This window comes from Maniola jurtina, chromosome 4, assembly GCF_905333055.1.
Source record: "Maniola jurtina chromosome 4, ilManJurt1.1, whole genome shotgun sequence".
In the NCBI taxonomy this organism is placed as follows: Eukaryota; Metazoa; Arthropoda; class Insecta; order Lepidoptera; family Nymphalidae; genus Maniola; species Maniola jurtina.
In genome coordinates, this window is record NC_060032.1 from 10,763,657 (window position 1) to 10,885,552 (window position 121,896).

The 121,896-nt window shown below is 36.3% G+C and overlaps 7 protein-coding genes across 13 annotated transcripts; 4 read left to right on the plus strand and 3 right to left on the minus strand.

Annotated features, from left to right (window-relative positions):
- Positions 1 to 4,920: 4,920 nt before the first annotated feature.
- Positions 4,921 to 82,719, minus strand: LOC123864220 (formin-binding protein 1-like). 6 transcript variants are annotated; one of them, XM_045904499.1, is made up of 15 exons: positions 82,520 to 82,719; positions 22,305 to 22,420; positions 19,574 to 19,624; positions 18,235 to 18,379; positions 17,714 to 17,865; positions 17,162 to 17,318; positions 16,040 to 16,177; positions 15,491 to 15,694; positions 12,908 to 12,934; positions 10,791 to 10,889; positions 10,500 to 10,593; positions 9,869 to 10,022; positions 9,107 to 9,414; positions 8,318 to 8,490; positions 4,921 to 6,626 (listed from the first exon to the last, which is right to left on the minus strand). In XM_045904499.1, exons 1-14 carry the CDS (start codon positions 82,541 to 82,543, stop codon positions 8,321 to 8,323), a joined length of 1,839 nt encoding a protein of 612 aa, XP_045760455.1. In that variant the 5' UTR covers positions 82,544 to 82,719; the 3' UTR covers positions 4,921 to 6,626; positions 8,318 to 8,320. The 6 variants fall into 6 exon arrangements, with proteins under 6 accessions (XP_045760455.1, XP_045760453.1, XP_045760454.1 ...); XM_045904497.1 differs by having other exon boundaries at positions 12,908 to 12,937; XM_045904498.1 differs by having other exon boundaries at positions 9,107 to 9,411; positions 12,908 to 12,937; positions 82,520 to 82,718.
- A 127-nt stretch (positions 82,720 to 82,846) lies between these two features.
- Positions 82,847 to 87,286, minus strand: LOC123864908 (dynein regulatory complex subunit 5). Its single transcript, XM_045905652.1, has 11 exons — positions 86,993 to 87,286; positions 86,649 to 86,899; positions 85,974 to 86,148; positions 85,709 to 85,886; positions 85,427 to 85,614; positions 85,147 to 85,294; positions 84,503 to 84,680; positions 84,204 to 84,417; positions 83,793 to 83,926; positions 83,379 to 83,468; positions 82,847 to 82,986 (listed from the first exon to the last, which is right to left on the minus strand). Exons 1-11 carry the CDS (start codon positions 87,156 to 87,158, stop codon positions 82,876 to 82,878), a joined length of 1,833 nt encoding a protein of 610 aa, XP_045761608.1. The 5' UTR covers positions 87,159 to 87,286; the 3' UTR covers positions 82,847 to 82,875.
- Positions 87,287 to 87,771: 485 nt separating this feature from the next.
- On the plus strand, positions 87,772 to 98,222 carry LOC123864907 (myotubularin-related protein 2). 2 transcript variants are annotated; one of them, XM_045905651.1, is made up of 14 exons: positions 87,772 to 87,856; positions 87,888 to 88,093; positions 88,429 to 88,617; positions 89,118 to 89,192; positions 89,713 to 89,898; positions 90,485 to 90,700; positions 91,613 to 91,749; positions 92,378 to 92,503; positions 94,187 to 94,268; positions 95,003 to 95,173; positions 95,720 to 95,927; positions 96,549 to 96,766; positions 97,114 to 97,295; positions 97,967 to 98,222. In XM_045905651.1, exons 2-13 carry the CDS (start codon positions 87,968 to 87,970, stop codon positions 97,258 to 97,260), a joined length of 1,881 nt encoding a protein of 626 aa, XP_045761607.1. In that variant the 5' UTR covers positions 87,772 to 87,856; positions 87,888 to 87,967; the 3' UTR covers positions 97,261 to 97,295; positions 97,967 to 98,222. The 2 variants fall into 2 exon arrangements, with proteins under 2 accessions (XP_045761607.1, XP_045761606.1); XM_045905650.1 differs by having other exon boundaries at positions 97,114 to 97,289; positions 97,962 to 98,222.
- Positions 98,223 to 99,186: 964 nt separating this feature from the next.
- LOC123864905 (sarcosine dehydrogenase, mitochondrial) lies at positions 99,187 to 111,003 on the plus strand. Its single transcript, XM_045905649.1, has 16 exons — positions 99,187 to 99,408; positions 99,833 to 99,943; positions 100,477 to 100,619; positions 101,790 to 102,002; positions 102,219 to 102,342; positions 103,110 to 103,318; positions 103,869 to 104,052; positions 104,621 to 104,711; positions 105,869 to 106,121; positions 106,882 to 107,001; positions 107,416 to 107,558; positions 108,628 to 108,733; positions 108,990 to 109,138; positions 109,290 to 109,564; positions 109,917 to 110,083; positions 110,630 to 111,003. The coding sequence occupies exons 1-16, from the start codon at positions 99,279 to 99,281 to the stop codon at positions 110,954 to 110,956; spliced, it is 2,745 nt and encodes a 914-aa protein (XP_045761605.1). The 5' UTR covers positions 99,187 to 99,278; the 3' UTR covers positions 110,957 to 111,003.
- A 1,447-nt stretch (positions 111,004 to 112,450) lies between these two features.
- LOC123864721 lies at positions 112,451 to 112,993 on the plus strand. Its single transcript, XM_045905344.1, has one exon. The coding sequence runs from the start codon at positions 112,451 to 112,453 to the stop codon at positions 112,991 to 112,993; it is 543 nt and encodes a 180-aa protein (XP_045761300.1).
- Positions 112,994 to 113,018: 25 nt separating this feature from the next.
- LOC123864910 (peptidyl-prolyl cis-trans isomerase-like 3) lies at positions 113,019 to 116,405 on the plus strand. The gene is made up of 5 exons (XM_045905656.1): positions 113,019 to 113,056; positions 113,661 to 113,804; positions 114,457 to 114,555; positions 115,227 to 115,345; positions 116,255 to 116,405. Exons 2-5 carry the CDS (start codon positions 113,664 to 113,666, stop codon positions 116,379 to 116,381), a joined length of 486 nt encoding a protein of 161 aa, XP_045761612.1. The 5' UTR covers positions 113,019 to 113,056; positions 113,661 to 113,663; the 3' UTR covers positions 116,382 to 116,405.
- Positions 116,406 to 116,919: 514 nt separating this feature from the next.
- On the minus strand, positions 116,920 to 119,674 carry LOC123864909 (zinc finger protein 3 homolog). Its single transcript, XM_045905655.1, has 2 exons — positions 119,114 to 119,674; positions 116,920 to 119,006 (listed from the first exon to the last, which is right to left on the minus strand). The coding sequence occupies exons 1-2, from the start codon at positions 119,264 to 119,266 to the stop codon at positions 117,423 to 117,425; spliced, it is 1,737 nt and encodes a 578-aa protein (XP_045761611.1). The 5' UTR covers positions 119,267 to 119,674; the 3' UTR covers positions 116,920 to 117,422.
- Between the last annotated feature and the right edge of the window lie 2,222 nt (positions 119,675 to 121,896).

Here is a 121,896-nt window from a genome sequence, read left to right on the forward strand (position 1 = left end):
TTGACGTTATTTATTGCATTCATCCATTAGCTACATCACCTGATGCTTATCTCACGATGTATTTATACAACCCAAGGCTATAAAATGAAAATTTTCCTAGTAGGTACTTAACTGCTCCTCCTGAAATGAAACAAGTGGCCTCACAGAATGCAGACGAACTTCTTGAAGCAGAAGTGCTGTCCCATAAATTCCTTAATTGATGGTTTGATTTCCACAGTCTAAACTAAAGAAATTATGTGTTTAAATTTTCTCTGATCTGGTGTGGAGCTTTGTGTGTACCTACTAGGTAGTTAGCGACAAATCCGTGCTGACAAGCAACTTGTACAGATCGATTAGGTTCAGTTGGGTTTATTTAAATTGTCATACACCTTTCAAGTAGCTCGTTTCATCTTAAATTACATCGTCACTTGCCACCAGGTGAGATTGCAGATTTTGGGTTCAGTTGGGTTGTTGTAAAATGTATTTATTTACCAACAAAAATCTTGGATTTTGTTCTAAAAAGTTGAGAAAAGCGGAAAGTCTTGTAACGTAAGTGTACAACAGTAGTAATATTATTATGACTTACCACTCTAATAACAAGACAAATGGAAGCGAGGATTTGTCTGAACTTTCCACTGATAGGTAGGTTACATTAGTTCAAACTCGTGCACCGTTCAGCTGCAGGTGGAAAATAACTTTATTGCTTCCACTTAGTCTTGTGTATAGTCAGCAAACTTCGTGTTGCTCAGTTCAATGGGTTCAATTCAAAACTTTTCAATATCAATTTACAGCTAAGATGTTCCGTAAGAGTTGCAGCAATTTTAAGGCTTTGATAGACAACGTCAGCCGTGCTAACGCTCGGCCATGTGACATGCATATTGCATATACTTAGAATCCCTTGTAAAACTAAATCCCTGTATCATCGTAAGCGGTGATAGCCTAGTGGTTAAGACATCCGTCCCCATTCGGTGAATCGGGGTTTCGATCCCGGACAGGCACTAACTTTTCGTAAGTAAAGTCAAATACTTATTCTTTATTGTACATCAAATTTACATAAAGAAAATAGAAATATAATAATAACAAAATAAATGTTTGTACTTTCCGTATAGCCTTATCGCTAAAATTACGATCTCTTCCAGGCAACCCTCGGGTAATCTCTTTTAGGCAACCTTAGGGTAGACGCTATAATACATATTAAATTCAAGAAGGCGGAAGGGGTGTACAAATTAAATAAAGTAAACACACATAATATATTATAACGGTGAACATTTAACGATGAAAGAAAAAACTGTGAGGAACCCTAATAGCTCTTTATAACGTTGTCAAAGGTGTGTGAAGTCTGCCAATCTGCACTTGGCCAGCGTGGTGGACTATGACCTGCCCTTTTCATTCTGAGAGGAGACCCGTTCTCAGTAATGAGCCGGCGATGGATTGATTATGATGCTGATGATGCACGTAATTAGATAACCAGATATATTTTTTTATAAAAAGAATATAAGCCATGCTAATCATGACTAATACTCCCCTATCCCCTCCAATTAAGTGTAAAGCTTGTGCCAGGAGTGGGTACGATGATAGTGCAACGGGTGGGGTTTGAACTTTGAACCGCCGACCTTTCGGAATTCAGTCCCGCTCCTCAACCGTGAGCTATCGAGGCTCATATCCCTGACATATGTAATAAAAACAAAAATGAGGAGATCGGTAGGCAAACCGGCGGCCCCAGATTATTATTATTATTCATACAGGCAAAGTAGGCAACTATCTACAGACCCAGCGCCTTCTGAGGACTTTGCGACATGCGCGTCGTCCGCGGACATATTTTATGCTCTGCTTTGAAACTAGTCGCACTGAAAAGTGAAATGAATCCTAACCATATTCGAAATCCCGGGAAATTGCTTGATTGCTTAATTTGCTTTACAACAAACAAATTCACAAAATAAGCTAATACTTAGATATGAACCTCTACATCATTGAATTGAAAAGCTGCTATGGGAGGCACTCCTCCCCTTTCAGGCTCTCCTTGCATTGCCTCGGGGCGCAGGCCTCGGCTCTGACAAAAAGCCACAAAGCATCAAGAACTTTTAAGTAGATGTCGGGATCACAATTCACAACCCAGTGATTGAATGATTTATTTATAACTAGCTGATACCCGCGACTTCGTTCGCGTGGATGTAGGTTTTTTAAAATTCCCGTGGGAACTCTTTGATTTTCCGGGATAAAAAGTAGCCTATGTGCTAATCCAGGGTATAATCTATCTCCAATCTAAATTTCAGCCCAATCCGTCCAGTAGTTTTTGCGTGAAGGAGTAACAAACATACACACACACACACACACACACACATACAAACTTTCTCCTTTATAATATTAGTGTGATTTGGTGGCACCGGAAAATTCAAGGTTGAAAGCCTTGATTAGGTAGCCGGACGATCTCAAGCGCTTCGCTTGGAGCCACTGGGATACAAGCAGCAATAGAGCATGTTATAAGAAGATCCTTCCAAGAGACCTACGTTCAAAAGTGGCGTATTGAGTGGCAATGAAAATGATGAATAAAGATCAATGGAATAGAGTCTGTTTGGTTTGTCGCGTGCTGCGTGGGTGAGATATTTCCAAAGTTATGTATGTTATATGTATGTCGACCGCCCGTTGTGCCAGATCCTTTTTTCCACGCAAATGTAAACTGTGGAATCAACTCCCATCGGCGGTGTTCCCACTAGATTGCAACATGGGGGTTATTCAAGGGGCGGATCAACAAATTCCTGAAAGGCCGGCAACGCATCGGCGCGGGCACCTCTGGTGCTGCAAATGTTCATGAGCGGGGGTAATCACTTAACACCAGGCAAACGGACGGACAGACAGACAACAAAGTGATCCTATAAGGGTTCCATTTTTACTTTTGAGGTACGGAACCCTAAAAAAATATTACACTATCGATTGAGTTATTGTTCAAATTCTGTTCCGTTCTCTCACGGCATAAGCGTAGCAAAGAAGCTAATTGCTAATTAATCGTACCTACTTGCCTACTAATTGCTTACGTACTGGAAGTTGTATAAGTGGAACCTAAGTAGGTCGGTGTGTACGTCTTTTTTACAAATTCACCTCATATTATATTTTAGTTTTTCATATGTATGAAATTATCATAACTCTGTATGATTGACCTCTTTAGCGCAATGGGATTCCCGACTGAGTCAATTTGTAAGCTAGAATACTCAATGACTCAAGTCCTGGTCTGGTTGAGTAGGTAGTACGTAGGTACCTGCTCTACTTTGAAAGTCATACCTACCAGACTGCATGCGCAGGAAGTTTTGGCTATGATTGATCGGTTTCTGTACCTATTACAGATATTATAAGATGCTTTCACAATCTGTCTGCATATTAGGTACTTGGTACTTGTACCCAAGTCATAAAAGTTCTTAAAATACCTAACTGCAGAATTCTGCAAATTATGCAATGAGCACAACAGTGCCAAAGCAGGAAAAGCATTTATAACTGCGCAAGAACCGACCTCGGGATGGAGTAGTAGGTACAGTTCCCGCAAAACTCGTTTTATCTTGGGAGTTTAAAGCAACCACGCCCTGTACCACCGTGTCAACTAAGTGTTAAAGGTATTCAATCCAATTATACATCATCCATTGACGACTAAGTCTTGTTGGTTCAATTACATGGTTTAAATAACCGAGCAATGTAAGTTTTGTGTTTGGTTTGGTGGCAGTTGCGGTTTGTTACACAAGCGTTGCATGGCTCGACGCGGAAGACAGCAGTCGGCCAATGGAGCACTGCGCAACTCAAGCACGTCTCGTGCTAACTTATGCGATAAATGAGGAATAGGTACCTACCTAATTTTTCATTAACCTCTGACAATTTCCCACCATTAGGTACTTACCTATAATTTGCGACTAAATTACGTATACTTAGTTTGGAAAATATTATGGAATGCCATAAATAGGTACTCGTGCCATTAATTTAGCAATATAATGATAACGAACCACAAACATCTCTATGTACCTACCAACGGGCAACGACCCAAATTCGAAAGGACAAGTACGAGTATGTTCCTAGTGTCATTCATGGGACAATACTTTAAACTCTATCTCTCTCTACATGGATAATAAAACTATGAAAACAAACTGAACATAAAACTGTGACCCGAAAGTTAGATTTGACGTTGAATCTATTATCTATATACTTACCTTATCTAAAGACACGAAAATATGTAGTAAAAGCAGCGAATTACCTACATTTTGATGATCGCTGCCACTCAGCCTTAGGGCAGACCCCTAGGTAAGTACCTATATTTGCTGCTCTTCTCATTCCGAGGGAAGACCCGTGCCCAGTAGTGAGCCGGCGATGAGTTGATCATGATGATGATAGGAACCTAGTTAGAACAATGTTCCGTTTTGCGCTATTTCATTCATAAGTGATTCATAACAGCCAATTAAGGCAGGCCTACACTGCAGCGCGCTTCAAAGGCATTTGTCGTGGGAGTCGTCTCATTATTTTTCCGAGCAAGTGAACTTATTTGAAAGGCATGTGTTTCGACATTCTTTGAAAGTGGAGTAACCGTTCCAAGGCCTGGCGAGACGTACTTGACCCTAATCATCAGGCAAACAAATCCTTTCGTTGCATTGCCATAATATAAAACCTACCTCGAAAACGTCGCCGGACAGGTTCTTGCTTATTAGGGCATAGATTATGCGGTCTAAAAATCTTCTCGAACTTTCAATCCAGTTCTTTAATTTATGGTCTTATTATGGCGCGGTTTAAACTGTTTCCACTAGTCGCTAAACAATGTTTAATAGTCTCAATAACTTTAAATTGTTAAACTAGACGGATATGTCTACGCTGTTCTGTCGTGCTTTTTACGTCTCGCGTCGCTTCCCTCGCGCTTTATTTTAGACCAGGCCCTTAAAACTAAGGTTTACAATGAAAATTAAACACAATTTCTATTATGTCATCATATAGTTTTATTTTATATAAAAATCAAATGCACTCCATCCATACTTCATCTCACTATATATAAATACAATAGAGTTCTTGCATACAGCAAATATTCAGAAAATAGCATTGGCTAATAACCACATTTTAGCTAGCATTTTAAACTACATAAGATTCGTTTAACATAAGCATTTCTTTATAATACATCATGTGATACAATTATTCCATAAATTGTTTAATAATATTTAAAGTAGAATTGAATTTATAACTTTTTTTTCAATTAGTTTTAAGTTTACATATAATACACGTTATAATAAAGCCAGTTTCAGACGCGGCTACAATTTATATCATAATAAGTATTTAATTATTACAGCTGGCGTCTGTGACGGGCTTAAAAAATCTATTTTTGCTATAATTTCGAATACTCCATGGGTGAATCACATAAAAGCAGTAACAACTATAATAAGTACGAAAACCTTAACACGTAAAGAGCTGGCACAACGAAGATCTAAATGTGTTAATATTACAATTAAATATAAAACTAGAATATAGTTACACCACCATACATGAAAATATGTACGGTTTATATAACTGACAATATACACAATAAATAAGATCATGGAATGTTATTATTTCCTCATTTTATATTTCTGACCGCGGGACACTCGGTGAAGCTCTAGTTTCTTAGGGCGAGTGCAAACTGCCGGACACGCGACCGCAGCCGAGACGCGCAACAACATGCGACAGCTACATAGTTTTATTATAAAAAACTAGCGGATGCCCGCGACTTCGTCCGCGTGGATTTAGGTTTTTAAAGATCCCGTGGGAACTTTTTGATTTTCCGGGATAAAAAAAGCGGAACGGGAAAATTTGATTGGTGTATCAGTCGAACCTTGTTTTTTGCACAAGATAAACACCTTGAAGCCGATCATTGTATGGTGTCAAAATAAAACGCATTGACATTTATTCAATCATTGAATAAATGCCAATCAAGAAATTTTGTTTAGAAAAGCTCATCTAGTGTAGTTGTACATTAGAGATTGTTGGTTTCAATAGACAATGTTTCAGTGACGTCATCTGATGCTATTTAACAGCGCTATATAATATGACGGCGCCGCTATCCTAGGAAACTAGAGCTTTAAGGTTAAGGGTTAAGGCACACTAGAACATACCATATCAAGTAAAGTTCTTTCACGAAGACATTTCATGGAATTTCATGTATTGAACAAGATACCAAACTAAGTAGTTTCGCAGTGTGCATTAACCCTAAGATACACAATAAAAAAATAAATCTAATTTCAAAAAGGATAAATTATAGCAAAAATACTTGTAAATATACATACATACAGTTAGTTTCATGTAAAAAGATCGCTGGTCGTCAGTGGAGAGGATTTCTACGCATGGGCATAGGGTTCTATTGTTCTTACCTAACATCCCGTGAAAGGAAAGTTTTACGAACCAATGAGCGGTCAACAAGCCGACTCCATCGCACTAACGAACAGGTCAATAAATCTTCTACTGCGCAAGTACAGCGGTCTTTTTACGTGAAACGAGCTGTAATGACTACAGAGAACATTCAATATGCGCGTGCGCCGCAAATGATTGCACAAGTCCGTAGTGGCAAAGTCCTCGAGCACTTAACTGTTTCACACTCAGCGCGTAAAGTAACCACCACAACTCCACAACAGTCGGAGCACACCTGAGTGGTGAAACATCTGCAAAGAATAAATCAGGATTAATTTTACGGTATACAAACATATGTCTTTTATTCTATTTTTTCTCGTCCCACAACTAAAACTAAGCCAGACATTGATTTATATCTCCTATACCTATAACCTAAAACAATAAATACATATATAGTAAAATTATTAATTGGTTTCAAGTCCATTTGTCCAATATTTATTTGGAAAGTTATGATCTTTCAAACACCTCTTTTCAAAGCCGAATTTTGAGGCAATCGTTCCCTATTCCGAACGATCCCTATTGTTTCTATATTACTACTCATATTATAAATGCGAAAGTGTAATTGTTTGTTAGTTTATTGATTTCTTGGTTTGTCCTTCAATCATGTCGCAATGGAGCAACGGATCGACGGGATTTTTGCATGTTAATGACCTGAAGAGTGACAAAGGCTACTTTTATAGCGGGTATTTAAAGAGTTTCCACGGGAGTTTTAAGAATCTAAAGCCACGCGGACGAAGTCGCGGGCATCAGCTAGTAGTGGGATAAATACAATCATAATAATTATTATTATTATGGTAAAGCAACAGGATAAATACTATAGATATGACTAGCTGACGCCCGCGACTTCGTCCGCGTGGATTTAGGTTTTTCGAAATCCCGTGGGAACTCTTTGGTTTTCCGGGATAAAATGCCTATTTGTATGTAATCCAGGATATTATTTATCTCCATTCCGAATTTCAGCCAAATCCATCCAGTAGTTTTTCAGCCAAATCCATCCAGTAGTTTTTGCGTCAAGGAGTAACAAACATACACACACACACACATACAAACTTTCGCCTTTATAATATTAGTGTGAAGTGTGATAGTCTACGGTAAAGTTCCATTTAAGCAACAGTAACTATTACAGCATACAAATAGCATAACAGCCACTATGCCCAATGAGTATGATTATAGGCAATTATCCCCATGCGTGATACACATTGCGAAATCAATATTCGCGTGAAGCGGTTACGTATTCATAATAATTTGTTGATTGCTTGATTTGTTCGTTAACAATTAACAAGTGTTGTATCATAATATTAACTAAATGATGTATCAAGGTTGGAATACAGAAAATATCACAAAACTGTTCTGAATCCTGCAAGGATTTTAGCTATCTATTAAAAACAATGTATTAACTTAGAATATAATGTTTTTGAATTATTATTGTGTAAAGTCACCTCAATATTTATACATTTAGATTGTATCTCATCCTATGTGTAATTATGTACTTTTTTGAGAAAAATAAACTCTTTAAACCAAAAACCTACTGTATAAGACTTGTTTCCAATCAATCCCAATATCACTACCCATATCGTAAAGGCCCAACAACACTACGTAAGTAATTTTTTGCGGTTTTAACATTTTGATGCCATTCGCTAGAGAAACGAGAGACGCGTCGTTTCGGAAAGAACGCGTCGTCAGAAAAATGAAAATATCCAACAGAAACTCTTAAACGGAAGGGCGTCCCAAACGTTAGCAGTTTGTATCAGAAGCTTTGAGCAAAAACGTTTCGAGCGAGTAAATAGTTTTTTTTCTAAATCATAAAGTGCTGACAGCCGTACTTTCCTAACCTTACAATCTACCCTCAACTAATCTCAGTCAGTCAGTCAGTACGGTCGTGGCGGCGGCATGCAGCAGTGAGTTGTGAGTGCCGCAATCCGAATGCTAGCTTAGGGCTTACCGGCTAGTGATGCGCGTCCGCGTAGAGCGTGGTGGCGATGTAGGTAGTGGGCACGAAGCCTTCCTCGCTGGTGTTGCTGCGCCGCACGCGCGTCCAGCCGTCGCCCGCATCCGTCTCCAGCACTAGTAATTGCTCGCCGCATTCCATACGCATCGTTGAGCCCGTGCCGTTTGCTGCAATACAAAACTAGCGATAAAAATAGCGAGCAAACGAGCAGGTGGGCAGAAATTATCAAAAATATTACTGAAAAATGTTTATAATGTATGAAATTTGAGAAAAGACTCGCTATATTTACTCCATGTGTCAAGTGTCTTGTCAAAAGTATGATAAAAGGACGAACTGGTGCTCGATTATGGTAAAATTATAGCTATAACACGTCACAACGATCACCTCTGAATGGTTGACGCTCATACTATGCATTGATGCAACAAGAATACCAAAAATTCACCCAATCACAACAATTGAGATTGTAATAATGATTAGTACAGATTTTCTGCCTCTAATCTACCATTGTACTTCTGACATGACAGTTGACATATAGAGCAAATATGGTGAGTCTTTTCTGCCAGTTTGCAGCTAGGCCTTCCAGAGCGCGTTACCACATATAATCTTCCGCCTTCCTCATCCACCCACTACCCTCTATCTTCTTGAAGTCGTCAGTTCAGCGGGTCGGAGGTCGTCCCACACTGCGCTTGTTGATACGCGGTCTCCACTCCAGAACACGTCTGCCCCAGCGGCCAAAGTTCTGCGGCAGACGTAAAAATACTTACTAATTTCAATGTAATTTACCTTCGAAAGCGTAAAGCGCTTTGCAGTATCCCAGCGGCTGTAGATCGGCTTCGTAATAGTAATCTCCGTAGAAGTCATGGTCAGGGTCGTGGTCGTTGTCGTCGTGGTCTCCGTTCGTGTGGTCCGCGTGGGCCGCGGCCAGCTCCCCGCCGAGGCCGGACTCCGGGGAGCCGCCGGCCGCCCTGCCGCCGGTGCAGGAGCCGCCGCCCACGCCCGGCCCGGTGCCGGTGCCCGTGCAACCGGTGCCGGTACTGACGGACGATTCCGACGCCGACCGCGAGAGAGATTCACTGTTTGACCCGATGCTGCTGACAAATGAGAACATTATGTTAAATTGGTTTTGACGTAGATTGGATTTCAAAATGACATCAATTTGTGACAAATCCATACTAATATTATAAATGCTAAAGTGTGTCTGTCTGTCTGTCTGCCAGCTTTTCACGGCCCAACAGTATAACCAATTTTGATGAAATTTGGCACAGAGTTAGCTTGGCATCTCGGGGATGGACATAGGCTTGGATTTGAAAACGACATCAATTTTTGTACAAACAGAGACTTGAGGGTCTCCAGCCTCAAGCTCAACCAGCTTAAGAGGATAAGGTTGGCAAGCATAATATAGTAATACTTCATCTTGAAGGGATGTCACATTGCTGTCACATCTGTTAATAGTCCAAGGACTGATTGCAGATAACAGAGACAAGAAAAAAAGAAGGATATTATTGATAGATGATGTTAATTGCCTTGTCAGGAACATTCACTTACCTAGTGGCCTGCGTGGGCGCGGCGCCATTGGTGCGCGCGGCGGGGTGTAGCGGCGGCGCGCACACCTGGTTGTTGGCCTCCGTCAGTAGCTCTTCGTATTTGCGCAACTGAGCACGCAACTTCTTCAGCTTATCGCAACATTCGTTTAGTTGACCTGGCAACGAGGATTTTATTAGGGTTTCGTACCTCAAAAGGATAAACAGAACTGAAGGAAGGAAAATAGGATTCTTCTGTTGTCTGTCCGTGTCGTGTCTGTCAAGAAAACCTATAGGGTACTTCCCGTTGACCTAGAATCCTGTTTGGCAGGTAGCTAGGTCTTAAAGCACGTAAGTAAAGGGAAGAATCCGTGAATTTGTGGTTACATCACAAAGAAATTAAAATGTGGTAATGAACAAATAATAAATATAATTAGTGTTTTCAACTTTCAAAGTAAGATTACTATACCAAGTGGGGTATCATTTGAAAGGGCTTTGCTGTGTACATTCTAAAACAGATTTTTATTTACTTTTACGCACAATAGTTTTTGAAAAAATGTCGAAAAAATTGTAGTATGGAACCGTCGGTGCGCCGGCCGCGAAAATCCGGAAATACAGAAGTGAATGATATAATAGAGCAACAGACACAAGCAAACCTTCAACTGTCATTGGATCTCCTAGAGTAGGGTTTGTTTCATAGACACCTTTCATTTTCATTAGACCTTCCATGGCAGCTTGTTCCTGGCCAACCTGGAATCAATGCAACTTTAAAAAATAATGTTTCATAACACAAATTAATGTATAATACTTTTTAGTAACTTCAAGAAATCTTCAAGTTAATACGTAATATTTACATTTTTAACACAACTATTAAGCAGAACTGATTATGCCTTACTAAATAGTTTTGTTATGAATTGAGCAATAAAGTATGGATATTTGTTATTTACCTGTTTTGTCAATTCATGTACTTTTGCTTGAAGTTTCTTTTTCTTTTGGTTCGGTGGCAAGTCTGAATAATCCTCCTTTCCATCCATTGACATGTTATTCTGCAACACATCAAAAATGGTCAGGAGATAGCGTACATCATACAGATCCATATTTCATTTGACTATAAAATGGTTGAGTAGTAGCAAAAATTCTGAACTAAAGTTGAGTAGATCTTTGCAATCAAAATGGACTGGAAAATCTTACGTACTTTCAATTTCTATCAAGGCATTGAGTATAGTCTACTTTTGGTCCCGGAAAATTAAAAAGTTCTCACAAGATTTTCGAAAAGCCTAAATCCATGTGGATAAAGTCACGGGGAACATCTATTTGGTATGGAGGATAGCTTGAACCCCTGAGTTGGACGTTTACTACTTTTTATCCTGGATAAAAAAGAGTACCCATGGGATTTTTAATCATCATCATCATCATCATCTAGTAATCTACAAATAAACAAAATTCAACATAGAACAACTCAATATTTGTAATCTTTGACAGATTTAAATTAGAATTGTGTAATACAATAGTAAAAATATTTAAGACACTTTTTGAACACCTAGAATAATGTTTATGTTACTAACAGATTAAACACATATTTGCAATTAAATTATTAAATCATGAATATTAGTAGTTGTTACAATCAATATGAAAAACTTCTCTGAAAGAGAATATATCAATATTGATGAGACCAATAATATTAATTATTTTATGTAAGCAAACAAGATCTTATTAATAAATATTAACGAATATTATTCATTAACACAGAAAAGCAAAATCAACACATTAGAACGATGTGTTAAATTTTATGATGGTGTAAGCAAATAGTTTTCATAAGTTACATCTGTTTGTCGTGGTGGTGATATTTATTTGGTGTCCTCAATTTTATCCCATCTTCTTTAAAATGGGATAAAATTATGGATGACATATTTAGTACCTCCCTTGATTTACTAGAATTTAGTGCCTGTTTTAATGATTTTAATGATAATAGAAAGATGCTTCGTTTTTGTGCATATCCTACATAAATCCTACATAATCAAACAGTGAAAAATTTCTAAGTGTAAGCCATATAAAATTATCCCTTGAAAGGTAGTCTTTGAGCAGAATCAACTTTATTTACAAGGTATTTACAGTGAAAAAGGTAAAACACAAGAAAAACTGGCAAACACAAGAGAAACGAATTGTGCTTTAATGAAAAGTAATTTAGATTTATTACTTTTGATAAAAAAGTGACATAAATGCTTTCTATCCAAAACCAGTAAGTGTAGGACATTTACATTGTTACTGTTACTGGTTTTTCCGACGACGACGGCTAAACAGCTCTCGTATGTTTGACAATTACAGTGCAATCGCAATCACACTGATTGGACGACACACTGTTGTAGTTGTTTAGACGTAAACGCTAAAAACGTAATATGCCAAAATTGAATTGTTTGGAAATACCAAACCCAAAATTTCGTAGTTTTAGTAATGTGTGCTTAAATATAAATAAAAAAACTTCCTAAATTAAGATATTTTTTTAGTATTACCCTTAAAGATATCTTTATTAAATTATAGTTTGATTTAGTTTATGTAGTTAAGTATTGTGTTTTATATTAATTGTTTACTATTATAGAGATTTGGCATTTAGCGTATATGGCATGATGCAAATCTGGCGATCTGCGTACCGGTTTAGCGTTTATGGCATTATGCAAATCTGGCATTCTGCGTACCGTTTTACGTCATTGGGCATTTTGCGTTTTTAACGTAGTGCATTTAAACAGTTAAAGCAACTAAAAATTCAGCCAACCATCAACAATTGTGACTATCGCAATGTAACAATCACAATTTTAGTGCTAACTTTGCCGCTAGCGCTAATTTTTTTAAGAATCATTCCCTGACAAAACGTTTACACTCAGTGATGAAGCAACGGTGTTGTTGCCAGCTTTACAGTTTTAATGTAGAACTGCACTAATGCGGAAATCAACTATTTTATTAAGATTTAGAGAGACTAGTAGGAAACCAAAGTGTAATTAAACTAGCTTTATAAATTATGTGACTTGTGCATAACACCCAGAACAGACTATCCAACACACAGACTAACCTTCAAAGAGTTGCACGCCTCAATAATCTTCTGCCAAAGCATAAGCCAGCGAGCACGAGACGAGGAAGCAAACAAATAAAGATTAAACTAAGAATAAATAATAATAAATAGAAAAAATAAACAACTTCAGAGAAAAGTAAAGATAAAAATCAACAATTATTATTTAAATTAAATCAGGTAGGTATAATGTTTTAATAATTAAGTTGGTAGTAAAATATTAAAGATTAACATTTTAAAACAAAAACTTCAGATAATATGCAAGTGATATTTGATGATTGTGAATTTTCAAACTGTTTTCTTAATATTCTACTTGAAGAAATATCTAAAAGTGCAACTGTATATTTTATCACGTTATTTATAGGGGACAAAAATCTAATCTAATGATGAAAAATTGTTTCAATTATTATTGTACAATGCGAAGAAATGAGGTGCTAATAGCTATGTATGAATTTATAACACCTACTACCATCCTATATCTAAAAAGCAGTTAATTGAAAAAATAGTTTTTAAATTGTCACCAAACAGTGGGAATTTTAACTGATGTTTCTAATACAGAATACTATGTAGAACCTAAATAAAAGCCTTGATCCTGCTTAGTACTTTTTTTTTGAAAATTCCCATTTATTTTATTTCCCATCCAATTATTTTTTGACGATAACTCAAAAACTATTTTTTGCAGTAAACCACTTTTTAGAAATAGGATGGCAGAGTAGTTATTCTCCCGGCTAAGTATAAATTTAGTATTAGTGACGTGTAACATAAAGGTGAAGGTAAGCAATGCTAAATAAATCTAAACAAAACAGCTATTGTGGCTAATTCTATTGAACACAATCTCTAAATGAACTAAAATGACGGGTTTAAATATATTGCTATCCCTTTCATAATGTTCCCGGTGGAAAAGGATAGCATTAGATTTAGATTGTACCTGTCAATTTAGTTTAGTTAGGAGATCGTGTACAACAGAATTAGCCACAATGTTATACGTTGATTGTATTGTAAACTTCATATGGTACAAACTGGTTTCGTAATTTTACTCCGGAAGCCTTAGAAAAAAAGGTCCAACAAAACAGATTCAAATACCAGAGGTAAGGGAATTAGAAGAGCAAAACCAAAAAAAAAACGAATGAGATTATTCAATGGATAGTTAAAGATGTGTATTATATTGAATGAGAAACTGAAGACATTGGATGGAGCTTCGTGTCATGCATATAACTTCCCCACTACCGCGGGTCAACTTACTTTTTCCACGTAACGCGGCCGCCGCCATTAATTTGTATGGATGTTATGTGAACCCGAGTTAGGTAGGGATCGAGGGATAACAGATAAAAACATATTAGTACCTCTAAATAATAATAATTTCACAGCCACAGACATTGTATGTATTGTAAAGTACCAAAGGACAGATGCGAAATATACCAGATATACTTAAAAATATACTATGTACGAAATTTTAAAAGTATCTAGTAAAATGCTTTCGGATAGAATAGATATAACTTTTTAAAGTCTTAGGCTGTGATCTATAGAGCGCTCAGACTTAAGACACTGTTAAAACGAGACAGCGTTATACCGCTTGCATAAGTCTGTCTTGTTTTAACTGAAACTTAAGTCTAAGCAAAGTCAAAGTGCGGTCTATAGATTCCAACCTAAGACCCATTCAAAGCTTATTATTGACGCGACTACATAATCAATCTATAGTACGCGAAAGTACATAACAATGTCTGTAGATGTAAAAATACCGTAATACATAAATAAACAATGAACATAATAACAAAGTAAACATAACATTTTAGGAACCATATACTGCACATATTTCCCATAAATACATGCAAGCTAATTGAACATTTTAAAAGCATGTAAGCCCTTTACTTAATTTAATTGCACAGCCCCTTCAGCGTTGGATTTCATAATAAAATACTAGTTACTTATATTTCAAGACATTGTAAATAAAAATCTAGAATAATATATTAATGATAAATGAAAATTATAATAAAATATCTAAGTACTTAAATTTTAACTACATAATAATGTAAATAATGTAAATATTTAATAAAGTCATTCCATTTAAAGATCAAAAACTAATTACTCAACTAAATAATATTGTACAAGACGGTTTTTTCGCATGTCGTCGATGGAGAAAATAACGTCTTAGGACGAGGGAAATTGAGCGATATAATCTGTGAAACCTATCTGGTTGAGCCACTCCGCCCAAGTCAGACAATCGTGACCAGTTTTTGTCGGCAAAAAATGGATCATACAAATTGAAAAGCACCGAATTTTTGTAGGGCGTGTATGTTTCCATATTGCAATCATGAATGTTTCATTTTTTACAGAAAAAATTTGGTTACCGATTGTTGGACGTGGGCGGAGCGCCGAATAAACATAAATGGTCCAGTCTGGCCATCTATTGCGGAAACTAAAGTAGGATTTAGTCCAATGGACAGGTGCCTCCCGCTTGTAAGTACTATTACGTACGACCAAATGCGTTGTATGCGCCGACCCTGCCGGTTTCAACAAATCGTGAAAAAATCGTCGTATACAACACTCTTTAATAAATTATAATACGGCCAAGGTTAAAAGTATCACCTTATTCGAGCTGAATATGGAGAGGAGTCCGCCTCGCTTCTTGATCCTGTTGCCGGACACGGTTCCCCGTGCCGCCGTGAGGTGGTTGTGAGTGGCGTGCGCGGCCGGCGCGTCGGTCGCGTCCGCGCCGGTCGCTGCCTCGAACCGGAAGTCTTCCGGCGGTACGAAACCGGATTTGTACCTCTCTATTACTAGTTGTGTATCCTGAAATACGTTTTTTAGTTCTTTAGCCTAGTAATATAAACGGTTTGTTATATAAAGTCGTCACAATTTCGTGTAATATCATCATAATGTGATAAGACATATTAATGTCAGTTACTCCATAGTCTTATTGTCTATTGTCTATGGTCTAATGTCATTTCTCTTTGCAATAAACTAGAAAACACATCATGGTGTCAGAAGTGGGATATTGAAACAAGTCCATATCACTCAAAGTCTAATGGTCAAGCTGAATGGTCAAGTAAAATTTAGAATTAAGAATCTTGCAAAAAAATCTCAGCCGACACTAGGTATATTTAAAGTTACTCCGCCACTTATTGTTCCACTTACTTCTTTTTCGTTAATACTTTTGGCCGCATGCTCCATTCCGTCGAGGCACTGAATTATGATTGGAAACACTTTTCTTTCAACGTCCACTGAACTTAACATGAAATTCTTTATATTCTTTATTCTCTTCTCATCTAAATCCTGAAACAATCAAATTACAAATGTTAATTTCAAAGTAAATAACGGAATTAACATTATAATAATGTTTATATCCTATGCCTATAACGCCTTAGCTTCCTATGCTTACATGCCTTAGCTTTAGTAGTAGACCTTGCATTCATACAACATACAAACATGAACAATATTTTTGTATGTAGGAATACAAAAATTGTCCTTTTATAGCGATTTTTTTTTATTTACAGGCTTTTAAATTGCTGTTTGTCGTGACTTTTCAAAATAAAACATGAACTACTAAAATGATAAAATTCTCGGAGTGAACTAAAAATTGCACAATACGCTTTATAGTCAGGGTTAAGAATCCAATTTACATTCAAAACCATTTTTTTAATATAACACGGAAAGTGGAAGCCCTACGTGACCCGGTTGGCTCCGCGCCAGTGCAAGCCCGTAGGCGCTAGCACTCAGACGTTTTACAGAATTGTGTCAAAGTTTAAATTACTTCCTATTATTAAACAACGTTGTGCAAACACATGGCTTGAGCCAAATGGACCATCGGAGGGAAACAGCCAATTTATTTTTATTTTGTCAAGTTGCTAACATCCACCGTGCTGTAGGAAGCCGCTGGGCACAAGGTCCACTTAAAAATTTTCCAAGACTTTCAGCAATATACATTAATGGTTTGTGATGACGACGATCTATAATTATTCAGAACTAGAGGATGCCCGCGGCTTCGCTCGCGTGGATATCGGTTTTTTTAAATCCTGTAGGAACTCTTTGATTTTCCGGGATAAAAAGTAGCCTATGTCCTTCCCCGCGATGTATCCCAAGTCTGTACCTTTCATTAAAATCGGTTCAGGCCGTGAAAACGTAGCAGACAGACAGACAGATAGACAGACACACTTTCGCATTTATAATATTATAGTATGGATCATTGTTTAGAAAATCACGTAATTTTACTAATGTTTGGGCTTACAATATTAGTAACTATCATATAATACGTGATACCTGTAGCTGTTTGAAAACGTGCGGTAACCGTTGTTCGTAGTGTTGTCTTTGCGCCTCGTTTGTTTTCCGGAGCTGGTCCATATATTCCTGTTTCGCGTCTTCGCACGCTTGACTTCTGAGTTTCATATTTGTTTTCTGTTTTTCTACCTCCGCTCGACTGTAAATTAGAAACAACTTCAATATTAGTATCACAGCAGGCAACTGGAAGTCCAAATCTGATTAGCGATAAAGGTCTATCATAATATTATGTACTCCTATACTATACCGCTATACTAATATCCGTTTTGATTACCACCTAGCATATTTGTTCCTCTATAGACTATATCTATACAATCTGATCACCGTTAAAGGGCGTTCTACCTTTTTTTTTTAAACTTTGTTCAGAAATAAAGGGTTTGACTTCAGCCTACGTCAGCATCTGCCCACTAAAAAGTCTCCAGCTGCAAGGCTCGCTCGTACGATTTCCGTCGCTCCAATGAACGGATCACTACGCTGTATTCCATTTTACACCATTGTTTCAAGTATTCGTTCAAATACAAAGGGCCATTCTACCTTAGGTTGAAGTCAGCATCTGCCCGTTGAAAGGCCTCCAGCGCCCGTTCGGACTCCCTCGCTGCTCGCTCGTACGACCTCCGCGCCCGTTCCAACGATCCCACCGCTGTGCCGAGCACCGCCATTTGCTTCGAACCTTCATTTAGATGTTGCTGCAACAATCACCAAAGTTCGTTATCAAAATAAATGCAAATTATTATGTTTATTTTAGTGGTACACGGATAATTAGAAGAAAATCATTTTGAATTTACGATTTTCAGGAAGATCCTGATGTTTCCGGATTCAAAAAAACATCTAAGTGACATGATACTTCTGCAAATCGTCCTGTAGCATTTTTGAAAGATTTACGAATTGCGATCATTGAATTTATCACATTCAGTTTGCGCTTGACTTTTATTGTTCATGGCAACAACTTTCAAGCTTTGCAATGTTATACAGGCCATACGTATACGGTAAACGAGGTCAGACCATTAAAGCGAAATTCAGCAATATTAATATTTTTAATTAATGTAATAGCTCACCTTCCTCTCCTCGCGTAATTCCTTCGCGAGCAGATGCAACTCCCGGACTACATTGGACTGTAAGTTTTCCGCTACCACTTCGCGCTGTCCCGCAAAGTCGCCTAACTCTTGTAGAAGCTGTCTGAATGCTTTGCAAGCTGTGTATCTGGAAGTAATATAGATATAGAAATAAGACTAGATCGTAAATGCACAGGTTTTAGATCGTAAAATCGCGTCGGACATACTTGTGCTGCAAATGTTGCAAAATCTAATCTTTTTTTAGATATAAAGGCGTCCAGACGCTGTCAAAAGTTTATATCGGACACAATAATTTTCACATATCCCGATGTACAATATACCATTTAACTATGGTTATAGTTTAAGACATACTACGGTACCTACAGTGAAGCTGAGTGAGTGAGGGGAGGAGACGTGTTCAGCAGATCAATCAGTGATAGATGATGTAATAATTTTATATTATCATCTCTCAATGATCTGTCACAAATATCTCCGCTTCTCTATGCTTTAGTGGACAGGTACCCTAACCCCCAATACATATGTATCTAAAAGTTATACTTTCACAATTTAGCTACTTATTACTATTAAATAAGCAAATAGCTTTCGAAGAAAGTAAAATGTATAATGTAGTGTTTAAGAGAAAACGTGTTACACAATTTCGAAAAGTGTTATAAAAATACCAATAAGGTCAAAATGTTAAAGATATGCAAACAAACGATAAGCCAAATATGGAAAGGGTTATTTTTTTAACGGATTCACAGCTGCGTCGCTTTATCAGATAAACCTGTCGATTTAAAAGGTTAGTAGGTGTTTGATACGCAATTTGTAAAAAATGAAAATATACCCAAACGTCGAAATGTCAATATTACGAAAAAATCGAGTATGCAAAAGATCGAAAGCGATGTATAAAATTACTGGGATTCTTTGAATTTAATAACAATCATGTATCTATTACATAACATTTTTTTAAATATGATAAGAATGAGATGCGTAAATAAATTAGTAATATTTTATAAAATATGCGAAAGTCTGTCTGTCTGTCTGCGAGTTTTTGACGGCCTATCTGTTCAACCGATTATGATGAAAGGCACAAAGATAGCTTGCGTTCCGGGGACGAACATAGACTACTTTTGTCCCGGAGATTCAAGGACGCGGACGAAGTCACTGGCATAATGTAAATGTAATGTTCATTCAATCAACATTCAGCAATGAGGGACAAAGACAGAGCGAAGATACTCGTAAAGCTCGATTGACAGTATAAAAGACAAAACAAGTCTTTAATAAATGCCAATAAAAACATATCAGTTGGGAAGGCCAAATAAATAATACAAACTGCACTTACTGGTATTCGTCTTCCTCTTTCCTTTTGGGTTGATAATTTTTGACGAGTCTCCTGGAATAACCAGAAATTGGATTATTAAATTGTAGAGCATGTAAAATAAAAGATATTTTAGGTACATAGTTATTAAATGAGCCGTAGGAAATTAAGACTCTTGTATAGCCACTCTATGTAGGCACTCCCTGATCAATCTGACATCCTGGTTCAATCCTCGATAGTTCTCGATCAATCATTCAGTCATCAGTCAGCCACCTTCTCCTTTTATATGTTTCGATAAGATATATCTACACATTAGGTATATGATAGTATTATATAGCTTGTAACTGTCTGTTAAATAAGAACTGACGACTATCTAAATGATAATTTACACACATTCTAACGAAATCGAATTAATAAATTGTAGTTTTTATATACTTAACTAATAGGATTAAAATATAAATTGGATTGAATAGTTTCTAATAGTTAGACGAAAGCTGATGCTGTTTAGATCTCCCAATTATACTGACACGCATTTCATGCGTAAATTAAATATGTTAAAGAATTAGAAATCCGGCTTTTCTACAGCATCCATAAAATATACTCTACAATGTTATAATACAGTCTATAATAATTTAACGGCATTTACTAATAATAATAATCAGATTGGTGTGCTAAACACCACTCCACTGCGCTCCGCTTTAGTGGACAGGCACTCTAAGGACTTTATAAGTACGAACAAAGTGCAACGGACATTTGCGTCTAAGTGTGGAAAAGAAACCCAGGACAAAGAAGAAGAAATCTCACCCCTAAAAGGTGAAATAGGGAATAAAAATTATGAACAAGTCATATCTAAAGTTTTATTCATGAAAAAAGAAAATTCGGTCAAAAATGAAAAAGTACTAGGACCGATTCTCAAAAAATCCACTCGAGCGAAGTCGAGACGGGTCAGCTAGTCATTTTGAATATACGCGACGCGCCCCGGCTTCCCACAATAGCTCATTACACTTTTCAAAGGGATCTCTACAGCCGCGGCTAGCTTATTACAATTTTCGATGATCTCTAATCCATACTTAATATAATAAATTCGAAAGTGTGTCTGTCTGTCTGTCTGCTACCTTATCACGGTCCAACAGTTTAACCGATTTGCATGAAAGGAACCGAGGTAGCTTGCGTCCCTGCAATTGACATAGGCAAATGAAATAGTTCCCATGGGATCTTTAAAATCTGAAATCCACGCGGACGAAGTCGCGGGCTTCCTCTAGTTTTTCAAATAAAATATAGCCCATGTAACTCAGGAATAATGTAGCTTTATTCTGGTGAAAGATTTTTCAAAATCAGTTCAGTAGTTTCAGAGATAAAGTTTATGGATCTAGCTGTAGCTCGCGCGTCGCGTCGCGTCCAAAACTTGTTATGGCATAATATTATTCGCAACAACGATCCTGATGCTGAGCTGGTCTCTAATATTGTTTTTAGACACTTAATAAAAGATGAACACTCAAACTTATTGAATAACATAATATATTATAGAATTCTACGATTATATAGTTAATGTATTCGGTAAACAATCTGAAATGGTGTAGTGAAAGTGAACATTCTACGGATTAGCATAAGAAACTGGCGAGACAGGTTTAGATGGCATCCTATTCAATTTATTACATTATATCCTTTTATTTTTACATAAGCTTATCTGAATATATTAAGTACATCCTTTTATTTAATTCATATTACATAACTTAGTCTGAAGGTTAAGACGTCGTTGGCCTCCTATTTATTTGGGGGTCCGGGTTTTGACTTAAGAGGGCTCTCTCCGTCACTCGTTTCATACAATCGTAGTTCCAATTTCATTTGAATATTAAGCAACCAAAGTCCATGAAATTTTGCAGACATATTCTAGAAACTAATATCTATGTCTGTGGTTTTCCAGATTTCTGTTAAAATATTCGGTTTCAAAGTTACGCGGTCTTAAAAAATTTCATACAAATCTTTGAGCCCCTGTAATTTTAAAATTACATATTTGTAGAAAAATCTAAAACACCACAGACACAGATATTAGTTTCTAGAATATGTCTGCAAAATTTCATGGACTTTGGTTGCTTAATATTCAAATGAAATTGGAACTACGATTGTATGAAACGAGTGACGGAGAGAGCCCTGTTAACTTTTCGGATTATGTACCTACGTTCTCCATGAAGGAAAACATCGTCAGGAAACCTGGATGTCTTAGAGTTCTTCAGATCGTTTTCAAAATTGTTTAAAAAAAAAGTCTGCCAATCCTCACTTGGTCAGCGCTATGAACTATAGCCTAAAGCCTTGCTATTCTAAGAGGAGTCCCGTTTGCCGGCAATGGGTTGAGATGATGATGATGCTATACAGGGTGTAACCAGAACGCTAGCAAAAACGTAGCATTATTACTATACTACCTTAGCACAATCCAATGCCAGTAACCATTTGCCTTATCTTGTAATTTTTGTGATTTAGTATTTTTCAAACCCGCATTTCAAAATTTCAAAACCGTGCAAAACTCGGGTCAATGCTCCGCCCCACCTACGACGCGGTATCACCTGTCTTCGGTTTTGCTAGCTTTACACCCTGTATAACTACAAATTTATGTATGTAAGATACAATGTACTGTAAGAATTAGGCTAACATATTTCAGGCTTTTACCTGTCCTTTATTATTTAAGTTAATTAGCGGATAAAAACAAGGGCACAGAAGACATTGATAGACAAGGTCGAATATAGAGTTTGGTGATTACCTGAGTTTTCCTGCATATTCTAATTCTATCGCGCACCTATCTTTAACGAAGTTTCCATATTTGTCTAAGAATTCAATTCCTTTGTGTGTGTGGGCGGCTAAGTTATCATATTGATCCTGCGAACAAAAGAAAAGTTTCCTTAATACATTGCTACGTTTACTTTAATAAATATAATTAAATAACGTCTACAAGCATATTATGGAAAACTTTTGCCATAATTATTCGCTTAACGCTTGAGACATAATATTATGTATTATGTATGTATGAAGCTCGACATTTTAAAGTCTATTCAAGCATATTCAAATATGTACAAACACGCAGCATTATTATACGCTATAAGAGCGCTAACACACGCTGACGTCATGGCGTCCCAGTGTGGTAGAACTCGAATATGAAGCAAACTCGTCAAAAATGTATTGACGAGAAGCTCCAGTTTTACATGCTTTGACACAACAAGTAGATCACTGCTTGACAAAGAAGATTGAATGCCCTTACGGCTTCCGTTTTCCCCGCCACATACAGTATTGGGACCTTCAAAAGAATGAATAGGCATCTTCTAGGCAGGCGCGCTCTATCTTAGACTGCATCGTCACTTACCGCCAGGTGAGATTGCTTGCTCAAGGACTAACTTGTATATGAATAAATAAATAAAATAAAAAATCCTTGAACAAAACGGTTGTGTATTGCTGAAGAGAAAAATATCTTAAGTACTTTTTTTATTAGTAACGTTTTATAGCACCTATATGACACAAAAAACTGGGATGAATTTCTGGGATTCGAACCCGGGACCGTATGGGAAGATTCTACGTTCTGTTATAACTAGGTTATAACAGCTAAAACTGAAGGATGTGGATTGCGATACCGGGTCGTCAGGAACTGACGCAAAGCTGATATCTCGTTTGCTGAACGCACCACAATGAAAAATATTATTATGAGTAATTTTAAAATGCACAAATATCATTTTTTTGAACAATACAAAACATATTCTACTTTATCAAATTATATAAGGTTTTTCATCACAAAGTAATCTTCAAACATCATTAATTATAGTGCACATCTAAAGCCTAAGATAAACTTATCGCATCTACTACGTATTTGATATGACACAAGGTACATAACTCAATGGCATACAAAATAATATAATACATTTTCCTAGAGCATATATGTTATAAGTAGTGAATTTAATTTAAATAAATCTACAACCTAGACATCTAAAAAAACAAACTGCTAATATTCCAGTAAACAGAAATTGACAAAATACTTAAATTAAATCCACCTACGCGTTTCCTGCTCTTGATAAAGCTATTAAAGCTTTTTAATAAATTCTGAATTACATACCTATGTAGGTACGAGTATGTACTCGTACTTAATCCATACTAATATAAATGCGAAAGGGTATCTATCTGTCCGTGTAAGTTAGCTTTTCTCGGCTTATCCATGTAACTGATTTTGACGGGTACTGAGACGGCAACCCGTGGACGAGCATAGTCCATTTTTTAATCCCGGAAAATCACAAGGGAAGTTCACAGGGGATTTTTAAAGACCCATCTGTTTAACCGATTTTGAATTTGGCACAGATATATCCCGGAGCTGAACATTCTTCGCCGGCTTCGTTTTATCCCGGAAAATCGAAGAGTTCTCACAGGATTTCTAGAAACCTAAATCCACGCGGACAAAGTCGCGGCCATTATCTGATAATAAATTAATTCCACCAGAAACATATTTTCATGTTTTGGTTGCCAAGAATAGCCCGCTAAATAATTATATCCTTCTTCGCGTGTTCTCCTCAATGTGTTATCAATGTGAGCGCACAAAACCCCACATTATGTTATCCACTACTCTTCTGTCCATCGTGTTATCAATCTAATGCCAGTGTACACAGATAGCGTGCAAAAACGCACACGCAACGTCTGTCAACGCAACGACGCCCTTGACTCGTGCAGAGGTTTGTTGAGGACAACGACACGTAAACGCGCACCTCCGCTTTTCTAGACAGATACGATCTATCAATTCCTAATAGCCTAACAGCTAAGTATATATTACAAATTTTTCTTAGGGTGATCATTGTGTACTTAAGACCCAGCGCTTGCCAGACCTTTGTTATTTTATAAAAGCTGAAAGTTTCTCTGCGTATTGTCCCTAACACAGAGAGGAACGATTAACATAACAACTATAAGACAACTAACTCAACAAAATCTGGAGCGCTTCCCACCGCAATTTTAATCTGTGTGACAATCGCTATCACCTCGGATTAGTGTCCAATTGAAGGTCGTTTTCGGCCTTCGTTCAGAAGACGAAGCCGATTCATCTGCTACAGCCACTACCTCCGTCCGAAGTCGAGGGTTTAGTAGAAATTCAGTTCAAGGCTAAAAGTAGCTATTTTTTTTTTTTTTTGAGTTTAGTTGATAAGTTATATTTTTACGCTTGACCATTAGTTATAATACCTACAAAGGAAGCGTCGGTGCATCTGCTGGTAAGGAATACCCGACATCGGATACGCATGAATCACTGTTAACGTTTTACCATTTTGCCACTGTTCCTTGTGCCTACATTTATAATTTATATGGGTAGGTAGGTATTAAGCTTTCGCGTGCTAAAATAATCTTGTAAGCTCATTACATGAATAAGGCCTTGCCCCTGGAATATATCTGAACAAAATGTCAAGAAAATTTTAAACAGAGAATTTTGCTGCGAACTAAGTAAGATTTTTATCATCTACTAGCGAACTACCCCGGCGTCGCACGGGTCGCTTATTACAATTTTCCGAGAGAATTCTAATTTTTTTTGAAAAAAAAATTAGCCTATGTTACTCAGGAATACTTACTTACTTAGCTTGTTACTGATGAAAGAATTTTCAAAATTGATTCAGTAGTTCCAAAGATTACTTCCGACAAACAAACTTACGAACTTTACCTCTATATAATAACAGTCATAGAATATCAGTACCTACCTATAGATACGTACGTATCGTACGTACCTACGTATCTATAGGTAGGTACGCTTACGTCTAGCAAATTATAATAATTTTTTTTTGGAATTAAAATCGGAAATCTTTTATCACTTGACTGATTTCACTAATCTAACTTGTCGTATTCATGTAAATATTTCATTCCATGTTATTCCCCGAGGACAGGGGAGGGGGACAACAAAACTTGTTAAAATAATATTCCTGTATCCAGTGCATTGCGTGCGCCCGTGACGATCGATACTAAAGTGCCTTGTACACGTTTGACCATCGTGTTAACCAATGCATTGGACATATACCTACTAATACCAGCCAAAATACGGTATTCGATGCGCGTTGCCTTAACATGCTGGCTAAAGTGCATTGGCCCACTGGACAATATCCGACTATTGTTAATCTATTACCGTCTCCTTTATATGCGTCTTGCAATACATTGCACTGTCGTTTTTCATTATACGCCTAAGGCCTAAGGCATAGTTTACCCCAAGCGAGTTGATAGAACGAGGGCTGATTGTTTTCTTTTTCGGCGGAGATCCCGAGGCGATTTTGAAATCAGGAAAACGACAGACATAATATATTTATGGATGTTAGTTCCGAAAACGGATCTACTCAATTTCATTGGTTAGTGTTCAAATGAAAGCCAAACTACGTGTTTGTCTCACTACGAATAATCCTCTCTTAAGGACGAAGTATTTGCTCTTTAAACTGGGTGCTAATTTAGTAACAATATCAATTAATTTTCGCGTTTATGGAGTGTGAATAATGACAAAAAAGATGCATAACTTGATCCGTAAGAAGGTTGAAGTTATCACATTTTATTTTCTTTAACTATCTTTTTTATGGCACAATGGTCGTGAGAACTAACCGGACGATGCTATTATTCGTTCTACCTGTATTTTATTTGTTTACATATAAATTACTACTTACGTTATAGTAGATCTCTTTTATTTAGTACTACGCTAAAATTTCAGCAAAGAGTACCTAAGTTAAACAAGTGTAAATTAAAAATTTATAACACCCCCGACAAGTGTAGATTATAGTAACTAGAAAAAAGCTGATAACTTTCAAACGGCTAAACCGATTTTCTTGGATTATAGTTAAGAAGACTCTCGATCAAGCCACCTTTCAAACAAAAAAAACTAAATTAAAATCGGTTCATTAGTTTAGGAGCTACGATGCCACAGACAGATACACAGATACACCGATACACAGATACACACGTCAAGCTTATAACACCCCTCTTTTTGGGTCGGGGGATGAAAAGCAAATCAGGTGAAACGCGCGCTAATTTGGCGATATGGCAGTTCTGGAGAACTCTTCTCAGCTTTTATATGCAGTTGTCAGTTATTCCAAGTCTTGCGGATAATAAGGATGTCAGAAAGGCGAAGTTATGCGCTCACAAAAGCCTTCCTTTCTCGTTCGTTTTTAATAGCTCAAAGGATCGGTCAAAGTCGTCCAGACTCGGTGGTATTCCTAAGCTGTTTCTTTTGATATAAACAAGACACCACATCCCTCTCTATTCTTTTATTTAACGTTAGTCTTATGTGCGTCTTGTTTGTAATAAAAGGCACTTTGAGAGTAATTTTATACTGTACACATTACCTAATACCCATTTGAATGGTAAAGTTTGTCTTTGCTGCTCAGATTTACAACAGTAAGGTACGAAGAATTGTTATGCTCATATTGTAATGGACAAGTAAAGCTTAAGTTAAACAGTCGCTCATCATGATAACTTATTGAAATTCCATTATGTGCTCAGCCTTAGCGATGTCAGTGTGATTTCTAGAAGGAAATAGTTTTAGCAATGATTCATTGTTGCAATTGTTATCAATATCCTCTCGGGCTGCACGACGTTGATGCAATGCTCGGTCTGCAAATACCGGTGCGAGACAAGTTTTATAATACCTACTTCATTTACTGTACATTTTTTACATAGGTTTTTTAATAACAGCTCTTGAGATTCGCGCATTCTAAATTATTTTAGTACGACCTTCTGGAAAGATTTTTGTCTAAACAGAATCTATGTTTTTATCAACGCTACAGTAAAGTCTATATTTTTGGCCTTCACCATGGATATATTTTTTAATAGCTAGCAAACGAGTAATCGGATCATCCTATGTTTACCGCCCATGAATGTTAGAAGCAATTGATGGTGTCGCCAGTGGGCTTTTGAAGAATTTGTCCAATAATAATAATCAATATTACTAAACCGCAGGCGTGGGATGGTCACACATTTTGCATGTAAGCAAAAGGAATATTTTAGGGATTTTCATGTGGTTTAGGTATAACGGATGATCCAAGAATGCCAGGCAACCAGATAGTGCGGAAGTTAATGAGGACAGTAAGATGTCTAGAATTTTTGCATTATCGTAAATAGAAACATTCATAATATCGTTTGATGATCATTTATAGCCACATACCCTTTTCGTTCAGTTCGTTGTCCCTACTAGTGCTAAGGCAACATCAACTCTGAGAGAGTGCCCTAACGAGACGTGGGAGAACTCGCTTGGTGACAACCGCATGCGTTTCCACGCCGCTTAAAGAGCACTGTATGACTAAAAGTGCATTAACTTGGCAGAATATTAATGCAGGATCTATTTCTAGAGTCATTAAGTTACCCACCTCCCCCCTTGCAAACGCGTCCACGAGTATAGGGACTTCATTAAGCGAAACATGACGTTTGCGCTTTGAACGACTGACTGGGAACATAAAAGTTTTTTTTAAATTATTTATTGTTTTAACTTCAAAGCTAATTTGGATACTTAATGCTTAGACACGGATTTTAGTTCTTATTGGGCAAATAGGTATACTTTAAAAGATTAAATGCCACTTTTATACTTATTATTAGGAAAGAGCGTCTACATATTGCAAATCTTAACTGGACCGGATCTTGGGAAGTTGGACTTAGGCTTAGACTACGTAGGTGAGCCGCAGAAACATCAAAAATAGAAAAGTACCTAAATAATAATATAGACAAATCTAGTTACTTTAGCCCTTTTACAAAGAGTAAACAAGACTAAATTCCCTTTCGATAATGCGGATTATGTACTCCTATACCATAAAGGACCGATGACCGATGACCTGAAGAAGGTGGCGGGGAGCGGGTGGATGAGGAAGGCGGAGGATCGTGTTTGGTGGCGCGCTTTTAGAAAGGCCTATGTCCAGCAGTGGACGCATACAGGCTGATGGATGGATGGATACCATAAAGGAGAGTAGGTACACTTCAGTTCGAGACTTTATACTATACTCGTACCTACTTTCTTACGCATCGGTACGAAATGTTAAGTGTCCGGCGCTTAAATCGGAATGCGCCAATGGAATGTGCGTTCCATCATCAATATGCTAAGCACATCTGAAGCGGCAACCAACACGTGTAGCAAGCAGTTACCTTGGCAAATTATATTATTAGAACTAACTAATGTTGCTATTAATTATATTAAAACGGGCCATATTTAATGGGTTACCACTCACCACTTTTCATTTTGATGAGAAACAATCTAGATTTAAGAGGGCTCTCTCCGTCACTCGCTTCATACAAACGTAGTTCCAATTTCATTTGAATATTAAGCAACCAAAGTCCATGAAATTTTGCAGACATATTCTAGAAACTAATATCTATGTCTGTTAATTTGACGGCTGCTCGATCAATTTACTACTTGATAAGAAATATTTAAAGAAATTTAAGTAATTGGACGTTTAAATTTGTCGAATGTATGATTTGTAGCGTTCTGTGTTAAAACAAGTGAACTTTTTAGTTTTGTTCAGATCGCCTGTCTGCCTGTGTTTTAACCATTTATAGAATCACAGCAATTTAAAGAATTTATGTACCTAGTACATTTATAGACATGATGTGTCTACATAGTCAAAATGAAGCTTTATTTGAGACAGAGGCATTTAGGTAGGTATATAAAATTTTACCTACATAATAATTATTATGGCTATTTAAAAATAATATTTTTGTAGTTACCGAGACACAATTTACAACTGTATTCATATGTAGATACATAAATTAACAATCATTTTGTAATACTAAGTAGGTAGTTATAACCTCTTCTAACTATAAGGACTTTGTTTACAAGCGCTCATTTTAATTAGAGCATTGACACGGATAGCGTATTCGCACTGTTCGTATATTTGCATGTTACATAAATAAACCAGGATAATATTTGTAGTATTTGAACCTATTTAATGGCCGCATTCAACATCATACAAAACATCGTGAGAAAACTTGCATGCCTGAGTTCTCCATAATGTAGTATGCATGTGAAGTCTACCAATCCGCACTTGGCCAGCGTGGTGGACCAAAGTCTAAACCATTCTCATTCTGCGGGGAGACCCTCGCTCAGTCTAGTGGGTCGGCGATGAGTTAACATGATGATGATGATGAATATCTGCATTTAAATATTCAAACCATTAATATTGAATACATTAATCACATTGTAAATTCATTTTGTAAAAGTATCTATTACAAGTTACTACCTGATTTACTAGCTGATGCCCGCGACTTCGTTCGCGTTGTTTTTAAAAATCCCGTAGGAACTCTTTCGTTTTCTGGGATAAAAAGTAGCCTATGTGTTAATCCAGGGTATAATCTCCATTCTAAACAACCAAATCCGTCCAGTAGTTTTTGCGTGAAAGAGTAACAAACATACACATACACAAAAAAATTCGCGTTTAAAAACTAGTGAAAGCAGAAAAGGAAAAAGTATCGAAATACTTGGACCTGGCCCACGAGATTACCGCCATGTGGAGTGTTGACTCAGCGATTATTGTACCGATAGTTGTATCAGTCAACGGTCTTATTGCGAACAGTTTCGACCAACATCTTAAGAAACTGTCGCTTAACTGTTGGATCAAGGGTAAGATACAGAAGGCAGTGGTTCTTGAGACGGCACGCATTGTGAGGAGGTTCCTCACTCTGGAGCCCTGACCACTGGCGGCTTGGGTCCAACCCACCCTGTTGCCAGTGGGATCCATTTTATCATATTTTTATTCAATGTTTTTTTTTTCCGTTATTTTAGTTTTTTGTTGTTTATGTTATTTTATTTCTCTTTTGTTTCTGTTATTTATTGATTTTGTTGTTGATGTTATTTTATTTTTTGTTCTTTCTGTGTTTCTGTTATTTTTTCTGTTATTTTTGTTATTTTATTGTTTAAAAATAGGATAAAATGTGAAAAATAAATAAATGAGAGAAAAAAAAAAAATGTGATACGATGCCCGCATGGATTTAATTTTTTTTTTAAATCCCTTAGAAACTCTGATTTTCCATGATAAAAGTAATCTGTTTCCGTATCCGGGCTGCAATCAATCTCTGTACCTTTCATCAAAATCGGTTAAGTGGGCTGAAAGGTAATAGAGAGAGAGACACTTTCGTATTTATAATAATTAGGATTATTTGTACATTATGTATAAATTTTGCGTGCACAAAAAGTCAAATCCAAAGAGGAATTCTCTAGTCACTAGAGCAACGTCTATGTAAAAACTTTTCTGAACACTAAGTTGTATATTACGTAAAATACGAAAGTGATGTCGATGCATCTATGACATGAAAGCGAAATCTAATTACATGACCATGTAGGTATTTACACGCAGGCATAACTATGTCAAAAATTCAGTGTGGGCAATTGTTTAAATTAAAATTACCACCTACGACACGCCATTGCTACAAATCTACATAACACCTATCACAAAACACAGACTGACATTGAACTTTACGGAAAGATAAAACAGCTGTAGGTATGCTATGATTAATATTTATTAAGTAAGTATAATATAAAATATAATACGTTATAGATCGTGTTTTATAATGCATGTAATATTTATTATATTGTATGGAACATGAGCTCGCGATTTTAATAAATAACGTTATAGAATAAAGTGCTAGGGTACGTAATCAAATCAAAATATTATCATGTACTCGTTTATATACGTCTTTCTATATAAATACTTAACTAAGCTATCCACTAGACTACATACTAGGTAGGTATTTAAGTAAGTCTGCATCTTGAAGTATCGTTTGATTAATAAACATATTATAGGTACCTCCATCTTTGCTTTGTTTATTATTAAATACATGATACATAATATTATTATTTAAGTAAGTATATATTATATTGTGCACGTAAAGGCGAGATAAAGAGCTCTTTACATTATGCTTTGATAAGTAATTTTTCATCGAACGAGTGAAGCGTGCCGATAAAAACAATACGGCGATCTGCGCCTTTTGTTGTGGTGTCAAGACGATGATTTTGTTTCGTGATTACGGACGGTGGCCTTGCCATAAGTATTGGTATCTAAGCGTCTCACTTGAGTGCCAATGTCGCAGATTTGTATACTTGGCTACCTACTCTGTTTTATACATGTCACCTAATTATTATTAAGCACAATTTAATATTAATATTAAAGAAATAATTTTTAGTGAAATAAATTGTTTAAAAAAAAATACATGTAGGATAGTAAATTAGTAGCAGTAAATGTTACTAGTATATATTTTAGCCTAAATGCTTTTTCTATACAATACCTACAGTAACTACCTAGTATCACGTGTATATTTGGAGTTTAGCAGCTAATAAATTAATACAAAAAAATGAAGCAACATTTCTTAACTTACTTATAGATTGTTATTATATTATACACGTCAGTTAATTTATACACGAATATAAATTAAATCTGTCTGAAATCTGTTCTAAGTAAGTATTCAGTCATACAGTCCTTACAAATGAAATCTATTAGAGTTATGTTTAAATCTATCTACGTTAGTTCGTCGATTACAGTTCACAATTTAATGATATCAGACAGGAAACACTGATATAATGCTATTCTTAAATAACAATATTAATACGTGCACTACAGGAAGCAATACAGTTCAACAACTTTAGGCACTTTGTAAATTGTAATACGCAACATGTGTTTTTACACTTTGATTACAAGTTCGTTTGTTCTCACATAAGGCAATATACCCAATAAGGCCATATTGAATAACTAAATAATATTATAATCTCTACCTATATTATAAACTAGCTGATGCCCGCAGCTTCGCCCGCGTGGATTGGTCAGATCCCCTGCAGCATCAGGATTGAGGAGTTGGACTCCAAATTTTTTATGAAACAATGTCGCAAAGTTCCTCTATCGATTAAAAAAGAAATGACGCAAATCGGTTCAGAAATCTCGGAGATTTCGGTGTACATAGGTAGAAAAACACAACTCCCTTTTTAAAAGTCGGTTAAAAAAGTAGCCTATTTTACGCCCTGGTCAATCCTCTACTTGCCTGTGAAAGTCCCGTCAAAATCGGTTCAGCCGTTCCAAAGATTAGCCTTTTCAAACAGACAGACAGACAGACAGACAGACAGACAAAAATTTTAAAAACGTGTGATTCAGTTATGGTATCGTTCAAATAACCATATGAGCTTAATATGAGGTAGTTATTTCGAAATTACAGACAGACACTCCAATTTTATTTATTAGTATAGATGTTTGTTAGTTTGTATATTGGTAAGTATGTTTATTTGCAATTACAAAAATATTAAGTTGACCTTCATGACACTTTAGAAATTATTTCAAACTAGATGTACCCGAGTTGTCGTCTGCGGGGATTTAGATTTTTTAAGAATCCCGTAGGAACTCTTATTTTCCGGGATAAAAAGTAGCCTATGTCCACCCCTGGGATATAAACTAACTCTGTACCAAACATCCAAATCGGTTAAACTTTTGGGCGGCGAAAAGCGAGCAGGCAGACAGACAGACACACTATCGCATTTATAATATTAGTATGGATGAGTACCAGACTATACATTCACACACATCTTCAATAGCAGTAGCACGCAGTAGTATTGTCTATATACCCCCTCTGTTTCGTACAATTGTTTTATTTCAAACACAAATACGTCGTAAACACGTCCGACTCAGTAGGAGGCTAGTTTTCCCTTCAATACTAAAGCATTGGCATTCCTCAAAACGAATATACGAACACGTACGCGAACAATTCTCACAGTCTATTGATTATGCAACAAAAAACGAGTAATTAAAGTGAGCGCCTTTGTTTACACCGGCTGTAACCTTTCGCACGGTGTTCACGCATTATTTTTACTTCCGGTTCATCTTAACTTCGTCATGGAAGTCACAGCGGAACAGGGTCGCCGGGCGATCGGTTTGATCGAATATGAGTCACGCGAGAGGAACGCCCTGGCCTTTACCAATTAGCACCTCATTACTCATCCATTCTTATCAGACAACAATGCTATAGGCTCCGTGATAAGATTACAATAAATAAAACAAATTCCTGAAAGGCCAGCAACGCATCTTTGGTTCCTCTGGTGCTGCAAATGTTCATGTGCGACGGTTATCACTTAACATCTGATGACCCGCCTGCTCGTTTGCTCGCTATTTTTTATTAAAAAAAAAATACATTTTGCTATTGAGCCTTATTTAGTGCCATACTTGAGTACCAGAGCTTCCAATCACAGAATCATGCTTTGTGACATCTAGGATAGGATGCTCCGTGATAAGATTACAATAAGTACCTACCGTCCGAAGCGTACACCATAATATTATGTATATGAAATGACCTAATGCAATACAGTAGCTCTACTAAAATCAGATAACACAGACATATAGATACGTTATCGTGGCGATATTTTTAGGCAAAACATATAAATCACACTAATATTATAAAGGCGAAAATTTGTGTATGTGTGTATGTGTGTGTGTGTGTGTATGTTTGTTACTCCTTCACGCAAAAACTACTGCATGGATTGGGCTGAAATTTAGAATGGAGATAGATTATACCCTGGATTAGCACATAGGCTACTTTTTATCCCGGAAAATCAAAGAGTTCCCACGGAATTTTTTAAAAAACCTACATCCACGCGAACGAAGTCGCGGGCATCAGCTAGTCATAAATAAATTTGCAATTAAGTTTAGATAATGCCTTACTTTCAAGGTAAAGATGCCGAGCAAAGCTCGAACGCAGAAGCTTACGCGACAGGTCGAGATGGCAATCAGGGTATGAGGCGGGGGGACGTCCCGCACACCCGCAATATCCCGCATCGGGTTAGTGCGGGGGCTGTGCGGGTGTGCGGGATGTACTATAAATAAGGGAGAAATTGACTGACATAATAATAAAAAATCTAACTATGCTAAATAGGTTGCAAAGAGGTCACAGTCACAGACGAAGACATACAATTCAATTACACAAGGACAGATTCTTTATCAGTTTAATGTGATTAGTTTCGAATGTAATAGTACCATACCTTCAAAGTATGCAACAGTGTATTACTTACTACTGTTTATCTGTATCGCATTGTTACCTCTAAAAATAACAAAACGCACAGTTAGTTGGTAAATAAATAGTATATTTCATTACAAGTGCGGAAAGGCTGTCATTGCAAAGAGTTCCGACAAATGTCTACCCGAGCCGAGGCGTAGCTGAAGGCGAGGGTTGACAGTCGGAACGAGTTGCAATGACGGTTCCGCACGTGTACTGAACGACTATTTTTAATACAGTTGCGAAAAAATGAAGCAATTTAATAAAATAATAAAAACACAATAAACTCAACTAACCTAATTTAATTTAATTTAAAACAACTTTATTGTTAATAGATATAAAAAACTAGGGTTGAAATTACTCATTTTAGGCAACCAACAACTAAACTCGCAAAGAAAATTTCTGAAAAATGGCGCCAACCGTAGAATATAAGCAGAGTTTTTTTTTTCTTCACCCATTCTGGTAGGCAAAGGGAACTATGCCCATACAGCCAAGTCTTCAGTAGAAGTTTTTTATTGATATGAAATGAAAATGAAATTTAATGAGATGAAATGAAATGAAACCTAACCAAACACATTCAATCAAATCATTAAATCTGATATTGAAACAAATTAGTAGCTTCTTTTTAGAAATATACGTATTTGCATGAATCATAAAAACTTCTATGAATTTTTTTAGTAAAAACTTCATGGTTGGTTTTTCTTTTTAATATTTTGACAGTTGGGAAAGAAAAAGCACGAGTGCGGGAAAGGTAAAAAAAAAGCACGAGTATGTAATAGCCCACATCCCGAACGCTATACGTCCCTGCAATACGCCACTTTTTGAGCAACTGTATTAAAAAAGGCTTTACCAAACAGGTGTGTAATGTCAGTCGAAAAAACCTGATTAATAAATTGGTTCGTCTTCACAATAGTAATTATCTTTTAGCAGCTGTGAATTTTGATAAACATACGTGCAGGAATTGTACAAAATGTATTAAGAAAAGATATCGCTGTAATGCCATTTAAGGGACTTATGATCTGGTCGTGGCTCGTGACAAGGAATATCAATCGATTATGATTTTAAGCAACGTTGAACCAAATCGGGCAATTGGATGGGTAACCAACCCTTGGAGATTAGAATTTTTGCGAATTTTGGCCTTTTCCATTCCTCCGTGACTCAGTCGTCCGTCCCGGTTTTTATCACTAACATCTGATAATGTAAAAACGCGATCGGTTCGTTCTCTTAACTAGTTGAGTTGTCTGCGGAAGGATCTTGGAACATTATTACTTATCCCAAGAAAACTTTTACCTTTTAAGGGTACAAGGCAACTTGTACCTTCGTATATTAATGGACAGGCTTACGACCCTAAACAATGAGGAATACGATGTACAGAGAGTAACGCCGTTTACTTGATCCGGCGCATAGGCTTTTGCATCCAAATTACAAAGAGGTTTTATGTTAATCGGTGATAGACAATGCGATCATAATTTACTCTGTTTGAATGGATAGCCGACAATCTATTCATTTCATAGATTTATACCATAGGTATTTGTACGTAACTGGTTACTTTCGATTTTGGTTATTTCCTTTTCAATTTTATTATCGTGTTTTCTGCAGCGTGGCAAGTTTGATGGTAACACAAATGATTTTCACAATTAATAAAATGTAGACCTACGTAGTATACAAATGGGTTAGTATCTGGTAAACGGCACACTTAAAAATACTTAGTATTACTTATACGAATAATTTACATTGTTATTCGTAGCATATATTTATATTTAAAGTGTATTAATTACTAGCGACCGCTCGCGGCGGCGGCGCTCCTGTGGGAAATTCGAAAGATCCGGTCATATTCCTTGTCTACATTATAATTGAAACCTCCGCAAAATTCCAGCTTTCTATCCAAGGATTTGGGTTGGGCGCCTTGATAAGTCAATCAATGAGTGAGTCTTGACTTTTTAACCCCCAACCCAAAAAGAGGGGCGTTATAAGTTTGACGTGTGTATCTATCTGTGTATCTGTCTGTGGCATCGTAGCTCCTAAACTAATTAACCGATTTTAATTTAGTTTTTTTTGTTTGAAAGGTGGGGCTTGATCGAGAGTGCTCTTAGCTATAAGCCAAGAAAATCGGTTCAGCCATTTGAAAGTTATCAGCTCTTTTCTAGTTACTGTAACCTTCACTTGTCGGGGGTGTTATAAATTTTTAATTTACTCTTGTGTTATTTTAATTTTAGTAGATTGAATTACTTACATAAATTAAGTACCTTGCTACTTAAGTATTTCCTACGCGATAAAAAGGAAGTCCATTAAGAGATTGAAAGGCGTCGACAAAAGTATAGGTACCTAGCCTAGCTATCTACTGGGTTTATGTAACTGGTTACGACATACGTGGGCACACTACATGACATAATTTAATTGCTTATCCACGTGTATTAATGTAAATAAATAGAGATAACTACACTCACCAACTATGAATTCGCCGCGAAATTCTAAACAAATTAAAATACACAATAGATAGCGGCACCTTTAGCACTTCCTAGACACAACCACAAGAGGCCTAGAGGTCTAAGATCTCCGATATGCGCATAGATACAATATGTTACATTATCTTATTTACTTTCACCTATGTAATTATATTAGATCTCTGTAATAGAATTCAACATCTTCAAAATAATGAATTTTATAACATTTAGCTTATAATACAAGGCAAGATAAAATGCAAACGTAGACCTGGCCGTAGACGAACATCCTGGCTTAAGGACCTTCGCCAGTGGTTCAACATGACAAGGTCACTACTCACTGATTAGGGCAGCGGTAAACTAAATTCAGTTAGCCTTAATGATTGCCAACCTACAATAGGAGATGGCACTATTATTTTCAGTTAAATAAGTAGTTAAAAGGTAAAGGACTGTGGTTTTTCATACTTCGTCAAGAACAATAGGTGCAACAATTACTAAAGATTATAATTACAACTTATTTAGAGTGGACTAATGTTTATTTTATCAACTGAAATACCTTTACCTAAAGAGTACTTACCTACTACCTACATACATAATGTGTTTTAACTTGTAATAGGAAAAATCATTTTGTCAGTAAATACCTAATGTAGTTGCGCTACATTCCACCAATCGAGACCTAGATAATAACGACGAGAATGCACATAATTATATTATTATTTAGTATATATCGCGTTGTCGGGTCTAAAGCAATGAAATTTTCAATATACATCGCATAAAAAACGCAATATTACGTGCGGAAAAACAATTGGCGCTCACCGGCTATAAAATAAATAATCGAGACCTTAATAAAATAAAATTAAAATCGATTTTTAGAACCCATTAGGTTTTATTGAAGTATTTCAACTCTATGGTTTCCTTTTTAGAAAAAGTAGGTATATTAGATACAGATAGATTTTTGCACTGTAATGCTGTCCGCCTTGGCACACACTGTTCAACAAAAGCATGAAACAAACAATTTACGAAAACAATAAGAAACGCTATTCAAAAGCATGAGATAATATCAGCATCACATCTCTCATAAACGTTTACCGTTCAAGAATAACTGCATTTATACTCTATCCATAGTACATACTCTATTAGGATAACTCTAAGTGATCAGAGGTACAAACTTAGCTCAAGAGAGTTGCAAAATTCTATGAATAAGAGTACCTAAGTACGTACGTTTGCATATTATTAAATAACTATGCCTACTAATATGACTTATCCTTAAATGGAAATAGCATTTTCATCTACATTCTAGTGTCGATAATAATTAAGTAATAAAGTGGTAATAAATCTAGTAGAAACATTATGAAATAAAATTTATTAAAGAAGTGAGTAGGTGGAATGAATTATTTTCATGTCATGCGTTTGGTAAAAAATCATGGTTATTTATTTGTTAACTAATATATTTTGTTTCTTGGGGTCATATTTACTTATCTAAAATAGATAAAAAATTAAATTTACCTAGTTACTTTACCTTTTGAGTTTTGCTGCCTAAGACAATTTATGACAAACGTTTGCCATTTTGTTGTGTGGATCATATCTACAATGTCACGTTCAAGGATGAAAAGCTCACGAGATACACCAAAGTAGGTATAAGAACAAAAGCGTAGTTTATTTTGCCCCAGACTGCTGTAGCCACAGGCGTGAGTCATGAATTGTGACGTCACGGGGTGTCGCCGCCGGGGTGGAGGGTAAACACCCCTGTCGCCCGCCCTATGACTCAGCCGGCTGTCGAATATACGGAGATATTGATACTGATATTGGTTTTACATTAGGCCTTGGTTTGGATACAAATATGTAGTTTGTTTGGAGTTTGGACACGCTATAAATTATTGTTTACGACAATTTTTAAATTAAGGTGAAATTTTAAAATTAAATGTTTAACATTTTGAGTAGATAATATTAGTTTTAAGTTGGAGTTGCAAAAAAAAATACTTGATAAAATTCTGTCACATCAGGTCTGAATTCCAAGTAGCGAGCTTCTGTTCACAGAATGCCTAAAATCTTGCCTGTGATGTCTACATTAATATTATAAATAAGTATGGATACAGGTGGTAACTGGTAATCTCAACTAACAATCCCATTCTGGAAATTCTTTCACTCAAAGATAGCTTATAGGCATTATTATAACTAAAATATACCACTCGGACGAATATCTTGGCAAAAGCCTGTAAGTACATTATATGTAAAAATAAAACTGATTTTATGCAAAAAAGAAGCTAGAGATTACATTTATTTGCCAAGAAAAAATAAGCAAAATCGCTACATGGAGCAATTTACAGGTAATTATTAATTCCTTGACAGTCTCACGTAGGGACTTTACTATCAATAAGTAAAAGTGTTGGAAAGCAACTGAGAAAGTGACATTACGATACGACTTTTAATGATCGGTAATGTATACACGACGCCGATATTATATTTAATGGAATGGATCCAATGCATAATTATGTTATAATAGTAGAGACGGAGGTGCCATGAATACAAATTTTAAGTGGCTATAATGTCTTCTGCACGTGTATCATCATCATCAGCCCGTGGACATTCACTATTGGACATAAGCCTTGCCTTAAGAGCGTTATCACACCCGGTCCTCAGCCTTCTTCATCCAGCCACTTCCCGCCATTTCTCTCTATATATCGTATATCTCTTTATATTGTCGATCCATCGTGCTGGAGGCCGACCCACACTATGCTTGCTACGCAGTCTCCACTCTAGTACATTTTTAACTCCAACGGCCATCGTCTCTACGACAGGCATGGCCTACCCACTGCCACTTCAGCTTGCTAATGTTGTTGATTCGTTTGGGATATGTCAGTGACCTTAGTTCTCCCGCGGATCTCACGTGCACGTATATTATGCAAGGGACATAATATTCTGGCTAAAAACTACACAATTTATTTTCTCGAATTCGTAGACATAATAATTCAATTGATTCTTAGAAATAAGGATTGTATCATAACAAAAATTGTCCCTTTTACCTTAACACTAGTTGCATGCATGTTGGGTAGACTGTCGCTTGATTAATAAATATTTTACTCTATTTTAATAGGAGCGGACATACCCAATTTCCAGTGTTGAAATTTTCGCAGTTCAAATATCGCATGGACTCTGGACATTAAAAATTCTGCACAGGTTGTGAAAGTCGCCTACAACAAGATCACCATATGAAAACTATGCCAGACAGTGATTACATAAGGATATCGATTGCTTGCACAATTTAATTAATAGTTTGGCGATTAATGCACGGCCAACCTGCCTTTATTGCCGGTTTATCACGAATATGTACACCTGTGAATGAAAACCATTCTTTCACATTAGTGAGAATCAGATCATTGCTCGTTTATCATCGAGATATACTAACCTCATAAAGTACGCCTATAATATTTTCCAAAATGTCTGCTTACTATCTTCCAATGTCTAGTTTTTATTTTAGTAGCTTACATTGTCCAAGATATTATTTAAATTCATATTCAAGACTTAAAATATAGTAAAAGCATAATAATAATATTAAAATAATAAAATATAATTATTATATTATTGTTTTTTTATGTAATTTTAATTACGATTATTTTAACGAAAAAACAAATGACATATTTCTTGTTTTTGTCTGTAGTTATGCGTTATCAGTGAGGAACGTTATGTGATTCAATCCTTATGGGTAATACTTAACGATATAACTTTGTTACAAATGAATCATATCCTGTAATTGTTTTATTTTATCAAAGCTATTGAGCATTTCTAAAATCATTATTGCAGCGACACTTAAAGGGCATTAGGAAGAAAACACTCAGGTAAAGAATAATATAGTAGTCGACACCGCTCTAATTGATATTTAATTTCAAGAGTTATTATTAAATTCTTTGGTCTGTTCTAGCAAAAAATATGTAGAATGTTGCTTTCGGAGCGGAACTATTAGAGAATTAAGTAAAAAAAATGGAACTATACTCAGTAAAGGGGACTAACTTGAAAAATCGTAAATGTAGCACATTTTTCGTGACGATGACAATTTTTATTATTTATTTATTTATTTTTATTTTTCATGCACCAAAATTGTAGTTGCGTTATAATAAATTAAGTTTCATTGGAAATACAATTTACAATAGCTCCATCGATTACCACAATAAAATGTCTCATGATTTTAAAATTTTATTTTGCTGGTCAATTTCTTACTGTGTCATGAGTCATGACTCATAAAGATTGTTGGTTATGAGATGTTTATTACAAACCCTTGAATGCAGTCATTTTTTAATCGGCACTTTGGTCAGTCAACCCAAATAAATGCCACCTAAGTATTCCTAATAAGTCAAATTTTTGCATTTTTTACTCCCAAAATAGCACCCTATTCATATATAAGTGTAAATTAAAAATTTATAACACCCCCGACAAGTGAAGTTACAGTAACTAGAAAAGACCGAAAAGACCTGATAACTTTCAAACGGCTGAACTGATTTTCTTGGACTATTCCGCGCCTACGATCCAAAGTATCAGAGTTTTCCAAAACATCATTTTCAAATAAATAATTATGTATCAAGGCAACGTCCATCTTGACAGCTTGACATTTGTCAATTGACATAATATTAAGAACCTAATGGTTATGTAACCTTCTTTTCTACAAGAAAACTAGAAAAGAGCTGATAACTCTTAAACGGCTGCACCAATTTTTTTGGATTATAGCTAAGAACACTCTCGATCAAGCCACCTTTCAAACAAAAAAAAGTAAATTAAAATCGGTTCATTCGTTTAGGCGCTACGATGCCACAGACAGATACACAGATACACAGATACACAGATACACAGACACACAGATACACAGATACACAGATACACACGTCAAACTTATAACACCCCTCTTTTTGGGTCGGGGGTTAAAAATGAGCTAAGTAAGAAATATGATCTCATATTATATAAATGCCCTTACGACATGTTGATAATTCGAAAGCATAAAAGTGAAAGCACTTGCACGGGGTACACATACTCGGACCTACCTTATAAGCATATTTCTTGAAGCGTTACAAATTGCAAAAATTACAGTATCAACAACGCTTATCACCAATCTTCAAAGCAGTCAATCAATCTCTTCACTATTATTATGTGACTATTTTGTTCCCACGTGGCGTGTTTTCTGGAGCTTAAATATTATAATGTGTAAATATGTACCTACTTTGGTATACAAGCAATTATAAGAATAAGTACGTATTAAGCTATATTTTTATATCCAAATATTAAAGTTTGTGCCAGATTACTAAAGTAGGTGTTATTATTAGTACTTACTGGATCGTAAACACTGGAGCGATGTTAAGATAAAGTTCCATTTATTAATTGTCAAGTACAGAATCACCAGAATTCAAAAAAGCCATAAGCCGCAAGACCGCTGCGTGTGGAAGTTCCTACGAGAAACCTGAATGTCCAAAAGTGGGCGCCTATCGGTTGATAATGATGATAGTTAACACATAAAAATTTTATACCCCGAATATATCCACTTTACCAAGTATACTTCTTATAGTATAATATACCAAATAGATAAATGTTTATTTAATAATATTTTAAACCTATTAGCGACAGTCTGCAAAATCTTGTGAAAGCAACATTGTCCTCAAATGGGCAAGTGATAAAAACTTGTGGAATTCCCTAATGAGATGCTGCTAGGCATTGCTTGCGGTTCATACACATCTCATACGGGAAGCGCGTCATTTGCTATGAGGTATTTTAAAGTGGTATGAAACTTTGAAGAAAATGTAACACAAAAACTTCGTCAGACACTTACTAAAGTAATATTATAAGCAGGATTTTTTACTATACAGTGTACTATGTACTATGTGTCTGTTAATCATATAGTTAATAAATCGAGATCGAGAGAGATCGATAATAATCCATACTAATATTATAAATGCGAAAGTGTTCTGGCTTTTCACGGCCCAACAGTTGAACCGATTTTAATGAATTTTGGTACAGAGTTAGCTTACATCCTAGGGAAAGACATGTGCCACTTTTTATCCCGTAAAATCAAAGTGTTCCCATGGGAATTATAAAAAAAACCTAAATCCACGCGGACGAAGTCGCGGGCATCATCTAGTACAATATAATTAATCAATAAACCTAATATAGTTTAGTTAGTGTAGCTATTATCTGCTCAGTTCCAACTTCCAATACAAAATGTTTCTGCACTTAGTACGAGTAGCAGCAGTTATTTCCAGAGAACAATTCATTACTTACTGCGTATTACTAATGAAGTTATACATACTTGCACATGTCTTAGATTTTTTTCAAAGACGTGCACGATTCTCTCTTTCAAGTCGAGTAATAAATTAGAAGTAATGTACGCTTTTCACTTCACGTGATTTATAAGCAATTTTTAAATTTTGTTAGTGTAAAAACTATTGGATTGTCAAACTTTCTTAGTATTAAGTTCGTAAGTATGGGTTAAGTAGTTTTTAAAATACTACTAAAACGGATATTTTATATTTCCCCTTCACCGTAAAAAATATTTGTAGATTAGGTACTTTGTGGTGACGCGGACGATGATGTTAATGTTTTACTTTCCAAGTTTATCTAGATAGGTTACATCCCTGAGAAAATTCGTTTTCACACAAAAAACTCTGAAGTAAAGTACCGTGTACTTTTTATCAAAACTATGTTTAAGCCTTAGCCAGATTCTGTGGTACATCGTATTCGTCTCCGGGGTGCAAAGGCCGTACTGATCATATCCGTATCATGCTCACGATCATTTGGTAGGAGGCGTTGGTGAATCTTATCTTTAAATAACTCACGATCCACGTTCGACAATTGCATATCCGACATACGGATCAAAATAATCCAAATGTGAACCTATCCAAAAACTCCACGATACGCGACCGAGCCCCACTGTATACATACATCTGTTATATTTGTAGCCCTGCTCATATTTTACAGTGGCTCCTTCATTACAACAGGTACCATTCTCTACTCGCGTTGAATCTCCCTTTAGGCTTTTAAAGCCGGGACCCTATTACGTGGGAAGAAACGCGAGGCGCGGGTGTATTGTGTTGAACCTGGATACAATATAAAAACTTTTTGTCATTGCATTGCTCATTGTGCGCACAAAGGACGTGTATCCTGTCATCAGTTTTGTTCATACTGTGTAAAACAACATAAAAAAGATAGAGGTAGAGTAGGTCTACTTTGTTGTCTGTCTGCCTGTCGTGTCTGTCAAGAAAATCTATAGGGTACCTACTTCCCGTTGACCTATAATCATGAAAATCGGCAGATAGTTGTAGGTCTTATAGCAAGTAAAGGAAAAAATCCGAAAACCGTGAATTTGTGGTTACAGCACAAAAAAAAATTAATGTGTTATAAGTGTGTTATACCTACGCTAACTTGATAGCAATGCAGTCAGAATAAAAAACTATTTAAAATAACTAAAGTAGGTATATCTTAGCTAAAGAGAGAGAGGTAAACAGTTTTTCTACTGATAAGTTCTGTGTAAATAAAAATATTGTATCATTATTTGAACAGACATCACTCAAACTGCATCAGATAACCCATAGATAAGCACACACCTACTTGTACCTATCTCTGATGTGCCGATTCTGTTTTCTTAGTCCGATGTGTCGAAAGTGTTTTAGATCAGTACAAGTGTAAATTAAAAATTTTCAACACCCCCCACAAGTGAAACATCATTTTCAAATAAATAATTATGTATATCTAGGCAACGTCCATCTTGACAGCTTGACATTTGTCAATTGACACTTGAATATTATGAACCTAAGGGTTATCTAACCTTCTTTTCTACAAGAAAACTAGAAAATAGCTGATAACTTTTAAACGGCTGAACCAATTTTTTTGGATTATAGCTAAGAACACTCTCGATCAAGCCACCTTTCAAACAAAAAAAAGTAAATTAAAATCGGTTCATTCGTTTAGGCGCTACGATGCCACAGACAGATACACAGATACACAGATACGTCAAACTTATAACACCCCTCTTTTTGGGTCGGGGGTTAAAAACAATCGCCAATGCTCAAGTTGTTGTTTTTCACGCATGATAACTATTTTTCAAGCAAAATCGTAGATAAAATGAGTAATTTGAAAACCTTAAGGCTATCCTTGCCAACGATCTCCCGTCGATTTCCTACGTATGATATTATTGTTCTTATCTCTATCTGCCCTGGTTCGTGCATTCTCGGTTCCTAGATCGGTACATTTGTGATAACCAAATTTCAAATTGCTGTGATTGGCTGAATTTACCATGTTCTTGCTGCGACAGTGAGTTTGAGCCACTAGCGGAACAATGTTAGCCGGTCAGAAATGATTGCAATTAGTCAACCTGTTTGACGTCCGTGTTCTGTTTTCGATTACAAAAAAGAAAAAATTGTTGTTGCAATCATCAATTTTAGCAAATAGTGAAAGAGAGTCGGCCAATCAGAGGTCACAACTACCGTCACACTTTCTGTCACACTATGGCAGTAGGCATACCGAGTAATGAAAACAATTTTTCATTCTGTCTAGGTCGAAGTAGGGTTGCCACCTGGCTCTTTTTGATTTACAGGCTACCACCATCAAAAATACGGGGTTTAGATTTGAAGAAATTTGAAATTTTGAAGTATTTGAAGAATATATATATAGGCGGTGTTTCTCTCTGAAATGCATGGAAAGCCTATTTAGATATTTCAGTTTATTTATAAGTTTTGTATTTTTTCTCTGTATGTTGCCGTATCTTGATTGGTGAACTGTGTTTGCAATGTGGTTTTAAATAAAAGATTTATTTATTTAAATAGCTTTTAAAAACTCTTAGTGTTGTAAAGCAAAATGTTATACATTTCATGCATACAATCTTCTCATTTCAACTTAAAATTACATTTAATTTGTAATTCCACCTTCACAGTATCAATACTATGGCCGTAGCCAGGAATCGATTGCGGGAGAGGTTTTATTAGGGCCGGAACTGAATCCTGTCATGAGGAAAAAACATTCGCTCAACTTTATGGGCTAATTACCTGGTTAGTGGAATTTCGCCTTTCAATTTGACAGTGAGATAAAATACAACAATAAAAAAGCGCGAGCGCAGTGAGCGTAAGTGTTTTTGGTTCAATACAGAAAAAATTAAAATGAAAGGGAAACGAGTGTAGCCATAGCAAGATTTTATTTTTAAAGCTTCCTATCCATACTAATATTACGAATACGACAGTATATCTATTTGCCTATCTATTTGTTAACCTTTCACGGCCCATCTTCTTTACCAAAATTTTGGTACTTACTATTCAGAGGTAACTTGCATCCCAGACATTTTTTTTAGGCGGCTTTTTAGCCCGGAAAATCCCCCACGGAATTTTTAAAAATCTAAATTCATGCAAACGAAATTGCGGGGTTTACACCAAGTAATCGAAATTCAAAGCGCGAGTGAAGTGAGCGCGAAATGTTTGATATATTTCCAAAAAAAAATTGGTAAGCAAATGCAAGAAATAGTGTAAGTATTATTTTAGGCTTAGGTTTTTGACGGCTTCCCAGGCGCAGTCGCCATTTCGAAATTTCTGGTCTGGTGGGAGGCTTCGGTCATGGCTAGTTATATGGTTAGTATGGCCCTAACGGCCAAGAAATTAGACTGCATCATCACTTACCACTAGAAAAGATTAAAGTCACGGGCTAACTTGTATAAAAAAAGGCTTACATCCTCAAACCAAGCCCCGCCGCCTTGGCTACGACCATGATCAATATCGAGTGGGTTTCGGCTACGCATTGCCGCAAAAGGAAAATATTCTTTCTACTGGACATAACGTCAGTGTTTGATTTCGCCAGCCAGCTCCTGCTGAATTTGTAAAAAACCGGCCAAGTGCGAGTCAGACCCACGCACCGAGGGTTCCGTATTCGGGTATTTTTTCCGACATTTTACTCGAGAAATCAAAAACTGTTATGCATTAAAAAAATATGCATAAAAATAAATAAAAATCTGTTTTAGAATGAACAGGTAAAGCCCTTTCATATGATAACCCACTTGATATATGTAGTTATCTTACTTTGAAAATTGAAAATACTAATATTTGTTCATGAACACATGACAGACGGATAGAAGGACAGATGGACAGACGGACAGACGGAAAGACTGATAGACTGACAGACAACGAAGTGATCCTATAAGAGTTCTTTTTTGCTTTTGAGTTACGGAACCCTAAAAATATTTAGTTTTATTTGCCCCGTATTTTATTTTCATAATTACAGGTTTCTGTATCCTGAAATACGGGGTAACCAGTAAAATACGGGGCCTCTGGCAACCCTATTCGGAAAACACTGTCACATTCAAGTTAATGTCAAATATTTTGTTTTCAATTACAGAAAGCTGCATCAATCATTATTACAATATTTTCTTTGTTGTGATTGGCTGAATTTTTGAGTTTCAGCCAATAAACAGACTGTTTGCCAATTAAACGTCATAACAATATAAATGTCAGAAAGTTTAACCAAATAAAACAAACTTAATGAGAACCTAGTGAGAATGCAAACGGCACACAATTTATAATACATATTATGTTAGTCGTATATAATAGATATTATAGTAGTCGTTCACTTTGGTAATAGTCAGATTGTCATCAGTAAAATTGATATTGGTCGATGTATCGTAAATTATTGTTTCGGTGACAAATATTTTTATTATCTATTTATCTTTGAACAGAATGGAATAGAATGAAATGGAATGGAATACAATGATAAATTTTTATTCCTGTAAACTTTTAGGTAAACTTCAAAGTGTTTTTGGATGGTCAGAAAAATTTACCACTGGTTCGGAATGCCGATCCTACGTTTTCTAGGGTTTCGTACCTCAAAATGAAAAACGGAACTCTTATAGGATCACTTTGTTGTCTATCTCTCTGTCTGTCGTGTGTGTCAAGAAAACCTCTAGGGTACTTCCCGTTGACTCAAAACCATGAAATTTGGCAGGTAACCTAACTGCGTAATTTTGGGTAGTTTTTTTAATCGATAAAGAAAGTTTGCGACATTGTTCAATAAAAAATTTGGATTCCAACTCCTCAACCCTGATGTTGCAGGGGACCTGACTACTAAAGCTAATGGGATTTAAAAAGTGTCGATTATTAATTGATATTGAAGGTATCTATACCAAATAAACACTTTGTCGTTGACCTCAACCCTGATGCTGTAAGAAATTGCATTCCTAAATCCTGGTGATCCCTCGGGATTTGAAAAGGATCATCCGTTTAAATATTCTTACGTGATACAGAAACAAGTTGCATCCCGGGGACGGGCTATTACGGAGAGGCAACTTTTGTTCTGGGAAATGAAAGGATCGGGATTTTTAAAAACCTAAATCCACGCGAGCGAAGCTGCGGGCATTAGCTAGTTGTAAATATATTTAGAAGCTACTATAAGATAATAGATAAGGTACTTATTTCCTTATATTTTTATTGTATGGCAGCGCGCGGTTTTAAATTATAAATTGCACGTCCTGTCCTTTTCTGTAATACATTTTTTTCTCAATATCTACCGCTTTATCTCATAGCAAGAGTCCGTAAGACATAATACAGTGAAAATAAGCAAAATATACAATTTTTGCAGTTTCCACGTCAGTACCTGTCGAATTTTTCTAACAGTGTAAGCAGCAGAGCTGAGTTTACCATCAAGTGTTGATATGTGGGTGTTCCATAGAAGCTTTGCATCTAACATTATACCGAGAAACACGGGGTTCTCCTTTATTTTCAACATATGATTATTTATCAATGAATTTATGTCATTTAAGGTCCTGGTATTGGGCAGTGTGAATTCAACACACTTAGATTTCTTTGCATTTGGAAGTAAATTGTTAGCAATAAATCAGAGAGTGACCTGTGATATGGCATTACATATAGTATACATTGTCAAAAATTATAATATTAAAGCTGTGCGTATTGCGTGAGGAATAGGTTGCAAGAGAGTTGCAACTTGCAGGGTTTGATGCATGCGCTATTGCCAGCAAACATGAGACATATTTTTATCTACAGGCAACGTCTGAGTAGGTAACGCATACGTCTAACGCAAGTTGAAATGTACCAGTGTATTTAGTTAGACCTATCGACAAGTTTGGAGTTGGGTGCAGTCTAAATGTGGCCCGTGTGTTTAGACTGTCAATTTCTGTCAGTTTCACGTGTCGTCCCCCGCACTTCACCACCCCGCTTGCACAAATCGAGACAGCACGAAATTTTCAAGATTTCTGGGTGTAATTTCTGGTTTTCGTAGTTCCCACATAATTATAACAATATAAAATATATAACGATAATTTTTTTACTACATAATATTCATTAAATTTTCTAGGTCTGTGGTTTTTCCAAATTTCATTAAATTGCTTCGTTGTCTAGAAAAACGAGCACAAAGTTGGGCCTTTTTTTAAAGAAAAATACAAATCTTTGAGCCCCTGTAATTTTAAAACTACATATTTTTAGAAAAATCTAAAACACCACAGACACAGATATTAGTTTCTAGACTATGTCTGCAAAATTTCATGGACTTTGGTTGCTTAGTATTCAAATGAAATGGGAACTACGATTGTATGGAGTAAGTGACGGAGAGAGCTCTGTTAAAACTTGTATGAACAAAAAAATAAAAATTAAAAACCCATAACATACATATTACGTGTAGAGAAACAAGTAGAATTTCAATTACATAAGTACATATATTAATGCTAAATCCAACTGCCTATATTCAAAGAAAATTAAGAGAAATAATTGTTGCTAGAATGTAGAAAAAAAAAGACCTTTTCATTTTTCTGGTAGAGATCCAAAATTACATTGCTTTTAGTGGAATAACTAGTCAATATCACCCCAAGTCTTAACGAATGGGGTCTCTGATTGGATTACTTAGCACGAAACTCCCCTAACTATAGATCTTCTTAGGGGAACAGGTGATTTTATAGTAAATTGACTATTCCTAACACTTGCTTAAGGTGAAGAAACGCTACCATAGAGAACGAATAAAATAATTAATATATAACGAACCCGAATAAGGCATTCCGATCCAGTGGAAAATTCTTGTGACGATTCAAAAGCACTTGTAAAACTCTATTTTTACCACGTCCAAGAGTATTCTAGAATGCAGTTGTTGTGATTATAGTAGGTATCACAATATTTGAATCAAGAAACCTTGCTAAATAATGTAATATTATCAGAAATACTCCAAGATAACTCCAGGCAAAATTGTGCCACTTGCACACAGGCTTCTTTTAAAATTCTTTATTTGACCAAATAATAGTTGTACATAATTCCACTTCCTGAACTCCTGACATCCTGAAACTCTCTTGAGTTTATGTGGATGTTGCACATTTTATAGATATTGATTAGAGATTATGAATGATAGTTAATTTATTTTTGCCAAATTTCTATTAGTTATCTGGGGAGTGTAATTGGTAGTGAAATAGCAAACAATTAAACGCGGTTTTTGTCGGTGCTCGATTTGTCGTGTAGTTTTTTTCTCAGTGCATGCGACTCCAGGCCCTCTCCCAGTTGGCTAAAGATCAATTTAAAAACAGCTTCAATTAACACCCATGTATAAAATGTGAGTCTAGAAAATAATTATATAGGGTAGTTATTAGAAGGTAGTTAAAATAGTACGAGAGAACTTAATGATTTTAACTAACAGGCAACGCCGATCAAAAATATATAGTGAGGGATTAACGAATTACATACATTTCTGTATGTAATTAAAACACATAAGTAGTTACAATAAATTCACTAGCCTATCAGACGTCGCGTCGCAGCTATGTATGTATATAAAATTATTCTAACATTTCTTATAGTTAAGGAATTGTTTTATACTTGCGTGTTACTATTTACTAATAATAAATAATCCCAACTTATAGTAATAAATTCCATTAAATACGTTTGCTGAATTATGTACGATATCGATTGATAATTTTATGTTCATAAATTAGTACAATCTATAATGTTGTTAATTTTTCATCGTCACGCAAATATCTACTTATGTAGTTAGCAAAATAAGCTCACTCTATACCTACGCATATTTTTAAAAACTTAAAATATGTAAACGTATGATCAGCTCAGTAGCTTTACATCAGTCATTGGCAAGATCAGGTTTCAGACTAGAATTACTGGTTGCAACTGTGTGGAATTATGTTTATTATTAGATTAAACATTCACAACCTGTTTTTCAAATCGATTTTAGTATAATTATGTTTTCCCCTCTATCTTCAGTCCTACGTTTGCGAAGAGCATTGATAGCTATAAAACAAAATAAGTACTACGTTACATAATAAGTACAAGTGTAAATTAAAAATTTATAACACCCCCAACAAGTGAAGGTTACAGTAACTAGAAAAGAGCTGATAACTTTCAAACGGCTGAACCGATTTTCTTGGATTATAGCTAAGAACACTCTCGATCAAGCCACCTTTTAAACAAAAAAAAACTAAATTAAATTAAAATAGTTTACTGAGCTACGATGCCACAGACAGATACACAGATACACACGTCAAACTTATAACACCCCTATTTTGGGGGTTAAAAATACAGTAAAATTTGTCTCATGGTGTGACGTGTCACGTGCCTCAGATTGAGGCAGGGTCTCTACTGCCGTGGGTCGAGGCTATGCCGCCTCTTCGACAAGCGGCTGTCTCTAGTGGATATAAATTACGAATACGAAGCTTATGACAATGATTTATCTTTATCAAAGCGCTAAGTTACGTAGTTTCCAAATCGGACAGCAGACGCTATCACAGGTTGTATAACAACATATAAAATTGTAAATTCTTATAACATAAGCCTTCCTAACTTTCAAACGATCGCTTTAACACGAATAATGGCCGGCAGCCATTCAAAACATGTTGCCTTGGAATCGTGATTGAATTGCGATCGTGATTCGCATTTGACTGCATTTGCGGGCAGGTACCTACCTACCCACTTTGTCTTACTACTGTTTTGATGGCAAACCTGTTTTTACGTGTCACTATTCGATTTCAATCATCTTCATTTTTAATAATGTATGCACATAATGTCCTCTCTATCATATCATACCGTGCGGCTGGCTCTCTACATTTTTGTTTTATGCATTTGAATTTGTACCTAAGTAAAATCAGTATTTCATTATTTCACACGATTACAACAGGAAGTCAGGAAGCTGCTGGTTGCTTGTATAAAAGATATTAAAGTGCATGAGACCGGTCTGCCCGCGAAATTCAAATTTAATTTAGGTTTTCGCAATTTGTAAACTAATACGACAAAGTAGGCTTATTTTGACTGCAAAACAAGTTACCAAGAATAAAATATAGGTTAACGCAAGAAATTTTGAGATGAGTTATGACTTATGACTGATTTATGACACTGTAGGACTTCTCAAAAAAAAAAACAGTCGGTACCCAGTATTGCCAGTAGGTATTTATAACTTACCTACTATCGTTCGAGCTCGAAGCAATATCAAATGACGTAGGTACCCATAATATATCGACGGTGGCCGCTAACAATGATTCATATTTAACCAAATAGCCAATTATGATGTGTCGTTCTCGAAATCGGTTTATGCGTTTACTTTCCAACGGCGCGCTTGCATTTTTCCACGAGAAAGCGGAAACGCGCGTGTCTCAACAATGGCGCGGGGCTCGCAATGTGCGCCTGCGCCACATTCTGTACACCTATTGTAATATTATTCTAAGAAATGACGCTAAAGCCTCAGTCACACAGAGTTAAATCCACTTATAATTTCCACCGGTAGGAAAATCGCTCCGTGTGACAATGCACTCGCTAAATTGCACTGCTACCAAAAATGCCGCGCCGCTAGAGAACTCAGCAATGTTATTTTTTTTGGTCATTCGCGGGCGATGGAAAGAGCTATCCTTGAACTTTCATGGTCAAATCAGAAATGAAAAGACCTGTAGGAGAACCAGAGTAAGCGACATGGCTCAGTGGGTTGCGAAGCTAAAGTGGCAATGGGCGGGGCACATAGTTCGAAAAACCGATAGACGTTATGGTCCCAAGGTGCTAGAATGGCAACCTCGCTCTAGAAAGCGCAACACTGGAAGACCCCTCACGAGGTGGACAGACGACAACAAACGAATCGCAGAGAGCCGCTGGATTCAGGCGGTGCAAGACAGTGGCGTGTGGAAGTCCTTACAAGATACGATTACGTCCAGCATTTTACGTCTTTTACGTCTTAACGATGATGATAATGAGTATGAAATACAATTAATGATATAGTATTTTTTATTACAAGGTGCTGTATTATATCTAATAGCTCAATATAATAGCACGAAGGAACATTTGGCAGCGTTCGAAGCGTCAGACAGGCGCCGCAACGATTACAAGAGGCCTCTGTTCTGTACCTACTTCTCAATGTGAACAGTGTAACTCCATTTACCCCTCGGTCGATCAACCACGACATCCAATCAAATGCGTCATATGGTTTTTTGTTCTACTATATTGTAATTTTCCTTCAGCATATTAAGATCATTTATAGGTATATCTAAATCTGTTTTAGGGGGTTAAAAAGAGGTAATTATAGTCACTATTGAAATATTCTAAAGACCTGTCCCGTACGTAAAAAACGTAAAGTCTTAAGAATGCTTCAAGTATAAAGCTATACCTAAGTTGTTTATGTTAATGCTATGTACTTAATAAAATTTTGTTGGAAGCGAAAATCATTGATATATAAAAAAAATTACAAAGCATGGGAAATAGTGGCAGGCAGTTTGAAAAGTTAACCTTATCGTTATAATAGGAACAATAGAAGTGAGCAGCAGTAGGCAGATGCACATAATTTCACAGTTGAGTGGAAACGGAACCGGTCAGTGGGGTCGACCGCAGCAGGTGTAGCGAGCATTTCTCGTCATGACGCTCACTGCGAAACGTACTTCGACGATGTTCTTTCTTCTAAATACACATCTCTAAAGTGTCTAGGGATCAAGTTCAATTTTAACTACATATAAAAAACAAGTGTAAATTAAAAATTTATAACACCCCCGACAAGTGAAGGTTACAGTAACTAGAAAAGAGCTGATAACTTTCAAACGGCTGAACCGATTTTCTTGGATTATAGCTAAGAACACTCTCGATTAAGCTACCTTGCAAACAAAAGAAACTAAATTAAAGTCGGTTCATTAGTTTAGGAGCTACGATGCCACAGACAGATACACACGTCAAACTTATAACACCTCTCTTTTTGGTCCGTGGAAGTGAGAGGATATGTTGTAAAAGGAACCTACTGTCAAAATTTGTTCCTAACCTCAGCCGTATAGCCTTTTAGGCTGTGCGTTGATAGATCATTCAGTCAGTCAGTCAGGACAAATTTTCTTAGAACAGACGATAATATTATTTCAGCAGCAGCCACCAAATTAGTTACGCAAATCATTAACTCATCCGTAATCGCGTAAAAGTTAGTAAAAGAACGCAACGTTTCGCCATTTTGATTTAAAATGCACTTTCAAACTTTTGGAGCGGATAAAAATTATATCATTTAAGTATTTACTATGTTAATTTTAGCCACATAATAAGTAGGTAATATAAATTATAATAAATTAACACTTTCTTAAAACTCTTTCTAAATTTTGGCGGTTAATTCGGTTAATGGCGGCTATGACCGAAGTGGCAAAAACGACTGGCATTCCAAGTGGTATCTCAAAATAGAACGATCGACAATAAAAAGCGTCCTATATAAAATCTAAGATTCCATAACACAAAACAGCAGCACATTTAAAATCAGCATCACTGAAACATCTGTTATTGAAATTATTTACTACTTCCATACATAACAACTCGTAGCTATTAAAAATTCAAAAAATCACTTTGGTAACTAGCTATCGTAAACAAGCTCAAGAGTACTAAATACTAATCAACAATATAAAGTTCAATTAACTGCGGAAATTAATAAATAATCAATCTATCTGTAATCTGTCAGCTTAATTAAGCAGTTACTTAGCGACATTGTTAATTGTCAAAAACAAAAACGATTTTTGACAAAATATATAGGTTACCTAACAAAGTTGCTAAGTAACCCGATCACCGATCAATAGAATTACAGATAAGACTGAAATTAAACCCCGACTTTTATTCTTAAAACGAAGCAAAGAAACATAACGTTGAGTCTTTTTATGATATTCATATGTCAAAAAAAGCTCGAAATCAGTGGCATGTATTGCACGCAGATCAGGGGGCACGGCAGTGCCCCCGCCAAGACGAGCCAAATGGCGGCCGGGGCGCTACGTACCTTTTTCTCGAAGTGTTTCGCCGTATTTTCGACCCGCCATAACTTCGGTCTGGATAACGTTAGAAAGCTGAAATTTTCAATATAAGGTGTCCTCAGCAAATTTACCAAATATACCAAGTATCACATATCTAGCTTTTATGGTTACAGATTTATTGATACCTAAAATACGCCGATTTCGTCCCTCACTGATGATCATCAAAACCTCTACTCAAAACCTCTAAGGTACTTCCCGAAGTCCTAGAAGGCTGAAATTTGGTATGTAGACTAGAAATTGACAACAAACTACAGGAAAATTAAGAAATTGGAAATGCCCCCCCTCTACGCCTCTTATGGGTGAAGCAAATCTGTAAATTCTGTCGCTAGAATGCTGATATTTTCAGGATAAGATGTCCTTGGCAGATTTATTAAACGCATTGAGTATCAATTGTCTAGCTTTTATAGTTTCAGATTTATTGACAGTCAAAACTTCTAGTCTGTAATTCTAGGGTACTTCCCGAAGTCCTAGAAGACTGAAATTTGGTGTGTACACTAGAAATTGCATACAAACTACAGGAAAATTAAGAAATTCAAAATTTTCCCCCTCCACTCCCACGTATGGGGGAAGCAAATTATTTGTAAAGTCTATCGCTAGAATGCTGATATTTTCAGGATAATATGTCCTTGACAGACTTATCAAACGTACCAAGTATCAATTCTCTACCTGTTATGGTTTCAGATTTATTGCCATTCAAAACCCCTCTAGTCAAAAGTTCTAAAGTACTTCCCTAAGTCCTAGAAGACTGAAATTTGGTATGTAGGCTAGGGATTTCATTCAAACAACAGGAAAATAAACTTTTCCCAGTCTGTACATTTAAAAAATGTGTTTCCTGAAGTCCTAAAAGACTGAAATTTGATATATCTGCTTTAAAATTGAGTTGCAAGATTCCACCCAAACAAACATAGTTACATACATTGCAAGTGGAATAAAAGCTTTTAAAAAAAGAGGTAACGATAGAGAGCGGGCCATGAAAATGATGTAGGTACCTACAAAAAATAGATCCAAAAAAAAAAATCTAGGGCACCTGCCAAAAAGAAATGAAATCCCACCAAAAACATTTCATGTAAAATGTTGCCAAGACTCACAAGTTCATAATGCTTTCACTGTTAAAAAGTTATGAGATCTCTAGTAGAGCCAAGCCCCTAGCTGAGCTTAGAATTGCGCTGCCCATGGGACCTATCCCAAGTCCAAAGTATATAGCTCTTAAATGCTCTTGAGTATATCACATTTATAACAATAAAGAACAAATAACTCTACTTACAAGCTCTGATTTTACAAACCCTAAGTCTTGGTTAAAAAAGTACGGCTTGGCCGTTTAATGTTCGTGAAACTATTACATGTCATAACATATTATAATATTAAGGTCATAAGGAATAGTTTGTTCGACAGTTACTAATTTATATTATTCTTCATGATTGTCGCACAAGCTATTCCGGGCTTAAATGTCATATCAGATAAAAGTACCACGAACATTAAACGGCCAAGCCGTCCTTTTTTAACCAAGATTTAGGGTTTGTAAAATCAGAGCTTGTAAGTAGAGTTATTTGTTCTTTATTGTTATAAATGTGATATACTCAAGAGCATTTAAGAGCTATATACTTTGGACTTGGGATAGGTCCCATGGGCAGCGCAATTCTAAGCTCAGCTAGGGGCTTGGCTCTACTAGAGATCTCATAACTTTTTAACAGTGAAAGCATTATGAACTTGTGAGTCTTGGCAACATTTTACATGAAATGTTTTTGGTGGGATTTGATATTTCCTCTTAGTCATATCGAAGAAAACCTATAAATAAACAACGTAGTCTTCACGTAAAGCGAAGTGCTTTGAAAATACAAAAGAAATGTAAATGAAAATGAATAAAAAGCACCGAGGTCAGACGTATGTACAATCCTAACATCTGACGTGTAAATCTAAAGATAGCCTCTTAACCCCACTGCACAACTCATCGAGGATACTTTAAATTCGATATCATAAAAAAACGGAAGAGAAGCCGGTGAAATTGATGAATATGAGTGCATTAAACCCAACCGGACCGGCTCGGTACCTGGGACTAAATGCGTACCGCCGGTTCCCAAACTCTGGGGTTACTTAGTACTTACAGACACGAGAGTAAACAATCCCGTACAGAAAAAAACCGGACAAGAGCGAGTCAGACTCGCGCACTGAGGGTTCCGTACTCGGGTATTTTTTCCAACATTTTGCACGATAAATCAAATACTATTATGCATAAAAATAAATAATAATAGGATGTACCAGGTTAAGCCCTTTCATATGATACCCCACTTGGTATAGTTATCTTATTTTGAAAATTGAAACACATATAATTTTTTTTAATGATGTAACCACAAATTCGCGGTTTTCAGATTTATTCCTGTATTTGAACTATAAGACCTACCTACCTGCCAAATTTCATGATTCTAGGACAACGTGAAGTACCTATAGGTTCCTTGACGACACGACGGACAGACAGACAGACAGACAGACAACAATGTGATCCTATAAGGGTTCCGTTTTTCCTTTTGAGGTACGGAACCCTAAAAACAGAAAGTTTATTTACAGACCAGTCGTAATTCTTATCCATCACAGAGAACCAATTTACATTGTACAGCGTCAGTGGCTATTGTCTAGCCAAAAGATGGAAGTACCACGATAAAAGGTCGGAAAAAAGAAAAAATTATAGCTGCGTTTTGCGTTGCTAATTCCTTGAGCGAGAGCTTTCGCTTGTTTTTCAAACTTGAGGGAGAATTAAAATTTTAAAGTTACACCATAAATACTAATTTTGAGACGCCTGGTGGTTTGGATAGTTTATAGCAAAACCCGAGGTAAATGCATTTGACGATTCAAAACTAGGTACTTGGAAGTTTATTTTAATAAAAATTCTTTCTATTTCTATTTAAAAAAGAAAATTGTGGTGTGAAATAAAAGCGATTTGCTAACTCTGATAGGGATTCGGGCAGCAAGTAGTGCTTGGGACCTTTTAAATGGGTACTGGGCAGATTGGGTTACTGCAGGTCATAGAAGGATAAAAACACTGCTTATCCGGGTTGAAGTAGCTCAAAGCTCATTTATTAATGACCTGCCATTAAATAGATTATTTTACCTAACAAATGCCTACCCTTACGTGTACCTGTGTACGAATCTTATACACATCACTGCCTGCATAACTACCCTCAATAAATCCAATCTATACTAATAAATAAAATTGGAGTGTCTGTCTGTAATTTCGAAATAACTACCTCATATTAAGCTCATAGGGTTATTTGAACGATACCTTAACTGAATCACACGTTTTTAAAATTTTTGTGTGTCTGTCTGTTTGAAAAGGCTAATCTTTGGAACGGCTGAACCGATTTTGACGGGATTTTCACAGACAAGTAGAGGATTGACCAGGGTGTAACATAGGCTACTTTTTTAACCGACTTTCAAAAAGGGAGTTGTGTTTTTCTACCTATGTACACCGAAATCTCTGAGATTTCTGAACCGATTTGCGTAATTTTTTTTAAAATATGCTGATAAGTATAACATCAACACACCCAACTCAGTGGCTATTATCACACAGTAAACATTGTTCTTTTTCTTTGTGGTTCGGTTTAATTTCGGTTTGTGGTAATAACTCGAAACGTGATAGGTACTAATGCATTAAAGTGAAATAAAGTACGACGTAAGAGGGCTCATGTGTACTCAAGTTCCTAGTATTTTCATTTTCGTCATGTCTTACACCTCAAGTCGAAATGTTTTGCACTGGCAAGGCTTCGGATTCAATTGGGAGTTTAGTCACGATTCGATCATACGTGACGCTATGGACGTATAGACGGAATGACGTGTGAACATTGTTATGAGGTTTATGTCTAACGTTCAAATATGCATTGTTAGTTCCATTCTCGGTTTATTAACACACAAATCCCGACCCATATTATAAATGCGAAAGTGTGTTTGTTTGTTGGTTTGTCCTTCAATCACGCCACAACGGAGCAACGCATCGACTGATATTTTGTATGAGTATAGTTAAAGACCTGGAGAATGACTGGCTACTTAATTTTATCCCGGAAAACCAAAGAGTTTCCACGGGATTTTTAAAAACCTAAATCCACGCGGTCGAAGTCGCGGGCATCAACTAGTGTATGAGATGTAACCAATATACGAGTACGAGTAGTTAGTTATTCTACTTCCCGCATATCATGTATAATTCAAGCCAGTTTAGATCGGACATATCGGTTACAAATTCGTGTATGTATGACGATAAAAAAAGATTTGCATTCGGATTCTAAGTAATATTTTAAATAGGAAAGATTGTTTTTTGGGTATAATTACCTAATTGACAAACTCTAAAACTACTGAACCGATTTTAACAATTCTTTCACCAAGCTGAGTACTTTCCAGAATTACTTCACATAGACTGTGAATTACATAATAACGTAGCTGTACATCTTGGGCAAAAGCTAGTTATCCATAAAGCAGAATGTTGACTCTGCCAGACAGAAATATGAGCTTCGATGCAAATTGCAATAACACGAAAATATAAAGTCTGTTCTTATCAAAATACTTAATTGAACTTGACTAAACACAGTGAACTACAATCGCCGAAGCAATTTGCTAACATTCACCTACGTTTCGAGCATAAGTTAAACAACAAGTGGAAATTAAAAATTTATAACACCCCCGAACAAGTGAAGGTTACAGTAACTAGAAAAAAGCTGATAACTTTCAAACAGCTGAACCGATTTTCTCGGATGATAGCTAAGAACACTCTCGATCAAGCCACCTTTCAAACAAAAAAAACTAAATTAAAATCGGTTCATTCGTTTAAGCGCTACGATGCCACAGACAGATACACAGATACACACGTCAAGCTTATAACACCCCTCTTTTTGGGTCGGGGTTAAAAAACAAAGCCTGTGAAAATTTAACGAGTTCGCGCATATCAAAATCGATACAGAACATAGTGATCCAGAAACATCTATGCAGTTGCCCAGCATTCATTCAAAGGTTTTATGTATAACGTGACTATCAAACGTTGCCTGAACCATACATCTCGCCTCTGAATCACAAAACGAAGCATGCACTTGTATAGTTAACAGGTGACGCATTCAATGCTAGTAATTCGTATGAGGGGAGAAAAGTTCCCATTCTTTATTTGCACGTTTATTCTGAGGGGGAGTGAAGTGCCAAAAATGGCGGAGGTAGATGCCGAGCTGAATTAAGTACTCTGATTTTTAAATCGTACCTAAGTTTTATTACGTTATGTATTATATGCAGAAAGATCACAGCATCGCCACACAGGCCACAGCGTCAAAAGATAGTTAGTCGCCAAGCTATGAGCGAGTATGCGAATGTGTCTGGCAAGTAATCGCCTATCATACTTACTTAAAATAATCCGTGCGCAAACCGCGATTATTTTGATCGCCAAGAGATCGCTGAGCGAGTTTTTAATAGCTCTTGTCAGACGAAGGCCAGCATTGTGCACAGTCAGCGATGAACTATAAATATATTTAAGTATCTCTTTTATTGCCACGAAATCATACATCGATTGTACGTTTCTTGAGCGAGAAAATAGTCGATAGCTAATCGCTTCCTCGTCGGTGGTGGGGCAAGTAGCTTCGGCTACCTAAGTTGCACAGTCGCAGCCACAAATTACCTAAAAATGGTACAATAGTCGCGATGTGGTTGGTATTGACCACACGTCAGCGACTGCAAATAAATGTGGTATGTGTGAATGAAACTACAGGTTTTCATACATTTTTCACCCACATATTTACCGCTGTAATGTGGTTGTGGTGCGTCTGACGCCTTCTGAAAGAACCCAAGTCCATACACGCGAAGGTAGGTGACAAAAGGTTAGTGAAGCCTTTTCAAATTCCTTTCACATAGAAGCCTTGACTCAGTAATTTCGATAAACAGCTGTGTGCGCACAAAAATAGTTTTTATTCGTTTTAATTCGCAACATCGTCCGACGAGGAATTCTCAAGATACTAGTACGCAATCAGTTTTACGAAAAACAACCAACTATTATTTATTATTTGAACCGTTATGTTTTAATTATTCATACGAAGCCGTATCGCAACTTAAGTTCACCTTATTAATCTTCTTAACTACACGAATATGGAATGTTCGCTTTCGCATTTTCCCGCATATATCGAGACTACATCAGGGGGCACGGCAGTGCCCCCGCCAAGACGAGCCAAACGGCGGCCGGGGCGCTACGTACCTTTTTCTCGAAGTGTTTCGCCGTATTTTCGACTCGTCATAACTTCGGTCTGGATGACGCTAGAAAGCTGAAATTTTCAGTATAAGGTGTCCTCAGCAAATTTACCAAATATACCAAGTATCAAATATCTAGCTTTTATGGTTACAGATTTATTGATACCTAAAATACGCCGATTTCGTCCCTCACTGATGATCATCAAAACCTCTACTCAAAACCTCTAAGGTACTTCCCGAAGTCCTAGAAGACTGAAATTTGGTATGTAGACTAGAAATTGACAACAAACTACAGGAAAATTAAGAAATTGGAAATGCCCCCCCTCTACGCTTCTTATGGGTGAAGCAAATCTGTAAATTCTGTCGCTAGAATGCTGATATTTTCAGGATAAGATGTCCTTGGTAAATTTATTAAACGCATTGAGTATCAATTGTCTAGCTTTTATAGTTTCAGATTTATTGACAGTCAAAACTTCTAGTCTGTAATTCTAGGGTACTTCCCGAAGTCCTAGAAGACTGAAATTTGGTGTGTACACTAGAAATTGCATACAAACTACAGGAAAATTAAGAAATTCAAAATTTTCCCCCTCCACTCCCACGTATGGGGGAAGCAAATTATTTGTAAAGTCTATCGCTAGAATGCTGATATTTTCAGGATAATATGTCCTTGACAGACTTATCAAACGTACCAAGTATCAATTGTCTACCCGTTATGGTTTCAGATTTATTGCCATTCAAAACCCCTCTAGTCAAAAGTTCTAAAGTACTTCCCTAAGTCCTAGAAGACTGAAATTTGGTATGTAGGCTAGGGATTTCATTCAAACAACAGGAAAATAAACTTTTCCCAGTCTGTACATTTAAAAAATGTGTTTCCTGAAGTCCTAAAAGACTGAAATTTGATATATCTGCTTTAAAATTGAGTTGCAAGATTCCAACCAAACAAACATAGTTACATACATTGCAAGTGGAATAAAAGCTTTTAAAAAAAGAGGTAACGATAGAGAGCGGGCCATGAAAATGATGTAGGTACCTACAAAAAATAGATCCAAAAAAAAAATCTAGGGCACCTGCCAAAAAGAAATGAAATCCCACCAAAAACATTTCATGTAAAATGTTGCCAAGACTCACAAGTTCATAATGCTTTCACTGTTAAAAAGTTATGAGATCTCTAGTAGAGCCAAGCCCCTAGCTGAGCTTAGAATTGCGCTGCCCATGGGACCTATCCCAAGTCCAAAGTATATAGCTCTTAAATGCTCTTGAGTATATCACATTTATAACAATAAAGAACAAATAACTCTACTTACAAGCTCTGATTTTACAAACCCTAAATCTTGGTTAAAAAAGTACGGCTTGGCCGTTTAATGTTCGTGAAACTATTACATGTCATAACATACATATTAAGGTCATAGGAATAGTTTGTTCGACAATTACTAATTTGTATTATACTTCATGATTGTCGCACAAGCTATTCCGGGTTTAAATGTCATATCAGATAAAAGTACCACGAACATTAAACGGCCAAGCCGTCCTTTTTTAACCAAGATTTAGGGTTTGTAAAATCAGAGCTTGTAAGTAGAGTTATTTGTTCTTTATTGTTATAAATGTGATATACTCAAGAGCATTTAAGAGCTATATACTTTGGACTTGGGATAGGTCCCATGGGCAGCGCAATTCTAAGCTCAGCTAGGGGCTTGGCTCTACTAGAGATCTCATAACTTTTTAACAGTGAAAGCATTATGAACTTGTGAGTCTTGGCAACATTTTACATGAAATGTTTTTGGTGGGATATCAATTTCTCGTATATAATATAAACAAATTCATGCAAATAACATACAGCGTTTCAGCAGAACTGCTTATAGTTAAGTACATATACCGTATATGGATTCAATAACCCAGTTATATTAATTCACCAAACGCATTACTTAATTTTGACTTTTTCATTATACTCAGTCTATCTTAACAAACTTGAGAACTTCAGTTTCATATGAATTGAGAGGAAATTCAGTAATGAACTAGGTACTTTAACTATTCAGAAAGTAACAAAATTATAGAATCTGGGAACCTACCGCAATTTTTAATTATAGTTATTATCCCCAAAAATCCCCACTATGTGTAATTAACGAAAGAGATTACGAGTTACGACTCACGACCCTTATGAATGAGGATTTTAGCGTAAAAGAAGCAGGAAATTATGTTTATGTAACCGTCAATTTGCACTGATTTGAGTACCTAACTACCTACATAACAACTAGGTATGTTTCCTGTAAATGTATCGAACTGCGTTAAACATTGCCAGCAAATCTTGAAATCTGTCAAAGATTTTACTCGATTTTCTGCAGTGCGATCGTAAATTCAACACACAAGTCTTGAGATTTTTCACATCCGACGACCTGTCAAACAGTCACATGTTTAATGTTTTCGGTGCAAACTCAGGTTAGAAAACGAAACATCAAACAAAGCGTTTTGTACTTAGTTTAAAAGGTTGTTAATTCAATCGTCACGTTCGCGTCGTCAAAAAGATTAAAAAGTCCAATGCATACAACCGTGACTAGTATGTGGGTAATCTCGCTTAAATATCAAGGCCGAGAACGTAAAAATGACTATAATAAACTCGACGAAAGCGGCCGACTCCGAGCCGCGAAGAAGGCACGGCGAGTGGACCGCGACACATCACCCACTTGCCGTTCGCGAACCTCTATAGCTCCGGTCCGACGGCCGTGCACAGAGAGATGCCATATTATTAGAGGAGCTATTTTCCTTCATTGTTCGCACGTGTAAACTAAAAATTTAAATAACCCCGAAAATGTGGAATGCCTTCGTTAGATAAACGTTAGGTCCCGTCACTTCTTCAACCAATTGCCGATCGTAAGCCTCTACAGCTCCGTCATAAAGTGATGTCATATTATCGGAGGAACTAACTTTCTACGTGAACACAGGTGTATACTAAAAAAATCACCCCAGACATGTGGATGATAAATGATGATGATGGTTTGATACACGATAGGTTCCATCACCTCCCAGTTCGGATTCATCTGAACGCAAACTACTCATCGAGACGAAACCAATGCGCCTAAACAAGTCACATCTGCGATAAACATTTTCGAAGACCTCATCACTGCTTTTCACCAGACATAATTAAAAAAAAAACATTCTTGTTACTTACATTACTTCACGTCTTGCGTCATGACTCATGAGTCATGAGTCATGATCATGACTAGTGAATGTCAACACAAGCAGCCCCCTTTGTACGAAAATTATGATTATCATATTGTTCAATTGTTGGAATTGACTGAATTTATAGTATTTTTGCTGCAACAGTGCAGTGCAATAAGAGGAGACTGACAGAACAATCAGAGGTGATTGCGATCGTCACTCTGTAGCTGTCAAAATACGGAAGTAAGCCTCCTATCAATGGCTTCTGTTTAACTGTAACTCATACCATTGATAAAAAAGTGTATGTGACACATACAACTGCAACAAAAAAAGGTATTTTTTACAATCACAACTTTCTTGCCAAGGAAGCAGTTGAGTCCGTTTTGCGAACATTGCCGTTCTGACAACTCTATGGCCATGCAACTCACGACACTTTCGCTGCTAACCAGTAAATACTACAGCAGAGAACCACTAGCTTCAAAGCAAACAATTACACTCGAGAAATATTATACTAGGGCTAATTCGGTTACACACAAATCTCTAAACTAAACTGTTAGAGCTGTAGTTTTAGTTAAGACATTTGTGTACTACTAAATTTTAGCACCAACTGTACTACTGAAGCACGATTAACAACTACGTTTTAAGAATTATATCAAAACGTAAATAAATCTATTATTTAACAGAACCATTCTTCAATCAAAGAAATGTACCTGAAAATATAAGGTCTGTAAATAACTCAGTAAGTTGACGTAGGATGAATGGAAATAATGAAATGATCGGACTCTATTTCTGTATTTAGGTTACCAAAAACTTCTTCGCCTAGACTAATAAATCAACAGACGTATTTTGTAATCCCATCCATTTACTGCTAGACATTATTATAAAATTGGGTTTACAGAGTCACTTGACGACGTTATATTATTTTTAAACACATTTGAAATTGTTTAAAGTTTATTGGTAAAGTTTACCTTGAAGCCGTTAGTTTTGCAATTGTGTAGTTTTTATATGGTTTATTTACGCACGAAAATGTTACGCCCTAAAACAGAGTGTTTCAATGGCGCTTAAGTCATAACTTTCTAATTAATATTTTTACTATATACCTAAATCTATGAGTGTCAGGAACAAATAATGGACTTCAATCGATATCTGACTTAGTTTTAGAGCTATAACAACGAAAAATAGAATACCTAATCAGCGAGTTTATATGGAGACGTGTATCCTTTAATAATAATAATTAGGTTTTAACATTTTCCATGTAAAGACGATGATTTGCTAGTTCTATTAAATGAACTATGACCCAAGAGATTTTAACCATTAAAACTTGTTGAAAGAAATTTCAAACGAAGCTTTTCTATCGGGTCACTTTAAGATATTATGAATGGGGTACACTTTTTGACTGTCAATTATTGAAATCGTAAGATAATGATGAAGTGATAGTTATTATCTAATTACGTAAACTTAAACCTAAAGCTACGAGGGTTCCACACGCGCCCTGTTCTGAGAAAAACCCACAACAAATAAGCAAATAGGCTGGGTAAATATTAGCCGTTAATAAAACTAGGATTAATGTTCAACAAAGTAGGGAAGCTACACAGTAAGATATAATCTTTATGGCAGTTGCTCGCGTGAATACAAATTAAATCAACCGTCAGAACAGACACCAACGTGACCTTGAAACGTTAAGGAATTTTTTTACGGTGTATCACGGAAAGCTTTTAACTTTCACATGGGAAATGAAAACTGCAGTTAAAGCTGTCTAACATGCTCGAATGTTTTATATGAAGTATCCCTGACAATCAGTGCTGAAGGAAACCTTATGTGTTCTACGATAAGCTGATTAGTGATTAGTTTTAAGATTTACTGAACTATTTGGAAGCGACATAATGTAAACGTTTTCGTGTGCAAATAAACTGTTTATCTATCTATCTATCCCTGATTGAAATTTTAATAGCGGGGTAGAGGGCCCCTAGGCGTAAATTCTAAACCAAATATGTACAAATTAGACACCGTACGCTTTGCGTTCAAAACATAATCATAAGAGGAACAGGCTGATAAGAGAGACATACTCGTATTACATACTTAGCGACATTGATTTTATTATTTGTCTATTGAAGTTTGGGCACTTCGTAATAAATATTCTCACGATCGAACCGTTTGATATATTATCGAGATAAAGTAAAGGCTTAGACACATACCACGCGACTAACGGGCTACAAGTTATGATACAAACAACTGTTATGACAATTATTATATGAAGGCGTTCGAACAATTGCGCGCCTTTTGTCGCGTCGCGTGCTTTCCTTTTTTCCTTCTATGTACCTAACGCACCTTAAGAAATTATTATTATGTACAGTTTAATAGACACCTATTTTGAAATTTTATGATTTCGGCTTTGGGTCATCTTCATTGACTCTTACAGAAACAGACTGCTATTATGGCGTGGAAAGGGACAAACTTACAAATATATCAATAATTTTCGACATTTGCTTATTTAGTCTATAGCTCTATAACTCTGAAGGTGTGCTAGATTAATTTATCTTACAGGCGATCGCGCGTGATATGTGTGATGGATGTCTGACTCTTTTATGCAGTCGCGTTCGCGCTATGATCGCACTTTGTCTGCACAAGCCTTTAGTTTTATTATTGCTGCGTCATATTTGCAAACTATGTTTCATAAGATGATAATGATCCACATAAGGCCGCGATTACACCTGTAAGTTTTACTCACGTAAGGAGCTTACGTTATTAATTGACAATGAATTTACTAATGAAAATTTTCTTACTTATAAGAAGAGTGTTTACATTAATCACGTAAGCGACGTATGTAAGTAAAACTTACAGGTTTTAGGTACAATCTATAGCACTCATTATTAATGTGGGTGTTAAAAGGTTGGTGTGTATAAATCTTTTTTCAACAAAATAAGAGTGTTATTTACTAGTGATTACATAACACAGCGATTTAGAGAGAGCAAACATGAATAACAAGTAGGGGTCAAAATCCGTACCCTAATCCCAAACACTAAAGTCCCATACATATTTACTTACATAAAACTTTCAAAAAATCTAGACGTATAGATATCAAAATCTCTTACCAAATACCTCAGTTTACACTACGTTATGAATAAGTACTACTCGAACTCGATTAGCAAAAGATTAAAACAGCATTCTATGTTGATTGAAAATATGCAAACGACCTTCGCATTTCAGCCGGCTTAAGCCTAAGTATGTACCTACTACGTATCTATGTGCAACATAAGATACGTACAATGTAATAATAAAAGTAACTCCACTAAAAGCTTCATTATCTTTCGTAATAACATTATTAATGATGCTGTTCAATAAGCCTTTACAAAAAAGAATGAACTCACATAAAACGATTATGTACCTACTACCTACTTATCCTAAAACCGTCTTACGGTCCCAATTCATAGATAAATAGATTTAACCATTTCATTTAATTGTCCACGAAAATAATATCAATTATCATTATGACGCTTACAAATAGGTAAATCTTAGAGAGAGAGAGAAGTAAGTCAAGATGAGTTCGCGTGATATGATACCGAACGGTGTCTGTGATATACTTATGTAGGTATACATATTACACTTACCGTAACATAATACGCAAAACTTTAAATACCTGCTTAAAAGGTTAGCATATAGGATGCGTGCAAAAATGTTTGCTCATGTGTGGTGTGGGTAGCAACGGAAAGAAACCAAAAAAACGTTAACAGATTACAGGCTTCTACCTAATTGGCATTGATACTTGATAGTGCAAAAAAAGATCATGAGAAAAACATGCCAAGCGCAAATATTCCCCATCGAATCGTCATTGCTAACGCACTGATAGTAATTAACAAATCAAATAATTATGTTAGCAACGTCTCACGAATGAAACTGCAACCGGAAAATTCTGCTTATGACCTCACTTGCATTAATTTATAAGTGTGGGATATTAGTTTCTATGAAGTCTGGCTTCATTAAAAATGGTAACTCTATAAATAGATAGTGTTTATTCTTATTCTCAGGGGCTATGCAGGTTCTTGAGATTCCTGTATCACTCCGGCCGTCTCCGATCCATTGCGATCACTACCACTTTTTACAGTTCCTTGTCAATACTTGTGGCTCCCAAAGTGCGTACACTCTGAAGAAAGTACTCGAAATTCATTCAGAAAAGTGCTGATGTAGTACTTTTCTGACCGGAATTAGAGATGCTACGTCAGGATGTACGATATAGGTAGATGCCACGTGTATGCATTAGAGCGGGGCTATAGCAGTTTACGTGCATCGGAGACTGGACAACTCCTGGCAAGGAGAAGAAGAATAGATAGTTTGAGATATGTAAGTAGATAATGCTGAATTGCTAATGTTTAGGAGTTTAGTCTTGCAACGAGATGCTCGCGAACGCCTCTAACAAACGGAAGCTTTTGAGTATTTCAAAGCTGCCGTAAAAGTTTGAGCTCTTTTAGATTGCTGAGCGGTATAGTAGCCAATTTGCACCCAAGAAAAAAGAAAATGTATTCGGCTATTTTCAAAACCACAACAAATCCTAATGTTTTAAACAAGTGAACAACCTCGAACTTGAACGTAAGCCCTTCTTATGTAAACAGAAGGGAACGATCAGATGAATAAAATTTCCTAAGAAATTTCCACTTCCGTGTAGCCAACACATGCTTATTTGTAGCCGGGTATTCAACATAAACAGTTCAATGTAATAAGAACACGAAGCAGAGCCAATAACCAAATTTAATTTTAACCTTTTGAAAACATCTCTTAAGACACAATTACAACCGAGGAAAGCTAAACATCTTTGGAGATCATATCAGAGTAATTCGACAGATTTACGGTGTGGATCGTAAAGCATATTAACGATATACTTCCTCACAAACATCCACGATTTGTTTATACTTGACCTAAATCGAAAAGATGAAGTGTCTTGGTTGAACTTAAACCGGCAATATGGAACAATAAACAATATATTTATAGTTATAAAAGATTTATCCTTTTTGTTTTACCACGTAATATTCGTTGCAAGTGTTATCTCAATGCATCGAATATTACCGTTATTACATTAATAATTATGGTCTTACGTTCTAAAACGGCCTTAAATCCGTCTACATAGCTCTTGAGTCTTGTACTATCCGGAAAGTCCTGCTCGAAGGATCAAAAATAAGTTCGGTACCCATATCACACGAGTAGCTTATATACTAATGAATTTGAAACATGCTTGAAATATAAACAACCAGATACTCAACAAGTGTAAATTAAAAATTTATAACACCCCCGACAAGTGAAGGTTACAGTAATAACTAGAAAAGAGCTGATAACTTTCAAACGGCTGAACCGATTTTCTTGAATTATAGCTAAGAACACTCTCGATCGAGCCACCTTTCAAACAAAAAAAAAACTAAATTAAAATCGGTTCATTAGTTTAGGAGCTACGATGCCACAGACAGATACACAGATACACAGATACACACGTCAAACTTACAACACCCCTCTTTTTTGGTCGGGGGTTAAAAACCAAAGGTAGCCTATGCTTTGACCGCAAGAAAACTATCCTTCAGTGGCGGGCTACTTGATACTCTTATGAGATGCAGACGCAAGATAATAAAGCCTTGAACCCACAAAATGCGCGACGTCAGCAGCGCGCGGCTGTACCTAACTACAAAGATTCTACCGCAGCCTGCAGCAGGACGTTACGAGTACATTGGACGTTACAGTCCCACTCATGTGCAATTCTTAAGAGGAGTTTATTCGTAGTGCGCTCCAAACAAATGCAGTTTCTGCTTTCTTTTGAATACTAAACAATCAAACTCAATGTGCGAGCACGTTCTAGAAATTAATACCTGTGTCTGTGGTTTGCCAGATTTTCGTTAGAATATTTAGCTACAATGTTACACGGGCTCAAAGTTTTATATACAAATCTTTTAACTCATGTAACTCTAAAACTAGATATTTTTAAGAAAATCTTGCAAATCACAGACGTGTTATTATTAGAACGTGTCTACAAAACTTCATTCCGTTAGATTCATTGAAATTAAAATGAGAGTCAAACTACGTTTGTATTGAGCAACTGACGGAGAGATTCCCGGTAATTCAAGAAACTGCATAAAACACAACAATGCAAGGCGCAACAACAGCACAGCTCGTTGCTCAATACCATTGTACAATTCCTTGTAAAGGAGGCGCATTGATTGTGCGTCGCGCTTTCAGTGGATCTAAGCCTTTATGAAATGCAGTTGCAAGATGGTAAGATAAACCCAGGTATGCCTGTGGACCGATAAATATGATTAACCTATCCCGTCGGTTCACGTGTCATTTAAGACTTCCTGTTATGAACAGAGAGCAAGAAATCCGCTAATAACGGTAGTACAAGAAATTATAGTAAATTGGTGCATGTACTTACCTACTTAATACTAAGTAAATGAATAAATAAAAATATTTTTTATTCAATTAAACTTTTACACGTACTTTTGAATCGTCAAAAGCATCTACCACTGGTTCGGAATGCCTTTCCTACCGAGAAGAACCACCAAGAAACTCGGCGGTTGCTCTTTTTAAAGATTTGATATACAATATTACTACAGACGAAAGTATGTAATTATTATAAAATTAACATATTTTGAGATGCTACTCTAAAAATGTATGTGTAGAGAACTGGTTTTTTGTAGAATCTTTCTGTGTGTATCTGATATTTAGTATTAATTAATTATTACATATTACTATTACCTACTGTCTAAACAAACTATGACGTGTGACGAACTTTTGAAATCTTTTCAATCGATATTTCAAGTATTGTGGTTTTGTTGGTTTATAGAATGGATGATTCCCATCCCGTTGAATCAATTTAGGAAAATATTTGCTCAGTAAGTACATATATTATTAAGTACAACGGGTAGGGTTAGGGGAGATATAGGGAAGAAATGGAAAAGTAGAGTATGCAGACACTAAAAAAAGTTTGCAGCAACGTCTAGAGGCTCTTCAGAATAAAAGCTTTCTCTTCAATCTTTTTTTCTGGGCTTCACTTGCGTTTTGCCACCAGTAATTTTTTACACCTATAAAGCGTTTTAAAAAGTTTTAAAACGACTAAAACCAACAAGATGAGCTTACGGACCACAATAATTCGCGAAAACATCCGTTCAAACACGACTGGATGTATATATATTTATTATTTATGTATACTTAATATACTTAAGTAAATACTTTAATGTTATCTGAATACTTAAGTTAAGTTTTACAATGTTTAAAAATATTTGTGTAGGCACATATTTTTCTTGGTTCTGCTGTAAATAAATTTAATTTGAAACGGCAGTTTTTGTGCCTTTTGTATGTGAATAGTGAATACGTAATTTACGTATCTTTTAATTATTATCTAAGGATTGAAATAGCAGATGCGTATGAAAAATATTACTCTCAAGCTTCTCCAGTGTCAATTCAGTTCAATGATTTGCGTACAACCGAAATGGCGCCATTGTCCACGTTTGAAACTACTCAAACAACAACAAAATGTTTACTATTCCTTTTATATTATTGTTAACTTCATTTGTTTACCGACTCGCTTTTAAAAACCGACATTGACCTTGGATGTCTTAAGACAGAGCGTGAAAGTTATTTTGTGAAATGAATTTGTAAACAGACTGCGTATTACACAATTTTCAGCGGAGCTTAACCGATTATTAACTAATTTGTGCGGATTAAATAATTTAATTCATTAAAACAATAAATTGATAAACTAAATTATACGTATAGTGATAGATAACGCATAACTGAGTAGATTCCTGTGTGTAGGTAGTGGAGCGCAAAGAGTGGAGTGTAATATTTAATTGCGACAGCATTATTACACTGAAATATTACATTGAAGACATGTTTACGTGAAACCTAAAAAGTTACAATGAACTCTAAAGTATCGAAGTATCGTTGAGTTTCATATTACAACAATGACCACTAAGAGAGATAAAAACATCAACAACGTCCCACATCCCGTGAAATCGACGGGGCGTAAAGTAAAAAGCCAAAACAAAGAATGCTGCGCTTGTGTCGTTTTAATACCAAATCGCTTTATCGCTGAAAGCTTTTAAAAACCTAAAGGCAAGTTTTTATTTTCTTGTTGTACCCGCTAACGAGGCATTTTACATTTTTAATTCCCCCCGTGTTGCGGGAACGTTAAAAACCGGGCACTTGAAGTTGCAAGCACAACCCTAGCCTGCTGCCCACCTGCTTTTCCCTCATATAAAGTAAGGGCTAATGCACACACGAGCATCGCATTAAAATTGATTAAGCTCCGGAGAACACCATAGAGGCAAGTTAACGCATGATTACATAGTTGCAAATGACTTTTGCAATATAATCTTACCTCTGGGTAAGTAGGAAGAATGCTTTTTTCTACTGGCCTTAACTACTTACTACATTATTTACCAAAGTCATTTACTTAATAGCATTTAATAAAGTAATAAGTACTTACATAAAAGTTAAAACGGAGCATTAGTTGTAGATAGTAGATACTTATACCGCCCTAAACGTAAAACGTGAATCGCCTAATATTTGCTTTGAAAAACGATGAAATAAGGAACTATCTAAAAAGTATGCAATTGCCTTTAACAAAAACGAAATAACTACTTGAATACTGAATTCCTCTATGTATAAGTAAATATTTCTCCAGTTTTCTCCATATTTCGAAAGTTTTCTCGCTTGCTATTTAATGGATTCAATAGTAAATAAGTAAGAAACACAGAGCGAGCGATTTGTATGATCAAGAGTAGCGACATTTTGTAAAACTACGAGTAGAGATCGCGAGATGAGACGCATCTTCACATCTCAAACCAGTTCGTAGCATTTGGTTACACTTTCTATATCAACGCACTTACATTTTTCATTGAAATCGCAGGAATATACCTACCTACCTAATACCTACCGAGTACCGACCGATGGTATTGGAAGTAATCAAATAGGTATAAATAAACCACAACCCCATGCTCTATTTTTAGCTGGGCTAAATAAAAACATGTCCTAAACTATATTTGTGATAAAACTTTCAAAATAATGTTTTTTTAAATTCAAAATTACAGAAAAAGACTATTATTCACGTAATTGTTGACTCCAGCTAAAACGACGTAGGTTTATTTGCTAGAGGTAAGCCAGTTATACCTGGTCACTTAAATATGGAATTGTTCCAAAGCGTAAAGGATTTACTCGTAAAATTTATGTGAGTATGTATGTGTAGGCGATAAATGGTCTACTTGGCAGTAGGTAACTAACAATACAAAGCTCCTTGTATGGATGAAAAGCGTTGGCCGATGACACAGAACTACTCGTAATTGAGGAATTCAGATGAAATACGTTATGATATATATTAGGGTTCCGTACCTCCGAACCCTTACAGGATCACTTTGTTGTCTGTCTGTCTGTCCGTCTGTCGTATCTGTCAAGAAAACCGGTTTTGTACCTAAGGAGTAAAAGAGTTAAAAATGATTTAGTCATGGGTATAAATATGCAATCGTAGGCTATAATAGGTATTCCTACTTCAATCAACGGAGCTATTATATTATTTAACCTCATGTTAGGCAATGACGTAAGTTGGTTAACCCAACTATTTCTGAATTCAATAAACAAAGATCCATTTAAAGCAACTAAGACTGGGTATCGAATGTTTTGATAGGTAGGTAGGTACCTACTAGTTAGTAGTGACAATTGAAACTAACCGCAACACGAGCATTCTAATTCTATACGAGATTAATAAAATAGTTGGCTACAATGTATCAGTTCAAGACAGGGAACTTCTAACAAAACGCCAAGGCTACTACGCTGCTACTACTTCACTGGTAGACGTCAAATGTTAGTACATTTGACGCAGGTAGCCCTAACTAAAATAGTCGTATTTTTCTCTGATTTTACGTCACATCGTCATTTGACACATCGTCGATATGATCAAACCGAAGCTTCCCTCACTCTAGTTCACTCCGACACCTCTAAAACTAATCAAAATTGACAAGCATATTGACAGATCTAAATCTATTGATGTCCTTTACCGCAGGCAGCTTTATATATGTATAGTTTAGAATTTGTGTACAACAGAATTAGCCACAATTACTTACTAGTGTAGAACTAATACTTACTAAATTATATATTATTATTACGTAAACGTAGATCAGGTTTAGCAGATCCTGGTAACGAATACTCGCACAGACCAATATGCGTGGGATGGCGTAGGCTGGTGGTGTATCGCGGGTCGGAGTTACATTTAACAAGCGTTTAGGGATACTCGAAAATAGCCCAACGAGACGTTAAATGTTTCATAATATAAAAAATGATTTGCAACCCTATAGTTATGATATAAAGATTTATTATTGCCTGTATCATTTAGTGCCCGACGCCATTTTATTTTGTACAGCTCCGTGTATTCTGGTCAAACCGGTTCCGCGCTGAAGTCCGCGAATGGACCTGCTGCCACTCGCCAAATGAGGCGTGCGCCTGCATTGCAAATAATGACAACCAATGTTGGACGGATGCCAATGTACAAGAAAGAATAATTCCGCTGGAGAAAAGGAGTCACTGTTTGTTATTGAGAAACATTCTGACGTAGGACACGTTCTTTGGAAAACATTGAATGACTAACAAAATGTATCCTAACAAGTTAATATGGCGAGGAGAAAAAAAAGGATCAGTTGCTCTTTAGGTAAGGAGGTCTCTTCTTTTAAAGACAAAAATACTATCGAGCAATGAAACTTTTATCAGAAGTTTTGCAGTAGGTAACAAAAAGCCAATAAAGACGCGGATCACTCAGTCACTATTAGTACAGTTCACAACCATTAGGGAACTTCTAACAAAACATCGAGACTTCGACGTCACTGGCAGGCGTCAAATGTTAGCTAGATTTGACGCAAGTAGCCCTAAAGTAGCCCTGTTTTTCTTTGATTTTACATCACCAGAGCATAATATTTGACACAATATCGTCGATTCAAACCGAGAGTTCCCTGACTTCCCGGGATGCAAGCTATCTCTGTACCAAACGTCAAAATCGGTTCGGAAGTATGGTTTTATAAGTATCCATGCAAAAAATCACGTCGATCCGTTGCAGCGTGAAGGGCAAACCAAAAAACAACACACTTTCGCATTTGTAATATGGGTAGTAATTTGGTCAAGTACCTATACAGCTTAGGTAGCTAGGTACAAGACGATATTTGAGGTAGCTTAAAATAATGTGGATTGATTTGTAGCTAACTAAGGAGGGTGTGGTAACTGTAATGTATCCATGTCGGGGCAAAGGTCACACCTAAGTTAATCCAATCTGAGATTAGGTAGGTATAACCTAATAAGCGAGCGGCACTCAGCCGCGCCCGCTATTTTCCAAAGCGGTTTTTACGGCAGGATTTGCAGGAAAACCGTACACAACTGGTGATGTCATATTCTAAGGTTGATATTTTTATGAATTGTGTTGTTGTTTGTTGGAAATATGTACAATAGCCACTGCAGGTGAGTTTCTTGCCGGCTTCTTCTGAATGGAATCTGCTTTTCTAACTGATGCGATGGTCCATGAATAAAAGTTTGAAAATACTAAATTCCTAATATCTAGCACACAAACGTTTCACGTTTAGTTATTTGTAAAAAAAAATGCTTACGTAAGTAATAAACTAACTAACTATAAAACCGACTTGTGGTTTGAACTTTTAAATAGCCAAATGAATAGGTACAATGGAATATTAAAAATGCTATTAATTTCATATTTAATAACGATTCATTCACAGTTACCTTCTTAGAAAATTTAAATGAAGAAAAACGCGCAATTCGTGGACTAATTTAAAAGCAAGTAGGTATTTTGAGACGAATGTACAATAAATAGTGATTCGTTTACCTCGTAAAATACCAACACCTCGTAGTATTTTTTCACACGAGTACAATTGGTTCTTTATATTCGAGTCCCGACTACAGTTTCAAATTCAAAAAAAGTTCCATAAAAAGCCAAGTGCAATAAGAGCCTGCCTTATGCTTTGTGAACGCCAATACTAATACATACTTGAATAACTAATAGTTAGTTAACGCCAACAAAAACAAAGGCAACTAATATTTTGGCGATGATATCATCTTGTCGCGAGAATCCCATAACAGGTCGAAGCGCTCATAACTCTAGATGCTTTGATGTCTAATCTAGAATATAATAATACAGTAAAACGTGGGTAGGCAGCGGCTATTCTCCATAATAATATGGTTAGAGAATTTTTGAGTAAGACATTTAAGACTAGCTATTTGTTTTCCTAGGACAAACAATCGGTATTGTCCTGTGCCAATTGACAAGTAGAAACGCAGGGAAATAACAAACTGACACAATTATTATGGATCTACATTATTTACTTACCTATAAATATAGATGCTTTGAAGTAACTGATGTAATAACGTGTGTGATTATTTTTTATCTAACTAAGTAGGTAGTATAGAACTATCTACTTATAATACGGAGTTTAGAAGTTTGTGTTATAGGCTTAGATATTCCCTCGTATTTTCCGTTCTCCGCTTTGCGACCAAAATTCCAACCACTGTGAAAAGGATGGTCATACTGTTCTATAGTTTCAGTCCTATGTAAAAATAGCTCAATGCAAACCACACAAAAAACTATAAAGGCAATGTGAAAGTACTAGTAAAAAAGCCTATGGAAGTTTGAGAAATATACTGAAAGCTGTCATTCTACTCGGACTTATATTCATAGAAGGAATCAAAAAAGTAGTCAACTAATCAGTCTTTACAATAGAAATAATAGAGATAGATAAGTGGACATGACTGTTCAATGTAAGCACTTATTAATATTTTTTTAATTCGCTTAATCATCGGGTACGTAGTATAAAACCAGCGTAATGTAAATCGTGAAAGTTATCAAGATAGCGGTATCTTAACGTCTCAAACAGGTGTAAAGAAATATAATTAGAGGCATATATGTTACATTGATTGTGATGAGAAGAATTTTTAACATGATGGATCGTTCTTCGAATTAAATGCTTATTTTGCTCTAAAGGGCTATCTAATTTAAAAGAAATAGGTATGAGGAGATAGGTAACCGAAACCGATAGAATATATGAATGCAAGTAATAAGATCTTTGAAAAAAATAATTACACATTTTGGTGCTACCATCATACAAACAGCTGAAAGTAGGTGCTCAAGTTATCTTGTCAATATCAATTATATGACAGACTAGCCGATGCCCGCGACTTCGCCCGCGTGGATTTAGGTTTTTCGAAATCCCGCGGGAACTCTTGGATTTTCCGGGATAAAAAGTAGCCTATGTGCTAATCCAGGATATTGTCTATCTCCATTTCTTTCAGCCAAATCCGTCTTGTAGTTTTTGCGTGAAGGAGTAACAAACATACACATACACACATATACACACAAACTTTCTCCTTTATAATATTAGTGTGATACTAGATGACGCGCACAGGCTTCATTCAGTTGGGATTCCTGAAAATCCTTTGTTAGTGGCGAACTATCTCTACATTATCGAGAAAACTTCCGTGCAAAATCTCGAGCCACAGATCTAGTTTAGGATGTACGGTCACATTTCAGTCAGTTTATGCTTTAATAAAACAGACCTATGTATCTAGATAAAGACTAGGTGACCTGAATTCAATTCCACTCATGAATAGATATAAGTAACTATGGTTTACCGTAAATGATAAGTTCTATAGAAGTAGATGAAGTTTGTATCTGTTGGGTATAAAAGACGTGAATTTTATACAATACGGATCCATTCCATGGATAGGGATACTCCTTCGTGGAATGCATTCATGGATGAGTATAGTTAGTTTGGTTTTTTGGTATTGTTGGTTATAAAACTAGATATCCCACGATTGATAAGACGTTAGTTTCGCAATGTAGTGATATCTCAAACAAGCGTTTGGCGTCTCGGGCCCGCAACCACAGATCACGGTGCCTATCCAACTATGGCGAGTTTCCAGGTCGCGGTTACAAAACGCTTAGCAAACTAGTTCACGGACGGCGCAAGATAATTCAATTGTGCGACACCTGCTCTAAATAATATTTGGTGTAACAGTTCAAGCATAAATGCTGTAACCATTGTCATAACAATAAAAATTATATTTAAGTAGGTACGTGATGCCGTTTATTATAAGTTATTAAGTAACTAAATAGCTGGGTACCTACTTAGTTGTATATATTTGCTTCGCAGGAGTTGAATAAGTTACCTATTCTTATAATCTTTAAACCAAAATGTGAGTGTCAAACTGAAAACGTTGAACTTTTGTCGTGAAGTAAAAATGGTCAAAATCGCACTGAATTTTAATAATTACAAAACAACTTAGTTAAGAAGTTAAGTAAACAAATCACTAAGTTCACAAAAAAATCCCATTTTCATTTTTGTTTTACGTGTATAAGTAGGTAGGTCTAGATGATGCCTGTAACTGCGTCAATTTAGATTTTTAAAAATCACATAGAAACTTTTTGATTTTCCGGGACCAAAAGTAGCCTTATGCTCTTCTTCGGGAATCGAGATGCAAGGTGTCTCCGTACCAGTTCTCGTAAAAGTTGGTTAAACGGATGAGCTGTTGGAACTATCTTGGGTTGTATTATGTTGAGTCGTTTGAATGAATAATCTTGAACTGCGAACGTCAATTTACAAGCAAATAAACTATTTACCTACCTAGCTCAATTTTATAATAGTAATAAATAGTTTGACGATTATACAGGTATACCGAGGTGTTATATTTTCCCTTGGGATTTCAGATACTCAACTGAGCAGGCTATGCCTTGATGCCTACCTGTACCTGTGTAGCTCCGTTATGAGAAATATATTATGTACCACTATAATTTTCATACTAACATACACTTAATAATATGTACATGTTGTTTATATATTTAACGGCATGTAGGTAACAGATAGGCTCATTTCACAACTAGTAAGTAGAGTGAGGAATGCGGACCGGCCGTAGCAATCGGCCTTGCATCTTGCCAACTGACCACTCGCACTCTAGATTCAGTAGTTATGAACGCAACATTACGATTACTACAAGTAATAAGACTTTATATAAACATCACAAGTGGTGTTCAGGGATCACTGACCTGATGTATGTTCAGTAGAATGCTAAACTCGTGCTTTTAATTGGGAACGATGTACAAATAGAATTTGAGATAAATTAGTAGAGCATCTATGTTTGCGCAGCTGAACATTATCAGGATTTTTTTATGCCGAAAATGGGACGCGTCAAATTTTTCGATAAAGAAAACTATCGAGCGACTGAACAATGCACTCAGCACTGCACCGCATTTCGATTCAGTTATGTCAACTGAAAATAACTTGAAATACCCATCACACAAAAAATCAAATTAACCAAATCAGATCAAAGGTAGGTATTGTGCCTGTGGAAAACACTCGAAGAATTCGTTCACATAGCCAGGAAAGACGCGGCCAGCATAGAATAGCTTATGCTAACAGGGAAGATCGAAGGAAAGAGGCCGGGAGGACATAGCCCGAGACGTTGGACAGACCAGGTGAAGGAAGCACTTGACTCTAGCATCTACTGTACAAGATTTGTATGATAACAGGCTGTGTTAGAAAATATTATTAAGAGTATCAGAGAAAGAGAGTTATCAGAAAGGGGTCAGAAGGGGTTATCAGTTTGTATGGACATTATGATGTCCATACAAATGTATTTGTATGAGACTATGGACTAACTGTGTAGCAGATTTTCCATAATGGCTACATGTACCTATACAATTTTAGATACAGATAATACACACTCAATTTTGCATGATCAAACCTTGAGAATAGGATGATATACTGGATTGGATGTGGCAAAAATAATTTTGCATGGGTTTCAGTCCAAACGCAGACTAGCTACAAAGATTCTTAATTTATAAATGCACTATTTTTGTCAAACAATTAAGTAATAATCTAAATGCCAAAGCAGGATTCAGGATAAAACTGAGTTTCTTCACTATCGTTCATTCCGTTTAAAGTTAGTTAGTCTGTTAGGCAGCTTCTGTCTGATTCTTAGTTACAATTGCTTACTTTATTCTATAAGTTCTCAATATATATTATTTTTACGTATAACTAATAAAAAGACTTAATAATAATAATAATCTTTATTTGAAGCAACTAGGGTTCAATTTAAGCTCAGGTACAATCACTTGTACCTTTGGTACCTCTGTGTAATTGGCATAAGTAATATTGTGATAGCAATAGAAGTTAACCAACTGCTACAATATATACTTAAATAAGTAATAGACAGTAATTAATAAAATTAGGTTAAATTGATTATAATGTTTTTTGAGTTATCAGTAAAGTCAAGGAGTCTGATGTCAATAATATCAATTTAAAGATACTTAAGAGGGCTCTCTCCGTCACGTTTCCACTCGTTTCATACAATCGTAGTTCCAATTTCATTTGAATATTAAGCAACCTAAGTCCATGAAATGCAGAGATATTCTAGAAACTAATATCTATGTCTGTGGTTTTCCAGATTTCTGTTAAAATATTCAGTTTCAAAGTTACGCGGTCTTAAAATTTTCATACAAATCTTGGAGCCCCTGTAATTTTAAAACTACATATTTTTAGAAAAATCTAAAACACCACAGACACAGATATTAGTTTCTAGAATATGTCTGCAAAATTTCATGGACTTTGCTTGCTTAATATTCAAATGAAATTGGAAATACTATTGTATGAAACGAGTGGAAACGAGTGACGGAGAGAGCCCTCTTAAGTAACAATAATATTACTTACTAACGACCAGCTATTATTAATAAATTAACTTATGCATTGAATAGTTAAGTACTTACTTAGTTCAAAGATTTTCTAAGAACCTGTTAACTACTGTCAAAATGATTTCAATTTACATACTTTAATATAATGTAGGTAATTAATAAGGTAGGTTCATAATATTATCCTACTATTATGAACACGAAAGTTTTTATATGTATGTATGGATGTTTGTTACTCTTTCACGCAAAAACTACTGGATGGATTTGGCTGAAATTTGGAATGGAAATAGATTGTACCCTGGATTAATACCTAGGCAATTTTTTTTCCCGGAAAATCAATGAGTTCCCATGGGATTTTTAAAGAACCTATATCCATGGGAATGAAGTTGCAGACATCAGTTAGTAATAATATAATCAATAGAGTAGCTAACTACTTCATCATAAAATATGATTTTCCCTGGGGTAGAGGCCAGACAGTGCTCTTCCAAGTGTTCTTCTAAGCCAATCTATCTTCCTTTGCTTTTCTCTACAACTACATATCTCAAGTGAAGCTACCCTATTTTGTTACTATAAAAATGAATTGGTTTAGATTTTAGAAAGTCTTCCATTTTCACTATTATATAGAGGATGGAATAAGGTCAAACAATTACTCAGAGCACTCCCCATTAAAAAGGCAATAGAACATGCAAAGAGGACTTAGGTCTCTGCAGAGCTCAAAGCTTTGAATGAGTTGGTTAGTTTGGAATTATTGTCCACAAATCAGTTTATCAAAGTACCTACATACTTACAAGTATTCTTCTTATATTACGATGTTCAGGATCAGATCAAATAAAAATTAGTACTTAAATAATCTTGATATTTAGTTTACATAATCCTATACATACTAAATAATTTTTTTCTCAATAAAAATATCTTGCTACACTGCATAATATAATACTTAATATAAGGTTACATTACGTACATCAAACGAAATATTTGTAATATTTTACTAATATATGAAAGTTAACGTCCAATGTCCTACATACAAAAATGTATAGTGTGGTAACTAACTACCCATAAACTAATTAACTTTCCATTTAGGCTTTTATCTTATGCACTACATATTGTGATGCTGTGAAGATTACTTAGTGCTATTTCTGAAAAGGGCGATTATTTCAATACATACACCAAGTTTCCAGCGATACCGTTGTGTCAATTATTGAAAATTACAAAACTTACAGACTGAGTAATTCAACCGTAGACAGACTTACCCAAAGCTCTGTACCCCAATTCATTTTCACGACAGTTTATCACTCACTATGCACAAAATACATTTATATCTCACTAGCACTAATATAACGCGATTATTGCCACAATTTTGTTATTTTTATCACTATTCATGTGCAAACACCACCATTTCAAACACTAAACATGGCTGACTGATCTACCAAAGACTACAAATGCAAACTTGCGAAATCCAGTGACAAATCAACCAGTTACCAGAGACAAAAGAAGGGCAAAAAAAAAGTAAGTGTGTTGTCAGTTCAAGCAAATTTCCCCTACGTGATGTTAAATAAAAGCAAAATTAGTTTTTATCAGTTTTTAATTCATATTTAAGATTATACTGTCAATTTTCATTCGAAACGTATATTTTGATATGACGTTCAGTATTGTCAGTTCGTGGTTGAACAAGTGACCCATCAGATCTGCGGCGAACTAAAGTTGCACGAAGCACTTCCTAGAAAATAAAACAAAATATTAAATTCTTAACTAACTCTAAGTCATAAGCATGCCAGTATAATATCACACTAATATTATAAAGGAGAAAGTTTGTATGTGTGTGTGTGTGTGTGTGTGTGTGTGTGTGTATGTTTGTTACTCCTTCACGCAAAAACTACTGGACGGATTGGGCTGAAATTTAAAATGGAGATAGATAATACCCTGAATTAGCACATAGGCTACTTTTTATCCCGGAAAATCAAAGAGTTCCCACGGGAATTTTAAAAAACCTACATCCACTTGAACGAAGTCGCGGGTATCAGCTAGTTATGTAATAAAAATAATACGCTACAGCTGTTATAAGTTTCCAAATGCATCTTAAGATTAATTAGCTAAAAAACTAAATTTTACCTGAACAGGTTCCAGAATAATGTGATGACTAGACCTTCTTGATGTTGGAGGACCCGTGATTGAGGAAGTTCGTGAAGACGGCAAGGGACTCTATGATAAAATTATTATTTATTATATTTTATTATAATTAACTTAGTAAGCCAATTCTTTAGTTTGATTTGCATTGGAATAAAATATTTTCTTTGCCGTCTATAAACCTATAGAAAAGGAGAAGTCTTTCGGATTGGAAAGTGAGATCTTAGTAGAATACCAATGTAAATTTTCGTTATTCAGTCTCTTCAATTCGACTGATTGTAAGCATAGTTTTGTTAATATTTAAATTGTAACTATTAATTTAGATTTTAATTTATTGTATTCATCTAGTAGGTATTTCAACTATTTTGCAAATAATTCTTAATGGGTATTTGTATTTACCTTCAGAGCAGGAACAAATCCAAAATCTGCAGGAAGAGGTTGAGTCTGAACGCTAAAGTATCCTTCCTCCGAAGCAACTGATACGATCGAAGGTCGAGCTGACAACTGTTGAGCTAGCAGTAGAGGATCTGCATCTATTAAATAGTATTCAATATAGATACTCACGTATGTAATTATTATAATAGATCCCTATCTTTATGGTACATTGGTCTTGACAATTCAAAAACACTTGTAGTTAAAAGTTTATTTGAAAATAGGTATAATAATCTGACTATTTTTTTTATAATTGATGACATGGTTCCTAGTAACTATCCAATTTCTCTATTTTTAATACTTTAAATTGTTTTAATGACCACTCTTAAAATAACGCCCATAATGTACCTAACTAACTATATGAATAGTCATTCTTACCAATATTCATTCCTTTGACGACTCTATGAGCTTGAACTACCCTTCCAGCGCTTCGTCTAAATCGTATCCCTTTTTCAGCTTCCCTTCTTAACCTTTGGGCAGCTGCAGCAGACTCGGCAATTGCCATAGCCATTGATCCCATTCCAGACCGTTTCAAATTAATATCAACTAAGTAGCTTAGACATATTGCATTTGACAAAATGTTATCACTTGGCTAAAAATACAAGGCATGCTCTGAAATATTTATTTCATGGATGAAGAAATAACGATTATTTATAAACTAAAACAATTTTTTTTACCGATCCAATATCGTTGACGCTGATATCTAGTGTTCTTAATGGAGTTTTTACTAAACCTATAGCCCTTGCAAGAAGATCACCACATGTTGGTGGATTTTCAGCATTCATAGCTGACCACACGCCAGCTGGAGGTTTTTGCAGCGGTCCTGGCTTAATTCCACATCCGGATATGTTCAACCTTAAAAAGGACACTAATGGAGAAGATTTCATACTTTTTAAATTTGCGCGATGGGGTTGAGTTGCTTTTCACATCTGCTTTACGTGAATTAAAGGGCATCAGCTGTTTCTAATGATTTATTTAATTTCTAAAATCTAAAATATAAATAACATATTAAACTAATTATTATTCCTTATTTGTTTTGACGCATAATATAAAAAAGTACAAGAGTAAAATATACGAAGCCACTTGGTCATGTGGCCTCATAACTCGTATACGATTCTACAAAAGCTTCTATCGAAAACTTTCATGACGCTTTCTTCGTCATTATTTTACTCATTTTAAGAAGGTTAAAAAAATGGAAACACAGTTTATCTTGTAATTTTAAATACTAATGATTCAAATCGAATTTTGATGATCTATTTGATCTGGCCATAAAATTTATGAAAAATCTTGGAAGTTCTTGTTTTGTTAAATTTTTACTTACGATGTCAAATTACATCCTCGAGCTATAGCCACTGCAAGATGAGCAATTCCTTCTGAGCCAAGTCTGTTGTTCAGTCTTAAATCTAAGGTGCGTATCCCACAACTCGCATTATTCAGAACTGAAGATATATTTTCTAATCCAAGGGAACCTTAATAAGAGTATTAATATCAATCGAGTAAAGAAAACATTTATTAAAATTACCATAATTTAAAATGAGCACCTACCTAGAACTGATTAATATAGGTACCTACATATTGGTGAAAAAATCAATACTTATTACCAAAAACGTTATCAGCCAATATAAGACTTCGAAGTTTGTCTCGCTTGGTTATAAATTTCGATATAATTACGGCGCCATCATCTCCAATTTTACAGTGGCTGAAGTCTAAAGTTTCAAGGTTAAAGTTATTGGTCAATCCCCGAAGTATGTATTTCACTCTTTGACAATTCATATCACTTCGAGTGATCCTGAAAAATACACATTTACCTGATTAAGATTTGGATCAATATAAGTAGTTACTAGGTATAAATCTTTTTTGATTCACTACGTTAAAGATTAGACCTAAGTGATTTTAGCAGAGCACAGTTCTCCAAGCCACGTGCCAAATTTTTTGCATCATTATTAGTAAATTGAAATTGATCTCTACGATATTCTACACCAACAAAACGTTGTTGAAAAGTTATGTGTAGTTCAGTTAAATTTGTCAGACTACCCAACGCTGCATGTAACGACACATGATCTGAAACAAAAAAAAACTAAAGTGCTTAACAGTTACAGTGTTAACACGGACTATAAATTATATTAATCCAGAATAATATCTAACTACCTCTTGTCATGATTTCACTGTTTTTAATCTGAAGCTTATTTGCTTGTCGTTGGCCTGATATTATACCAACCATTTCTGGTGAAGTATTCCTTTGATCTGGTAGATCAACTGGTGTCAAACTTCGTATCGATAAAGATTGTATAAAGGGTCCACACAATTTGACCAAGTTTTTGACCTAAGGAAATAAATGCTTCAAAATATTTTGTTGAACATTCATGGTCTCACCATAAAAACTTAACTGGATATTCGATAACTCCATCAAGATAATATAAATGTAAACTGATTTTGCTTTTTCTTTGAAATACATGTACCGTACTCTCAGATTGATATCATTTGAATTTGTAACTTATTAGTAACAGGTTTGGTTTCCATTTAAGTCGCGGGTGAAATAGGGGATGGAAATCCTCAATGGGCACCTAATAGAAAATTACTAGTAAGCCCACTCGTGCAAAATCTGCGTAAGAACTAAGAACTTACGTTAGCTAGCACACATTAAATACAAACCAAAATAAACCCCAGCACAGCAAAGATATGCCAGATATAAGAATTTAGCGAAAAGGCCCACTATTGTACAAAAATCTATTTTGTTATTTATACATTCTTGTATTTCATGTCTGGATGTACAATAAAGAATATTTTACTTTATTTCACTTTGTATAAGTTATACACACACACCTTTTCAGGGTCATAATGCCGTGGATTCATATTTTCCAAAAAATCTGCATAATGCTGTTCCATGAAAATATTAATCCATGGTTTTAGTTCACTATCAGCAGGATAATGGGACCACTTTGCATAATAACATCTTTTCCAAAATATGTCGCTCTTAATATTATCAGCTAAAATTTGTAGAGGAACATCTGTGCTTAAAATTTGTAAAAAAAATTCTCGGTCCTTTGCTATCAAATCTTCTAATTTTGGTAGTCCTATAAAATAATTCAAAGTACGGATAATAAAATTAATGCCACTCTTCGATAACAATTCATCTGTTATTTAATGCAAACACTCTAGTTACTTACCTATCCAATTATCACTCAACTTCTCTATACATATATTCACAAGAGATTTTGGGTGGTTTGAATTCCATTCGAAATTTTCAGCTTTCAAATTTCTGTCCCTCTCAATTTCTCCAGTACTTTTATACGAAAGATAAGTATTTTTACTTATAGTTGTTGGAAGTTTCATTTCGCAAGCTGTAGGTACATGTAATAATACAGTACAATAATAATTTAAGTTAAAATTGAGAATAGAATTATGTACGTAAACTTATTCGTTATTATGTCTACATGAATCTAGATAACTAATGCTTGGTTTCAAATTCGTTAGATCGATAGTTAAAAATAAACTCCTCGTTTCTATAGCAATTTTAGTTTCACTGTAGCAGTTAGTCATATCTGTTCCAAAACTGATTCTACTCATAGTAATGATTTCGTTTGTTTTACTATTTTACCTATACTAATATTATAAAGAGGAAACCTTTGTATTTTTGTATGTTTGTATTGAATAGGCTCAAAAACTACTGGACCGATTTCAAAATTTCTTTTACCATTACTTAGAGGGATTCTTCCGAATCCGTATAGGCTATATTTTATACCGGAAAATAGAAAAAAAATTAAAAATAAATGTCCACCCGTGCGAAGCCGGGGCGGGTCGCTAGTTTATTTATAAGTGTGTTTAAGATGTCATTGCCCACCAAATTTAGTTAAAAATGTCAAATCAGTTCATAAAAATTTGAAAAATAGGGAAAGCTATTTCTTTTTTATGGCAATTTATGTATTTGTCAGTTTGTCACATTAGTGGCATTTCACTGACACTTGTCATTTGTCAAGATGACAGACCTAGAATTTTATTTTAATTATTAATGGCGAATGGTGATGGCGATGGTTTTAATCATAAAGTAGGATTATATTAGGGGTTTTAATAAATGAATTCTAATTTAATTTGAAATCTAATGAGTGTATAATTTAAATTGTTAACTATCCACCCAGTCTATAATGGATAAACACAATAGCTCCGAGTTGTTGAACTCTGATTATTCTGTATCCAAAAATGCAAGTTCCGATTCATTGGATTCAGACTCTAAATCGAGTTCATTGAATTCCAAACACGGACAAGACTCCGTAAGTTTCCAAAAACGCTTAATTTATGCTTATTGAATTTTATAACTGTAGCGATGCCATTTCCTGAAGGATCAAAATTTACCGTGATCAAAACTGTCTTGTGCGTCAGTGGACTGTGAGCATTGGGTGCGCGTGAATTCAGGATATCACGATGAGCAAACCCCGAACTATTCATATTTGTTTGTTTGTGAATCGTATGCTCAGTTATCAAGAGCATAACGAATTTTCAAAGGTATTAATAAATACTTGAATTGAGCTCATCAGTTGTAAATTAATGATTAATTTTGTCTTAATTTACCTACCAAAGTGATGTTAATCAATTATTTTTCTTTTAGTCCCATGGATTAGGTGACATTCATTTGTTAGACGGAGAAAAAGTGATGGGCGTATCCAGGGATGTGACTTATTTGTGCCCATACAATGGCCCATCTCATGGAGTTCTTAAAGTTACAAATTACCAACTGCATTTTAGACCTACAGAGGCTACTTCTCTACAAACTACATTGAGTGTTCCGCTAGGCGTTGTGAGTATTTTCTCTTAAGCCAGAAATATACTTGTGTCATGTTGTGTTATAATGCATTACAAGCATTTCATATATATTTAGTATGAATAGGGAGTAGGGATATATAGAGTAGTGTACTGTGACATCTTATGTTGTCTGCTCAACACGCTAGTATATTTGTGGCTTTATTTATTTATTTAAATATAATTTATTTGTTGATATATGTGGCTGTATTATTGTATTTAAATAAAGTATACGCCTGCATAGTTATATAATGGGAGACCTGTAAAGGATGATAAGTTTCAAGTTCAAAGTTTTCATAAAATGTAAACTACTGATTGAAAAATCCTACTACAATGTAAAGGAATATTTAAATGAACCATTTGAAATCCTTGTAGCTTTAGTTTTAAGTTTATGTAATTAATTATCATGACAACATCATTGACAATCAGAAATTGTACAATAGTACTCAATTTGAATTAATGACTATGAAGTTTGATCATTTCAAAATATTTACACAGGTGTCTCGTATAGAAAAAGTTGGTGGCGCTTCATCTAAAGGTGAAAACTCATATGGCATTGAAGTATTCTGTAAGGTAATTACCTTTGTAATATTAATACTATACCTATTACCTTTATATAAGTTATCAGTAAATTATTATTGGCAATTTTTTCTTTGACAGTTAAACAATCAGCTGAATTGATTTTCACACTGAATTCAGTTTTTTCTAAATAAAAATCTAATGAGCTTTTGAATTAAATATTTTTTATAATAAGTAGTAATGATATATTAAAATTAGAAATAGAATGTAATAAAAATTATAAAAAACTATTTGAATACTATAATATAAAAGCTAGCCAAAACCAGTGGTAAATTCTTTTGACAATTGGAAAGTACTTTTTAAAGTTTCTATTCTTATTTTTGATTTAATACTATAGAAAAAGTTTTTCTTATCATGGTCTTGATAGCACTCCTCACTTAAAGTTCTCATCTATAACATGAACTGGTGTAAAAAAATCTATATTTATATGTCTAAATTCATTGTTGATTTTTTTAGGTATTTTAGTTTAGTATTTATTTTAGTATTTTATTATAATAGGCTTACTTATTTTTAGGATATGCGTAATTTGCGTTTTGCGCACAGGCAAGAGAATCATTCAAGGCGTGGTATATTTGAAAAGTTACAGCAGTTAGCCTTTCCATTGTCGCACAGATTGCCACTGTTTGCATTTAGCTATTCAGAGAGTTTTCCAGATGATGGCTGGAATGTGTATGAACCTATTGCTGAACTAAGACGAATGGTGAGCAACTTTTTATATGACGGCATTACACACTTCATTCATTACATGTGAAAAGGTTGCTGAATTTGTTTTTGTGCAGTAGGCGGTTTATTGAATTATTTGATTAGAAATTATGGGTGATTTCAACCACTCTTAATAGCTAAACATATTTAGACCCCAATAAACATTAATTTCACTAAACTTAAATACTCTTTACAGTTTATTTTTTTGTAATTTCCTGGCAACCACTTATTCATAAAATTATAGATTTCTTTTATTCTCCGTTTAACGTAAACTCTTTAAAACGCAATAAACTTACCCTGCCTCATCAATTTCGCTATATAAAGTGTACAATATATGTAGATAACTAGCTGATGCCTGCGACTCCGTCCGCGTGGATATATATTTTTGAAAAATCCCGTCGGAATTCTGATTTTCCGGGACAAAAAGTAGCCTATGTTTTAATCTAGGGTATGATCTATCTCCATCCCAAATTTCAGTTAAATCTGTCCAGTAGTTTTTTGCGTGAAAGAATAACAAATACACACACACACACACAAATTTTCGCGTTTATAATATTAGTGTGATGAAATTTTGAAATTTCCAGGGTGTCAACAACGACATGTGGCGCATAACGCGTATAAACGACAAGTATGAAATATGTGATAGCTACCCAGCAGTTTGGGCTGTACCGGCCGCGGCAAACGATGAGTTGTTGCGAGCGGTGGCCGCGTTCCGCTCCCGTGGCCGCATACCCGTGCTTGCGTGGATACACCCAAGCTCACAGGCCACCATCACGAGATGCAGTCAGCCTTTAGTTGGTGTGAGTATTTAAATATTGCATAAAAGCAGGCGTTTTTTGCGGAAGTCCATGATATACAAAGAATTAAAAGATTTTTAGAGGACTTTGCAATTGTGCATTGTAAGTTTGTAAGGTCTACATCTCCTGAGGATGCTGATTAAACGTGCTAGGAACCTTGGAATTGACTTTACAATTAGACATTGTAAGGTCTACATCTCCCGAGGATGCTCCAGTGTCGGGGCGAAACGCGCGTCGAGTGGTGTTGGAATTTGTGTGGTGCTGCGTACCATACAGATTTCGTTGGTTTGGCGGATTATAGCAAATTAAGCTTTTGGTTCCTTGTATATCAAGGACTTCCGCAAAATAACGCCTGCTGCTATAATACGATTAAACATGCGTCAAGTTTATTCTGGTGGTGTTGCGTGGTCGTGCTTCTGGGCTTGCTTTGTGGCTGGCTTTTTCTGCATGCTTAGCAGTGGGAGGGCAGGTGGTCCATGTCGCATGCTGCATGTTGTACCATACAAATTTGCCTTTTTTAGCGGATTATAGCAAATTAAGCTTTTGATTCTTTGTGAGGATTTTAATCATATATCTTTTTTTGATGTTGGAAAAAAGCAGGCGTTATTTTGCGTAAGTCACAGTGATTCACAAGGAACAACTAGCTTATTCCACATTAATAAATCTAAACTTAATATAAAGAGGTAAAGTTTGTAAGTTTGTTTATAGGGGGCAATCTCTGGAAATACTGAACAGATTTTGAAAAATCTTTCACCTGTAGAAAGTTACATTATTCCTGAGTAACATATGCTACTTTTTTTTTTAAATTAGAGTTCTCTATGTAAATTGTAATTAGATACCCGTTCGAAACCAGATCATTTGTCCAGCAGGCATTGTCATTCTACAAAAATTCATACTTCATAAATATTTTTATAGGTAAGTGGTAAACGCAGCAGAGAAGACGAGAGGTACATACAGTTGATCATGGACGCTAATGCGCAAGCGCACAAATTATTCATCATGGATGCTCGGCCGAGTGCCAACGCTATAGCAAACAAAGCCAAGGGAGGCGGGTATGTTTTGAATTTTAATATTATTATACCTTAAACATTATATTTTTCATGAAGGAACTGTAAGGTGTCCATTAATTGATCAGTTTTGCCATAGTCACTGCTTTGCCTGATGGATAAGATAACTTATTATGTTACATTTTAAGGTAAAAAAAAACTTTTTCTAGTTTTCAGGATTTAATATTCATATAAAATGTATTACTGTACAAAAATAGTATAAATGCCCCTAAGTGTCCGTTCACACAGACCGGCTCGGACCGGAGAGCAGATTTTGATAGCGATTAAAATAGAGTGTTGGATAGTTGAAATAAGGTTTATTTTTACATATCACCTCTTTTGTTATTGAGAATGCCGGAGAGCAAACCTGCGCGGTTAGTGTGAAAAAATAAAAGAAGCCGACCGGCTACGTATGATTTCTGATGACGCGCTCTTCCGCTCTCGCGCAGCCGAATAGCTCCGTGTGTTTGAACAGTGCTCTTCCAGCCGGTCTATGTGAAACAAAGCTTGGTCGCTCTGGCCAATTCCAGCCGTACGCGGGCCGGAGGTCTGTGTGAAAAGAAGAGCACCGTCCGATTCTGTCCGAGCCGGTCTGTGTGAACGGACACTAAAGTTTGAATGCAAATTTTTCTAGGTATGAATCCGAAGATGCGTATCAAAACGCGGAACTAGTATTCCTTGACATTCACAACATTCACGTGATGAGGGAAAGTTTGCGGAAACTAAAAGAGCTCTGCTTCCCACAAATTGATCAAACTAGGTAAGTGCCACTTTATACCATACTTTTGTGATTACTGATAATGCTCTTTGAATTATAACAAACTAGAGGATGCCCGCGACTTCGTCCGCGTGGATTTAGGTTTTTACAGATCCCGTGGGAACTGTTTGATTTTCCGGGATAAAAAGTTGCCTATGTCAATTACAGAGACGCAAGCTACTCGGTACCAAATTTCATACAAATCGGTTAAGCGGATGGGTTTTTGGGAATCCCGTGGGATCTCTTTTATTTTCCGGGATATAAAGTAGCTTATAGGATCACTTTGTTGTCTGTCTATCTGTCAAGAACCTATAGGGTACTTCCCGTTGACCTAGAATCATGAAATTTGGCAGGTAGGTAGGTCTTATAGCACAAGTACAGAAATAAATCTGAAAACCGCGAAATCGTAGTTACATCATTAAAAAAAAAATTAAAATGTGTTTCAATATTCAAAATAAGATAACTATACAAAGTGGGGTATCACATGAAAGGGCTTTACCTGTACATCCTACATAGTTTTTGATTTATCGTGCAAAATGTTGGGAAAAATACCTGAGTACTCCTCAGTGCGCGAGTCTGACTCGCACTCGGCCTTTTTTTGTTCCAAGCTAGATAATTTTCTTGAACTGTATTACTGTGGAGTACAAAATCAGTGTGTGGAGTAAATCAGCAATTTGAAATAGTACATGTTGTCAGTTTACAATCAACAGTAAAGGTGGTCGCACATCAGTCAAGTGGGGGCGCAGTTAGTGAATTTTTCATTCTGTAAAACCAAAAGTACAGTCTAAACTACTGTTTATTATATTACAGAATGTGGCAAATATGATACAGAACAACAGTATCGCTTAGCATTCATTTTTATTGCTGCTAATCGCATTCTGTTATTGTTTTTCCTTTTAGTGACGTAAGTCTCGTATTTTTGTTTTGAACCGTGCATTATCAAATGTTATTAGTGTGATATAATGTTTAATAAGTGTTTAAAACCTCAATGGTTTTACGGTCGCATTAAATCCGATAGGTTATTAGTTCAAATACCACTACTTGGACTACTATCATACTTAACTCTAGCAAAGTGTTACGATACGATGACGCTAAATTGGTTGTTTAGAACACCCTGAAACTAAAGGTAGTGCTATTCTTTTTATTCAACGACGTCTATGTATATCCGTATATATATAATCGTATTGTTTATAAACAGATCTCAGCCAGGTTTCTTACTATTTAACCTTTATTTTAAGACCTGCAAACCGCCATGTTGCAACTTTAAATCGGACTACTTGTTTTGTGCGCACTTTTTTTTCTCTATCGTCTGGCTTTACAAAGATTAGCCAATGTTGGTTTATAGTTATTTGTAACAAGTTAGGGAAACTAGTATGGACCCCGTCTGTGCCGGCGCTCGCCGACACACGTAGGGCACCCCTTTAGAGCGCTTTCCGAACAGTTTTAACAAAAAAAAAAAAAAACACTCCAAAAAGGCCGAGCACGCCCGCTAGCTAACACCAACACAGACGAAGTCTTTTTGCGCACTATACATTCCTAATAAGTTTTTTTCTTTTCTTTAGAACTTGGTGGCTAGTGTCATACTAATGTTGTAAATTTAACATCTTAAATGATCGTAAACTCTCACCTGATTGAAAATACAACTAAATAAACTGTAGTTTAATAGTTTGAATTTGTTTATTCAAGGTGGTTCAGTGGCATAGAAGCCAGTTGCTGGTTGAAACATATCAAATGCATTTTGGCAGGTGCTGTACGCATCGTAGATAAGGTAAGAATAGAGTTATTATACTTCACTTTCCTCTTGACTTGAGACTCCCTTTAATAGATCGATTTTGATGATCAATGTGGCCTGGAGTTGACTCGCTCCACCAACGGCAGGACTGCAATACTTATACAATAAATCTATTCTATTCTGTTCTATTCTATTCTATTCTATTGTATTAATATGGCATAATATATAAAAACTCTAAACTAATGTAAAAGTTTATTTGAGGACTTCGTCTGTGGCGTTTGATGGCGCGCGTGCTGTGCTTGTTTGGAGTGTTTTTTTTTTGTTAAGAGTGGCTGGTTTTTGTGTTAGTTGGTGTTTTTTGGTGGTGGAACTGACTGGGAAGCGCTCTAAAGGGGCGCCGCGCGTATGTCGGCGGGCGCCGGCGCAGACGGAGTCCATACTTATATAAATTCAATAACTTGAAAATATCACAAACTTGACATTGGCTAATCAGTAGAGTAAAGCCAGATTTAAAGAAAAAAAAAAAGTTTATTTGAATAAAACAATCTTTCTATTTGATTCCTTATGCTATTCTCTGAAATCTTTATAAATCTTTATTCTTGGGTACTTACTGTATTAAACTCAAAATGTGTCAGATCCTCATTCAAATGTAACCAAAATGTCCAAAATTAAATAAAAGTATGTAATACTTTACTCTCATTTGATTTATCGGTTATAATTTTTTTTTGACATATCGGGCTGATAAAATACATCTTAAATTACTATTTTAGGTAGAGAATCACAAAACATCAGTGCTAGTACACTGTTCGGATGGATGGGACAGAACAGCTCAGCTGACAGCATTGGCCATGCTCATGTTGGACCCTTACTACCGCACACTAAGAGGCTTCCAGGTGCTCATTGAAAAGGAATGGCTATCGTTTGGACACAAGTTCCAACTGGTTAGTAAATATCGTAATGCTGGCCATAGACAATCAACTATACTGTCAAGTTTGCAGTTTTGGTGCTAAATGTTCATGGGCGGCGGTAATCACTTAACATTAGGTGACCCGCCTCCTCGTTTGCTCGCTATTTTTTATTTAAAAAAAAAAGGCTTGAAACGGCGTGCAGTACCTTGTATGGCTATCATTGTCCATGATAAGTCGACCTGTCATGCCAAACTTGATTGTGTATGGCCTTGGCCAGCCATATTGGAATTATAATTACAGACTACTAGGATGCTATCTGTATACATGTTCATTTGCTCGCAATTGAAAAAAAAAACTAGATGATGCTCGCGACTTCGTCCGCGTGGATTTAGGGTTTAAAAATCCCGTGAGAACTCTTTGATTTTCACGGATAAAAAGTAACCTATGTCCGGACCCTGGGATTTAAACTAACTCTGTACCAAATTTCATCAAAATCGGTTTAAAAAAAGCAACCAGACAGAAGACAGACAGACACACTGTCGCATTTGTAATATTGTTAAGTATGGATAATCGTTTTAGCGAATCGGTCACGGCGACGAGCGTCACTCAGATGCGGATCGGTCGCCAGTGTTCGTGCAGTGGGTGGACTGTGTGTGGCAACTGCAGCAGCAGTTCCCGACCGCATTCGAGTTCACCGAGAGACTGCTCATCACCATCGTCGATCATCTATACTCGTGTCGCTTCGGCACTTTCCTGTTCAATACTGAACGAGAGAGGGTGAAGGAAGGTGAGTTATTTGCGTTACTATAAGCCTTTATACAGAAACTAGATATTTAGCGAATCGGTCGCCAGTGTTCGTGCAGTGGGTGGACTGTGTGTGGCAACTGCAGCAGCAGTTCCCGACTGCATTCTAATTCACCGGGAGACTGCTCATCACCATCGTCGATCATCTCTACTCGTGTCGCTTTGGCACTTTCCTGCTTAATACTGAACGAGAGACGGTGAAGGAAGGTGAGAAATTACAGATCATATGTTGATCGTCAATACAGAGACTTGATGTAAAAAAAAATTATACTTGTTTATTTTTTTTTCGTTACAAACGTAAAATTTTATTTTGCTAAACTATGGACTTTTTATTTTACTACGATTATCGAAATATCACTTTATATTTTGAGAGTTTGTTTCGGACATCTTTGCACGCAATCCTAATCCTAGTCACACTAATATTATAAAGGCGAATGTTTATATGTGTTTGTGTGTGTGTACTTTTTTATCCAAGTAAAGAGTTCCAATGGGATCAAAAAACCTATATCCACGCGGATAAGTCGCGGGCTTCATCGAGTACTGTAAATTTAGTCGTTAAATTGCATAGTAGTTCAAAAATAACGTAGATCTATTCTTTTTACAGAAGTAAAGGCAAAGACAACATCCCTCTGGTCATACATAAACAGTAGACAGAACCTATACCTCAACCCACTGTACTGGGGTCCTTCTTCGTTCAGCCCGAACTCCCCACCTTCGCCACACTCCAGGCCTCAGATGGTGTTGGTGCCTGTAGCGTCATTGAGGATCATCAAACTTTGGAAAGCGTTGTACTGCAGGTGGAATCCCACGATGAGGCAGCAAGTAAGAACAATAATTTTGTATCGTGATTCTAATACATAGACGCATGCTGGTGATCTCTCTTTTAAAATAGTTCTTGCGAATTTTGTAACTTTTGAATGAAATTTCGCTTATAGCTACGAAACTTTTGAATTTTGAAGATCAAATTAAGCGTAGGAGAAATATCTACTTGAATAGAATATTTAGTCGAACTCGTGTATAAAATGCAAACTTTCGAAAGTCAAACCACTGACGAGTCGTCCTTCAAACTTTAAATTTTGATGATCAAATTAATCGTACGTACCATAACTACTTCATTTTGAAGACGTCCTTATTTATAAATCCTCATAATAATTTTACTGTATTCACAGGATCCAATTTACCAACGTACTCGTGAGCTGGTAGCTCTACGGGCTCAACTCGAGGCGGCTGCGGCTGCGGCTGCTGGTGACCACGCGGCGCGGCAACATCGCCTCGGCCTGACTCCACCGCGCGTTGCCAGCCCGCACCACGTGTGAAGTGTATCAGCGCACCACGGATATAGCCGGTAATTATCTCTCATTACACTATGTAGTGTACAGGGTCAAATATTTTGTGTTGGCGCAGTCGGAAGGATTCGTGGCAACGTCGCTTCGGAGTCATTCCGCCGCGTGTTGCCAACCCGCACCGAGTGTGTGAATGTTGATGGCGCACTATGGGCCCAGCAGGTGATTACCTGTCACTCATGACACTGTAGGATACAGGGTTAGATATTTTGAGATGGTGCAGTCAGAAAGATTCGCGGCCATTTCGCCTCGGTCTCACTCCGCCGCATGTTGCCAGCTCGCACTACGCATGATCTCTATCAGTGCACCACAGATAGAGCAGGTGATTATCTCTCATGTCATTATGTGGTAGGTACGGTACATAGGGTTGGATATTTTGTATTGGCGCAGTCGGAAGGATTCGCGGCAACATTGCCTTGGAGTCATCGCAAGATCCCGGCAGATAAACAAGCGAAGCACTACAATACTTTGCACTATTGCACTTTGTTGTTAAAATACTGGGATCATGCATAACTGAGTAGGTTCCTGCGGTAGTGGAGCGGGAGGAATGTGATGACGTGACGCGAGAGCTCAGTCATTCGTCAACTTGGGACAACGGTCACCCCTCCCGCACCGCTTCACTACCGAAAAACCTCCTACACACCTATAACTAACATTAATAAAATTGATTTCAGGTAATTGTCATCGCCACAAGAGACTGACAGGAATGAGCAGGAAAGCGATAAAGTGAGGTTCTTGACTCAAAAACTTTTTACTTTAAAAGTTTCACAAATACTTTATATTGTTTTCGCATTTTATTAATTCCATTCCTTGTGTTTTCATTAAATTTTTAGCTATTGTAAATAATATGATTACTATTTTTTAAAATATGTATAACTATTTACTCGCGTATTATTACCGCTAAATGTCTAGTAATAAACTACATATTTATAGGATAACTATGTACAATTTTTTTTTTAATTTTATTAACGACTTAATTGTAGGTATTATGCGTTTTTTATAAAAAGTATAATCTTTAGAGTAAAATAGAACCTATGTAACAAAGTGTAAAAAAATTATAATGGACATTCTGTTACTTTAGCTGTAAATAATAAAAATATCTTAAATAAGTGGTAAAGAAAGAATATTTTTTATTTATTTAAACCCCTTTTTGGATTTCGATGCCTCAATTAAAGGCAATGTGGGGGACTGAAAATATTTTATAGCCAATCTTATAAACCCGTGCCTACGATGCTAATTCGGTTATTTACAACTCTCTAGACTGAGGCGCTATGCATACGTCAGACTTTTTGTAGGTTTGATAATTTCGCCGAGTGGTAGCATAGATTTTTTGACCACTTTCAACCGACTTTTTGTGGGACGTGTGCGTTTCAATATTGTTTTCTGTATGTTTCTTTTGTTTTGTCACCGATTGTCGGACGTGGGCGGCGCCTTAACTAAATTGACAGGTCACATGTTTCAAAGTAAACTGATCCTTTTCCGCAAGCAAGTTTGTGAAAAGGCATAAAACTTCAGTTTAGCTTAGAGATTTGTGTTGTGAGCAACCGAATTGACGCCAATATGCACTTTAAATTATTCATAAAAGAATATTGTCATCTCATTAACTTAATCATTATTTATAATGAAAATATAGGGGGTCAAACATTTTTGTTCCTGTGTAAATCGATTTATTGGGAAATCTAAAATTTTCTAATGGATCAATAAGTCTATAGGAACTCAAAATATTTTCACGCGTGATTTTATTTCTTTCAACTCAAAGAAATTATATATTCCGAAATTAGATCTGTTATCAAATTTAACTTATTAAATTGTACGATAAATGTAACTTGAACGTGATTGAACTTTGACTGGAACCGATAATTATGAGATATTCTTATCGGTGTTTGTTTCGTGATCTTCTTCAAAACAAACGGTTATTTAACCCTCGATCGTGGGAGGTGAGACATCTTAAAGTGTAATTTGTAACATAGTTAAATAAGATTTTAATTAATATGTTTAAAGTTATAACAGACAAATGCATTAGAAGCAAAGCAGTGAAGTATTTGAATAGTTTTAGGAATACCAGTAGACCGTATGCAACAAGCAATGAAGTTGTCACTTCGGCTGATATTGTTGTTATTGGTAAGTATTTTGTACTAGCTTTTGTCTTTTTGATGCAATTTATAGCCTATAGCAGTCGGTGATAATGTGGATATCATATAATGGATAGTCAGTGAAAGAATTGTCAGAATCGGACACTTTTAAATCTGTTCTAAAAGGAAAAGCTGACGTACTAACTGACTGATCTATCAACGCGCAACTCAAACTACTGGAGTAATCAGCTGGGCATGCAGATAGCTATTATGACATAAACATCCGCTAAGAAAGTAGTTTTGAAAATTAAACCCCTAAAGGGGTAAAACAGGGGTTTGAAATTTGTGTAGTCCACGCGGACAAAGTCGCGGGCATAAGCTAGTAAGTTATAAATTATTTACGAAGGAAAAATATCTATGTATCTATAAATTCTCAGATAGGCTAAAGAAAATGTTTATACGCAATTTTTTAGGCGGCGGTATCGCTGGATGCAACACCTTATACCAACTTACCAAGAGAGGGGTGAATGCAGTGCTTCTAGAAGGAAACAGGCTAACGAGTGGGACAACATGGCACACAGCGGGTATATTTTTATTTATTTAGTGAAAAAATAAAGCTGTCAACCTAAAGTTTGGTGACGTGCGTAAATGTTAAGGCTCCCTGCCTTACCATTGTAACAGTAATGGCCCTCTTCCATGTCCCTTTGCTTGGTAGTACCTATGTTACAGATGCTATGCTGTTTCACGAAGGCCATTTGGCTATGCTTGTGTGAGTGCAGACGTGCACATTGCTATGGCGATCTCGAATCTCGACCGGCTGCGGCGCGGTTCACATTACGCACACAGTCACAGATGTGTTAACCTTATCGGTACACTCACTATTACAACCAAGACTCAACGGTCTTCGTGAAGTAGGACAGCTATATTTTGTGCAATCTTGATAATACTACATATAATTTAATACAATAAAAATTACTTGTTGTAAGCTTTGTACAAGAGGATGATAGGTCAGGTTTAGTCCAGATTCAAATAACATTTAAGGTACAACAAAACGAATAAATAATGCCTGGTTGATCAAAAATACCAATTTTTCAACATTTTTTATTTTAAATTTTAGGTTTAGTATGGTCACTCAGACCTAGCGATTTGGAGGTGAGATTATTGGAAGACTCTAGAAAAGTGTACAGTGCTCTAGAAGAGGAGTCTGGGGACTACGCGGGATGGATCAACAACGGCGGCATGTTTATATCACGTAGTAAGGTAGGTAGAGCCTCGATAGCTCAACCGTTGAGGAGCGGACTGAATTTCGAAAGGTTGGCGGTTCAAACCCCGCCCGTTGCACTATTGTTGTACCCACTCCTGGCACAAGTTTTACGCTTAATTGGAGGGGAAAAAATGACTTCCCCTATTACTCATGATTAGCATGGCTAATATTCTTTAAAAAAAATTACCATCGAAGCTCAACCACGTCAGTTTACTGCGTGGTCCCTTCTTGAAAAAGACGTTAAAAGTCATCAAGAGTACCGAGGGTATTACGAACCATTGGTAGATTCAGTGTCAATTCAAAAACACTTGTAAAAGTTAATTTGAATAAAATAAAAATCTATTTTTATTTTTACTTAATAATTTCGGCAAACAAGTATGCTTACGGTGCACAGCCTGACGTTGTATTACTGAAATTACTGACTTTCAATGACATTTCTTATAGTTTCTTGCCGACTTCATAATAGAATTTATAACCTGTGGTGGAGTCACTGCGAATAGATAGGCTCTATATAACAAAACCCACAAAATAAGGCCCGTAACTATGAAAATTTTAATACCTAACATAATATTTATATGTTTACAATATAACTTGTTTTACATCATAAACATAGCGATGAGAGTAAGAATCGATAACAAATTATACAATATACATGTTCTGCATAATCAATTAGGTATAGGTTAATAGTTCAGGCCATAGTTAAGAAATCATACAGAAGGTAGTCAGTGATATATTGTGGAATTTCTGATTTCCCGTGGGACTGCTTTTTTTCAAGAATCCCCCCTGTGATATTAATAGGTAGTTCAAGGCTTTAGCATGTTTTGTTTGTATCAGCCGAAGTGAAAACCGCGTTTCCCCGATTTTAATTTCAACAGTCGCGACGGTTGAATTGAAAATCGGGGAGGGAACGCCCGCATACCCGCACGGCCCCCGTGCTAACCCGATGCGAGCCAGCCCGAGTGATGTGCGGATGTGCGGGGCGTCTCCCCGCTTCATACACCGATTGCCATCTCTACCTGTCACGATATATAGTTACATGTTAGTCCACCCGGGATACTACTTTATTTAGGCTTATTTTTGTCAAGATTGGCTTCACTTGTTTAACCTTGAAAAGATAAACTTCGAGACAGACAATTTTATAAGTATTGATAAATATTTTTTTTTAGTTACGCACGGAAGAATATTTACGGCTTCATACTTTGGGAAAGGCGATGGGAGTGCCGAGTGAAGTCCTAGATCCAAATGACGCCCAGAAGTTATTCCCACTTCTGGATCCATCAGTATTTAAAATGGCCCTTTACTCGCCTATGGATGGTACTATAGACCCGGCAATGGCATGCAATGCGCTTGTTAAAGTAGCGACTAAAAATGGTGGAAAGGTACCTGTTTTTTTTAAATTTTGAATATTGTGAGTAGTAGGCATTGTTAGGAATAAAAAACGCTGATTTAGGTCGGTGTATGTCCAACTATTACGAGTAACTATCGATCAATCTGGATCTGAGTATAAGTTAACTCTGCCTGGAACAACTTTCCATACTTTCTCACATGTGATAGATTTTTAAATCAATGAATTAGTTCAAAGCTTATCTTTACAGATATATGAAGACTGTCCTGTGATTGACATACATTATGCGCACAATATATTTGGGAACAAAGAGGTGACTGGTGTACATACAGATAAAGGATTTATTAGAACCAAATGTGTTGTGAACTGTGGAGGTAACGTCATTTATTATTTTAAATTTTTTAAAGTTCATTGCACTCTTCATTACTGTTGGTCATGGCCGTAGCCAGGAGAGGGGGAGGGGGGGCGTTCGAATAAACAGTTTTTTTTTCTTCTTTCTTTCTTTCTACACCCCCCCGAAACTAATTCCTGGCTACGGCCTTGCTGTTGGTCATATCTTTAATGGACTTATTTCTAGACTTACTAGTGCTTACTATGGTCTTCCATATTTTTTAACGTCCGCGTCGCTCGGTTATTAAGAATAGGTCCAGACTCCAAAAGTTTTATATTTTCAGTTACTTAGCAAATAGTTGAAAGTTTCGTTCTGATTTGAATACTAAATTGGGGAGTTTGCGAACATAACGATGTTAAATTACATCTCTGAACTAAATATTTTTTTATCACCCGAACGTTTTTGTCCCCTGAATACAATTAATATTAGCTCATTTCCAAGCAAAACGGGCTACGCTAAAATTGAGGTTGAAATCTATAGAGCGCACTTTGACTTTGCTTTGAGTTAAGTTTCAGTTAAAACGAGACGCCAGACGGAGTTATGCCAGCGGTATAACGCTGCCCCGTTTTAACAGTGCTTTAAGTCTGAGCAAAGACAAAGTGCTATAGATCTCAGCCTAAGTGTTAACAGTTTTCCATGGACGTATTCATTAAATTTTTGGCTCTCCCTGATGTTTCGTGTAGTTACACCCATTTTGTTCGCCAGCTCCTCAAATATTTTCTGTTGCACCTACCCTCATATTTTTGTCAGGTGTTTGGGGTCCACGGATAGCAAGATACGCAGGAGTGCCATCATTGCCCATAGTTCCGTTTAAACACGCTTACGTGGTTTCCGACGCTATACCAGAGATCCGTGGCTGTCCAAATATACGAGACCACGACGTTAACTTGTATTTCAAGATACAGGGAGAAAGTTGTAACATTGGTGGATATGAAATGAATCCTATTATGTTGGATCAGGTGGGCATGTCATTTTTTTCTACCAAATAATTTAACAGGTTACTTTTATTCGATAAGAAGTTAGCGCTTGATTGCAATCTCAACTGATGTATGGCAGGTAGTTTTATGTCTCCCCGTAGCCTTTAGTTTTCCCGTATCCCATACCCTTAAGTACTGTCCGTTTTCAATATTCAATCGATCTGTAAGCTGTAGATAAGTTACTTAGAGACTTTGTTATTTGCCAAAAACACCATAAAATTTTTGACGATCAACAACGTTGCTAAGTAACTTATCTCCAGATTACAGATAGATGTAATTTAAAAAACGGACGTCAATCGCTTTTTACGTCACATAGTACCGAAACGCTAAATCGCTTGGCTATATCGCCGTAAGGAGGGAGACCTAGGTACCTTCAAGTCAAGAGTGATTAGGCATCTTCTAAGCAAGCGCGCTTCGTTTTAGGCTGCAGTCACTTGCCAGCAAGTCTGATAACTGCCTGCAGCCAAGCGCTTGTCTATATTATTTTAAGTAAATAAAAAGTGAGTAATTAATATTAATCCACTTATTACAGGTTTCAGATAGTCAACACTTCCACCTGTACGATCTGGACTGGGACGTTTTCAGCGTCCACATGAACAGTGCGACGTCCTTATGTCCGAAACTCGGCAACGTTGGTGTTAAAAGCACTGTTTGCGGACCGGAATCCTTCACTCCTGACCATAAGCCGTTATTAGGCGAAGACCCTAATGTATTCGGTAGGTAATGATACAAAATATGCAAAGCTCACGGTTTCCGGAGACTTCGTCTTGGATTTAGGCTTATAAAAACTCTGAGATATAAACTATTCTATATCCGGCTTCAGTATATAAGCTATCTCTGTGCCAGATTTGGTTAAGATTAGTGGTTGGCCTTTGAAAGAAGGATATGGGTGGATTAATCGGTCTAAAAGCAGTGCCATCCTTTTCCGCAGGGAAAATCAGGAAAGAGATAGCATTATTTATAGACCTGTCAATTTAATTTAGTTTGAAGATTATTTTCAACCGAATTAGCCCTGCTTCTAGTGCATACTATACTTAATATACTTAATAATATTATAAATGCGAAAGTGTCTGTCTGTCTGCTACCTTTTCACGGCCCAACAGTTTAACCGATTCTGACGAAATTTGGTACAGGGTTAGCTTATATCCCGGGGATGGACATAGGCCACTTTTTATCCCGGAAAATCAAACAATTCCCACGGGATCTTTACGAAGTCGCGGGCATCCTCTAGTTTTTCTATTAAACTTTAGTAAAATGAATTTAATTTATCGTGTATCTTTATAGGTTTATATCACAACTGTGGCTACAATTCAGCCGGCATGATGTTTTCGGCGGGCTGTGGTATACAGCTGGCGGAATGGATTTTAAGTGGAAGGTAAACAAGGTGACAATTTCCCAAACGAAAATTATGAATAAGTATGACGTCCACCACTACGTCTGCATGGATTTAGGTTTACTGAAAATCTTATGGGAATTCTTTGATATTCCGGGATAAAATAAGCCTATATTCGTTCCCGGAATGCAAGCTATCTTTGTACCTACCCATCAAAATCGGTTAAACGGATGAATCGTGACAAGGTAACTTGATTGATTTTTTTTTTATTCACTATAGGTAAGCGCTTGACCACAATCACACCTGATGGAAAGTGATGATGTGGTCTAAGATGGGACGCGTTTACCTAGAAGGTGCCTATTCACTCTTGTTTTAAAGATACCCGGATTGTAATTGGTAGGAAACACAGATCGCGGAAGGAAGATTGATTGGTATTGATACAAATCAATTTAAATTCGATTAGATTTTGAAATAACTGACTTTTATTAAACTCATAATAGGTACTAATTTGTTTTAATGAAGCCATTAAATAAAAACAATCGCCAAACATTTAAGCGCACTTTAGCACCACCTTAAAGGTTATCGAGAAATATTCGCCAGATAAATGAACATTATTTGCGGCCTATTTTAATGACGTCTGCGGTCATCAGTGAACAGTACCTATTACATTTATTAATTGTTAAATTAAGTAGCTTATTTAATGTTTTACTTTTCCCTTTCACAGCATTTTTTGTAAAACCTGTATGCATCCACTGCTGGACATAGGCCTTTTCAAGAACGCACTACCAAACACGGTCCTCCACCTTCCTCATTCTTGTCAAAGATGGGGTATAATTATCACAATAAAAAGTTACATTTTTTTTAAGAAAAAAAAGTGAGGACAATTTCAAGCTAGGCAAAGTACACTTTTTCTTATATTATTTAAATCCCCTCACCAAACCAATTTTATGATTTATCTTATCTCTAACTTGATTATTCACATTGCTTTCTCTCTATTTATGATGAGGGACATACCTAATCCTTCCTCATGAAAAGCTCTAAAAATAATAGTGAAAACTGCATTTAGGTAAATCAACCAAGTAGTTAGTTTAGGAAATATAAGCGTTTATTCAAAAGGCCGATTCCGATATCCGACTTCTTCTATATGTATCTTAATATTTATGATCACTGCCAAAATAACACCTATTCATTGTTCTCAGACCCGATTACAATATGTTCACATTCGACGTGTGTCGGTTCACACCAGGCCAACTATCCCGACCGCATTGGGTGCGCGAGAGCAGCCACGAGTCATACGTCAAGAACTATAGTGTGGTGTTCCCCAATGATGAGCCACTCGCTGGAAGGGACGCGAGTCATGACGCGTTGCATCAAGAGCTTATTGATGATGGTGCTGTGATGCAGGCTAGAGCCGGCTGGGAACGACCCGGTTTCTTCATGTTAGGGGAAAAGGTACGAGTCTTACGTCAATGACTATAGTGTTGTGTTCCTCAATGATGAGCCACTCGCTGGAAGGGACGCGAGTCATGACGCGTGGCATCAAGAGCTTATTGATGATGGTGCTGTGATGCAGGCTAGAGCCGGCTGGGAACGACCCGGTTTCTTCATGTTAGGGGAAAAGGTACAAGTCTTACGTCAAGGACTATAGTGTGGTGTTCCCCAATGATGAGCCACTCGCTGGAAGGGACGCGAGTCATGACGCGTTGCATCAAGAGCTTATTGACGATGGTGCTGTGATGCAGGCTAGAGCGGGCTGGGAACGACCCGGTTTCTTCATGTTAGGGGAAAAGGTATGAGGCTTACGTCATAGACTATTATTGTGTTTCCCCCTCTATGCGCCACATTCTGGTTTGAACGAGTCAAGAGTTTGTTGACAACGGTGCTTCGATGCAAACTAGGTCTGCGTATGATCCGGTTTCTTGATCTTAGGGAAAATGTAAGCCGTTAAGACACAAAATTTCCTTCCAAAACGCTTGCTTTCGAAGCCGTCGATTTGAATCGAGCTTATAATATCTATTACATATTTCAACTAGTTAAACTATGATACTGGTTCATCCGAATGCAGGCGTGGTCGAGCACTGTTACGATGTGATCTTTAAAGACGTACCAACTTTTTGAAGATTTCCTTCACTCAGTCAGAGTTGCCACAGAAGTAGTAGAAGATATAATATAAATGTGTTTTGGGGAAATCTATTTGTCGTTTTCATTCTAGATTCGAGTCCAGCAGTACGACTGGGGCGGCGTCAACGACTACCCTCGCAATTTGGATACCCGTTACGAAGAAGTTCTTAAAGGAGATTATACATTCGGATTTTCGAAACATCATGACTTGGTAAGAGCATTTTTCTGGAGATAATGGCATCGATTCTGATGTTTGTGTCTGAACAAAATTTAGAGTCTTTTTCTTTTTAATATTGCTAAAAAAGGACGGAAAATGGATTTTAAATTTAAAGACTACTTATTTTAGGGAACTTGAACAGATTTGCCGTTTTAGTTTGGAAATTGTGTACAACTGGATTAGTCACAATAATAGGTATTTTACGACGCCTTAACGTGCTCTCGCCGAGGAACGAAGAATGAGTAAAGATCAAACTCTCCGAACTAGGTCACCCGTCGACTTACGACTTACGGATTTTCAACCATGAGAAGATGCAGTACTAATCGGTAGATTTACGGTGTCGCCCACTAGGCCATATCATCCTCGAATGATTAAGTACTTATCCGGTTAAATTATCGCTATCTGTAGATCGGCGCGGAGGCTTTAGCGTGCAGGAATGCCGCAGCGATGTTCAATATGTCATACTACGGCAAGCTGTACCTGACCGGCCCCGACGCACAGAGAACTGCCGAACTGGCATTCACCGCTGATTTGTCCAAGGAAAAGAACAGGTTGGCAAACAATCGCACTGCACACTAATCCATACTAATAATATAAATGCGAAAGTGTGTCTGTCTGTCTGTCTGTCTGTCTGTCTGCTACCTTTTCACGGTCCAACAGTTTAATCGATTTTGATAAAATTTGGTACAGAGTTAGCTTACATCCCGGGGACGGATATAGGCTACTTTTTATCCCAGAAAATCAAAGAGTTCCCACGGGATTCTTAAAGACTCATCTGTTTATCCAATTTTTATGGAATTTGGTACAGGGGTAGTTTGCGTCCCGGAAATTGACATAGGCAACTTTTTAACCCGGAAAAGCAAAGTTTCCACGGGATTTTAAAACCTAAATCCACGCGGATGAAGTCGCGGGCATCATCTAGTAATAATATAAAGGCGAAAGTTTGTGTGTAGGTATGTATGTGTGTATGTTTGTTACTCCTTCACGCAAAACTACTGGACGGATTTGGCTGAAATTTGGAATGGGGATAGATTTTACCCTGGATTAGCACATAGGCTAAATTTTTGTCCCGGAAAATCAAAGAGTTCCCATGGGATTTTTAAAAACCTATATCCACGCGAACGAAGTCGCGGGGATGTATCATCATAATCATCATGATTAACGTATCGCCGGCCTATTGAAGGCCGCCTCTCAGAATGAGAAGCGTTTATAGAGAGCGAGCCAGCGTGGGCCAGACCTTCGTTATATTATAAAAGCTTGAAGTTTCTCTGGGTATTGTCTCCTAACACAGGGAAGAATGATCAGCGACTATGAAGTTTGGATCATGCTTACTTTAGAAGATAACAGGTAAAAAGGGTGTAAAAAAATCTTACGTCAGAGTAGGTATCGAGAAGTATTTTTTTATATTTCCTTTGGAATAGTATTAGAAATCTCGTCATACATTGCCATTGTCAATGATATTGTGAGACACTTAGAACCGTGTTATTGTTTATCAAAATCCGGAAGAGTTCTCACTGTGGAAAGGAAATGCTTTTGGAAGGAGAAAATCAGAGGGAGCTTTAGGAAAATCACATTACTAATAGAATGAAGTGGTTTGTTATACCTTACATTAATTTTCAGGATTGTGTACACTCTTCTCTTGAATGAGAAGGGAGGTGTGGAAGCCGACTTGACTGTCAGCATCCTTGACGGAGGCCTGGGTTCGCTACACGAACCTATATTTAAAGTAAGTATTTCTTCCCACCACACTACTTAACACATAGTTAAGATAAGATTAACTTAGCTAAAGATTAAGTTAAAAAAGCTTTGTTTCTTTAATTCTACTTTTGGCAAATGAAAGATCTCCTACGAGATGTTTACAAAACTATATCCACAGATAAAAATTGCGAGTATCAGCTAGAATGAAAGTCAAAAACTGGAGATGGTTTCTTAATAATTGTTTTGTGTTCTGTTTTCTTAAAATTGCTACGTGTTTTGCTTAGGGTCGCGGATACTACTTGGTGACTTCGGGTTTTAGTGCGAACCACACTTCGTCCATACTCCGCCGTGTCATACACAAGTACAAGCTCCGCGCCAACATCACCGATGTCACAAAGCAACTCTGTATTCTTGCAATACAAGGGCCTGATAGGTAAACCCTGAGTTCTCTAACATATTTTAACTACTAAATAGGATATTTATAGCAATTTATGTCTGTGAAGTGATGGAAAATATTGCTGTATGTATTAATAAGGTGATGATAATGATAACATGAGTGTAAATTATGTTTTAATTTATTGCAGCCAACGCATTCTCCAACGGTACACCGACGCTGGTTTGTCCAACGACGCGTTTCCACTATACACTCACCGCAGCATAGGAGTCACTAAGGCACCTAATTCCCCTGACAATAAGACCTATACTTGTCGAGCACTGCGCGTGTCATGGGCGGGGGAACTAGGCTGGGAGCTGCATATACCTTCCTCACACGCCATACAAGTCTATAAAGCCTTGCGGCAGGCGAAGGGACTGAGGAACGCCGGATGGAGGGCATTGACGTCGCTCAGTGCTGAGAAAGGTAATTTTATTTATGTTAGCTCTAATTCCCCTGACAATAAGACCTATACTTGTCGAGCACAGCGCGTGTTATGGGCGGATGAACTAAGCTAGGAGCTGCCTTCTCAAACGTAAATACAGGCGTAGGGGTTCAGGAACGCTGGATGAAAGGCATTGACCTTGAGGCTCAGTACTACTACTATATTTTTTGACTATTTTTTGTTGAGATATTATATAAATAAATGTTTAGCTGACCAACACTTCACTAACACCAGATGCCAATAATGTATTTGTCGGCATGTTAAAGTCGGTTCATAAAGTGACACATAAACTTGATTGAAAACCCTGTGTAAAATTCATATAAAAATTTTCAGGTTTTCACTTATGGAATTCTGATTTGAGGACAGACGATAACCCAATAGAGTCAAACCTGGGGTTTGCATGCCGCAAAGATGGCGAGTATATCGGCAATGAAGCTGTATCAAAAGCGAAAAAGAACGGAGTTACCAAAAAATACGCTTACTTCACTCTTGATGATAAGGCAAGTGACTTTTGAAATTGTTCTTTATAGGTCCATTAATTAGAAGATCTGTATTTATCATGCCTTAGATACAAATCGCTAATAGGGTTATCGTTTTTGCAAAAGGTGCCTGAGGTATCTGCGTGGTGTGAGCCTTCAGTCGTCGTCAAAGAAACCGTCTCAGTCAAATGATAGGCCTATTATATAGTTACGAGAAAACGTAAATTAATACTATATAAATATTTATAGCTAGTGATACCCTAGCCTAATCGAAGGTTGGGGCGGAGTTCGATCCTGGGTACGCACCCTTAATTTTCCGGACTTCACTATGGGCGATTTATTTAAGTAATTAAATATCACTTGCTTTAACGGTGAAGGAAAACATTGTGAGGAAACCTGCATGCCTGAGAATTCTAAATAATGTTCTCAAAGGTGTATGAAGTCTGCCAATGCGCACTTGGCCAGCGTAGTTAGACTACGACCAAAACCCTTCTCACTCTGAGAGGAGACCCATACTCTGTAGTGAGCCGGCAATGAGTTGATCATGAAGAAATATTTATATTGCAGATACCGTTGTTTGGCCAGGAAGCTATATTCAGGAATGGTGTGCCAGTTGGATATGTTCGAAGAGGAGATTATGCATTTTTCCTGGATCAGCCCCTAGGCATAGGCTATGTATCCAATAATGGGTCAGTAGTTACAAATAATTACCTTCAAGATGGCAATTACGAAATTGAAGTTATGGGCAAGCGGTATAAAGCCAACTTGCATCTAAGATCGCCATTTGACCCAACAGGGCAAAGATTGCTAGGAAATTATGGGGCTCTGGGTATGGATGAAAATACGCATGAACCACACGCTGGACAAAATGAAAGAGCAGGAGGTAGCGAATAGATTAATAATGTGATCTCAATAAAGAATAATTAGCCGATAAAAAATGACTGTTGTTTGATTTTCCCATGTAACTACTGTCCAAAGTTCCAGCTTCCAACTCATAATGTGGCTACTAATACGAAATAATTAAAAAAAAAAATCCCCTGTCAAAACAACTTATTACCTAGCATTCTGATCGAAAACTTAATATTCAATAATTATTATTATGACCGATTTTTTATCAACGGGACTTGTGAAAAAAAATCTCGATGTTTTCAGTCTGCGTCCATGAAAGGAACCTTGTCTATGGTATAATTAATCTGTCTGTCTATGCTTAAGTATTATCTGTGGCTGGTCAGTGACAGTGACACTTGATGTTAGTTGCCATCTGCCACCGACCAGAAAAAAAGGCGATCGGCTAGGGATGGGCAAGTGAAAAAATATATCGATATTTTAAATCGAAATATCGAAATTTTATATCGAAATTTTGAACTGCAACAAAAAAATTGCAGCACAAACAAAGCCTGCCTGTATCCGTGGATGGCTTGCAGGAGCCCAGAGAAATAGCAGAATTATTCGCCTCGAAATTCAAAATACACTCGATGTCAGCTCAAAGCCCGCAGACGCCAACTCGCCCTGTCGTTGCTGCGCAACCAGTGGTGCAGTTCACAGTCGACGATGTAGCCAAGGCAGTACGTGGAATGAAGCGAGGCAAGTCTCCTGGCCATGACGATCTTAGTATAGAGCACATTCTATATGCGGGTGAAGTCCTATGGTCCAAGCTATGTGTGCTTTACAATTTATGTGTGAAGCATGCATACCTTCCTGATCCTCTCATGAAAACAGTAGTCGTGCCCATCGTCAAGTGCAAAACAGGAGACTTGGGCTCGTCTAACAACTATAGGCCTATTTCTCTGGGCACCATAGTGGGCAAGGTGTTTGAGCGCCTGTTGCAGCCCGAACTGCTGCAGAAGGTGTGTATAGATGACGCACAGTTTGGCTTCCGTCCCGGTGTCTCAACAGACTCTGCCATCGTCAGCCTCAAGCACACGGTTGACTATTATGTCAGCCGTAACACGTCAGTTTACGCTTGCTTTTTGGATCTGAGCCGCGCTTTTGATCTAGTGAATTATGAAATCCTCTGGAGCAAATTGCGCGGCTCAGGTGTCCCTAAATCAGTGGTAGAGGTGTTGAGATACTGGTACGGGGGACAAACAAATCACGTAAGGTGGGGCGACACGACCTCTGATGCCTACAGATCAGAGTGCGGGGTTCGTCAGGGCGGACTGACCTCTCCGGATCTTTTTAATGTGTACGTCAATGACCTGATCGGCGGCCTGAGGAGCACTGGAGTCGGCTGCCATATCGATGGTGTTTGTTTTAACAACCTGAGCTACCTATGCGGACGACATGGTGCTCCTTAGCCCGTCGGTCAAAGGTCTCAGAAAGTTACTGTCAGTCTGTGAGAATTATGCTAAATCTCACGGACTGAAGTACAATGTCTTGAAGACTGAAATGATGATTTTTAAAGCAGGGAAGGGTCCGGAGAGGATTCCCGAAGTGTTTTTGGACGGGACAGCGGTTCGGGTTGTTAGGCAGTTCAAATATCTTGGCCACATCGTCACTGACGATTGTAAGGACGATCTTGACATGGAGCGAGAAAGGCGGGCATTGTCGGTTCGGTGCAACATGCTCGCGCGCAGATTTTCTAAATGCAGTAAAGAAGTAAAGGGCACCCTCTTCAGGGCTTACTGCCAGTGTTTTTATACCTGTCAGTTATGGTACCGGTACAAGAGGGCGTCCTTTAGCACCATAAGGGTGCAGTATAATGATGCATACCGCATCCTTATGAAGCTTCCAAGATACTGCAGCGCATCGAGCATGTTCGCCGAGGCGGGAATGCCCGATTTCTTTGCTGTTATCAGGACGCGGATATCTTCCTTCTGGGAAAGATTGCGTGGCTCTGATAACAGCATCCTCCAGGTGGTAGGCCAGGACCTACGCAGTCCAATAATAGCTCATTGGAGGTTGATGCATCGAGATTCAAACAGAAAATAGCTCAAAATTGCTCACCTTCAGTGTGCTATTTTGAATTTAATTTAAATAATATTATTATTATTATGTAATATTATTTCATTTTTGTACATTTTTGTTTTTGGGTTTTTACCCTAATAAAGAAACTTATTATTATTATTATTATTATTATTAAAACAGTATCGATAATTATCGAGTGAAAATATCGATATATCGTCAGTTTTCGCATGAGTATTCAGACATTAATAGACGAAAATTATACAAAAATATAAATCCAAAATTGTTAATTGCCTATTAACTTCAGGGTCATATACGTCTCACACTGATGGTTTAATAGCATTAGTATTTTAGTGTACGCAGCCAATAGTCTTACTGTTATATTGCTTTTCATAAAGATTGTGGCGGGATTTTTTAAAGTTAAAGATACGCGAAGAGCATGCAAGGAGTATCTAATAACATTAAAAACGAAATCAAAGTTGCCGCGTTAAAAAAATTATCGAATTTGATTCGAATTCGATACTCTAAAATAAATATCGAATATTTCGATATATCGCGATTAAAAATATCGACGATATATATCGATAATTATATGGAAAATATCGATATTTTTTGCCCCATACCTACGATCAGCTGTCAACCCAAAGGAAAACAAATATAAATTTCTATTTAGCTATTTTTAATTTTATAAAATACAATGTCTGTTACCTTACACACTGACGTTGGAGATATCAAAATTGAGCTTTTTTGTGAACAATGTCCAAAAGCATGCGAAAACTTTCTAGCGTTATGTGCAAGTGATTACTACAAGGGATGCCTATTTCATAGAAACATTAAGGTAGGTAATGAAATACACTTAGCTGTGTTCCCGGTGAGATTTTTCATTGGCAATACCTCACGAACAATCCGACTTTTCCAAATGTTGGAGTTTTTGAGTAACCTGCTTTAGCTCTACACACACCTTATCCGCGCTGCGCAACTCCTGAGCAATATTTCATGCTTTAGTAGCCACCCAATCACAGCTTAAATCCACTTGTTTAAACCATGTATTGTCTGTCAGTGATAGCTATGTATATTTGACTAGAACTCTAGTCCTCTATCTCTCACCATTTTTTAAAAGAACCAAAATGACCTCACTGCAACTGTTTCACCTCTCTAGTCTGCACTAACTCCCTCCCTAGGCAACTTCCATCAATAATAGTAGCAGCTTCATAATAATATCATGGTACTTAATACCAAAATAGTAATATAAGCCGCACCATACTGAAATACCAGGATTAGACCATTTTTACTAACTACTTGAAGTTGCTAACTAAAAACTTTACTACTACTACTACTTTACTAATAATAATTTGACTAAAAACTTGTGATTTTGCATTCATCATTTTTATTTATGCCTACCTTTTAGTGTATAGTTTGATTAAGGTAACACTTAAAACTATTCATTTACTGAGTTGAGTAAAATAATTGTCTTAATTTTTTGATTCCAGGGTTTTATTGTACAGACAGGTGATCCAACTGGAACTGGAAAAGGAGGTACATCTATATGGGGGAAAAAGATTGATGATGAATTCAAGGAAGAATTAAAAGTATACAATATTTTACTTAAACAAACTCTTAATAAGACAAGTGTAAATCAAAAATTTAAATCATTCCTAACGGTCAAGTTACCATAATATTGCTTCGTAGTTGGGATGGAGTCCACAAGACAAGTGCAAATAATATTAAACATCAAATGGATGACTGATATCTTACACTGGCTGGGGGAAACAGCTGATAATTCTCAAATGGTTGAACTGATTTTCATCAAACTTAGATCATAAGAACCATCTCAATTAAACAAAATTTTGAATAAAAGGAACCAAATCAAATCAGTCCATCCCTACTACCATGTCATAGACGCACAGATATACACACAGACTGTTAAACTTATAATACATGCTGGTGCAAGGGAACTGCTCAAATGACATCTATGAACTATGAACAGAGACTCATGAAGAGACACTCTGTTAGTGTTAACACAAGAATAAAAATGTTCATGGTTCATAGATGTCATTTGAGCAGTTCTCTTGCACCAGCAACAGTTTCTTGGACATTACACTCTAAACTGATAGCCCACAGTAGATACTAGTGTCTGTGTTATTAACCAGCTAGATATAAAAAGCATATCACCTGACATTGGTTAATCTGTGTAAAGCCAGAATAATAAAAAAAATAGCATATCTTTAGCAATTCTATAATTTGAAATTTCAATTTGCAGCACAATGCTAGGGGTATGGTTAGTATGGCCAACAATGGACCAAACACAAATGGCAGCCAATTTTTCTTTACATATGGAGAACAGCCACATTTGGATCTGAAGTATACATTATTTGGAAGGTACTACACAATATTAATAATTACCTAACATATAATTAAATAAATGACAACTATAATGCATAGTTAATGAGGTCTTAGCTTTATGATGAGATCTCACTTGCCATTTTACCTCTGTCAACTGTCACATCAAATGAATTATTTTAGTCTTTAAGAGGGCTCTCTCCGTCACTCGTTTCATACAATCGTAGTTCCAATTTCATTTGAATATTAAGCTACCAAAGTCCATGAAATTTTGCAGACATATTCTAGAAACTAATATCTGTGTCTGTGGTGTTTTAGATTTTTCTAAAAATATGTAGTTTTAAAATTACATGGGCTCAAAGATTTGTATGAAAATTTTTAAGACCACGTAACTTTGAAACCGAATATTTTAACAGAAATCTGGAAAACCACAGACATAGATATTAGTTTCTAGAATGTCTGCAAAATTTCATGGACTTTGGTTGCTTAATATTCAAATGAAATTGGAACTACAATTGTATGAAACGAGTGACAGAGAGAGCCCTCTTAAAGGTAAACACATAAACAAGACTGTTGACATGACAGTCGACACAGAGCTATGGCAAGTGAGATTTCATATGCACTATGAAATTGTGAAATAAATTAATATAAGCTCTAAAGCAGTATAATGGTAGATTCAAAAGTAATTTAAGGGCATCTTTCACACCACCAGATTAACTTTATCTTCTAATGAATAATGTCATTTTGATAGATTTTGACGATTCGAAAGAACTTGTAAAAGTCTAATTGAATAAAAACATTTTGAATTTGAATTTGAATTTGAATTTGAATAGATTTCTAATACAACTGTCTGACAAGTTTATTTGTTAGATAAAGTTTATCTGGTGGTTGTGAAATAGGCCTGGAGTCATAAATATTATTAATCAAAAAGTTTAATTTTTATTTCAGAATCATAGACGGTTTTGAAGCACTTGATGACTTGGAGAAAATGCCAGTCAATCCCAAAACATTCAGACCATTATCAGAGGCCAAAATAACATCTGTTACTATACATGCAAATCCATTAGCTGGTTAAGAATAAATGAAAAATTAATATTCATCATATTTGGTTTTCTTTATTCAGATTCAAAATACTCAAATCACAAGGGTGTAATTATTGCTCACAAACAATTTTTGTCAGACATTACAATATTGTGATAATTTTCAAAAACAAAATATTGTGGTAATAAATTATTGCTACAAATAAATTTCATAGTTTCTGATAAAATTATGATTTATACAACAGATAATTACCAATATATATTTACCAATTTGTCATTATGCTGGTTTCTATAATTTTATTTTTATTGTATAGCTATAATTAGTATACTCAGTGCGGTAAAACCAACTGTGGTTTTTGTGGCGCTGAATGTAACAAAAACTCTTTGTATATTTTTTAATGTCAATAATAATAAATAATAATAATAATAAAGTCTAATCATTTGTGTTAATAAACAGATGCTGCTGTCCTGAAATGTAACTTTAAAATATCAATATTCCTGAATATTCTATTTTTGGTATAAACTACTATATAACTAGTAGTAACTCAAAATATAATAATTACTTGATCAATCACTTGTTTATTATAATTGTAATTTTAGTGTTTCATTATAGTGAAATATCCACACTTACACTAAAACTAGTTTTCTAGTGTTTTAAAACATTTAATTGCACAACACCAAAAATGCAAAATGCTAAACAGCATAATGCCAAAGCGAAATACCAAATTACCACGATAGTAAGAATTTTTCTTTAAAAAAAAAAAACAAAACTACATTAAACTATAATATATAATAAGGATTTTATTTTTAAGAGTACAGACACTCCAAATTTAAGAAGTCCTAATATTTAAGAGCACATGGTATTGTGCATCCAAACGTTTTAAAATTCTATAAGTACATGATGAGAAAGGTGCTTATTATACTATTTAACAAGATTACAATAATTTTAAATACTGGTTAAACTATAACAAGCGATGAAAACGTAAGTTTACATTTCAACCATAAAATATGTACATAATAATATATTAATTAAAGAGTAATTTCTAAGACACTTTTTCAATGTCTAGTCTTAAATCTCAGGTCTCTAAGTCATAAAAATTGTCATCCATAGGGAAATCTGGCTCATTCTCCTTTTTTATTTCAGTGTCTGGGATTTTTTCATCAAAATTATCAGTAAAGTGGGATTTAATGTGGGCTACTAGGTCAGCTTTCTTTTCAAACGTGGCGCCACATTCTATACAAGGCATATTCATTACCAAGCATTCATGCATCTGTTCATGTTTATCTAGTTTGTCTTTTCGAACAAACTTTTTATCACACTGACTGCAACTAAATGGTTTCTCAGAGTGTATTGTAACATGACGGTCGAGTTCTCTTTTTCTAGAGAACTTTTTGAAACATATCTTACATTGGAACACTCTTGAACCAATATTATGTGCTATAGACACATGAGTTTTGTAAGCATCTAATGAAGCAAATCTTTTAGGGCATTGGTGACATTTAATATTTTTGGGTCTGTTTTTGCTTGGAGTTATTTTTTGTTTAGGGGGAGAATTTTGCACTGGTTTCCCTGAAGTGGATGGATTCTTTTGCATTTGGCTTATAAAGCTTCCTTCACCAGCAATGTGATCTGGCACTCTAGGCAAATCATAATCACTATTAGCATTTGTGTTGCTAGAGTTAAGTTGTGTAGGTGACGTCATTAAATTATTAAATGGGTTTACATTAACAACCATGTCATGTGTTTCTTGTTCATTATCATAGTCTTTATGCTCGGGACTAACAGGGCCATGTTTGACTTCATGCTTAATAAGCTTATCTCGTCTACCAAATGTCAGCGGACACTTCCGGCAGGCATATGGCTTCATTCCAGAATGAACTAGAACATGACGCTGTAGGTCTCCATTTGCTACAAAACTACGAGGACACAGAGGGCACACGTGGGGTTTGTGTCCTGCATGGATTCTCAGATGTTTACTCAAATTTGTATTACGAGAAAAACTCTTTAAGCAATAATGGCATTGAAAAGGTCTAACACCTGTGTGTACTATTGAATGTTTACGTAAATCAGACCTGCGACCAAAACATTTCTCACATTCTTGACAGTGGTACGGTTTGTCACTTCCATGCACATGCTTAGTGTGTGCAACATACTGACTACGTTCAGCGAACACTAAACTGCATTCAACACATTTGTAAGGAAGGTTGGGATCATGGAAGCCATGTTCATGTTCTTTACATTTTTCCTGTGAAATAAAAGCTTGGTCACAGTACTTACACATAAAAACATTCTTGTAAAATGAGTCTGGATTTGCTTCTCCGTCTGGTGTATTGTTTCGTTCTATTGTTTCAACTTCAGCTTGATCAACATTTTCAGACTCTTCCGAAGAGTCATAATCAAGACTAGGATCTACAACCATTACAACACTGTCCTCAACAATATAATCTTCCGGTTTGGGTTTTTGGGATTCTTGCATATTGGCATAATTAAAAGGACTGAGCTCAGATGAATTTGAGTTTTCCAACTCATTTACACTGCTTGTTATCTGTCTTAATCTAGCTTCACTTTGAATACACTGTGATCTGAATTTGGAACATTTATTCAGTTTAAACAAACATTTGTAGCAAATCCTGGCAGGAAGACCATCATTAGGGTCCATCTGTAACATAAAAGCACAGGTAATCTTTACTCTAAGGCAGTCATCACAGATTATTGTTTATACCATGGACATACATAGTAATATGCAAGTTAAAAAAAGAAACTGACCTGTAGTTCGAAGCATTCAGCGATTTTCGAGGTTAGAGATATATTTGTTTCATCATCAGGAGCAGTACTGAAGATTGAGGTGGTAAGACTACTTTTGCTCAGGCAAAGGCGGCAGAGCGCATGGAAATTAGCTATAATAAAGGAATCATCCATCTTGTGTATTGTACTACGGTAAAATATTTTTCTTTTTAGAGTTAATTCCTCAGCAAATGACAGTTGCGAATTCCTCGTTCACTTGATAATTCACGCCACGAACGCCATTTTAAAATTACGGCGAACAAAGCCCAGAGGCTACGGTCCCTCGTCGCGACTACGCAATCGTTCGATCCAACTGGGGCGCTGCACAACTCTGCAGGGCTGCGCTCGAGGCACATCCCACCGTCTCTGCCTGATTGGGCTCACTTGAATTCACTCAACGATAACAATGAACTTAAAAGCTCAGAAATAAATTCGTTCACATAATTTTACACACTAATTAATATTTTTTAGCCACTTGATCGAGTTTCAGATTTGAATTTAAAATTATAAACAAAATTAATACCGCGCACCTACTTTCGCACAATTTTTTTATAACTATTTAGTGTTGCCAGTTCACACACTGCTAAATGTTACCAAAATAGTAGAAAAATGGAATAGTAACTTTTGCCCACTTTTCTTTTAGATGGCTTTCAGTAATTATTATTATTATTTATTAAATAAAGACCCAAAAAAGCTTGCATAAGATAATTAGAATCAGATCTTCCTTATCTTAATTACATAGATTATTTTTATTTCTTTGCACAAGCACTTCACAGTCCATGTGGGTAACATTAGATTCGTGTGAAGTCAATCGAATCGACCAAAATAGTGACGTGTTTTCAGATCAGCCAAGTTCCGATGTCGGCCCTGATGGATTCAGTGAATGGAAATTATTCCATTTTGATTCTATTTATACAGGAGCTGCAGTGATAGCCTAATGGTTTAAGACGTCGGCCTGCTATTTGGGGGTTCAACCCCTCTACCTTTTCAAAGTTATGTGCGATTTGAGCAATCGAATACCATTTGCTTTAAATATGGGGAAACCTGCATGCCTCCATAATGTTCTCAAAGACAATAACTGCACTTGGCCAGTGAAGTGGACTATGGCGATATCCTTCTTTTTCTGTGGGGAGACCCGTTCTCAGTAGTGAACCAGGCGATAGGTTGATAATAATGATTTCTTACAAAATAAATTTGTTTTACAGAGTTTTAATAAAAATCTGTGATTTATTGCTACTTAGTTCATTTACATTCAATACTTACAGCTACAGCATGCTTAGTGAATAAAAATAATTTATATACCTACTTACTTATTTTTGACTAAAAAAAAATCAGTCAAGTGCTAGTCAGATTCGCACACGAAGGGTTCCGTACCATCGTACAAGGAATAACACTTTTTAATTTTTATTAATTTTGTCGTGTACGGAACCCTAAAAAGTGCCTACGTAATGATTTTATAACAAGTATAAATATAAAATATCTAGTATAAACTACATATCAAAAAGATATTCTTTCTAATGTACTCGTAGAATATGTAAGTTATAAGTGTCTCTATAGACACCTATAGAGACCTTATATCATGCTCTTCAAAAATGTAATAAAAAAAATTCACAGTTGGCCTCTTTAAAAAGCCATCTGTGAAAAATTAACTCGTTAATCACGCGTCGCAATCTACAACTAAGGTCGAATCCACACAACTCTCGGTTTCTTCATTGAAGTGTAGCCCGGCGTCACAACTGAGGAGCCGTGGATGTCCCTCTTGACACGCTACGAAGGACTTGCAACTGCGTCCGTATCTGTAAGTTGCGAAATATGAAAAAAACTGTAGTAGGTTCTTGGGTAGTCAATCAATAAGTATGTTTGCGTCCACTCTGGACAAAGGTCTTCCCAAGAACCTGCCACCGCACACGATCCTCCGTCTTCATCATCCACCCACTTCCTGCTACCTTCGTAAGGTCGTCAGTCCAGCGGGTTGAAGGTGGTCCAACTTTAAGGAATAGGGAGTTGTCCAAAAATCAAAGGGACGCCTGTGCCAGTCGTGGGACAGTACAGGCTAATTTAGACAGATTAAAAGAAAGCCATTAAGTTATTGAATTGATACTATCTTAGATATCCTTTTAATGATATTTCAATTAATATAATATTATGTCGCATGTGAAAAGCAAAGGGTTACCGACCGTTTAAGATGCGACTGCTTATCGAACCATTTTTAATCTCCCTTTCACTGTCTTACACAAGACCATTTGAGCAGTTGACAACGACTGATCGAGAGGCCCGTATTTTTAGTACAAGACTGCCCAAAAAAGTGTAATGTTTTCAGGGTTTAACAACATCTCAAGTCAAAATCTCGATCAACTGCTCAATCTATATATAGGTACCGTGTATGGCTTCACTGAGAAACGCAATCTGCTCTCTGCTGAAGTACCTAGTTACCTCAATATGAAGTTCATAGCAACTACGATCAAAAGCAAAAATATAATTTACCTATATTTGTAAATACGGAGTCCATCTTCATCACCGGACCGTCCAGGGCACACGAAACCTTCCAATGCTGCAAACGATAATGTGAACATATTAGCTCGTAATTATATTAATCTATGCCCGCGTGAATTTAATTCAATAATCCCGTAGGAACTGTTTAACTTTCCGGGATAAAAAGTAGCGTATATACCGTCTCCAAGATAGATGCAAGATGTCTTTGCGCCAAAAAGATGATGCCCGCGACTTCATCTATTTGTATTTTTGTTCTGGAATTTTTTTAAATT

Bases quoted from the DNA above. Each gene is read 5' to 3' on its own strand.
- LOC123864907 (XM_045905651.1), top strand. From the start codon at position 87,968: ATGGATAAACACAATAGCTCCGAGTTGTTGAACTCTGATTATTCTGTA. The intron at 95,174-95,719 runs GTTAGTAAATAT...TAATCGTTTTAG, and splicing joins TTGGACACAAGTTCCAACTG to CGAATCGGTCACGGCGACGA. The intron at 95,928-96,548 runs GTGAGTTATTTG...TTCTTTTTACAG, and splicing joins ACGAGAGAGGGTGAAGGAAG to AAGTAAAGGCAAAGACAACA.
- LOC123864905 (XM_045905649.1), top strand. From the start codon at position 99,279: ATGTTTAAAGTTATAACAGACAAATGCATTAGAAGCAAAGCAGTGAAG. The intron at 102,003-102,218 runs GTACCTGTTTTT...TTATCTTTACAG, and splicing joins CGACTAAAAATGGTGGAAAG to ATATATGAAGACTGTCCTGT. The intron at 106,122-106,881 runs GTACGAGTCTTA...TTTTCATTCTAG, and splicing joins TCTTCATGTTAGGGGAAAAG to ATTCGAGTCCAGCAGTACGA.
- LOC123864721 (XM_045905344.1), top strand. From the start codon at position 112,451: ATGATGATTTTTAAAGCAGGGAAGGGTCCGGAGAGGATTCCCGAAGTG.
- LOC123864220 (XM_045904497.1), bottom strand. From the start codon at position 82,543: ATGAATTGGGGTACAGAGCTTTGG. The intron at 10,594-10,790 runs GTAAATAACAAA...CATTGATTCCAG, and splicing joins TACATGAATTGACAAAACAG to GTTGGCCAGGAACAAGCTGC. The intron at 10,023-10,499 runs GTTTGCTTGTGT...CCTCGTTGCCAG, and splicing joins AGATCCAATGACAGTTGAAG to GTCAACTAAACGAATGTTGC.
- LOC123864908 (XM_045905652.1), bottom strand. From the start codon at position 87,158: ATGAAACTTCCAACAACTATAAGTAAAAATACTTATCTTTCGTATAAA. The intron at 85,887-85,973 runs GTAGTTAGATAT...TTTTTGTTTCAG, and splicing joins CAGTGAAATCATGACAAGAG to ATCATGTGTCGTTACATGCA. The intron at 82,987-83,378 runs GTAAAATTTAGT...TTTATTTTCTAG, and splicing joins TTATTCTGGAACCTGTTCAG to GAAGTGCTTCGTGCAACTTT.
- LOC123864909 (XM_045905655.1), bottom strand. From the start codon at position 119,266: ATGGATGATTCCTTTATTATAGCTAATTTCCATGCGCTCTGCCGCCTT. The intron at 119,007-119,113 runs GTCAGTTTCTTT...TTTATGTTACAG, and splicing joins CTGAATGCTTCGAACTACAG to ATGGACCCTAATGATGGTCT.
- LOC123864910 (XM_045905656.1), top strand. From the start codon at position 113,664: ATGTCTGTTACCTTACACACTGACGTTGGAGATATCAAAATTGAGCTT. The intron at 114,556-115,226 runs GTATACAATATT...TTCAATTTGCAG, and splicing joins AATTCAAGGAAGAATTAAAA to CACAATGCTAGGGGTATGGT. The intron at 115,346-116,254 runs GTACTACACAAT...TTTTTATTTCAG, and splicing joins AAGTATACATTATTTGGAAG to AATCATAGACGGTTTTGAAG.